This window comes from Sus scrofa, chromosome 13 (genome assembly GCF_000003025.6).
Source record: "Sus scrofa isolate TJ Tabasco breed Duroc chromosome 13, Sscrofa11.1, whole genome shotgun sequence".
NCBI classification, from domain to species: Eukaryota; Metazoa; Chordata; class Mammalia; order Artiodactyla; family Suidae; genus Sus; species Sus scrofa.
This window is the reverse complement of record NC_010455.5, coordinates 34187366-34324724: the sequence shown is the minus strand read 5'-3', so window position 1 is coordinate 34324724 and position 137359 is coordinate 34187366. Positions and strand designations below refer to the sequence as shown.

General features: G+C 53.0%; 2 protein-coding genes across 5 annotated transcripts; both read left to right on the top strand.

Moving 5' to 3' along the window:
- On the top strand, nucleotides 16626–96841 carry POC1A (POC1 centriolar protein A). 4 transcript variants are annotated; one of them, XM_021068880.1, is made up of 11 exons: nucleotides 16626–17024; nucleotides 19963–20047; nucleotides 21000–21171; nucleotides 21533–21712; nucleotides 29644–29751; nucleotides 30949–31064; nucleotides 39863–39996; nucleotides 50277–50345; nucleotides 52601–52699; nucleotides 78912–79055; nucleotides 89030–91173. In XM_021068880.1, the coding sequence occupies exons 1-11, from the start codon at nucleotides 17007–17009 to the stop codon at nucleotides 89030–89032; spliced, it is 1128 nt and encodes a 375-aa protein (XP_020924539.1). In that variant the 5' UTR covers nucleotides 16626–17006; the 3' UTR covers nucleotides 89033–91173. The 4 variants fall into 4 exon arrangements, with proteins under 4 accessions (XP_020924539.1, XP_020924537.1, XP_020924536.1 ...); XM_021068878.1 differs by lacking the exon at nucleotides 89030–91173 and adding an exon at nucleotides 96169–96841 and having other exon boundaries at nucleotides 16629–17024; nucleotides 19892–20047; XM_021068877.1 differs by lacking the exon at nucleotides 89030–91173 and adding an exon at nucleotides 96169–96841 and having other exon boundaries at nucleotides 16632–17024.
- On the top strand, nucleotides 114104–125321 carry DUSP7 (dual specificity phosphatase 7). Its single transcript, XM_003132247.5, has 3 exons — nucleotides 114104–118791; nucleotides 120270–120704; nucleotides 123281–125321. Exons 1-3 carry the CDS (start codon nucleotides 118275–118277, stop codon nucleotides 123586–123588), a joined length of 1260 nt encoding a protein of 419 aa, XP_003132295.3. The 5' UTR covers nucleotides 114104–118274; the 3' UTR covers nucleotides 123589–125321.

Sequence of the window (137359 nt, the reverse complement as noted above, 5' to 3'; positions counted from 1 at the left end):
CAGTCCCATTCAAATGTGTGATGACATTAGAGTGAGAGGTCCCATGGGTGGTCTGAGTGACCATAAAAGGGACTGCTTTATTTGGGGGCTTGGAGAGGCCTCCTAAGTATGGGATACTCAAGGTTCGTCCTAAAGAATGAGAGAGAGACAACCATGTGATGGTTGGGGTGGAGCACACCAGGCCAGGGATCCTGCTCTTGGTCGCCTCCAGCTCCGGTTGCTGTGCCTTACCATATGGAAACATCACCCCTTGTGCCTAGCACAAGGAGGTGTTGGATATGTCTCGTTATATTGCTATTATTAGGAGTAAAATGCAAGTGAGGAGTCACAGACAAGAAGTTGGAGGGCAGTGGGTGGTGCTCGGAAGGTGGGCTGGGGCTCTCTAGGCCTTTGAGGACCCTGAGGAGGGAGACCGAGGAGGAGCTGGAAGCCCATGATGAAGTCACAGAGCCTGGTGTAGCTGGTGGGATGGGGCATGAGGGGCAGTTTGGGTCCAACTGAGGGCTCCCTAGAACTGGCTGAGACGTGAACCTTGTTCTCTGGGGTCTCAGAATAGGGAACAACTCTGAAGCCTTGGGGTCGATCCCAGGTGAGGCAGACCCTGGGCTTCCGGCAGAGTGAAGTGCCAGGCCCAGCCAGGGGAGCCTGGGATGGGGGAAGGGCAGGCATGACATTTACCCAACCTCCAGAGCCCATCCTGCTTGATGCGGTGGCCTGGTTGTGACAGCAGCCCAGAGCTTCCCTCCAGCTAACGGCCACCGTCCCACCCAGCCCTTAGGTTCCCCTTTTCTGAGCCACCCCCATCAAGATCCGTTGGGATTTTGCCATCATTGCTTTGACTTGGGGGGTCCTGGGGGCTAGAGGGACTCAGCAGGGCTGGTGGCTCACAGGAAGTGCTCAAGGAGCGTTTGGCGAATGAATGAATGAATGAATGCACACATGTATGAATGAACAGAGCAGGTAAATAAATCAGGATTCTCCGTGGACTATGTATGAATGCATGTGTGTAGTGGGTTCTCAGGCCCAGAGCTGGGGGCGCTTTGTGGGCAGGTTGTGTGGGGGAAGAGGCAAGTGTGGAATGTGAGAAGAAGATGGCTGGTCAGCAGATAGCCCAGAGATGGGCCAGGTCATTACCAGGTACCTGGCTACTTGGGCACTTTCTAGAGTCTGCCCTGGGCAGATGGGTGAGTGCCACTTCATCACACTTCCTCCGGTCCACTTGAGGCTCCAGGGCCTCCCAGGGGTCTGTGCTGTCTTCCTCCACGCCTTCCTCTGTGCTTGCCCTGGGCTGGCCATCTCTGATCCTGGTCCATGGAGTGTCTGTGGGCCCAGGACCCAGCTGGGGCCCCAGGGTGGGGGCTGCAGGACAGACGTGGGGCAGGTGGCACGTCTTCCCCATCTCAGACCCTAAGCCCCTCTTCTGGTCCTGCTCCCACTGCCTTCTGTGGCCAGCTTGTCAGAAGATGATGGTGGCTATGCGGTAGGAGGGCTCTCACTTTATATCTGGGTAACTACACTTAGAAACTCATTTTTCCACAGCCTACCTGTGTCTCAGCAGACAGAAAACTGCTGGCAGCTATGAAGTGACAATTCAGGTTTGGGAATTCTTAGGGCCAAGTTTTGGCCAGGGCAGCCTGCTAGTCACACTCACGTGTTCACACACCTGATAGCCCTCAAATGCATACGTGGGCCCAGGCCCACAAGTGCCAGTGTCACTAACACCCCTCATGCATAGCCACATGCCCTGCTACTCTAATCACAGGGACAGTGACACACATCCCAACAGTCACATGTAGCTGCAAAGTCACATTGTTGCAGGTAGACATACAGACATACAAGGACGGCCACTGTGCACCATGGTTGTGACTTTGTGATACATGGTGTCACACATGCGAGAGCTGAGCAGTCAGGGCTCTCGTGAGCCTCAGCCTGCCTCTGTGGCCATCCTGCTCAAGGGCACCCTGATGGCCCTGTACACTCTGAAAACTACTGAAGTAACCAGTGTGGATCCAGGGAGATCCCTGGGGCCTTGCTGGCAGGTTGTGTTACTTCTACTTTGGGGCCTAGGTTTCTCTACCTGTTTAATGGGGACATGGACCTGGTGGTTCCAAGTCTTTTCTGGCGTGTGTGATGGGAACAGCAGCGATCATATGGCTCCTTTGGCATTTCCTGGGCCAGGATCTCCTAGGAGCAGGGGCCATCTGGCTTCTGAGTCTCAAATCTCTGGCTGGATACCTCTTACTAATGAATAAGCCCCCAGTGAGCCTTCCTGGGAGCAAAGGAGAACCCAGGTCTGCTTGATGCTCACAGGGGCTTCTGAGGCAGGACTGATGCTGGCTGTCTGCAAGGGCACGGGGTCATGGGGGGTGTCAGCTTGGACACAGGGGGCCAACGGGACTGACCTCTAGGACCCACTCAAACCTTCTACAAGGAACACAGGCCAAAAGAGCCTTCTAAAAAGCTGCCTCGGAGTTCCCGTCGTGGCGCAGTGGTTAACATATCCGACTAGGAACCATGAGGTTGCGGGTTCGGTCCCTGCCCTTGCTCAGTGGGTTAACGATCCGGCGTTGCCGTGAGCTGTGGTGTAGGTTGCAGACGCGGCTCGAATCCTGCGTTGCTGTGGCTCTGGCGTAGGCCGGTGGCTACAGCTCCGATTCAACCCCTAGCCTGGGAACCTCCATATGCCGCGGGAGCAGCCCAAGAAATAGCAAAAAGACAAAAAAAAAAAAAAAAAAAAAAAAAAAAAAAAAAAAAAAAAAAAGCTGCCTCATAACTCAGACACAAGCTCAGGCAGAGTGAGTGCTCAGCATCAGAGGCAGTCTTTGTCCCAAGAAGGTCAAGGCAGCCACCCCTCCCTCTTCCTCTTTTTGTTCCCAACTCTCCCGGGTCCCTGGGTCCCTGGGTCCCTGGGCAGCCCAGGAGTCAGCGTGTCCTCCTTGGGAGCTCAGACAAGGTCAGTGTAAATCACCCAGGTCCAGTCAGGGTCACTTTGGGGAACTTCACGCACTTTCCAAAGGGTGATTGCGTATTAGGCAGAGGCAAGGGGCCAGAGAAGATACATCAAAGTGCCCTGCAGTGGCAGTGGTCCATCTATGGGATGTTTAACAGGTGTTCCTGCAGTCAAGTAAGTTAGGAAAGCATATAATTTGACTGGGCTGAACAAAGGTGAACCGGGTTCTTGTTTATGGGTTTTGGCAAAGCCCTTTATGAGCCATGTGCTGCCAGAGCCTTCTGGGTGTGTATGGGGTGATGGTATCAGTCTCCTGCCCCACCCACACTTTCTTCTCAGAGCCTCTGGTGGGCTGGGTGTGCTTGTTCAATGCTACATGGGGAGCACCAACAACCCCTGGACCACTCGGCGCCTCACCCCAGGGTTCCAGGTTCAGCAGGATGCCCGAGAATCTGCATTTCTACAAGTTCTCAGGTGGACCTTGAAAACTTGGAAAACAGCAGACTTTAGAGCAGCCAGAGGGATCTTTTCAAAGCAGGAATTGCCTGGGTTCTTCCTCTGCTCAAAGCTCTTCTGTGGCTCCCTTCTCATTTAGCAGAAGCCAAGTCTTCCCAGGAGTCTGAAAGGCACAGGCACCCAGATGACCCCCCACCATCTTGCTTTTCTGTACCTTAAGCCCACCTAACAAATCCCCACCTTGGACCTTTGCTGTTACTACTTCTGCCCAGAAAGGCTCCTTCCCCAGATCAACCCAGCCCCGCCTCTGCCTTCCTTCTCACCCCTCCAACCCCATGCTTGGAGCCCTACTGTTCCAAGAGGCCTGCCATGACCACTATAGCTTCTGCAGCCCTCCACATCCGCTCCATGATGCCAAGGTCATGCCGGCCTTGTTCTCAGCTCCATTCCCAGCACCGAGTACTACACTGGTAGGAGGGGAGGGCTGAGTACTGTTAGGTGAATGGAGCTGGAGCATCCCAGGGGCTGGCAAGGCTGAAGCTTGGGCCTCCCAGGCCAGCCAGGCCTGAGCAACTAGAGCTTCACTCAGGATACCACCAAGTAGGCTCTCTGCTCTGATGCCAGGTCTGGTGCTCTGGGAGTGGGTAGGAAGGAGAAGAGAGGTGCCCAGGCTGGGGCAGTGGGGAATGGCCCTGTGGGCAGCCAGGCTCTATCGGTGGCTCCGTGAACTTATCAGTGCTGACCTATGTCCTATCCTCAGAGAACGTGGTGTTCCTGACACATCTCCCCAGAGGTCATGGTAGTGCAGATGAACTCAGCTCACCATGCTGCCCACAGTGACCCAGATGAGTTCAGAGGGTGTCCTAGAAGGTTCTGAGGAACTGGGGCCAGGCCTGTTCTCCCCACCACACTCTCTCCTGGTTCTGGCCTCACCTAGGGGTGGCCCTAGTGGGTGGCTAGAAGAAGGGTCAATCCAGGCCAGTCTGGCAGGCGCATGGGAGTGATGGGGGAGGGTGGGGGAGGGGCAGAGCCCCTCTGACCTAAGTCTTCTGTGAGATGGTGGGTGCTTGTCCAGAATCTGCACTAGGGTCCCTGGGGCCTATCTGATTCTATGTCCCACCTCCCCCCGAAAGTGGCTGTGCTGGCTCCACTGCCCTCCCCTATCATGCCAAGGCTGTGAGTTTACATAGCCTTGAATGCGGGGATAGTCCATGAATTTGCCCATGATGTCAGTGGTGGCCTTGCTCAGGATTCTCAAGGAATCTTTTGACAAGCAAGGCTTTAACTCTGGGGTCCTCCTGCCCAGGAAGCCAGCATTGGGCCCTGAGTCTTGCTCTGAATGGCTCTGCCTGGCAGGTGGGCTGCAGGCTGAGGTCTGTGTCCTGGCCGTCCTAGGTGTAAACTCCATGAGCAGTATTCTGCTTCTCATGTACTCCTTCCTGCCCACACACAGGTGCACCTGCAGGAAAAGTCTGCCAGTCTGCACTCCTGCAACCCCCACCCACCCCCCGCCCCCCTTTTTAAGTTGACAAAGCATTATATTCATTTCAAGTGTTCAACGAGGAGTTCCTGTTGTGGCCCAGCAGAAACGAATCTGACTGGCATCCATGAGGACGAAGATTCAATCCCTGCCCTCGCTCAGTGGGTTAAGGATCCGGTGTTGCCATGAGCTGTGGTGTAAGTTGAAGACTCAGCTTGGATCTGATGTTTCTGTGGCTGTGACGTAGGCCGGCAGCTACAACCTTGATCTGACCCCTAGGCTGGGAACTTCCATATGCCTTGGGGTGTGACCCTAAAAAGACAAAAAACAAAAACAAACAAAAAAATCAACTATACAATGAGTTGATATTTGTATGTATTGCAAAATGATCACCACCATTAATCAGTTGGCCATCCATAGCTGCAAAAAAATTATTTCTAGTGGTGGGAAATTTAAAGATCCACTTTCCTGGCTACTTTCAAATATGCAATACAGCATCATTGCCTCTAGTTTTCATGCTGTACATTACATTCCCAGGACTTACTCATTCTATAACTAGAAATTTTCTTTTTTAAGCTACCATTTATGGAGAGCTTACTATGTACCAGGCCTGTGGATTAATCCTACTGTAACCCTATGCCCTGAGGTTGTGTCCCCCCCAAAGATATGCTGAAATCTTAATCCCCTGGTACCTGTGAATGTGCCTTTATTAGGAAATAGGGTCTTTCCAACTATAATCAAGCTAAAATGAGGTCATACTGGATGAGGGTGGACCCTAATCCCATAACTGGTGTCATTATAAGAAGAGGGAACATTAGACCCAGAGGCACACAGAGAGGAAGGCCATGCGAAGAAGGAGGCACAGGTCCAGGAACTTCTGGGGTTACTCAAGCAAGCAAAGAGGCTTTGGCCATGCCCACACCTTGATTTCTGACTTCTGGCCCCCAGAAGTCTGAGAGAATAAATTGCTCTTGTTTTCTGACAGCCAGTTAGTAGGGCCTTGTTACAGCGGCCCTAGGAAATAATACACATAACTTCAGTTAGGATCTCTATTTTACGTGAGTAAGTAAGGCTCAGAGAGGTTAGGCCTTCGCCCTCGGTTACACGGCAAGTCAGTGGTGCACCAGGGTTCGGAACCAGATCTGCACAACTCCAAGCCTGTGAGCTCAGCCTCTCCCCTACGGACCTGCCTTGACTCCATCCCCTGACCCACTACACACATGCTGCAGGCTCAGGGGAGACCCCATGCCCTCCCTGCTGGGGCCTCTGTTCTTCACTGGCTTCTCAACTCTTCCAAGCCTTGGCTTCCCCAAGCTCCAGTCTCACCTACCTCCTTCCCTTCCCCAGCAGTCTTCAGGAGTGCCCTTCCCCTCTCCCTGGACCCCAAATGGCCTCAGTCCTTGGTGTGGCTCCCAACTGTCCACGTGAGAGTTCTGGCACCCCCACAGCCCAGACCCCAATCCTCACGTGCATCTCTGAGCAGTCATGACCTCACTGTGGCTGCACCCATTCTTCCTGCCGCTCCCAGGTCTCCATGGCCAGGCCTCTGTCCCCAGACCTCTCCCTTTTCCGATGGGGCTTTCCTGGGCCCAACCCTGCTGAGGTCTCCAGGCTCAGTCTTTTGGCTGAGGACTACTCCCTTGGGCACTCAGTGTCCTCCTGTCTCAGCATTGCCCCATCCTGCTCCTTCACCCACTTCCGTATTCCCACCCTTCACAGCGTTTCCTCCTCACAGAAGGTCATCAGACTCTGCCAGTGAGACCTGGGGACTCCCCATTCCCACCATGCCCTACCTTCTGCCCGGAATTCCTAAACCTTGCCCAGACGGTAACTGGCCAACCCCTGTCCCCAGAGAGGAATAGCCCCCGGCCAGCAGTGATGCGGGCACATCCCATTTGCCCTGGGCTAGTCACTTTTCGCACCCAGGACTTTGCCCATTGTGCCCAGGCCAAAACCTCCTCTAATTGCTCAGGCTTGCAGTCTCACCCCAAGAGCTCAGCCTCCAGCCCTGCTCAGGATGGCTCCTCTGAAGGGGCATGATGACTGCACCCACCAGGCTCTCAAGCTACCAGCACATCCCCTCGCCCATGGTGTGACATTGGAGGCTACTGTCCAGGCTCCCGTGAGTGCACAGTTCAGACCGAGGAGGCCCCAGTTGCCGTCTCTGCAGCAGGGCCTTCCCCATCTCCCTGTCCCCAGCCTGCTTTGATCCCCCCACCACCTCCGGCCAGGTGCTGCCACTGCCCAAAACATGTACAGCCAAATTCGGTGCAGGCCTGGCATGATTTAACACGTTCTGAGCCGGCCTGTTCAGGGGAGGGAAAGAGACCAAGGCCAAAGCTCCCTTGATGTTGTGCTGACCTTCCCCTGGATGAGTGGAGGTTTGCACAAGAGAGGCCCCTGGAGTTTGTGTGTCCATGTGATGTAACAGGGCAGTGGTGTGTACACATGAACAGGGACGGGCTTTCTTTTTTCCAGAAGCCTCGAGTCCTGGAGTACGACCAGCTGGAAGGGCCAGGCTGTCGAGTGAGATGACCCTGCAGCATGTTCTGTGCTGGGTGGCAGGCTCTCCAGTGCAGCTGGACTCTGGTCACCTGAGGTAGTGGCCTGCTTAATAATGTCCCTCACTGGCTGCTCTCCCTTGTCTGTCTCATTCTCCCACTCCCCACTGCTGTTCTCTAGAATCACCTCCCAAATAAATGGGCACACACAGTCACACACCTTCATCCCTTCCTCTTGGGAGGGGCCAGAATGAATTGCCAGGACCCTCCCTCTAGAAGCACATGGATTCTCAGAATAAAAATTCAGTCCCAGTCGCTGGAGAAGGATCTGGCCTGCAAGAGTCTGAGTAGCCTGAGCCCTGAGAGGTCCAGAGGAAAGATGGCCCTTCCTTCTGCGGGTGGAGGGTGGGGGCATTTGAACTGAGGTTCGAGGGTAGGATCTCCCCCACGGGCCTGGATGCAGGGGCCTCCCAGGCAGAAGGAAGGAGCAGATCAGGCCCAAGGGTGGGAAGGTCTGGCCCATGAAGTGGGGTGGGGTGCGAGGCAAGGCTGGAGAGGGAGCAGGGCCAGAGCAGATGGGCAGTGGGGAGTCTGGCTTTATCCTGAGGGTATGGGGAGCCATAGGTGGGTTTTGAGGGAGGGGGCACGTGGCAAGCCCCAAGGGATACTGACCGGCGAAATCCCCGCACATCTCTGCCCACCCCCTCCCCCCACCTGCAGGACCAGAAGACAAGCCCTATCCCCTCTGGAAGTCAGCCTCTCCCCTGCACAGGGTGGCTTCTCGGGCCCCAAGCATGTGAGTGATTTGTGGGGACTGAACCTGCCTGAGACCTGAGGATGGCTCACCTCAGGAGGCCTTCATCACCTGGCTGAACCTCTTGGCTCCTGGCAGCTAGGTGGGGAGGGGATGCTTCCTGAGGGTTAAGGGAGCAGATGGGTGGGCAGGAGGCAGTGGAGGTGAGTCCACACCAGGTGGGTCTGTCACTGCCCAGCTCAGCCCAGAGATGCTCTGTGTCTCCTCCATCCCACAGCTTCTGTTCTGGGGCCCAGGGCGCCATGTCACTGTGGAAGACCTGCTTGTCTTCCAAATCCCCACACACACCTTCTCCTACCAACAGAGGGACATCCTCATTGCTGAGTCAGAACCCCTGGAAGGACACTGCTTGTGGCTCTTTCCCTCACTGGTTCCCCTGATGCAGAGGCTCTGGTGTCAATCATCTGCGTCTCCTACTGAGCTGGGCACAGGGGCAGCTATATACCTGACCCTCCATAATGCCCAGTGATCCCAGAACAGGGTGGCATTCTGCAGATGCTTGCGCAACAGAACTGCCTGTTCCCTACCCCATAGAAAATCCCCCCTCTGAGTCCCAGCATCACTGGAAAACTTGGGAGGGATTTCCTGGTGTTCCTCATGCCCTGTGATTCCAGGGATTGAACTGTCAAACAGGGTTGAGTGAATTTTTCCTGTGCCAGGCCAGGGGGCTGAGTGCCTAGAACCCCCCTGTCATCAGTAGGGTATGGTGCCTGCTCTCATGGAGCTCATAGCCCAGGGGGAAATGGATGAGAAAGCTACAGCTTATGAGTACTGATGGGGATGGAGGCAGGAGAGGGTGCTGGGGTGGGTCCAGCTGGGGTATCTCTGGGTAGGTGATGTTCAGGCTGAGGCCTGAAAGACTGTGAGTGAGCAAAGTGGTGAGCTGGGGGAAGAGCAGCCAGGCAGAGGGAACAGCCAGTGCAAAGGCCCTCAGGAGGGTCTGAGCATGTGGGAGGCCAGTGCAGCATAACAAGGAAGGGGAGACAACAGAAGCCTACCTAGGATTGCCTCCATCCACTGCCCCCATGAAGCCCACGTTCAACCACATCCAACCCTTGAGGACCGAAAGGCCCTGGAAGACACCTATAGATGCTCTTGTTGTACTGATGGGGACCTGAGATGGGATCACAGAGTAGAAGGAGACAGAGCTGAGACTTGTCTAGTTTGGGTCCCTGGCCCAAAGAGTCCCCTGACTCTTTGAGGGCAGGTTGCCTCTGTCCAGGCCCTTATGGTGCCCAGGGTTTCTTTTTTTTTAATTAATTATTTTTTTTTTTGTCTTTTTGCTATTTCTTGGGCCGCTCCCGCGGCATATGGAGGTTCCCAGGCTAGGGGTCAAATCAGAGCTGTAGCTGCCAGCCTACGCCAGAGCCACAGCAATGCAGGATCCGAGCCGCGTCTGCGACCTACACCACAGCTCACGGCAACGCCGGATCGTTAACCCACTGAGCAAGGGCAGGGATCGAACCTGCAACCTCATGGTTCCTAGTCAGATTCGTTAACCACTGCGCCACGATGGGAACTCCATCCCAGGGTTTCTTAATCAGGTCCCAGGACCACCACATCAGGGTCACCAGGGGCCTTGTTACAAATGTGGGACCCCAGCCCCATCCAGATCCACGGAGTCAGACTCTATGGCTGGTATGGGAATTGGCATTTGTTTAATCTAGCTGCACCCTAGATTCTGGAAACTCTCTGCCCTAGGCCCCCTGTGGGCCTGGCCTTGGCAGTCTCACTCCCTTTGATGACCAGCTGGATGGCCTTTCTACACCCTGCTTTTCAAACTGAGGGTGGTGAAGGAGTGGGTCATGAAGCCATGGGATAATCTGTGGCATCTTCCTGTATCTCACTGGACGTGGAATTAACTGGTCCATCATTAAAACATTTTTTTGTTTGTTTTTTGTATTTTAGGGCTGCACCTGCGGCATATGGAGGTTCCCAGGCTAGGGGTCAAATTTAAGCTGTAGCCACCAGTCTACACCACAGCCACAGCAACGCCTGATCTGAGCTGAGTCTGCAGTCTAAACCAGAGCTCACGGCAACACTGGATCCTCAACCCACTGAGCGAGGCCAGTGATCAAACCTGTGTCCTCATGGATACTAGTCAGATTTGTTTCTGCTGCACCACGATGGGAACTCCTAAAACATAATTTGATGTTAAAAAGATATTAGGAGTTCCCACTGTGGCTCAGTGGTTAACGACCTTGACTAGTATCCATGAAGTTGTGGGTTTGATCCCTGACCTCCCTCAGTGGGTTAAGGATCTAGTGTTGCTGTGAGCTGTGGTGTAGGCCAGCAGCTGTAGTTCTAATTCAACACCTAGCCTGGGAAACTCCATATGCTGCAGGTGCGGCCCTTAAAAAAAAAAAAAAGAAGACAAAAAAGATATTAAAAAGAGGAGTAGATGCTAAACTTACTTGATGGTTTAAGATAAAATACAAGATAACAAAGGACTTTCTAGTGTCGGGTTGGCTGCCTTGAGACAATTTTAGCCCCCATCTCTCCTGCTGGGGGTAAAGTCTTGAGACCCTCTTAAGTTCTACTGGCATCTGAACTATTTAAGGACTCTTCTTCCTGTATGTGTTAGGATTAAGTGTTCAGACTATATAGACAGACAGGTTTGGGTTTGAATCCTGGCTCCTCTTTTACTAATGCTGTGCCTCCGTTTGCCCACTGGTAAAATGGGCAGAATACTGTACTGCTCCTGGGATTGTAGCAATAACTTCACACGGCATTTGGTGTACAGCTACTCTTTGGTAAATGAAAATTGGCTGTTATTTTATTGCTGGCACTATTCCAGGCTGGTTCACCACACCACAATGCAGAGCTTCCTGGAGGAGGAAAATCCGATTATCCTCTAATTTCTTGGGCACCTGGCCCTTCTTCCTACTCCAAATGCTCCGGGGTGGGAGCCAGCAAAGATCTTCTAGGAGCCTAAGGAGCAGTGGCCGGGATCCTTCTAGCCTTCTGCCCTAGTTCCCTGGGGGGTTTGGATCCCCCCTCAGCTGGGCAGTGGGACATGGGGACAAAGAGTTTCTTTGGCTGCTGTGGACTGGACACTGTGTTCCCCATGGCCTCACCAGGAGACTAAAGTCCAAGAAGCTCCTTGATTGGCCAAGGGCCACAGAGCCAGTCTAGCACTGCTATCCAGTACAGTGGATGTGAGCCACATATGGCTATTTACACTTAAATTCCTTAAAATTGAATAAAATTTAAAATTCCATTCCTTAGACAGAGTAGCCACATTTCACTTATTTGATAGTCACCTTTGACCAGTGGCTACCTTATCACACAGTGTGGATGTAGAACATTTCCATCATCACAGAAGGTTCTCTTGGTCACAGGGATCTAGAGGGGCAGTTCTCAGCCTTGCTGCCCAATAGACTCGCCTAGAGAGCTTTTAAGAAACACTGGTGCTTGGCAACCCCTGCATAGGTTCTGAATGGCAGCCAGGGCTGAGAACTGCTGCTCTGAAGCCCTGTCTGCATTGGCTGCTGGAAAGCTGTCTCTGCTGGAAATGATTTCACCTGAATTCAGACCTTTTGTGAGTGTCTGTACTCTGCTCCTAGCCTATGTGTGCAGAGCCAAGGTTGGGGGTTGGGGCTCAGTTTTGTGGAATTCCCTCTCTTATCACAGTTAGGCTATCCTGGCTCCTTCCCCTCCCCCTGGACAATGTGAAATGGAGGCCCGGCATCTCTCATGGGGTTGCTGGAGGCTATAGGAGGGAGGCCACGTGTAATACTTACAGGATGTGGGTAGAAGTACCCAGAGGCGCCCCTATCTGTCTCGAGTGGATTGTGTGGAATGTGGCTACTGGCCAGCTCTGTATCTTGCTGGAAACTGGTTCCAGGGACCCCTGGATCCACTGAGGTCATTGTCCCAGGAATTGCTACAGCAGCTTTAGTCATGGTATCCACTGTTTCCAGGATGCGAGGACAGGCCCAAGCTGAACGCTTACCCAGAGTGGCCCCAGCTATTGGATGGAGGAGCAAGGTTAGGTGATGTTGAAGGCTTGGGGCTCCACTGGCCCCCTCCCTGTTTTGGACTGGGCCTGCCATGTAGAAGGCTGACCTGCAGGGGCATGCCGATTTCACAGTGGATACCACTGAGGCCCAGAATGGCAATGGGTCTTCCTGGGGAGGGTCACCCTTCACAGGTCACTCTCACAGCAGGGAGCCCTGGTACCAGAGCTCTATCCATGAGCGGTCTCTTTTGGCTCACCTCAGCCCTAGGAGGGGACATGTGGCTCCTGGATCCATTGAGATTGATCCTGAGTCTGGTCTACATTTGTTGCCTTGCAGTCTGGTCTTATTCCTGGGCCCATGTTGTCTCCCTTCCTTAAACACTCTATGTTCAGTTCTGTCACCAGATCTTTGCCTAGCTTGTTCCCTGCACTGGAACCTTTCCTCCTCTTCTCTCAGGTATACCTATGTCCGGCTTATGTTCCAAAGCTCAGATCTCTCCGCTCCCTCACAAGAGCTTTTCCTGATTACCCTAATCCTACCCCTCTCCAGCTGGGAACAAGTCCTGCCAGTCACAGACCCCATGACAATCTATGAGCATCTCGTCATGATTTATTTGTTTATTTGGCAAATATTTATTGTGCCCCCTGCTCTGTCTGGGTCCTGAGCTGGGTGCAGGCGTACAGATGCATCTGTTCCCTGGAGCTGCCATTCTCGGGGAGAGAAGACAAGGAAGTGAGTCTGGGGTGTCAGATGGTGATGTCACAGGCAGAAATAAAGCAGGGAAGGGGGAGGCAGGTTGTTATTTTCGGTAGGGTGGTTATGGAAGGCTACATTGGGAAGGCCACATTTGAACAAAGTTCTGATGGAAGTGATGGGTTGAGCCACATGGACATAGGAATGATAGCCAGTGCAAGAGTTCTGGGGTGGGAGTGGCCCCAGCACATTCTTATTTAAGGAACAGTGAGAAAGCCATTGCGGCTGGAACAGGGAAAGCCAGGGGAGCGTGATGGGAGCAGAGGCAGAAGGGTGTTAGGCAGATCACTGGAGCAGAGGGGGTACATGAAGTGGCCGAGGTTGTAGTGAGAAGTCACATGTATGTATATGGTGACACCTCAACATTGAGCTCTGACATGAATTCATAGCTCGTGGAGTCTTCCCTCTTCCCTCATTGACCGGTATATTATTATGATTATTTTACAACTGAAGACGCAGAGGCATGAAGAAGTGGTGTGAATCCTGCTAGATCACCCGGCTCAGAGGTGGCAGGGCCTGGACTCATCCTTAGATCTGCCCAACCCTGGGACAAGCCCTGAGCTGCCTTCCCCAGAGTTTCAAACCTATGCCTCTGGCAGGTGCATTGATGGGGTTTTCCAGGTACAGGTTGGGCTAGGCCAGGTGGGTGGGTGTGATTCAAGCCTTTTCTTCTTTCTCTGCCCCACCTTGGGGTAACCTTGGCCCTTGGGCAGGGAGTCTGGGAGGGATGACAGGGTGAGGGGCTCTTACAGGAGGCCCTGTGTACCAGAACAGAGACATCTCTGCCACAGTGGGGCTTGAAGAAGCTCTCTTTGAGCTCCCTTGACATGGAGGTCCCCCCAACATTAAGGATATTCTGGAGTTCCCGTCATGGCTCAGTGGTTAACAAATCCAACTAGGAACCATGAGGTTGTGGGTTTGATCCCTGGCCTTGCTCAGTGGGTTAAGGATCTGGCGATGCCATGAGCTGTGGTGTAGGTCGCAGATGCAGCTTGGATCCCGAGTTGCTGTGGCTCTGGCATAAGCCGACAGCTACAGCTCCGATTAGACCCCTAGCCTGGGAACCTCCATATGCCATGAGTGCAGCTCTAGAAATGGCAAAAAGACAAAAAAAAAAGGATATTCCAACATTGAGCACCCCCCTCCCACAGAGGCCCCCATCAGAAATGAAGTTCAGGAGTTCCCGTCGTGGTGCAGTGGTTAACGAATCTGACTAGGAACCATGAGGTTGCGGGTTCGGTCCCCGCCCTTACTCAGTGGGTTAAGGATCCGGTGTTGCCGTGAGCTGTGGTGTAGGTTGCAGATGCGACTCGGATCCTGCGTTGCTGTGGCTCTGGCGTAGGCCAGTGGCTACAGCTCTGATTTGACCCCTAGCCTGGGAACCTCCATATGCCGCGGGAGTGGCCCAAGAAATGGCAAAAAGACAAAAAAAAAAAAAAAGAAAAAGAAAAAAAAGAAATGAAATTCAGTCTGGTAGAGGTAGCATGGGGTGGGGACTGCTCAGTCAGAACATGGAGGCACCAATCCTCGCTTATGCAGGCTGTGCCAGTGATGAATCCTGGGTTGTCTATGTGGTTTTGGCAGAGTCAACCTCTTTGCATTTTTATGGCTAGTTAATGAGCAAGAGGGGGTAGGGCATCCCCAGCTCCTCCTCCCTGAGGGGTAAGGATAGTAGACAGAGGGATCTGAAAAGACCAAGGAGGTTGAGTAAAATCTTCCAGTGCCTCTCATTTTGAGCAAATCTGATACTTGAAAATCATTTTCCAGAAGGTTTTCATAAATTCAATTTTGTAGATTTTGAACTCCTGTAGACCAGAAGTGTTACATAGCCAAATTCAACAAAAACAAAAAAGAATAAAAAACACTACCCAAGAAGACTAAATGAACACTTATATGTAATACTTATATGTAATAGATCCTTTTTTTTTTTTTTTTTTTTTTTTAGAGGCCACACCTGTGGCATATGGAAGTTCTCAGGGTAAGGGTTGAATCAGAGCTATAGCTGCTGGCCTATGCCACAGTCACAGCAACGTCAGATCTAAGCCACGTCTTTGACCTCTACTGCAGCTCACAGCAACACTGGGTCCTTTAACCCACTGAGCAAGGTCAGGGATCGAACCCGAATCCTCATGGATATTAATCTGATTCTTAACCTACTGAGCCACACGGGAACTCCTTTTTTTTTTTTTTTTTTAAATTTGATTTTTTTCTTCCTTAGCTTTCTCACTTTAAATGTTTTGCCAGTATGCCAGAGAACAGCTGAATAAGATGCAAACATTGGTGGGAAAGCTTGCAAATGGCCATTTGAACAGTGCTGAACAATCTCTGGGTATGTATAAGTGATGCTAGTTTTAAGGAGAATTTCGTAGTGTGTAACTTAAGTTAGCCTGAACATTTTTAACATACAGGAACCAATTTTAAGCCAAATTACAGTGAAGATGGATTAAATGTATCTATTTCTTGTGTCTGGCCCTAGACCTTCCAGGTCCAAAGAAGAGGCTCACCCCTCTACATGCTAGGTCCCTCCACTGCCAGTCTCTGAGTTCACTCAACGGGGCTCTGGTTTGCTGGTTCAGGGACATCATCTTAGGTCTCAGTATGTAGTGAGAAACCTAAGGGCCTGGCCAGATCTTAGTAGCCAATCTAGCCTGGGTAGGTGATGGAAGGATCCCAAATCTTGCAAAAATGTCCAGTTCAGATCAGATCCAGGTTGGGAAGATGCCCAGAGTTAGGCAGGATAGAAGAAAGGTGGAGGGACAGCAGAAAAGTGAGCAAGGATGGCCTCTGGTGGCCAGACCTCTGGATTGTCTCCTCTTTTAAACACACACATAATTTACATGTAGTTTACAAGAGGCTTCTCAGGAGAAGAGAGAGCCAGGCTGCCTTCACCCTTTCCTATATTACTAATGTGGAAACAGGGCCTCGGAGCAGTGTTATTTTTCCTGAGGTCATACAGCCAATCAAGGCAAGAACTGGGAATAGAACCCAGGCCTCTCCACTCCATGGATGTGATTCCGAGTTATTTGTGTTCTTTTATTTTTATTTTTTGTTCCTTAGGGCCGCATTTGCATCATATGGATGTTCCCAGGCTGGGGGGTTTAATAGGAGCTACAGCTGCCGGCCTACACCTCAGCCACAGACATAGGAAGCGAGCAGCATCTGGAGCCCATACCACAGCTCAGGGCAAAGCCAGATCCTTAACCCACTGAGCAAGGCCAGGGATCGACCCCACAACCCCATGCATGGTTCCTAGTCGGATTCGTTTCCACTGCGCCACGGGGGAACTCGATTTGTGTTCTTTTAAATCGACACTTGTTTTAAGCGCGTTCAGAGGAGTGAACCACTTAAAGAATTCCCAAAGAGTGAATAACTGGCTGTAAATGGGGTACTGAGAGAAAAGCCGGCCATCCGAGCGCTTTAAGAGGACACAGACACGGCGCTCTCTTGCGGCAGAGGGTTAAGGATCCTGCGTAGACACTGCAGCGGCTTGGGTCGCTGTTGTGGCCTTGTTCTATCCCTGGCCCAAAAACTTCCAAGTGCCAGGCGCCGCGCCCACGGGAAAAAAAAAAGAAAAAAAAAAAAAAGGACGCAGATACAATGAGCCAAGTACCTCCATCTCCGGGATCCTAAAAGGTTCTCTTTCGTTGGTTAATCAGGCCTTAGGGCATCTTGGGAAATGTAGTCCCACCTTCCTCCCGACAGGAGGATGCGGGAATCGAGGAACTGCATTTCCCAGAAGGCTGTGTTCGCCTTAGCCTTAACCGGACTACCCGTCGGCGGGGCGAACACTTCATCCTGGGCTTTTTAATTTCTCAGGGGGAATGAGCGACGGTGGACACAGGCCTTTAGCGACGCCGTCCGTAGGCTGCCTGGCTTGGTGGTGCTGGACGCGGAGACAGTGGACTCGGTCAACTCTCCTTCCGGTCCCGGGTGCAAAAAGCCGAGGCGCCCAGTCTCCTTTAATTGCGGTGGGCGGGGCGGGGCCAAGCGACCCGCGTTGCTATTGGCGGCGGTTGGGGGCGCGGAAACTGAACGCGCCTCAACGGCAGCCGCTGCTTCCTCCGGCGCCTTGGGCGCTCCCAGCCCCGCCATGGCATCGCCCTACCCGGTAAGTTCCTGCCAGCGGCTGCCGCCCGGGCCTTAGTCTCCCCACGAGGACAGTGGGCGCCTGGCCGGGCGCAGGGCTCCGTGCGGTCCTCTCCTGCCCTAGTTTACAGTCTGTGCAGGGTGCGATGGGTCGGGGCATCTAGCGAACGCCTCCTGCGAGCCAGGCCCTGTGCCGGTTGCCAGGGCTAACGAACCAGTCTCTATTCTTAGGATTTGTATCTCCGCGGAGGAGACATTAGTACTGCCCGACTGGGACGTCTGACCTGGGATCAGCGCCGGGCCTGTGTGGCTTCAGTCTTGTTTTCCTGAGCAGTGGGTAGCTGAATGGGGGCTTGTTGAGGGTGCACCCTGTTACGACGTGTGGGAACAGCAGGCCCCAGGATGCCCAGGACGGCCTAGGCCTGCGGTGTAACTTGAACCAGGATGCCCTCTCGGAGGCCAGAGGGGAGCACTCCGAAGCCCCTGTTTTTGAGAGGTTGTTTTGAACCTCAACCTGCTTGGTCCTCTGGCTTGGGTTGAGAGTCAAGGTGGCTGGATGGTGGCCTGTTGGCTTCCTTAGGAACCAGGCCTTTTGAACCCTAATTTGATGTTCTTTCCCCTACCCCAAAATATAAACCCCTTTGGGGGAGACGAGGAACCAGCAAGTTGCAGGAATGGAAGAGAGGGTGTTGGAAGATTTCATGGGTCCCCTGGTTAAGGGTGGATCTGAACTTGCCTCTAGAGATGGGCACTATGTTACCTTTGTTTTTCCAAGAAGCTCAGGTGGAGCAGTTACTGCTCTGTTCTGGGCCCACCTGTTGTGCTTTTCCCTCTCTTGTTGAAAGGATTCTGGCAGGTGTGTTGGGGTGGAGCTGGGCATGGGGCCATGGGAGCCTTTGTTCTGGTTACAGCTTTTTGGAGTGGCAGTGGCCTTGCTCTGGCTCAGGAGTAGGTTTGCTGGGCTCCCTGGTGCCTCCAAGATGTTTCTTTGAGGTTTCTGATTCTTTTTTTTTTGGTCTTTTTTAGGGCTGCCCCTGAGGCATATGGAGGTTCCCAGGCTAGGGGTCTAATTGGAGCTACAGCTACTAGCCAACCTACACCACAGCTCACGGCAACGCTGGATCCTTAACCCACTGAGAGAAGCCAGGGATTGAACCCACAACCTTATGGTTCCTAGTTGGGTTTCATTTCCGATGAGCCATGACAGAAACTCCTCTTTGAGGTTTCTTTTCTTTTTTTTTTTTTTTGTCTTTTTAGGGCCGCACTTGCAGCATATGGAGGTTTCCAGGTAGGGGACGAATTGGAGCCACAGCCACAGTAGTGCCAGATCCGAGCCGCATCTGTGACTATACCACAGCTCACACAGCACTGCCAGATCCTTAACCCACTGAGTGAGGCCAGGGATTGAGCCTGTGTCCTCATGGATACTAGTCAGATTCATTTCCTCTGAGCCACAACAGGAACTCCCTCCTTTGAGGTTTCTGATGTTGGAGTAGGGGGAGTTGTTTACATGGTTGGGCTATAACTCTTCAAGTGCTAAAACATGAGTTACTCTTGGATAGAGTGTCTGTGGAATATTAGCTCCACATGTTCCTAAGCTGCTGCTGCTCTGATGTTGGGTGTCTTGGAGATGGTGGTGAAGCCACCTGGGGCTTGTTCAGGGCTGACCTTTGGGTTCACTGGCCAGTCTGCAGTGGGATTGAGGGAATGGGATCTGATCCCTAAATGGGGAGGGTGATGAAAACCCCCCATTTTCTCTCGGTGAATCTTTTGAAAAATAACTTTATTGAGATATTATTCACATACCATAAATTCACCCTTTTGAAGTGTAAAATTCAGTGGTTTTTAGTGTACTCACGATATTGTGCAGTCATCACTATTTCCAGAACATTTTTGTCACCCCAAAGAGACCCCATATCCATTAAGCAGTCACTCCTCTTTCTCCCGATTCCCTCCTTCCCCTTAGTCCTTGTCAACCACAAATTTGTTTTCTGTGTCTGTAGATAGATGTGCCTATTCTGGATATTTTGTATAAATGAAATCAGACAAAATGTCTGGTGTCTGGCATCTTTTCCTTAGTGTAGTGTGTTCAGGGTTCATCCATGTTGTAGCATGTGTCAGTACTTAATTCCTTTTTATGACTGACAACTATTTTGCTGTATGGCTGTGCCGCATTTTGTTTATCCATATATCTGTTGATGGACATTGAAGTCTGTCCACTTTGGGGCTATTATGAATAACACTGCTGTGAACATTTGTATACACGGTTGTTTTTTTTTTCATGTACAAGTTTTTGCATGAAAATGCTTTCACTTCTTAAGAGTATTTACCTAGAATTGCTGGGTCATTTGATAACTCTGTGTTTAACTTTTTAAGGAACACCAAGTTGTTTTCTGTTTTTCCTTTTTTTTTTTCCTTAAAGATTGTTTTGACTGTTCTGGCTGTCTTACATTTCATATGAATTTTAGCATTAGCTTGTCAATTTCTGCAAAAAAAAAAAAAGGCGATAGGGATTTTCTTTGACTCTGTAGATCAATTTGGGGAATATTACATCTTAACAATATTGTTTTCCAAACTATGAACAAGGGATGCCTTTCCATTTATCTGAATCTTTTTAAGCTTCTTTCAATGATGTTTTTTTATTTCTCACTGTGTGTCATGCACTTTTGTTAAGTTATTCCTAAGTATTTTGCTTTTTTATGTATCATAAATGAAATTGCTGTCACTTTTATTTTTCGCATTGCTCATTGCTGGTATACTTGATTTTTGTGTGTTGATTTTGTATCTTGTAAGCTTACTGAACTTGTAGTAATTTTTTAGTGATTCCTTAGCATTTTCTATATACAACATCATGGCTTGAGCATTTTTAAACCCTCCTGGCTGTTATAGGAAGAGTCTTGGCCTTGGGGAAGCCCTTTCCTTATCGAGCCTTTACACATTTGACCATGGCTCTCCCCCAGGAGGACCCCTCGCTGGAGAGGCATTTTAAGGGTCACCGAGATGCAGTTACCTGTGTGGACTTCAGTTTCAACATGAAGCAGCTGGGTAAGAGGAGGCATCTTGGTCTAGACACTAGGTTATAAGCTAAGGTGGAGTTTCTACCTGGGAGGTGTGCCATGGGGGGACAGGGCACAGTGAGGACCGGGTGCTTTATATTGACCCACATCTTGCTTCAGCTGGTCAGCTGTCTGGTTGCAGGGCCTTATTAGCTCCGTTCTGCATGTCGAGTGTGAGGCTCAGAGAGGTTGGGGCCCTTGCTGAGGTTACCCTGTCTTTGAAGGCAGGACCTGCCTCTGGGCTATTAGGTCTATCCTGCAGAATGAGCCCTACACAGTGGCTCTTTTTCCTTGGGTATTTATTGATTCTGCTGTCCACAGTACCATGGGCACACCTTCTTGTTGAAGAAGCCCACCAGTGAGAAGCATGTGGAGCAGAGCTGGGGACTGCCCTCCCGCACTGCCCTTATGCTGCCGCTGTATGCCTCCCTCCTTGGCTGCTTGTGGGTTTCTACACGGCTCTTATGGCTGCAGCTGCCTTGTTTCTGTGGACAGGCCTCCCCCTTTAGCCTGAAGTCAAGGTCCCCTGCCAGAGGCTGCTGATCTCATGATATGCTGCAGATGAAGAGGAAATTGAAGGAATTTTTCATCTGTTTTGGGGACCTCCTCTAGGCTTCTGATGGGTCCTCTTAATGGTAAAAAGACGGTTGGGTTGAGTTGGCTCCCCAGTTTTAGGAGGACTTGCTTTCTAGAGCCTGTGGGGAGACCTGGGAGTCTTGGTTACAGCCTAAGGCTGGCAGGTAAAGGGTATCTCTTGAGCAGGTTCCTGTGTGGGCCTGCTGCTTGGAGAGCTGGCAGGCCATAGCTTCTCCAAAGTCCTGCTCACCAGTCATTGGAGGTGTGGCTGTCCCTGTGGGGAAGGGAGTTCTGGGCTGCCTGTCAAGCTGAGTTTCTGTGCTGCCCACCCTGCCCCAGTGTCATGGTGACCCCTCTCTCCTCAGCCAGCGGCTCCATGGACTCCTGCCTCATGGTGTGGCACATGAAGCCCCAGTCACGTGCCTACCGCTTCACCGGCCACAAGGATGCGGTCACCTGTGTGAACTTCTCCCCTTCGGGACACCTGCTTGCCTCGGGCTCTCGCGACAAGACCGTTCGCATCTGGGTACCCAATATGTGAGTTAAAGACTTTGAGGGTCTTGTCTGAATCTGGTCCCTGGTGCTGGACTGGTCACAGTGGGACATTCTGATGAGGTGCCATCAGAAGCTGGATCTTCCAGTTGGGGCCCTCCCCTCAGGGTAACAGGGAGGAGATTCTGGGCTGACCTCAGCCTTTTGGAGGGGATCCCACTGAGGCTGCTTCTATGTGAGTGAGGTGGGCAGGGGTTCTGCTCCTGTAGGGGAGACTTTGGCCTTGCTTTTGGTGGACTGGATTGACTTTGGCAGGGGTCCCGAGGGGTGGGGAGAGCTCCAGTGTGCCCACATGTTGCTGTTATGGGTTTATGAGTTTCTTTACTCTGGATACCCACCCCTGCAGCAAAGGCGAGTCAACTGTGTTTCGTGCACACACGGCCACGGTGAGGAGCGTCCATTTCTGCAGCGATGGCCAGTCCTTTGTGACGGCCTCTGACGACAAGACAATCAAGGTGTGGTCAACCCATCGCCAAAAATTCCTATTCTCCCTGAGCCAGCACATCAACTGGGTCCGCTGTGCCAAGTGAGTGTCGTCCTACCTGAAGAACTTTGGAGGGACCATGGGGGGGCACAGAGGAGTTGCCAGGTGCCAGCATCATGACCTTGGGCCTTTACTTAGCCAGTCTTTAGACTTTCCAAGCCCTGACTTCCTTAGCTGTGAATAAGAGCAGTAATAGTTCTTACATTGTAAGCTGTCAAAGTGTCACTGAACTAATGCATGACAAGTAAGTTCATTGCCAGCCCCAGCTGATCCCCAACATCTGTGCTGACATAGCCCAAGGTGGGTCATCAGGGCCACTTACTAGCAGGAACAACCACCGCTTGTTGTCAGTACCACCACTAGACGTATTCTGGCTCCTCATGGCAGTCCTGTAAGTAGGTGACGTCGTTATCATTTTGCAGATGAGGAAACTGAGGCTCAAGACAGTGTAGTCTCTTGCCCTGGGGCATATGGTAAGTAACAGTCAGAGTTGGGGTTTAAAGCTGAGACCCTGGCATTAAGGCTTGCCTACTTTCCTCTAGGATGCTCTGCTCCTTAGAGTTGATTTATTTTAGAGCTGCCAGATGGGGGCCCGGGCTTCTGCTGGGGGTTGGTCTGGAAGCCAGCTCTCCTTTTGGTGTGGGGGCTGGGGCTGGGGGCTAGCACCTTTCACAGCACCTTTCTTTTTCTAAAAAAATTAATTAATTTTTATTAAGGTATGGTTGATTTTCAGTGTTGTCCTGATTTCTGCTGTGCAGCAAAGTGACCCAGTCATACATACATATACCTGCTTTTTCTTATATCATCCCCCATCATGTTCTTATCCCAAAAGATTAGACAGTTACCTCTGCTGTACAGTAGGACCTCACTGCTTATCCAATCTAAATGTAATAGTTTGCATCTACTAACTCCAAACTCCCTGTCCATCCCAGTCCTCCCCCAACTCTCCCTTGGCAACCACAAGTCTGTTTTCTATGTCTGTTTCTGTTCTGTAGATAGATTCACTTGTGCCATGTTTTAGACCCCACACATAAGTGATATCATATGGTATTTGTCTTTTTATTTCTGACTTATTTCACTTAGTATAAGAATCTATAGTTGCATCCATGTTGTTACCAATGGCATTATTTCATTATTTTTTTGTGGCTGAGTAATATTCCGTTGTATATAGGTACTAAATCTTAATCCATTCTTCTTTCAGTGGACGTTTAGGTTGTTTCCATGTCTTAGCTTTTGTGAATAGTGCTGCTCTGAGTATATGGGTGCGTGTATCTTTTTGAATTGTGGTTTTGTCTGGATATATGTCCAGGAGTGGGATTGCTGGATCATATGGTAGTTTGTTTGTTTGTTTGTTTTGTCTTTTTGCCTTTTCTTGAGCCGCTCCTGCCGCATATGAAGGTTCCCAGACTAGGGGTCTAATCAGAGCTGTAGCTGCTGGCCTATGCCTCAGCCACAGCAATGCAGGATCCAAGCCGTGTCTGAAACCCACACCACAGCTCACGGTAACGCCGGATCCTTAACCCACTGAGCAAGGCCAGGGATTGAACCGGCAACCTCATGGTTCCTAGTTGGATTCGTTAACCAGTGTGCCACAACGGGAACTCCCATATGGTAATTTTATATTTAGTTTTCTGAGGTACCTCCATACTGTTTTCCATAGTGGTTGTACCAATTTACATTCCCACCTCAGTGTAGGAGGGTTTCCTTTTCTCCACACCCTTTCTAGCATTTGTTATTTGTTGACTTATTACTAATGACCATTCTGACCTGTGTGAAGTGGTACCTCATTGCAATTTTGATTTGCATTTCTCTAATAATTAGTAATGTTCAGCATTTTTTCATGTGCTTACTGGCCATCCATATGTCCATTTTTCAGTTGGATTGTTTGGGGTTTTTTTTTTTTGGTGTTGAGTTGTATGAGATGTTTGTACATTTTGTAGATTAAGCCCTTGTTTTTTGCATCATGTGCAGCTATTTCCTCCCATTTTGTAGGTTGTCTTTTCTAGGGCCGCATCCACGGCATATGAAGGTTCCCAGACTAGGGGTCTAATTGGAGATATAGCTGCCGGCCTACACCACAGCCACAGCCATGCAGGATCTGAGCTGCATCTGTGACCTACACCACAGCTCATGGCAATGTCGGATCCTTAACCCCACTGAGCGAGGCCAGGAATCTAACCTGCAACCTCATGGTTCCTATTGGATTCATTAACCATTAGCGCCGACGGGAACTCCATGTCTTGTCTTTTTTTTATGGTTTCCTTTGCTGTGCAAAGGCTTGTAAGTTTGATTTTGTCTCATTTGTTTGTGTGTGTGTGTGTGTGTGTGTGTGTGTGTGTGTGTTTTCATTTTTGGTTACCCTGCAGTAAACGGAGCTCCCAGGACAGGGATCAGGTCCGAGCTGCTGTCTTGACCTAAGCTGCACTGTATCCTCAACCTACCATGCTGGGCTGGGGATTGAACCCATGTCCCAGCACTCCCAAGACACTGCCCATCCCATTGTCCCACAGTAGGAGCTCCTATTTGTGTTTTTATTATTGTTATTTTTTTTCTTTTTATGGTCACACCTGTGGCCAACTAACTACGGAAGTTCCTGGGCTAGGGGTCAAATAGGAGCTACAGCTGCCAGCCTACGCCAGAGCCACAGCAATGTAGGATCTGAGCTGCATCTGAAACAGAAATGCCAGATCCTTAACCTACTGAGGGAGGCCAGGGAGCAAACCTGCATCCTCATGAATACTAGTCAGGTTCTTAATCTGCTGAGCCACAACGTGAATTCCTGTGTTTTTATTTGTGTTGCCTTAGGAGACTGAACTAAGAAAACATTTGTATGGTTTATGCCAGAGAATGTTTTGCACTATGTTCTCTTCTAGGAGTTTTATGGCATATTTTACTTAAATCTTTAAGCCTTTTAGAGTTGATTTTTGTGTATGGTGTGAGGCTGTGTTCTAGTTTCATTGGCTTACATGCATCTGTCCAGTTTTCCCATTGCTGGAAAGAGACTCTCCTGTTCCCATTTTATTTTTTATTTTTATTTTTGCTTTTTAGGGCTGCACATGTGGCATGTGGAAGTTCCCAGGCTAGGGGTTGAATCAGAACTGCAGCCGCCAGCCTACACCGCAGGCCCTCAGGATCCGAGCCTCATCTGTGATCTACACCACAGCTCACAGCAGTGCCAGATACCTACCCACTGAGTGAGGCCAGGGATGGAACCTGCATTCTCATGGATACTAGTCGGGGTCGTTACTGCTGAGCCACAATGGGAACTCCCTATTTTATATTCCAGGCTCCTTTGTTGAAGATCAATTGACCATAGGTGTCTGGGTTTATTTCTGTGCTCTCTAATCTGTTCTTTTGGTCTCTATGTCTGTTTTTGTTCCAGTACCATACTGTCTTGATTACTGTAGCTTTGCAACATTGTCTGAAGTCTGGGAGAGTTATGCTTCTTTTTTTATTTTTTTCTTCCTCAGGATTGCTTTGGCCATTCTGGGTCTTAAATGGTTCCATATAAATTTTTGGATTATTTGTTCTAGTTCTGTGAAAAATAGGGCATTCCTGTTGTGGCTCAGTGGTTAATGAGCCTTTTTCATTTCATTTGGGTTCTTCTTGGTGAGTCTGGCCAGAGGTTTATCAATTTTGTTTACCCTTTCAAAGAACCAGCTCTCATTTTATTGATTTTTTTTCTATTTTTAAAAAATCTTTATTGATTTCCTCTCTGATCTTTATGATTTCCCTCCTGCTGACATTAGGTTTTGTTCATTCTTTTTGTATTTCTTTTAGGTGGTAGGTTAGATTGTTGATTTAAGATTCGTCTTCTTTTTGGAGGAAGGCCTGTATTGCTATGAACTTCCCTCTAAGAACTGCTTTTGCATTATCCCATAGATTTTGTATGGTTGTGTTTTCATTGTTGTTTGTCTCAAGGTTGCTTGGGGTTGAATTGGAGCTGTAGCTGCAGGCCTGTGCCGCAGCCACTGCAACTCGGGATCTGAGCCACACCTGCCACCTATACCACATCTCATTGCAACGCTGGATCCTTAACCCACTGAGTGAGGCCAGGGGTTGAACCTGCATCCTCATGGATACTAGTCAGGTTCATTTCTGCTGTGCCATGATGGAAACTCCTCAAGGTATTTTTAAATTTCCTTTTTGATTTCCTCATTGACCCATTGGTTTTTTAGTAGCATGTTGTTTAATCTCCATGTGGTCAGTTTTTTCTCTTTTTTCCCCCTGTGCTTCATTTCTAGTTTCATGCCACTGTGTTCAGAGAAGATGCTTGAAATAATTTCTGTATTCAGATTTGTTGAGATTAGTTTTGTGCACGAATACATGGTCAGTCTTAGAGAATGTTCCATATGCACTTGAAAAGAATGTATATTCTGGTTTTTTTTGGATGTAGTGTCCTAAAAATGTCAAATCTAACTGTTCTGTTGTATCATTTAGGATCTCTGTTGCCTTGTTGATTTTCTAGCTAAAGGATCTGTGTATTGATGTGAGTTGGGTGTTAAAATCTCCTACTATAATTGTATGCCTGTCAATTTCTCCTTTTATGTCTGTCAGTATTTGTTATATGTATTTGGGTGCTCCTGTATTATGAACATATGTATTGAGGAGTGTAATATCCTCTTCTTGGAATTAGTCCTTTTATCAATTGGTCCTTTTATTAAATAGTGTCCTTCTTTGTCTTTTTTTATGGCCTTCATTTTAAACTATGAGTATTGCAACTCCTGCTTTCCGTATTTTCCATTCACATGAAATAACTTTTTCTATTACCTCACTTTCAATTTATATGTGTCCTTTACCTTGAGGTGAGTCTCTTGTAGGGAACATACTGTAGGCTTGTGTTTTTTTAATCCAGTCTGCTACTCTATGTCTTTCAATTGGAGCATTCGGTCCATTGACATTTAAAGTGATTATTGACAAATATGTATTTATTGCCATTTAAAACCTTGTTTCCCAGTTGATTCTGTGGTTGTCCTTTGTTCCTTTCTTTTTTTTTTTTGGTTGGATGTTTTCCTTTTTCTTTTTCTTTTCTTTGTCTTTTCAAGGGCTGTACCCATGGCAGATGGAAGTTCCTAGGCTAGGGCTCTAATCGGAACTGTAACTGCTGGCCTATGCCAGAGCCACAGCAATGCCAGATCCGAGCTGTGTCTGCAACCTACATCATAGCTCATGGCAATGCCAGATCCTTAACCCACTGAGTGAAGCCAGGGATCGAACCCGCAACCTCATGGTTCCTAGTCGGATTTTTTTTTTTTTTTTTTTTTTTTTTTTTTTTTTTTGTCTTTTTGCCTTTTTCTAGGGCTGCTCCTGTGGCACATGGAGGTTCCCAGGCTAGGGGTCTAATCAGAGTTATAGCCGCCGGCCTACGCCAGAGCCACAGCAACTCGGGATCCGAGCTGCATCTGTGACCTACACCACAGCTCACGGCAACGCCGGATCCTTAACCCACTGAGCAAGGCCAGGTACTGAACCTGCAACCTCAAGGTTCCTAGTCGGAGTCCTTAACCACTGAGTCACAACAGGAACTCCAGGTTCCTAGTTGGATTTGTTAACCACTGAGCCACGAAGGGAACTCCAGATGTCTTCCTTTTATTTCATGCTTGTGTCCTCTTCTTTTCAGTTTTTGTGAATCTGTTGTTTGGTTTTGATTTGTGGTTGCCCTGTTGTTTTACGTACGTTAATCTCTGCCTATATTTGCTTGCTTTAGCCTGGTAGTCATATAGATTTAAACACAGTCTGAAAAAAAAGAGTCTAGATTTTCTTGCTCTCCTTCCCCATATTTTTGATTTTAATGTCCTTTTACATCTTCATATTTTTATCCTTTTGCTGTCCTTGTGTTTATCATCATTTTCACAAATAGGTTTTTTTTTTTTTTTTTCTGTTTTGATCTGTGTACTGGCTTATTGGAGTGATTACTTTGTAATTGTGAAAAATTACTTTCCATCCTATATCTTCTTCCTTCCTTCCTGTTTATTTATTTATTTATCTAGTGCTGCACCTGAGGCCTGTGGAAATTCCCAGCCTATGGGTCAAACTGGAGCTGTAGCTGCTTTCCTATGCCACTGCAATAGCAACTTGGGATCTGAGCTGCCTCTGCGACCTACACTGCAGCCTACAGCAATGCCAGATCCTTAACCCACTGAAATGGGCCAGGGATCAAATCTGCATCCTCACAGATACCAGTCAGGTTCAAGCTAGTTGGGTTGGGTTTGTTCCTGCTGAGCCATAGTGGGGACTCCATCTCTTTCCTATTTAGAGGAGACCTTTCAGTATTTTCTTTAGAATGGGTTTAATATTGCCAATTTCTTTTAGTTTTTGTTTGAGAAATTCTTTATTTTTTTTCTATTTTACTTTTTTTGTTGTTGTTGTTTTTTAGGGCTGTACTTGTGGCATGTGGAAGTTCCCAGTTTAGGGGTCAAATTGGAGCTGCAGCTGCCAGCCTACATGACAGCCACAGCAAGGCAGGATCTAAGCCACATCTGACCTACACCACAGTTCAAGGCAACGCTGGATCCTTAACCCACTGAGTGAGGCCAGGGATTAAACCCACATCCTCATGGATACTAGTCAGGTTCATAACCTCCTGAGCCACAACAGGAATTCCTCTCCATCTATTTTAAATGACAATCTTGATGGGTAGAATATTCTAGGCTGCAAATTTTTCCCTCTTCTTACTTTGAATATATCTTGCCACTCTCTTCTGGCCTGTGCGTTTCTGTAGTGAAATCAGCCAGTAGCCATATGGGGGCTACCTTATGATTAACTCTTTGTTTTTCTCAGCCTGTGGCATCTTGCGAGCTGGTACCGATGGTCTGTGTGCCTCTCTCTCTGTTTTGCCCTCCTCAGTTGGGCTGCTGTGCTCTTCTCTGAGGCTTTGAGGTCCCTCCATCCTGGCTGATCTCCCCATTAGTTAGGTGGCCTCTCAGGGTATGGATTCCTTTCTTCTTTGACAGCTCCTTCTCAGGAGTGCCTGGTCCTATCCTGATTCCTTTTTTTCTCTTCTTTCTCTCTCTCTTTTTTTTCTTTTGTTTTACCCAGTTATGTGCAGGGTTTCTAGCCCTTTCTGGAAGTCTCAGACTTCAGAAGTCTGCAGTCTTCTGGCAGCATTCAGTAGATATTCTGTCAGTCGTTCTACATGTGGGTTGTTTTTTTTTTTTCCTTTTTTTGGTGTGTTTATGGGAGAAAGCTCCACTGCTTATTTCTCCATAATCTTGATTTGATCTTTCAGGTCTAAGAATTGTAGACCTACCTGTGTCCATTTCTAGCTTATTCTGTTCTTTTCAACAGAGATCTTACATGTCAATTCTCTGTGCTCCAGAGGAAGGTGTTGGAGTGTCTGGGGACACTGGGAAACTATAGGAGTCAGAAGTTGGGAACTGTTGAGGTGTGTTCTTCTGGGGACCCCACGAAGTTACTTGTTTTCCACAGCACCTGTTCCTCTGTGCTGGGAGGTCCCCGATTGCTCTCAGAGGCCCTCACCATTGGGCTCCTGAGAACAGGAGGGGTCAGGCCAGCAAACAAGTGTTGAGCCCACACCAGGCCTTTGATGGTGGGTCCCCAGAATCTCATGTTTTTGTTGATGGTCTGTGTTTTGCTGACCTATTCTTAGAGTTCATTGTAGACTCTGGGGACCTGGGAACAGAATATGATGCCAGTGGTGGGCTTAGGGCCATCTTGATGCCAATCGTACTGACATTCAGCACACATGTTGCCATGTGCTGTGTGCAGTGCGGGGGAGCCTCATGTGTACGCTGCTGCATACCTGCTTACCAAGAGGTAGACACCCTTCTTACCCATCTTGCAGAGAGGCAGGCACTTGCCCACGATCACTCAGGGTCAGAGCAGGGCATGTGGCCCAGGCTGGTTCCTGGGATCAGGTGCTAGGCAGCTCAGGAAGAGTGGCTGTGGAGGACAGTGAGTGGCACCCATGGTGTCTGGCAGTTGGTGGTGTGACTTGTGCCCTGCCTGTTCAGGTTCTCCCCGGATGGCCGGCTCATTGTGTCTGCCAGTGACGACAAGACTGTCAAGCTGTGGGACAAGACCAGCCGGGAGTGTGTCCACTCGTACTGTGAGCATGGCGGGTGAGTCCCCAGACTCTCTCCTCCACCTGTAGGCACCAAAAGCACAGACCTGGGCACAAAGAGGCCCTAATGTCCTCTGGGGTAGCAGTGGGGGCCCACAGCCATGTGTCTGCTGCCTTCTGTCTCTGCATATTTTCCTCATTCTCAGGATATAAAGAGTAGGAGCGCTTAACCTCAAGGCATATAACTCTTGGACTCTTTCTTTTCCTTTCACTTTTTAGTTCTCAGAATTGTGACAGGTCTGTTTGAAAGCAGTTGAACCAAGACCCCCCAAAGGATGTTAGTCTGTTCTCCATGGTGGGGTCTTTATGAATGAAAGGCCAGTCAGGTTCTTGTAGCTGGTGGCTGTCATATTGTGCCGCATCATGGAGAGAGGGTGAGCCTGTGTTTAAGTGGGAACTCACCTGGTCTGGGTTCCTGAGTGCATCCCAGCCTCTGTCCCCGTTAGGCTGGGAGCCCCAGGTCAGGGCTCCTCCTGAGAGCTGGCCACGATACCAGCCTGGGTGTCCCTTAAGAGCATATTGAGGACCCTTGGCCTGGCTCCTGGAGGTGGGTGAGCCAGTGGCCCAGGGACTCTGCTAGCCCTTGTTGTCTGGACCTCTGTTGGCAGGGTCTGCTTGGCCTCCAGCTCTGGCGGGACCCAGCAGTTCTCACTGAAAGCCTATGAGCAGCTGGCTAACCTTGGATCTGAAGATCATTTTCTCTGCTTGCATTTTTTTTTTTTTCTTTTTTCTTTTTAGGGCCACACCCACAGCATATGGAGGTTTCCAGGCTAGGGATCAAATCAGAACTATAGCCACTTGGCTGCGCTACAGCCACAGCAATGCTAGATCCGAGCGGCGTCTACGACCTGCACCACAGCTCACAACAACACTGAATCATTAACTGAGTGAGGCCAGGGATTGAACCTGCGTCCTCATGGATACCGGTCAGATTTGTTTCTGCTGAGCCACGATGGGAACTCCTCTCTGCTTGCCCCCTGGTAAGTCCCCCTCAGGTCATTGCTGGCCATTGTTCTCACCCTCTCCTTCTTGCTCTCCTTTGGCTGCCTGGTAAAGAAACAGGGAAGTGGGAGGTGTCCTGGGCTGAGGGGAGAGCATGATCAGGTGCGCAGGGATGGGGACGTGCTGGCTATTCTGGGGTCTGTTCTGAGCCAGGGCAGACCTCCTATAGCACATGGTGGCCCTGTCTTGCCAGCTTTGTCACCTACGTGGACTTCCACCCCAGCGGCACATGTGTCGCTGCTGCCGGCATGGACAACACGGTGAAGGTGTGGGACGTGCGGACTCACCGGCTCTTGCAGCATTATCAATGTGAGTGTCCCTGAGCGGCTGAGGTGGGACTACACTGTGCCGGGCATCTGGCTCGTGGCTTTGGGGCTGAAATGGGCCTGAGGACAGCCTTGGCCAGCGAGGAGGAGTCCTGGGTCTCTTGGGATGTCTGGGGCGGAGGTTGGTAGTCTGTGGCGTGGCTGTCCTGGAACCCTGCCTGGGAGATAGAGCATGGTGCTGCCTAGCATCCACCAACCCTTATGGTGCCCACTTAGGAGGAGGCAGAGCCTTATGTATGCTGTGGGTCAGATGACAGTTCTTGGTGGGTCTCTGGCCAGGATTTCTCTCAAGAAGCATTTCTCAGGGGCTACCCGTGCCATTCGCCTCTCCCTATAATGGAGGCTCTGTCCTCCAGGGTCATGGTGATAGCCCTTGACCTGTGGTGGAGGGAGAAGGTCTGTCAAAAGAGGTCAGTGTTGGTATTGGTGGGACCAGTCTGGTTCCACAGTGTCCTCCACAGATATGGAGACATGGGCCCCGGGGCTGTGTTCCCTTATTTAATTGTGGCCCTTGGAAGGCAGGGCAGTTGGCGGTGGACATGGGCTGGTGTCAGACTCCAGGAGGCAGGTGGGGGTGGGATTAGGATGAAGATGGTGAAGGTACTGGGGTATGGAACTGGCCTCAGAGCAGGTGTGGCTGGGCAGAACTGTGAGTCACCTCATTTGTAGGGATGGGTCCCAGGGAGGGGAACTGGAGAGGGGCTACAGGAAGAACTGGGGGTTGTGCAGGAGGCAAAATGAGTGGGCAGACCTGTGGGCTCAGGGCTGAGACCAGGGAGAGTCAGAGCTGGAGTGATTGCTGACTTGGGGCTAAGTTTAAAGTCCATGGGCTCATTTCTAAAATTCACACCTGAAAATGGGAAGGACATACTGCACAGAGATGTGGGGCTTGAGGTTCAGAGTTCTCCCCTTGATACCCACCCCCTGCCAGCACAAACACCAATAGTTTTTCCTCAGACATTTGAGGACAGCATTTTCCTGGGGGTAACCGAGGGAACAGACCTTCCAAGAAGAGGGAGTGGAAGTTCCCGTTGTGGCTCAGTGGTAACGACCCAGACTAATATCCATGAGGACACAGTTTTGATCACTGGCCTCGCTCAGTGGGTTAAGGATCTGGCATTGCCGTGAGCTGTGTGTAGGTCACAGATGCGGCCCAGATCCTGTGTTGCTGTGGCTATAGCATAGGCTGGTGGTTTATAGCTCTGGTTCAGCCCCTACTCTGGGAACTTCCATATGCTGCCGGTGCAGCCCTGGAAAAAAAAAAAAGAAGAAGAAAAGGAGGGAGTTGCTCCTGGTCTTGAAAAGCACATGGTGGAGGGTGGCTCCACAGCCAACTCTAACATTCCCGGCCAGTACTTGATTCTTCTGGGCCTCCTGCAGCAATGATAAGGCCTTTTTCATAGGTAGTGTCAGGAAGGTAATGAGTTAGTCCATGTCAAGAATTTAGAGAGTGCCTCACACAAAGTAGGAACCAGGTACAGTGTTAAGGACAATGATGCTAATGCTGCTGAGTCTCAGTCTTGGATTCAGGAGGTCTGGTTTCCCAGCAAGACCAGCCATGAGCTAAGGCCTGCAGTACTGTATTGCACCACCAGGTGGCAGAGGCCAGCCACTATAACCGGTTCTTTCCTTAACGGGAAGCTCTGGGGTTTGTCATTGTTTGGGACAGAGGCTTCTAGAGCAGATCCCCAAGGGGGGCTGCCCTCTACTTGGAGACCACGTCTCTCCCTCCTTTCCTTCAGTCTTAGAGGCCCTTCTCCTGCTTTGGGCCAGGCCTGGATTGAAGACTGGGTACATTTGCACAGCTGACAGAGGGGGGTGGGGGGAGGCACCAGAGGAGTGATGGGTGGGAAGGTCACTGAGCGAGGGGCCAGGAGGGAGGGCTTGGACAGGGAGAGGTGGGGAGGGAGGGTGACCAGGCAGAGCGGTGCTTAGGAGTGCAGGCTGTTTCCTGTCTGTGAAGGGATGGCAGTAGTGCGTGCCTTCTGGGGTCTCTGAGGATCTTATGGGAGAATCCACATGGGGATTATAATATAGTACTTGGGACGTGGTTCGTATAACGTAAGTCTTGAGAATCTTTAGGTGATCTCTGAGGGATTGGGAGCTTGGGTTTGGTGTTGGCGGGGTGTAGCATCACCTACCCATTGAGGAGGGCCTTGAATGCTGTGCTCTAACCCAGGGTCCCAAAGATGCAGCCTGTCTGGAAGTGCTAAGACAGGAATGAAGGGGTGAGAGGGGCATCTGAGAGGACAGCAGTGCTGAGAGCCCTCTTGGATAGGATCCATGTGCCTGGGTGGCTGGTGGGTGTGCTGTCCATGCCCGACGTCACGGCAAGGCTGAGCATCAGAATGGGGCAGGCCTCAGGCCCAGGGGATTGGTTTTGGAGATTGAGTAGTGGCAGAAGCTGAGGCTCTGGGGTGGAGGAGCCAGCTGGGCCCGGGGATCTGGGATGCGAGAAGGGTCAAGGCCATATCCTGCCTCCCCATGACTGAGAGGCCTTGGGAGAAAAAGGCCCATTAAAGCAGCCAGAGTGAGGGTGGGAGCCCTCTTCCAGCAGTGGAGAGGAGAGCCGGGAAGTGAAGGAAAGTGGAGACTCATGAAGAAGGTAGTCAGGAGGGTGGAGTGATGCAGAGCACTTGAGAGTAGAGAGTGCTGGAGAGAAGTTTCTGGGGTTCCTGAGGGAGCAGTCTTGGCTATGGGTAGGGAGTGGGAGGTCAGTGACTGGCAGGCCCAGGGAGGTGGTGGGTGACTCAGATGGCATCAGAGGTTGAGTCCTGAGGGGACCTGAAGTGCATGAGGCTGATAGGCTCTGCAGAGAGATTTCAGTTTGTTTTTGCTGCTGTCCTTTCCTCTGGTGACAGAGCCACTCAGCGAGCCTGCAGCATCTTGTTTCTAAGTCAGCCTAATAGAGACCAGAGGCTTTGGGGGGCCTGGAGTACCCCATAAATTACTATGTTCCCTCGGAGCTCCCTACCTAGTGCCTGAAATGCGGTAGGTACTCCCAGGGCAGCCAACTTATCCCACCATCTTTAGACTCCTGCTCCAGGGCTCAAGGAGAGCCTGGTGGATCTGAGCTCATTGCTTGGGGGGCACCCCTCACCCTCTGTGCTGGGGAGGGACCTGGTCAGGTCTTCTCAGGTCCACGGCTCCCGTAGAGAGCTCTGTGGCTGAGCCTTCTACCTGAGAGGCTCTCTGAGCACCTGAGTAGCAGCTGTCCCCCCACTCTCAAGAGGGGGATCCCTTTGGAGGCTGATTCCCCAGGAAGGGCTCCCAGTCCCCGGGGAGCAGGCACCTGAGTTGTTTTCTGATCACTAGGAAACCCAGGGGGAGCTTTTTAAGGACAGCGATATCCAGTGTCTCCCTTGATTGGGTTTTAGGTGTGTGTAAGGCTTTGGGGTTCATCTGAGAGAAACTGGTTCATGGTACTGCAGAATGTGGCCAGCTGCCTGTGATCTTGCTCCATAGAGGGCACTTCTGGTCCCATGTTGAGTTGTTGGAATCACTTTGGGCTACACCAGGTGGCTGGCACCATTTGTCTCAGGCAAGGAGTTGCTTGCTCCGGCCTATCACTGCAGGGAGCAGTTCTGATTTCCCAATTCAGGAAGGAGTTGGTGTGGCTGCTGGGTCCCTGGGAGTGCCAGTCCCCGTGGAGGTGGGTTAGGCTCCATATGCTCTGAGCCCACGTTAAAACTGTTCAGACATCTGAGCAGCAACCCTGTCCGGAATCATTTAATGTGCTTTGCGGTTTACAGGCATGTGTGGGTCCGTTATCCGGGGACAGGCTTGGATGGTTATCAGTGTTGCTCCCCATTTCACAGATGGGGTGTTTGAGGCTTGCCCAGGTCACACAGCTGGGAAGCTGTGGGTTCCCCACACAGTGTTGATTCTGGTCTTTAACTTGCCGGAGGGCCTGACTTGGCTATCTCCAGAAACTCCAGTTAGTCCAAATTCTCTGACCACTGGTCCTTAGTGCAGCCCTGGACCCTTGCCCTGCCCCAGACATGATTGTGGAGGGTTTTTGTTTGTCTGGTTTTTTGTTTTCTTTTTTTTTTAGGTGGAGGGTTTTAAAGCCTCTGTGTAGCCAACAGAGCAGACCTGCATTCTTCTTGGTGTTTTCGAGACCAAGAGGGTTGATGGGGAGGTGTGCACGGTCCCACCTGATCTGGCCAGCTCAGATCCGCCTTTATATGACATTTGGCAAGGGGAGTGTTGAGTGTCCTTTGCTGCTGGTATCAGAGTACCTTCATTGTATGAACTCATAGCCCTGTGTAAGCCCACAGCCACAGTGTCACTGGTAATGCCAGTTGCATGTCATGAGAGGCCACCCTGGGCAGAGTGAGGCGAGCTGCTGTGGCAGGGCTCGGTGCTGGTGTGGTCTGCCCCAGAAAGGTACCTCCTGCTTGGGCACCTGGAGTTTCTCTGGGCCGGTTGGGCAGTGGGCCAGGCTTGCTGAGGGTTCTGCAAGCCGAGCTGTGTGGGCAGCATGTATTGTGGGTGCCCAGGTCTCTTAGACCATCTGCTGCCCACAGGCTGTGGCCTGTTCATGGTTCTTGGGGGCAGGGTCTTCCCCTTCCTGACATCCTGATGACCTGTGGGATTGTGACATGGTACAACTCTGATCTTGAGTGGAAGTCCCTTGTTTGGGTTAGTGGTGGCAGTGGGGTGTAGCCCATAGCTGTGCTGGCACGACCACCTGCCGTCAGCCATCACTCGTTGCTCATCTTTGCCTTGGAGCCAGGCGGACAGCCTGCAGCTTTGAGCTTGGTGAAAAGTGGATTGCTCGTGTGTGCCATCACTGTTGAGGGCTGCGTGTTGGGGGCTCATCTCCTTGCGGGGCAGCCAGACTTCTGTGGAGGACAGTTGCACAGGGGTGATTCTTACAATGAGGCCTCCCTGGAACACCCTACCCTCTATGGAGCCTGAGAGGCTGCCGCAGGCTGGTGGATCTAGTGGGTGAGGCAGGAAGGTGACTGGGGAAAAGTCCTGCCAGGCTGAGCTCTCTTCTGGAGTAAATGGTTCCAGATGTTTCCACCCCAGGCAAGAGGCCTTTGCTATTCCTTCCATTTATTTATTTTTTAATTTTTTTACTTTTTTTTGGCCACCCTGTGGCATATGGAATTCCTGGGCCAGGGATCAGATCTGAGCCACAGTTGCGACCTTAGCTGCAACTGTGGCAATGCTGGATTCTTTTTTTTTTTCCTCAGAGACCCACTTTATTCAGTTCTGTACACATGGGGACATCCGGCCAGGCCCAACCCACCTTAGCATGTATCATGCTAAGCTGCACTGCCTGTGCCCCTGGACCTCGAGACCGGCCCTCCCCAGCGTCTTGTCCCTCCAGAGTGCCTGAAAGGGACAAGTGAGGGCCTGGCTAGCATCAGCACAAACAAGGAAATAAATAGGTGTTGGGGGAGCCCTATTTGGGGCACGGCTCCCTGTTGCCTTCCTCCCGGCTTTGGCAAGCAGCACCATAAAGCAGTCAGCCTCAGGGTGGCCCCTTCCATGTCAGTGATCCCAGGGCTGCTCTTCACTCAAGAGGGGGCACAGGGTAGGGTGTTTGTTCATCCCCTTCTCTTGGTCCATCTGGGCTCCATATTCATCGCGTCTTGTCCAGAGCCTGTACTTTCTCCTTTTTGCCCTCCTGCATTGTCTTGGGCAGGCAGGGGGTAAGAGGAAATAATGCACCCCCATCAGCTTGCACGCTGCTGAGGCTGGGGGCCTATTGGTGCCATCGGGGATTGCTCCCCTGCAGCTAATCCACTCCAGGGACTGATGGGGCAACATAATTTTGGTGAGAGTCGTCTCCCGCTGCTCCCTATATGCCTGCAGGGGAGGGACAGAAGGAGAGACACCTGGAGTTCCAAAGAGGCTGAAGGGAAGAGGAGAGGGGCATATATTCCTGTGTGTATTCTCAGAGCAGCCTCAGGTAGCTGTGGGTGAGGAGCAGGAGGGGGCCAGGCGTTCCCAAGTTGTCCGAGTGCTGAGCAGTGCAGCGCACAGCCTCTGTACTAGCCGTGGGGAGGCATGAACACATTTGGGGGAGATGAGGGACTGCTCTGTGGGGGTCCCTGCTTCAAGCGCCACACCCCCGTCCCTGGAGTAGAGAGGCACTGCCCTGCCCAGAGCCAACCAGTGGGGAGCGGAGGGCAGAGGGCCAGGGCAGTGTCCCATGGCCAAGTGGGCTGCGGCCCTGTGAATGCCTGATTCTTAACCCACTGTCCCAGTGCTCCCAAGATGCCACCCATCCCGTTGTGCCACGCAGGAACTCCATACTTATTCCATTTAGAGTGGAGCAGGGCTTCAGGTGCCCTTCCTCTGGGAGGGAGGGAGTTCCCTCCCTTGGGTGGGCTAGACCAGGTGGTAGGCCCTGGCATGGTAGCCACGCCCTGCTGGTGCTGGGTAAGCCCTGGACTCCCCGAGCTCACCTCCTCTGAACCACCCTGCTGTTGGCTTTTCCCTGCCAGCTTCATCTTTGGTGGAGTGGGGGTGGCATCCATGCCAGCACAGGCTGCCAAGGGCTGCAGAAACAAGAATAGCATGCCCTTCTCCAGGCTCAGGCAGGCAGATGTGCCAGGAGCAGCATTTAAGGAGGCCCAGGGGGAGGTTGGGGAATGGTAAAGGGCACCTGTCTCTCAGAGCTGCCCGGCTGAGGGGACGGGGGTGGGCAGGACTCCCCAGGGGATCTCAGTGTTTTGAGCCCCTTTCTCACCCCCCTTCACTGCTGGTGTGGACCAGTGTCCTGGTGAGCACGAGCCTACGCACAGCCCGCCCCTTGGGAATAGGGTGCTGGCTTGCAGCCTGTAGACGCACAACTTAAAGTGCCTGCAGGACCTGGTCTCCCGCCTCCCTAGACCTTACCCACTCTTTTTTGGGGAGGGAAGGATTCGCTTTTTAGCATTTGCTCAGTTGTATAATCACAGTGACTATATTCTGATGGTTAAATATGTTCTGGAAGTACACAGAGTAAAAACTAGAAGTCCCCGATTCCTATCCTCCCTGGAGAGAACCCCTGCTCTCTGTCTGGAGCTTCTCTCCACACCTTCCTGCGGGTCTGCATACATGGGTGTGCCCCTGACATGTGGGGGAGTCAGCATCACACACTCTGTGCCCCTGATGTTCTTTCTGCTGCTGCTTATGGCTGTTGAGTTCCTGCTGGGGCTGGCTATGGCTTATTCCTCTGCTCTCTTTGCCCCCTTTTTGCTAAGCACTGAGGGTGCTGCCCTCTGTCACAGGGCCTCAAGTGTGGGAGGGCATCAGCCTGTGGGGGCTCTGTGCTCTGCCTCCAGGAGCTGGTTGTAGAAACCCCATCGGTCCCTCTCCAGGCTGCTTCTTGGAGCTTGGGAAGCTGAGAGAGTGTTACATAAAGGCCTGCTGTCTCCCCTAGGTGTGCTTGGGACATGGATCCGCTGTCCCTGGGCATGTCTGCACATTGGCTAGGCTGGTATCTGAGGGACTCCGTGCACCTCCTCAGCTCTGCCGAGGGCTGTTTTGTGGGGGGCTGTGTTTACTGGTCCAGCAATGGTTCCTAGGCTTGCACAGGGCCAGGATGAGGGGTTGGTTTTAGAATTTGCCTTTATGTCTGTAGAATGTTTGACCTGGCAGGGTCGCAGTTATCGTAGGCCAGCTGGTTTCCGTCACCAGGTCTGTGGTAGTGGGTGAGAAGGTACCTGGGTCTTCCCCAGCAGCTACTCTAAGAAGTGGTGATGTGGCTGGTCCACATGTTGCTGTCCCCATGTGGCCTGCCTGGACCCAATTCACCCACTCACCCACTGCTTTTGAGTCCCATACAACATCAGGTGCTGAGCCAGGAACCAAGGCCCCAGCACGGCCCCTGGTTGATGGAGCCTAGGGTCTCATGGGTTACCCAGCTGTGAACCCAACTGTGCATAGGTATAAAATCTCTACTGTGAAGAGCCTCATGTTGATTCAGGAGGACACAACAAGGGAGTGGCCCTGCTGGTGAGGTCACAGGAGGCTTCCTTGAGGTGCCTCTGAGCAGAGGGCTTCAGGGTTAGGGGATAAGGTGGGCAAGAGTCTTTCTGGCCCAAGGGGGACAGGAGGTGGGAAGGTCCCACCACTAGGGAGCGGACAGGGTGCGGGGTGGCCAGATCTTGGAGAGCAAGGGATACCAGCGTGGATGGTGGGGCTTGGGCTGGAGCAGTGGGGAAGCGTCAGGGATGGGCTTGAGCTATTGAGTAGGTAAAGTGGTGGGGCCTGGAGTAGCATGGCATGCCTGGGGCAGCAGAGAGGCATCAGGGCTCCCTCTGTACAGAGGCCTCAAAGGCTTAACCTGGCAGCATCCCCACAGCACCCTAGCTTGTGGGTGCTGTGCCATGCAGGAGAAATGGGCTCTGTGTGTCAAGGTGCTCTCTCAGGCTTGCAAAGTGGGCCAGTGGAGGAGGCTAGGGGGGGAAGCCCGGCTTGACTGGCTCCCAAGAGCGCGGCTGAGGGGCGTGGTATTGGCATTTCATAGGTTTTCTTTTTCATTTGATGTCCCTAGAGTAGCAGCATGTAAGACAGAGTGAGCGTTAGATGTGAGCCCTCTGTTGGGCTCTAGCTTGCCTGCATGGTGAGGTGGGAGAGGGGGAGCAATGGCTTGATCCTTGCCACGCGCGTTCCCGTCTGCCGGGCGTCTCTGGCTGCCTGCCCTCCTGTCCCTTGCTCGTGCTGCTCTCCTGGGAAGTCTTTGTGGGGCTCCTCACAGCAAGTCGAGTGATGGTGACCCACCCTCCAGCTTCCCTGGGCCTCCCTGCCCTCGCCTGACTGACGTCCTTCCCCCAGTGCACAGCGCAGCGGTGAACGCCCTCTCCTTCCACCCGTCGGGAAACTACCTGGTCACAGCCTCCAGCGACTCCACCCTGAAGATCCTGGACCTCATGGAGGGCCGGCTGCTCTACACGCTCCACGGGCATCAGGTGAGGCGTCGCCTGGGCTGAGTGGCATGGAGTGGGGCGGAGGTGCTGCCTTGAGGCAGCCCTTCCTTGGAGACCAGTGGGAGGGTTTCTGTGGTCCCCTAGCAGCCTGGGCAGTGGGATGAGATGCAGAAACAGGTTTCTGGCCCCTGAGGCCTGTGACCTCTGGCAGAAGTGCCAGGTCTGGTGCTGCAGCTGAGGAGGGAGGACAGTTTAGCTGGGTGGAGGGGAGGCCTCCGGATGTGGTTGGCAGCCTTTTCAAAGGGCTGAATGGAATCTGTCTGCAATGACCTCAGGTGTCCCTTGGTCCAGCGGTTGAATGGAGCCTTGGGACCTACGCCCTGAATTGCTATCGGGCCTCCTGGGGCCCTTTGGAGGTAGAAACAACAGGTGTCTCATGGAGGCTGGTGTGAAGGAGGGAAATCTTCCTGCGTGTTCAGCTGGGAATGAATTCCTGGAGTAGAATCAAGGGAGAGAAGACTCCTGTCTTAGCAGCTTTCATTGATGTTTCCAGTGCCTGGCTTCCTGGGTGGGCAGTGGGGAGGTGGGCTGCTTGCAGTTCTGCCCTGCAGCTGGCCTCGGTGTGGGCCTTTCACTCCCCTGCCAGGAAGTCGAGTCTGAGCTGTTCCCTGCTGAAGAGAGCGGTCATCCAAGTGACACCTGCTGGGGCGTAGTTGCTGCACCCAAGTGGGGCAGGGGGTAAGGAGACCAGAGCTTTTTATTTGTCCCCTTCCCCACCTGTGAGCAGGAGACAGGCAGAATGGAGGGTGGGGTTGGGCTCTCCAGGGCCATGGGAGGCCCTGCGGTGCTTGGGTCTCTTGGATCACCAGCCAGGCGTGCCGCGTCTCGCCCAGGGCTCTCTGGATCCCACTGCCATCTGAGTTGGAGCGCATGGGACTTTGGCCATGGCTTGAGGGGGGCGGCATGGGCCTTTTCTTCTACTTCCTCAGGACCTGGAGGCCACTTGCCCTCAGCCCGTGGTGACCCCTTGTCCTTTCTGTCAGAGACACGTCTGGGATGCAGGACCAGTGGGCCTGTTTCTGGGGTGGCTGGCACATTTAGGTGCAATGTATGGCCACTGGGCCAGGATGACTGCTGCTAAGGCTATCAGCTCGTGGGGGAGCCACCTTTGTTAGCCCTTTGGCATGTGAGCTATTTAGATTCACACATAGCCAGTTTGGGATCTTCTAACCAGAAGAGCGTTTGAAAACATAAATGCTGCTCTTGTCCCTCACCCACAGAAAGGAAGGGAAAGCAATGCTGAGAAACACCATGCAAGCAGGTGCACACCCAGTAAGCACCCAGTGCTTTCTCTTTCCTTGTGCGCGTTCTCTAAGCAGCTGACTTGCCTCTAGCCTGAGAAGCCTCAGGTCGGCATCTGAAAGACTGTGTTCTGGCAAGCATCAGCACACGCAGGAAACCTGTGGACGTTGATCTCTCAGAGAAGTGAGACGGGGCCAAGGGAAACCGTGCGGTTGCTTGTCTGCTGTTGAACCTGGAAATGTGGGAACTAGGCTGAGGGACAGCTGGTGATTTGGGGTGTGGGGGACAGAAAATGGCTCCAGGGATCAGTTCTTCCTCAGGGCACCAGGCTCACAGTGCCCAGAGGAAGGGAGAAGAATGAAGCAAGCTCACCTTTGTTCATCTTGCTGTCTGTTCACCATCTGCTCCGCAGCTCACTGGCTGGTCACCAGGGGTATGAAACTGGCTGTCATGGTCCTACCCCCTGGGGCTCATGGCCTAGAAAGCAGGGGACTCCCTGGGGATATCGACAGAGCCAGGGTAGCATGAGACGTGTTAGGAAACCAGGGGAGGCAGGCCGAGTCCTGTGTGGTACTGAGAGGGTTGGGTGAAGGAGGCTGAGCCTCTCTCCCCAGCACTGAGGGTGCTGCTCAGATGAAAGTGGGGATCGGAGTGTGAGGCTCAACTTTGTTTCTGTTCCCACCCCCCAAGTTCATATTAAACACAGAAATTGAGATTGCTGTCACCAGGTCTTTGGGAGTCTTCTTCCTAGGGTACCCACAGCCAGCCCCACTGCGAGGTGCTATGGGTAGATGCCCTGGGGCGTGGCTTGCTCAGGGTTCCACAGACTGACTTGGGGAGGAAGGAGCTGGCAGGGTTGCCCTGACTCTGCTCCATTCTTGCACTGGCTTTAATCCTTTACCTCTTCCTGGAGAGCTGAGTCTCTCCCTTTCTCCTCTAACTAAGACCTGTGGTCAGACCACCGTGCACTCACTGGTGGCAGCTCAGTGTTGGCTTCTCCAGCAAGCTACCTGGGCTGACCTGGCCTGCTTCCTTTTCCTCCTCTGCCTCAAGGGCACTTTTTTTTTGGGGGGGGGTATCTTCCTAATGACATGGAAACAGCATCATGATTGAAGAGTCTGGTCTCTGGGCTGATGTTGGGGTGCAAGTGCGTGGTGCATGTGGGGCAACTACAAAGCCCCTCTGACAGGATTTGCTGTGGCTCCTTGTTGAGAATGGCTCTGCCCCCTGGGTTTGGGGCAATCCACAGTCAGCTTTGGTGCTTTCCTGAGGGAGGATAGTGTGGTTGAGCACCCTTGATTGGGCAGTTGTTAAAAGCAGAGCCCACCAGCCGGACCACATAGCTAGTGTAGGTGGACATCTGTGGCCGGGGTGGGAGCAGCTCTCCCCGAGCAGGGAGTTGGGCCTTTGTTGTCACCTGGGGGCCAACAGACTGAAATGATGTCCTTGATTCATGAGGGTTTGTGATATGCTGTCGGGCCAGAGTTGCTCAGCTCTGGGAAGAAGTTCTTTGACACCTTTGTTGATCCCTTTGGAGTACAAACGGCTCCCACCAAGCCCCAGGGAGAGGGCCTGAATCACGGGTTGAGGAGTGGGCTGCAGCACCCCCTGGATGCTCTGTGTGGTGTCTGGTCTTCTTGGACTCCCCTCTCCTGAAGTCCCCTCTCTGCCCCATCCTTCCAGGAAGATGTGTAGCTGTACTCCCTGGTGGCTAAGGGCCTCATCAAGCACAGCTGCTACCAGCCACTTCCTGAAGCATGTGGCCCAGCTCCTGAGTTGTCCCAGGTGCCAGATATTTTGTTCCACAGATGAGGATGGCAGATTTGAAAGTACCTTCGAGTCCTGGGAACTGAGGCCCAGAAAGCGGTCTGGACTTGTAGGGGGTCTCATGAGCTTAGGCTTGTAGAACTGGGACAAGTACCCACATCTGCAATTTCCGCTGCACCCACTTAGCTCATGTGTATGGCTTTTAGAAGGTGTTATGATCTCACTCTTGTTTTTAGACCACTGATCTGTGTAGGAGGCCAGCAGGCCTTATGGTTTCTTGTGTCCCAGCCTTGCTGCTAGATGATGCTTTTCTTGTCCAGTAGGAGGGCTCCCCACAAAACTGGTCTGAGCTTGGAGGACCTCCTTGTGACCGCCCTCAGGCACAGCCCCGAGGTGGCCGGGGGAGGGTGGACTATTGAGTTGTTCTGCCACACGGAGCAGCAACCCCCTCATGCCTCCAGTTCCACACCTGTGAGAAGGCACAGTGCAGGCCAAGGGCCAGAGGCCAGCTGCGAGGAGCCAGCCACAGGGAGCTGGTGCTAGGGTTAGCCAGACCTTAGCTGGAGAGGGGACTCTGCGTGCACCAGGGAAGTGTTTCTGTGTCCTGCGTGAGAGCTGGGCCTGAGGCAGCCCCACTGGCTGGGGGAATAGTGAAGAAGAGTCAGGGTGGAGGAAGAAGGGTCAGGGAAGGCAGTGCTGTTGGGCAGAAGCTCTATCCAATGAATTGAGGCCAGAAGTCTCCAATTGTATCCTAAAGGTACAGGCGCGCCAGACCAGACACATGCTGAGTGCAAAGCTGAGACTGCGATCACCTGAGGTAGCCCGGGTCTGCATGATGGAGCCACTTGCTGGTGCTGAGGACAGCTTGTGCCACCAGGAGTCTGACCATGCTGGCAGCTTCATGGTCTCTGGTGTGCAATTGGCCACCCTTCCATGGCCCATGTGAGGCTGGCTTAATTGTGGGGCTGGGGGCGGACGTCAGTTACAAGTTTACTGGAGCCTGAAGGATTCTGGTGCTTCTCTCCTGCAGTGCTGGCTTTGGGACTTGGACTAAAGGGCCATTCATGGGATGTGGCTTGGGACCAAGCGAGGCTCCTGCCCCATGGGAGCTTGACATCTCCCTCACTGTACCCTGGGAACAGCTCCCTGGCTGCTCCCAGGGCCCATGTGGCTCTTTAGAGCTTCCACAGGGTGAGTGTCCCTGAGTGATTTTAGGGGCAGGCCAGAGAGCTGGGCAGACCCTTTGCTGGCTCCAACCCATGTGGGCTCTGGCCCCTCAACTGCCCTGCTGCTCCTCTCTGCAGGGGCTCAGTGATGAGGAGGCAGTGGTGGTGGCAGGTTCCCAAACTCAGCCCCAGCCGATGCTGATGCCTTTGCCAGGCAGGAGCATGGGATGCGCTCAGGAACCTGTTGGGGCTGAGAGGTTGGGTAGCCCTCTGCCTCCAGATGAACCTGCCCATGTCGGGTGGAGTGTGGACAGAGTGGGGAGGCACTGCCACCCTGGATATGACACACTGCCCTGCTTCCTCCGCCTTTGCCCCTGGGGACACCATGGTGATTTCTCTATAACTGGGCTGGAAAAGAGCCTACACCTGTCTCCTTTGCCAGCTGCTCTGATGGCGGCCAAGGGCTGGATGTGTTCCTTTGGGGAGGGTTCACAGTCTTGTCTGATGCCTGGCTTTCTAAGAAAACATCCCAGTATTTCCAGGTATGGACAGTTTGGACCCACCTGATCTGTTTTGGAAAAACCATGGACACTCTCCCATCTCGTTCAGCCAGAAAAGCCTGAGTTTCGAGAGGCCACAGATGGGAGGAGAGGGCTTGGATGTTTGGGGTCAAACTATTCTGGCTTTGCCTCTTAGCCTGTGACAGTGGGCAAGACCCAGATTTTGCTGAGGCCTTCCTCCTCTGTAAGAATGACATCCGTATCTGGCGTGACAGGAAGGGACGCGTCTACATTGCCCAGCACCAGACACACTAGGTCCTCACAGATTTTAGTTCCTTTGCTGTGCAGCTCTTGTAAAATGATCCATGCTGTTATACCTGAGAGCTCTTCAAAAGGCTGTTTCAAGTTTCTGCTGTGGGCATGGTCCTGGCACCATGGATTAGGTGATGCTTGTTAAGAAACTGAGTACATGGGATGGGGATCACCCATTTCCCCTCCTCCCACTCACCTACAGTGTCTCTGGAGTTTATCTGGCTTCTTATTTTGTTTGGGGTTGTTGCATCTGCCCCATAACATACTCTTGCTTTCGCTTCTCTTTCATCGCGCACAACTCCTAAAATCCGTCCCGCAATAGGTGGGCTGCAGTGATCCCCTGACCCAAAGCTTGTACCCACTAGCTAGCCTGAGTGGGTTTGGCCTGCTACAGCCTTGGTCTCCAGGTCTGTTTGCATTGTCCCTTATTAGTCCCGCCCTTGGGGCAACTTTCACAGGAGGACAGATCGGGTGTCCGATGATGCCAGGCTGGCGCTGGGGCTCTGGAAAGCCTTGCTGTGGGATCTGCCATGACCAGGACAGTGAAGCAGAAGGAAAGGGAGTCCCTGCTTCTTGCTGGATCCAGTAGAGATGTACAGGTGTCGGCTGCACAGGGGCCTCCTCATGCCACCTCCTCTGCCCCCTGACTGCAGCCGGAGGACCAGGAGAGGAGGTGCTTTCTCACCAACTGCAGCAGTTGTTCAAAGCCTGTGTCCCAGATCAAGGCCCCCATAGTTCTGTGTGGCAAATGCGGGGGCATTGTGCTAGAAATACAGATTTATTTTTCTGTATTTTCTGAAACATAATCTTGAGCCATGCTCATTTGGTTTTAGTCCCCAGAGCTATTTGGGAGAGGATGGTAGGTGGGGTGTGGGTGGAGTTAAATCTGGTGTTTGTGGCTGTGCAGTTGGTGTTCGTGTCTCTATGGAGTGACTGGTGTGGGGACCAGTCAGCACATGGTTCCCCGCACCGCTGCTGACCCACTGTGGGGCAAGCAGCCATTACCCAGGGCTCACAGCCCCTGGGTGACTGGGGCAGCTGTCTGCATGCAGGGCTTTCAAAAAGTCACAGGCTCAGAGTATGGGATCAGCCAATGCTGCTGGTGCTTGTGCTGTGCCAGGCCCTAGGCTGGGGCTGGAGAAGTGGCAACAAGGGGTCTCACCTCGACGAGAGGCAGCAGTGGACTAGAGTGGCCTGGCTGCCCCAGGGGGAAGGAAGCTCTCAGAATGTGCCTCTCCCCCCTCATTTCTTGGCAGTGTGGCTCTTATGTAGCCTCTTCATCTTGGAGACTCGCCTTGCTCTTGAGAGGCTCAGATCTGACTCGGATGGTTGGGCCCCTCCTGCAAGAGCTGAGGGGACATAGACAGGGAAAACAGCTCACTGCTCCAACTTCAATAATCAGGAGCACAGCCTGGCCCTCTGTCCCCTGCCAGCAGCCCGGGATTGCGGGCTGGGAACAGGTGTCCTTGGCTGATGTTGGGAGCAGCCTAGGTGGCCACTCCTTGTCCACAGGGCCTCACATGGACTCAGGCCCCAGCCCGCAGCAGATCAAGTGAGCGAGAGCAGAACCTGCCTTGGGGGGTTTGTGGAATTCATAGTCGGAGGGCTGGGCTGTGGTGTTTCTGCCTGAGCAGGGAGTTCAGAGACCAGAGCACCCAAGCCAGAGGCCTCTTGGCCTCCTTGGTCTCCATGTTTCTGTTTGATGGCCACTGTTTTTTTTTTTTTTAACCTCTGACATGGGGCATGTGGTGTGACATTCCTACATGTTTGCTGGCAGCCAGTGAAGACATATCAAAACTGCATGGTGGGGGTAGGGGTGCCTGGTTGCATGGTGGGGGTGGGGGTGCCTGGTTGGGGGTGGGGGTGCCTGGTTGGGCCTTTGCTGTTGTAGCTATGGTGGGCACAATGGTCAAAGTTTAGGCATGCAGGGCCTCCGGGAGTCAGGCTGGAAGGGTTAGGAGAGTGGAGTGGTCTGGACAGGCTGGAGAGGCTGCAGAGTGAGTCTCTGGGATCTGTGGGATCTGAACACCACGGCAACCTTTGTTTTGCCTTTTCCGGCAGAGCATCCGCTCATTTGAGAATGAAGGAGCCAGACAGTATGGGTCCCTTGGAAGTGGGGAGGTTGGCAAGGCAGAGGTGGCATGTGGTAAAATGACTGAGTGAGTCCAGCTGAGCTCGAGGGCCATGTGTGCTGGCTTAAGGGTAGAGAGAGGTGGGGGGCCAGGCTGCAGTCAGTACTCTTGGTGATCATCTCACAGAAGATTCCAACTGGCCAGATCTGTAGAGGGAAGGAGGAAGGATCTGGTTGAGCCCATGAAGCTAACCTGTCAGTGGACCTGGCCTGGAGCCAGATGGAGACTAGGACCTCAGGCAGGTGGGCAGCCCTGGCGATTGGCAGCAGGTCAGAATCACACTGCTGAGGGTACAACCAGGAGCTGCTGCCCAGAGTCACACTCCAGAGTCACCCCGAAGGCCCCGGGCCTTGCCTGTGGGAAAGAAACAACTTGGCAACATGCCTGCCCTGAGCCGGTGAACAAATGCATCCAGATGACTAATTGACTGAAAGGAGTCAGGCACCATGAAGGTGGAACTCTTTCAGAGAACACGCATCATGCCTGATCCCTGCCAGTGATAAAAAGAGACTCCCCCAGTCCCTGTGGTTTGGAAACTAGAATGAACTCCTGAATAACTGCTGGGCTACAGAGAAACCCCATTGGAAACAAAACATTTGGAGATGAACAATCGTGAAAAAACTGCATATTGGAAACTTTGGGGATCTAGCTAAGGTGGTAGTCAGAGGTAAATTTGTAGCCTTAAATGAATTTATTTAAAACCAAGAAAGATTGAAAATAACTGAGTTAAGAACTCAGTGCAGGAGGCTGCAGGAAAGAACACAGAGAAAGGGGCCTTTGTGCGCTCACAGTATTTGAGGATCATCAAGTGGTTCGGTGGGGCCAGGGCACTGATGAGGAGGACAGATGAGGGCCTGGTGTAGCCTGGGGGCCTGGGTTGTCTGGGCCCCTGAGGGTTGGTATTAAGATTGTCAGCAGTGAAGAGCCAGGTCTGCATCACAGAACATGCTGGCTTTAGCCCACAGCAGAGCCCTGCACTGGCCCTGGGCTGCTTTCGTGTGCCCCGGATGGATGGGCTGGAGCCTTTGAGGCAGGCTGCTCTTTGCAGGAACTCTTAGGTACCTGGTGTAGGAGCTGGGCAGTCCCGTTGGTAAATGGGCACCACTGGGGAGGATTGCAGGCCTCAACCCTCGAGAGTTCCTCAGAGCACCCTATCACTTGCTCCCTGGAGTTTCCTGGGACTTGGACTCGGGAAAGCTCTGACACTTCTTGTATGGAGGGGTCCTGGTCCTGATCCCCCTGCCAAACTATGGGCTTCCAGCCACGTTCTTCAGTGGTCCTGTCTCTGATGGGCTGCTAACATCTTGTCCCCAACTTGGCATCTGGTGGTTGAGTGACAACAGGAAAAGAGCCTGACCCTTGAATATTTGTTTGGTTCCTTAGTTGCTGTGACTTCTTGGAAACATGCCATTCCTCAATGAGCTTTGGGCAGGCAGAGAGCCCGGCTTGTTTTTGACACTCCATGTACTGTTTTCCTTCCCTTTTCTCTCTTCCCTCTTTGTTTTTCCTCAAAATGAAAACAGTTTTATTGCTTTGTTTTGTATTAACCTAATGATGCTATATGCTTGTTAGAAATTCAAAGTATGGGAAATTAGAGATTTTTAAGACTCAAAAGTCACCTGAAATTGCCTCCCCCACCTTAAGTCCTGTCAACCGGGGGTGACTGTCAGCCTGCAAGCATATCTGAGTGATGCATGACCAGCCCCAGTCCTACAGCCAGGCCCCGAGTCCCAGCCTGTGATGCCGCAAGGAGACGTTGTTCTCATCAGTGAGAGTAGATCTCCTTTGTCCTGTTGGCTGGCCCCACCTGTGGGAGACGGCAGTGGCAGGCACAGCTGGAGGGCCCTGTCTCTGACCCCTCTTGGACACGTCACCCTTAAGAAGGGTAAATGTACAGACCCCAAGAGTCAAGTACGTCAGTGCAGGTGAAGTGCTCCGGGCAGCCCAGCCCTTGGTGGTAGCTGGCCTTGTACTTCTTCGTCACCCCCATTATGGGCGGCTTGGAGAGGCGGAGCTGTGGGTATATTCCAGAAGCCTGGGCAGACATGCTTCCTCTGCCCAGTACACCTGGGCCTAGGGGGCAGCTCTGTTTAACCTGCCTGTCTCTTCTGGGCAAGGCAGAAGCTGGCCTTGCTCCATGACCTTGGGAGCCCGCAACCTGTCAGGTCTTTCCTGGCATCAAGTGGAAGCGCTTCTCAGTCTTGCTCTTGTCCAATGTGTCGGCCCCACTGTTGGAGGCACCTCATATGGGCAGCCAGGGCTCCTGTTGCTCCCTGTGCTACTCTGGAGGGAATGAGGCGGCCCTTGGCAGTGGCTGTACTGTCATCATCCAGGAAAAGAGCCTCTTTGATCTTTCTGGTCCTGCTTGGGAATGCTGGTTGGTGGCACCCTCAAAGTCTGGCCAAAAGGAAGAGGTGGTTTGTGGTGTGCTGGATGGTTTCTTGCTTTGCGCATCTTTCTGAGATGGATGTCAAGTGTGCGAGGAAGAGCCCTCCCTTTTTACTGGGTGATCAGGCCCCCTGCCCCAGGCCTGGCTGTGCCCACTGGCCTCAGAGCACTGCTGGGCTCAGGCCTGGCATCATGCTATGGACAGTTGTGTGGTTCTTCAGCACCTGGGAAGCCAGAGCAACACGTCTTCTCCCAAAGCCCCAACGTGAGGGGAATGACGTGCCCTTTGGAGGGGTGTGTCATGTTCCTCCCCCTCCTCCATCCTGCCCTGGTCTGGACTTCCTGACTGCACCCTACCTCTGCTCCCTGGCTCTGCTGTGGGGCTCTGCACTTCTCAGGTCAGCTGCAGGGAGGAGTATGGCCTGGCTCAGGAAACTGGGTTCTAGTGCTGGTGCTGGGCCCAGCTTAAGTCCGTGCACCTCTCTGACTTGGCTTCTCCTTGGGAGGTGGGGGCAGCGTTTCCAGCCCAGCAGGGCTGTCCACGTGGAATGTCCTGCTCATTCCTGGACCACATGGCCTGGCCTTTGTCATTAGTGCTCGTGCATGGGCTCCTTTGGGTTCTCCACCAAAGGTTGGGGAGAACATGTGCAGCCCTCTGCCCTACTGCCCTTACTCAGGAGCTTCTGGTTCCTTTCTGTGCACTGAGAATCTAGAGTAACCTTTAGTGTTTGTCCTTTTTTGGTTTGTTCTCATAGGGTCCAGCCACCACCGTTGCCTTTTCAAGAACGGGGGAATATTTTGCTTCTGGAGGTTCTGATGAACAAGTAAGTAAAAAATGGTCTGAGGCGTCTCAGCTGATACTGATGAGAACAGAACAGGGGCCTGACGTGTCTTGGGGGCCGGTGGGCTGGGTTTCATCAGCTTCCTTAGTGGCTTTCAGCCGTCCTGAAGCCTGGATCATGAGCTGGGGTGCTCAGACCCAAGGCTCTTGGCTTCCCAGAGCAAGTGTGCTGCAGGCACTGACCCTGTGGCAGCATCTCAAAAGCCTTATTGCTCAAACCAGTATGGGTTGGAAGGAGTCTGGGTTATTGTTGCCATGAGAAAGTTAGGGTTTTTTTTTTAAGAACTTCTTTTTCCTGATTATAGGTGAAAAATGAGATAATCATTGGATGTTTACTGTGGGCCTGGTAATGCGGGCAACACGGTGAGAGTCAGACCTTGTTCAGTCCTCAGGCAGCCCCTTGGGGCAGGCCCTGTCTTCACCTCTTCTCTGGATGAAGAGACAGAGTCTCAGCAGACCTCGGAGCTGAAGGCTGCCTGTCCCTGGGATCCAGCCCAGAGTCTGGCACCTGGGAGGCTTCAAGGGCATTGAAGGGTCCACCCATAGGGAACCTTTCTCCAGTTCCACACAGTACTGCTTATCCAGAGAACCATATTTGCCTGAGGCAGGGAAGAAGGGGGGATGTTCCAAGTCACTGATGACCTGGTACATCGCCCAGAATGTTCATCCCATCAGGGCGAGGCCTTACAGCTCTGACTGCTCCACCCGGGAAAGTCCCACTGGCCCTGATCAGATGGACTGATTTCAGTTGAGTCGCTGCCGGGAAAGCCGAAGTTGGTTGAAGGCACAGTCTGGGTAAGAGATAGCAGGCGTCTTCCCACCCCCGCACCAGCTCCTGTGCTAACCAGATGAGAGGACCACGGAGCCTTGCCTGGGCAGAGAGGCCTGGCTTACTGCTTAGAAGACTAGAGAAACTAGTGCAGTAAACTCACACCATAAATAAAGTCATGGTGACAGGAATTCATATAGCACAAGAGGCCCGGGCCCCCTCCTCAGGCAGCCTCTGCTGTCAACTCCCTGGCTCCCTTCTGATAGTCTGCTCGGAGAGCCTTTTTGGAATGACACTTGACATTCTCTCTTCGCATTCCTTGTTGCCATTCCTCTGCTCAGAATCATGTAGCAGTTAGTCTTGTGCAATGCACAGGACCCTCTAAGCAAAGGGGTGTGTGCCAACGTTCTGTTTTAAAGGTGACAAGTGAGAGACCCTAGATGCCCATCATCTGGGAAGAGAGAAACTGCGGTGCTGCTCTGGGAGTGGAGAAGAGCCTCTCAAAGAACAAGCTCGTGGCTTTGTTCTGATGGGTTAAGAGTCTAGGGCACGTTGAATTTCCATCTTCTATGGATTCGGTGATTTTGCTGTGGCTTCTGTTGACTGTTGGCCATGATTCTCAGTTCCTGCCCCCGCTGGAAGTGACCCTAGATGAGTGTAGCCGTGTGTGGCTAACACCCTCCAGCAGGGAGCACTCTTGCCCAGCTTTTGTTGAAGGCGCCTCAGGGCATGAAGGTCCTCCTAGGGGAATGTGGAATAATGGATAGGGGTGTTACTTCTCTCTGGAGGCCAGTGTCTGAGCCTCTCTGCAGCCCTTTAAGATGGGAGCTCTGATCATCCCCTTTTCACAGATGAGGGAGGAAACAGGCCTAGAGAGGTTGAGTCCCTTGCCTAAAGCTACACAGTAAAGGATAAGCCGGGATCTTAACCCTAGTGCTCTGGCCTGGAGGCTGTATCTGAACCACTTCTCACAGTGGAGCTAGTTTGGCTGCCACCCTAAACAACTCCCCACTAAAAGTGGGGAGACATGATAAATAAGGAAAAGGGACAAAGATTAAATAACTTCTGACTCTGATGCCATGAAGGAGATAGAGGGCAATACTAGAAACTCAGAGGGAAGGCCTGTCTGGGAAGGTGGTATTAGAGCAGACACTGCAGCCTGAGGAGCCAGCTACATGAAACTTGGGCCTGAGACACCCCAGGCCCAGGGAGCAGCCAGTGCAAAGGCCTGGTGGCGATAGTGACTCCCTGTCCTGGTAGAGCACTCCGATCCTCTCGGGGTCTGTCCAAACGGTCTGCTCTCCGGGGAGGTGGGGCAGGTCCCAGAGATGAGGGGGTGTCAGGTGGGGAACACAATCCCACATCTGGCCCAGAACTTTGGGGGTGGCCTCTGGCCCATCTGTTCCATGGAGAAGGGATGATAAAGGATTTTTCTCTCCCTGATTCTGTGTGCTTGTTGGTCTCGGCAGGTGATGGTTTGGAAGAGTAACTTTGATGTCATCGATTATGGAGAAGTCCTAAGAGTGCAGAGGCCCCCAGCCACGCTGGCCAGCTCCTCCGGGACTCTGGTAAGTGACTTAGCAGCAAGTCCTGAGCCCTGTGACTGGTGGGCTGGCTCATGAACAGCACTGGGCTCGTGGGTAGTGGGGGGGCTACAGTCTAGGCCTCTGATGAGGTCTCATCATTTGCCAAAAACCGCTTATATGCTTGTGATGCTCTCTTTCAAATCCCGAAGCGGGAGTTCCTGTGGTGGCTCAGCAGTAATGGATCCATGGACTGGTATCCATGATGATGTGGGTTCGACTCCTGGCCTTGCTCAGTGGGTTAAGGATACAGCATTGCCGTGAGCTGTGGTGTAGGTTGCAGATGTGGCTCAGATCCGGTGTTGCTGTAGCTGTGGTATAGGCTGGCAACTGCAGCTCTGATTCGACCCCTAGCCGGTGCGGCCCTAAAAAGCAAAAAAAAAAAAAAAAAAAAAATCTCAAGTGAACAAACAAGATGTGAAGAGGCTGTTAGAGTAGATGCTGGGTACCTGGGCACCAGGCCCATTAGGTGGGGGTGTGTGTCCATGGCATAGGCTGCTGGTTGGTTGAAGCCTGAGGAAAGGAAGGATTTGTCCTGTGCTGAGCTTTGGGCCACAGGATCCGGCGTCAGGTTCCTAGAGGGTGCGGGGCCTAAAGCCACAGCTGGGAGGAATGGGAAGGGCCCCAGCCCTCTTCTCACTTCCCTTTTTTTTTTTAAAACCATAGAAAGGAAGTTCCTCAGCCACAAACCATTTTTAGTACCTTTGTTGGTAAAAGGGCATTCGGTATTCCTGAATTAAAAGTTAGCAATATTAATTTTGGACAAATATTTGGGAAAAAATGATAACTGATATGGTCTCGCTGAATAAGGTCACATTCAGCTTTGGCTGAAGTAAACAGTAAAGCCAAGGAGGTTAGAACCCCGAGGGTTGTAAGCTCTGCTGGCCGCAGGAAGTTTAAATCTCTCCCTCCTGGACCTTAGAGGCAGTGTGGCCTCTCCCACACACGGAAACTGGCCTGAACAACAGGAAACGGCTTGCCCAAGGCCCCCAGCAAGTCAAGGTTGGCCCAGAATAGAACCAGGAAGCCTCTGAGTCCATCCTGGGGCTTTCTTTGGCTCCTGCAGTGCGCTGCCCCCCCCCCCCCCCGCCTCCCACACCCTATACTGTGTGTTGGGGTTACCTCTAGGAACAGGCCAAGCTTGGGATTTAAAGCTTTTCTTCTGAGGGTTACCCTTGGCCCAGAGGTTCTGTTCTCCCTCCGCATTTGCTAAGGAGTGCCCGGTCCTCAGCTTTGGGGTTGACTGGGGTTGAGTGGGTTGCATGGTGGTCTACCTGATGCCATTTCACCTTCTGTCTGGAAAGAATGTGGGGTTGGGGTCCTCTGGGGTCCATGTGGCTGTCCTACAGCTTCTCTTGGGTATTTATGGTGAGCCAGGCCAAGCTAAGGCCTTTACATGTACTGCCCTGTCGTTGACCTCATCAGATGAGTGGTCAAGTTACTGCTTCATTCACAGATATGACACCTGGGGCTTAGTCGCCTGCCCTGGTGCCTGGACCTGGAGACCCACTGCACTGGTCCCTCTAAGCAGGGCTGACTGAACTAGAAACTGCAGGTGGCAGAGGCTGCCTGGCAGCACTTCCCCATCCTGGGGAGTGGAGGTGGTGCTGCCACCATTCCCTTCGGAATGGCTGGTAATTGCCAGTAAGGGGAGAATCCCATGCTCCTTTTCTTGTAACTATCGAGAAAATAATTTGGACAAGCTGCCTCTTGTCCCTTCAGACCTGGCTCAGGAATGAAGCGTGGGGTGTCCTTGCTTCCCATGGCTGCAGGGCCTGATCATCTAGGATGAAGGGTGTGGAGCGGGGGAAACCCACAGGACAGGGCAGGGTAGGGCCCGGGAGGGCAGGCCATCAGCAGGGCTCAGGGAAACCATTTGTTCCGGTACCACCTTCAGGCCCATATCAAAGCTGTCATCACAGCTCTGCTCAGTGGGCTGATCACCATGTGGGGCTCAAATCAGGGAAAGTGTGTGGGCTCTGGAGTCTCAACCCTGACTGTGTGGTTCCAGGTAAACCACACACTCTTCCCAAGCCCCCATGTCCACAATGGGCCTCGAATAAGCAGGCTCATGTGTGATGGAGGTGACCTCTGCTAACCTACGAAGTGACCTGACTTGTTAATCCTAAAATCGTTCTTTGTTGAGGGCATTTTCCTCATTTGTCACAAGCCCCTTTGAAACTCTGAGGTGACATCTAGGTCCTCCTCTGGTCACAGCACACCCATATGTGTACCCTGGTGTACACTTTGCAAGCCATGATCCCGGGGCTCCCAGGCCGGGAGGAGAGCTGGGACTTTTGTTTTATATGTGTAGCACATTACCCATGTTAAATATTTTAAGTGTTCAGTTGAGTGGCACTAAGTACACTCACACTCTTGGGCAACCATCACTGTCATTGTACACAGAATGCTTTCATCTTCCCAAACTGGGGCAAGCCAATCAGTATAGTGCAGCTCCACAGCTAGGTTTTCCCCTGAGGTGAGGAGTGTGGTTTCACCCTTCCTGCCCAAGGACTTCCCTGATGCTGAGATAGTACTGGGACTGATTCTCTGGCTAGCCAGGGGTCTCAGCATCTCAGGGGTCTCAGCATCTCTGCAGCCACATGCCAGGAGCTGGGAGTTCAGGGAGCTCCTGCCCCTCTAACTCCGTCCACATATTGTCCTTCCGGCAACCCAGGGGTTCTCAGCCTCAGCACTGTCCATCCTTTGGGCCAGATAAATCTTTGTTGTGGGGGCTGTCCTGTGTATCGTAGGATGTTTAGGAGCGCTCGCTGCCAGTAGCATCCCACTGCCCCTCGTTGTGACGACCAAAAATGTCTTCAGACATTGCCATGTGTCTCCTGGGGGGCAGCACTGCTCCCCATTGAGAATCACTGCAATAACTTGACTGAGCCCAGAAAGCAGGGCACTGCAGCTGCAGGAGTGTGGGGAAGTGGGCATGGCTTTCAGGTGGGAGGAGCTTGGGGATGGCACTGAGGACCCTGGAGCCTGTGCTTCTGCTCCATTGGCCAGATCTGGGCTGCCCACAGCAGCTGTGGCCCAGGTCTCTCAGCTTTGCAACACAAGCCCATTCTGTAGAAGTGTTGTTTGGCTTATCAGTTTTTGGAATCTTCCAGAGGTAGTGGTAAATAACAAAAAAAAAAAAAAAAAAAAAAAAAAAAGGACCTTTAGCAACTTGGTTTCCTTCAGTACATTCAGAGTGTGTTCTTGCCCTTCCTGCCTGCGGGCTTCCTTGCTCTGAGATAGTACCAGGTGAGTGGTTTGATGACTTGACTTCTCAGAGAGACCATAAGCACCACCACTGTGCCCCAGGAACTCTCAAACCTGATGGCTTTTCCCTCTCCAGCTCTGTGTGTTCACTGGGCCTTGAGATCTAAAGCCACATGAATCACTGCTGAGCATTTGGGGATTTTAGCAAGCCCTTTGGGCCAGATGCTGGATCTTGAATTCCAGACCACATGCCTGTTAGAGTTTGGCAGTTTAAAGCCAGAGGGGCAGACCTGTGAGCCTGTGACAGCCTCTGCCCTGGACCCCTGCCCTGACCGTGGCATTCAGCTCTCACTCCTGGAATGAAGGCCATCCTTGAGCCCATTCTGAACAGAGCTCTGTTCACTGCTGGAGCTATTTTCAACCTCTGGTTGAAATTCACAGCTTATTTTTAGACACATTTCATGTTGAAATGCAAAAGCCATTTCCCAGCCCTTCAGAATGAGAATAATGGGTTCCATTTTCCCCCTATTCTTGGCTGAGTTGTGATGAGAAGGGATTTCAGGGCTGCGGCTGGGGAGCTTTCTCTGCTTGGAAAGCTGCAGAGGAAGGACTCCAGCCTGTGCACTGGGCTGAGGGTGGGCAGGAAGCTCCGCATTCTGCCCTATGACACACTACATGGCTAGAGGAAGGTTGGAAGGTTTCTAGCAGATGAATGCCTCCCAGAGGGGCTTGTGGGGGTCCCCTAAGCTTTCTGTGGCAGGGCCTTCTGCTGGCCTTTTCAAGGGGCTGAGATTTAGCTCCATTCCCTACCACATCCCTGGCGTCTTGCCTTCTTAGCACTCATCCTCATGCTTCTCACTCCTTCCTACCATCTGTGCTTTGGGGTCTGTCCCTGAGACATAAGGACCACTATGTCTTGGCTGACCTTAGATTTGGCACCTGCCTCCCAAGTCCCAGCCACTAGAGCTGACCTGGCTTTTGCTTCAACCACAGAAGCATTTTAAAACCACTTTTAAGAGCAGAGATGCATTCATTCTGATATCATCTCTTTCTTGCCCTTCCTCCAACCGCTGAGAGCCTATTATGCAACTGGGAAGGAGATTGTGCTGGGCGGGGCAGGAGGGGAAGAAGGCCGAATTCTAGGTAATTCAGTAAAACTAAAAAACCACTTCCTGAGTTCTCAGGGCTGGCTGCCCTCCAGTTCAGACAACCTTGAGGTCTAGGGCCGAGGGCTTTTCTCCACTCGCCTCACATGGGGAGATGCTGGTACCTCCTTCGTGAGATTTCGCGAGGTGGTACATGCCAAGCAGGCACTTGGAACCATGCCCGGCACGTGGCAAGTGCTCACTAAGCTTTAGCTATTTTTAAAATGTCGCGTTTCCTTCCTCGGTCCTACAGCACTAGAAGAGCCCCCTACCCGGGCAGGGACTTAGGTATTCCAAACCTGCTGGGGTGAAGGGCAGCAGGCGGGGTGGTGGCCCTTCTGTCAGGTCATCTTCAAGGTTGACCCCACTCAGCAGGCTGAGCCTGTGAGATCTGGTGCAGGTTCTAGCCTCTCGCAGGTGTCAGTTGTGCTTCCTGATGGGAGGCCTGAGTCCTCTCTGCTTCCAGATTCGAAAGCAAATCCCTGAGATGGGTGGAGACATGCCTCTTCCTGTGTCCCCAAGAGTCCTCAGGGGCACAGTGCCCAGGACCCCCAGAGCCTCAGTGCTGCAGCTGTCCCTAGGAAGAGGAGGCCAGTTAGCCATGGTTGTCTGGTCCAGGGCCTCAGCCTTCCCTGGAGATGGCCCTTTTCTTCTTCCTAGTTCCTCTTTTTTCTGAAGGAGGAGCCCCAGACACTCCCTGCTCTCCCGGTTCAGCTCCCACATTTCGTGTTGGGGGGCTATACAAGGTGGGCTTGACGTAGGGGTTCTTGGGCCCGGATTCCTGGCCCAGAGAGTCTTGGCCCTGGATCCTGCCCCATGTGGAGGCGGTCCTGGGTGGCGTTTGCTCAAGATCTGGCTTCTCGTGGCCTGAGGATCATCAGGAAGAAGTGGGGGAGGGTGCCCATTTCCACCTGCCTCACAGACTTGCTTTCTCACTCGGGAACTCAGACTTGGGTTTGTTTCTGAGAATATGCCTTCCTGGCTGGCATTTGCTTTCCATGGTGAGCAGAGGTGTGGATTCGAGGAGACACTTGGCAGATGGGGCATTGTGGGTATTTAGAGCAGAAGTGAACCCCAGATTTACGTGTCTTAGAGAGGAGCCTCTCCTTCCTCCACTTGATGCCAATTCTGGCTCTGAATTTCCCAAGGCTGTTAAAGGGGGCTCTTGGCAGCAGATGAGTCAGAGGATGCCAGGCACTTAGGCATCTTGGAAGAGTGTCGATTTCATGTAGCCAGACTCCTAACATATCAGCTGCCCTTGCCCTGGGCTCAGGGCATCTGTGGGGCTCGCGACGTGCCTCTTAATGCGCTGGGAGCTCTCGCTCTGCTACACCCTTTGGCTGAATAGTGAGTCTTCCACAGTCTCTTTCATCCATGTAACGACTTCATGTTGAGAAACCCGGGGAAGCAGACCCTCTCTGAACCCTCCCAGCACCTTCCTGCCTGGTTTGGCCGTTGTTGGGCCTGGCAGGGCCCGGGCTCTGGGGGCTGACTTAGGAATACTGGGGACTTTGTTTTCGTGTTTCCTGGGACTTACCAGATGGCACATCTCTGTGTGGCTCCTGTGGGAGAACTCATTCCTGTCCCCTGTGCTGCACAGAGGAACCTGAGCCCAAGGGTCACCTGCTGGGCCCAGGTCCCGATCAAGCCCATGCTATTGGGTCTCAGCCCTTTTGTTGGCAAAACTAAGAGGCCTTTGACTGAAAGAATCCTAGCATCCTTAGCCCCTGGGACAGATATCCAAGCCCAGCACAGGACAGACTTTGGTGACTCAGAAACACACCTCTTCATCACTTGTTTGCACTTGTGTGGACCCGTGGCAGCACTGCCCCCAGGCCTTTGGTATCTGCCGGCCCGACACTCTTGGTGAAATTCCACTTCCCAGTGTGTGTGCTGTTATCCTCCCACCAAGACCCCGAGGTTCCTGTTCTGTGAGGCATCATCTCTGGATGGCCTGGGATGGCTGGGGCTGGGCAGAGCACAGGGGAACAAGAGACCTATCTGGCCAGGCAGTTGCTGGGGTGGCGACAGAATCTTTCAAGGATGGCTGCCCTGGAAAGGATTCCTGGGCAGCTCTACTAGGGAGGTAGATGATGCTGGAAACTTTTGGCTCTGGGAGCCACTTTAAGAACTTGGCTAGGAGTTCCCGTTGTGGCTCAGTGGTAACAAAACCGACTAGTATCCATGAGGACGCAGGTTCAGTCCCTGGCCTCCCTCAGTGGGTTAAGGATCCAGCGTTGCCCTGAGCTGTGGTGTAGGTCGCAGACGCAGCTTGGGATCCGGTGTTGCTGTGGCTGTGGTGTAGGCTGGCAGCTACAGCTCCGATTGGACCCCTAGCCTGGGAACTTCTATATGCTATGGGTGTGGCCGTAAAAAAAAAAGAAAGAGCTTGGCTGGCAGTAAGAACTGTACTGGCCCTGTATCCTGTGCCAAGCCGAGTGCCTGGCCGGATGTGGCACATCTCTCTTGTAACCTCAGGCGAGTCATCAGGTTTCTCTCTATCCTGACTCTCCCCACCAGTGGACTTACTCCTTTGGGCATTTTCCATTTCACAGGCTCACTCTGCAAAAGACCATCCTGGAGGGCATTGGAGGCGGGGCAGGCACAGCAGCCTTTGTTGACTCTGGGTGATGGAGGCCCTCAGACCAGATGCCTCACTCCACACTTCCCCCACCTTTACCTGAATAGAAGTCACTGAAAGTGCTCTAGGTTTCTTAGTTTCCATGGGAAGACAGAGGAGACTAGAAATAAAGAAGATTCAATATTTGTTAACCAACTACAGCTTTTAAAGAGAGCTTCCTGGAGTTTCTGTCGTGGCTCAGAGGTTAACAAATCTGACTAGCATCCATGAGGACGCAGGTTTGATCCCTGGCCTCGCTCATTGCGTTAAGGATCAGGTGTTGCCTTGAGTTGTGGTATAGGTTGCATATGCAGCTCGGATCCTGTGTGGCTGTGGCTGTGGCTTAGGCTGGCAGCTACAGCTCCAGTTCAACCCCTAGCTTGGGAACCTCCATATGCCACGGGTGCAGCCCTGAAAACAAAAATAAATAAATAATAATAAAATAAAAAGGAGAGCTTCTTGCTTGAAACAGAGCAGCCTTTCAAGGTAAATGATGGTTAACATGGCTGTGCATAGTCTAGGCGCACCAATTCCGATTCCCCTGGCAGAGGAGCTCCCTGGGCCTGGGATCAGGGTGGGGAGCTGGGCCTGTTGAGTCCAGGTAGGAAGCAAGTGGAATCCCCTCTCCTTTTTCTTTCAAAGGCTACAACTGACTTACTGGAAGGAGGGGTCAGGGCTGCTACCAGGCACATGTTAAATCATTATTGAATTTGCTGGAAGGGAGGGGATGTCTTTGACAAGAAAATGATGTTTGCAGAAATGCATCAGGAGGAGTCACTGGGCTCCCTGGCAGTTTGGTGAGGAGATGCCTTTTAACACCTGGCATTTCTTGCAGCAAGCCCCTTGCAGTGGTTCCAGACTTCATTGTATATCAGAATCACCGTGCGGGCTTGGTGAAAGTCAGCTTGCCCCATCCCCAGAGTGTCTGATTTAAGACAGGAATTTCCATTTCTAACAGATTCTGGTTGATGCTGCTGCTTAGGGACCCACTCTGAGCCAGTGGTCTGCTAGAAAACAGTCTAGCAGAGTTTGAGACCCCGGCCTCCTGGGCTGGGAGGTGGGTGGAAGGAGAGTCTCTGTCCACCCTGGGAAGTTTCTGTGTCTCAAGGGAGCTACAGCTTGGGAAAGGCACTTGGAAAATTTGTGTCCCTTTCAACCCAGTTTGGAGGATTGTACTCTACCTCTTTCCACAAGAGGAAAAGCAGTGTGCCTGTGGCTCTAATCTTGGTGCAATGTTAAAAGAAATCCCAGTGCTGTCCTGTGGGCTCCTTTAGCCCTAAAGGCACTCTTTGTACACACTGGGCTCTGTTTACAACAGGGCAGGCAGATGTGTGGTTTTGATACCAGCCAAGGACTTCAGTTAGAGGGAGGAGGGGGCCCAAGGGCAGCGTCCTGAGGGCCTCTGCCAGGCCTGTCATCTTCCCTTGGCTCCCATCCTAGCCACCAGTGCTGCTGCTGCATCAGTCTAGTCATCTGTTCTTTTTTTTTTTTTTTTTTTTTCCTTTCTTTTTTAGGGTCACACCTGCAGCATGTGGAAGTTCCCAGGCTAGGGGTCAAATCAGAGCTACAGATGCAGTTGCTGGCCTACACCACAGCCACAGCAACACTGGATCCCAGCTGCATCTGTGACCTACACCACAGCTCACAGCCACGCCAGATCCTTAACCCACTGATTGAGGTCAGGGATCGAACCCGCATCCTCATGGATACTGGTCAGATTCATTACCGCTGAGCCACAATAGGAACTCCTAGGCATCTGTTCATGAATCCACATTCTCCAGACCTCTGCCTCCTGCATTGTCCTCAGTGTCCCCACCTCCACTTCTTACCTTACAGATGGGGGTGCTGAGGTCACCTTCTGTCCTCCAGAGCCTGCTGGGGCCTTTAGGGAAGCTGGCAGGTTAGAGGCTCTCTGACACTTGAGCTTGAGATGGCCTGGGTGCTTGTGACCGAGCATTTAAACCCCCAGGTGAAAGTTGTCTTTGTGGAGGCTTTTGGGGAAGTGCTTCCAGGTAGCTAGAGCAGGAACAAGCTCTGAAACAGCGATGACAGCAGTGGCCAAGAGGATGAGGCTGTGCGATGGAGCAGAAGCTGACTCCCTTCTCCAAGCTGCCCTTTTCAGAGGTAGTTTCATACTAGAAAATTACCCCCCATTCCACAAGCAAGTAGGTCCCTGTCCAGAAGAGAGCGGCACAATTCTTAGGAAGGAAAGCCTAGTTAGTGACTTAAACCAACCATAAGTGTAGCCTCAGAAATCCAGGGCCAGGCCTATTAAGAGAGTCACAGTGCAGTGAAAATGGACCAGCCTGACTCTGGAATCCAGATGAAGCCTGGACACTCTTGTGTCCAGCTCTACGTGCTTTAGGACACCCCTGGTACATAAACCTGGGCGCCCACACACCTTTGAGAGCCCTCTTACCTCTTTTAAGGCTCTCAGAACTTCTACCCTGGCTGCCAAATTATAGGTTCAAGGTCAGTGGAGAGTTCACAGGTGCATTTGGGGCAGTGAGCCCAAGTCGCAGGACTGGGGTCCTGCCACTTGGGGCTTTACTATGAGGCACACCTGACCCCCGGCAGGGGCAGACTGCATTCCTCAGAATGCCTTTGTTTCAGCCCCGAGGCCACTGCTGTGACCATTTTGGTGACAGCGAAGATAAACTTCCACAGCCTGGTTAGATTAGGCCATGCCGACAAGTCCCCTCTCCACAGAAGAACTAACAGAAGCTGGTGCGCCTGCGTGCGTGCGTGCGAAGCAGAGAGGGTGGGCAAGAACTGAGCCCATCTGCATCTGAGAGCCAGCTTCCCTCCCTCCCTCCATTTCTTTTTGGTTCCATGGTGTTTTCAAACGGAAGAAAAGAGCCATAACTGGAAATAGGCCCGGTTGCTTAAATCTATGATTCTTTCACCCCCCTACCCCTTGTTCCCCAGCAGAGCTGTGCTTGTCTTTTTAATCTCTTTCCAGATGGCCCATCCTCCATGCAGCCTTCCTGGGAAGGGCAGTGGGTTGTGAATCCTTCCTGCCCCACCTGTCCAGAGCGCTCTGCTTGCTGGAACAGCCCCTGGCTGCTGGAGTCAGTGATTCGCAGGCCTGACTTGTTTCCCTGGAAGGTTGGGGCCTTGCTCTGCACTGGTGCCCAACATGCGTCTGGAGCACAGAATGCTCAGGAAATCAGAGTTTGGTGGACATGTGCCTGCTGTTTGTGGGCAGCGTAGGTTGGGTGTGAGGCTAGAGGCAGGCTCTGGCTCTTTCCTTTTGGTGTTTTTCATGGTCTCAGGCTAAATGAAGGAAGCCGCTTTCTGGCTTGGTTTGTCAGTTTGGGGGCAGGTGGCATAGGGTGGTGTGGGCAGTGGAGGGTGGGAGAATCTACATGTCTGGACTAGAAGTTAGTCCTTCTTTTCATTTTCAGTGGAAAAAAGCCCTTTGTAGCTTAAATTTTCCAGATTGGATGGCAGCATTGCCCATGTGGTGTAAGGGTGTTGGATAATGCTTGTGTTTATGTTCTCATTGGTTACTATGGAAAAAATCAGAATAGATGGTTTCCATGGAGATTATCTTAAAATTAGTTTCTTTGAGGGTCCGGACATTGTTGCAGGGTTCACTGAATGCTCTGGGTGCCATCAGGGCTTTTTCTGTGCCAGTGCCAGAGACTGTCTGAACATTTGTGGATTCGGGCAGATTTGCGTCCTGTGCTTGAAAGTTCCAGGACACCAGAGTGGGGTGACCCTGTGCCTCAGCTTTCTCCTGGGATTCTATTTGTCTGGCCTCAGCTCATTCCAGTCGCCCAGGAGCTTTTACTTCCTTCTTTCCTTCCTTCCTTCCTCCCTCCCTCCCTTCTTTCCTTTTTTAACAAAACAAACAAAAAAAGAAACGCCCTTTGTATTGTGGAAATTTTCAAGCCAGCACAAAAAGTGGAGAGAATAATATAATGAACCCTTTACCTAGCTTCAGCATTTTACCAATCTTACTTTGTTCCTCTCCTCCCATTTTTTTTTAGAAGAGTTGGAATATCTTTGTTTAATCCCAGATATATTATTTTACCCTAAATAAAGACTTTTCTTGGTTGAATACTGCAGTGCTCTTATCATATCCAACATATTGAATAATTCTTTAGTATCAGGTGCTTAGTCCACATTCACGTTTTTCTGCATCGTGTCAAGAACGTTGTTTTGCGCTCTTTGTTGAAATAAGGACGTGAGAGCCTTTGAGAAAACCCCAGTCTCCCCTCACATGTGGTTCTGGTGCGTGGAGAGCTTGAGCATGCTTAGCTTAGAGCAGCAGTTGGGCTGGGGCAGGTGGAGCCTCGGGGCTCACCCTCCCACTGTCCTTAGGGGTGGTTGAGCACTCTGAGCTCCAGGATGCCCTTGTTCCAGCCTGGAGATGTGTCAGGGCAGGTGGGCCTGCTACTGCCAGCTGTCCAAGGGCAGGCATCCGCTGGGGTGCACTGTCTCTCTTCACAGCCTTTACGGGGAGGGAGGGAGAGAGGTGATGTAACCTTGATTCACAACAGCTGTGTGCAACTTCATGTTCCAGAAAAGGGAGGTTCGGGGAGACCCTGATGTAGGGGGAGACAGCCTCCCTGGACTCCGCCCTTTGTGCCATCGGGGTGAGGGCTTTGGCCCATTAGAGGCCCACTGCCTCTGCAGGGGCAACCAGAGCCAGTCCTGGTTATCTGTCCTGGCAGGCGTTGCTCGTGTCCTGAGATGCTGCACAAAATATGAATTGCCGAGCTTGGGAGTGGTGCCCGGGGATGGTCGGTGCCTCCAACGCTCTCCATTGAACAAAATGCAAGGAGAGTTTAAAATAGCCAGCCTTTGTTCCCAAGGTTTTAAAAATTCAACTCCAGTAGTTACAATGAGCTGTCTTCAAGTGGATCTATAAATAAACTGCTACTGTTCCTCTTTGTCACCGAGAGCATCAGCGTCTTCCAGAGACGTCGGCTCTGCCGCTTGTCTTCATTAGATGCCTCTCATCTGTGGGGCAGCTGCAGCCTTCAGCAGGCTGGGATGACACGCAGGGTTTGTAGTGACAGCCACACGTTTCCATTTAAAAAGCCACAGTCCCCCAAGATTAACTCCACAGAGAAAGATGTAACTTCGCATTGGAGAAACCTGGCAGAGAGGTTGTCCTCATTATTGATCAAGGTCAGCGTCACTGATATATGACTTGCCTGCACGAACCCTGTAATGTCATGCACATGGCTTTTGTGGCGCTCTTGTCAAAAATGCATAACCTCACTCCAGTCATGAGAAAACATGAGACAGACCACAACATATCTGACAACACAAGTGACCAGTACTCTTCAAAGTGTCAAGGTCATGAAAGGCATGGGAAAACCTACCACCTCACACAGATTCCAGGAGATGAAGGAGAAAGAACTAAATGCAGTGTGAGATCTTGAATAGGATTCTGAAACATCAGGATCCAAGGACATTCATAGAAAAACTGGTGAAGCTTAAACGGTGCCCTTCCTTAGTTTAGTCAATGGAATTGTCCCGATGTTAATTTCCTGGTATGACCATCTTGCTAATGGTTATGTAAGATGTTAACATTTGAGGGGAATCTGAGGGAGGAATATATGGAAATTTTCTGTACTATTTTTTGCAACTTTTTCTCTAAGTCTAAAATTAGTTCAAAGCCGTTTAATTAAAAAAAACAAAAAACCAAAAACAACTACAGTCAACACTTGCTTTATCAGAAGCCTTGATTTCCCTCCCAGGGTGTCTCAGTTCAGGTGTTTGCAGCAGGAGGGCAGGCATTTCTGTCCCCAGGAAGGAGGTAGACAGCCCCAGGTGCTCCGCGCCCAGCCTGGAGTGTGGAGCTGAACCGAGCAAGAGCCAGCCCTATGAGAAAGAGGTCGTGTTCAAAGAGAATGCTCTTACAAAGATGTTGGTCGCCAGCACAGGGGCCACAGGGCAGCATTGTCTGCTTGTCATTATTGTCATTTCTCAGAATGCTCCAGAGTGCACCTGCTCCAGGAACTCCAGGCGCACTGGCAGCAGAGGCCTCGAGCATGGGTGCGGGCCCCTTTGAGCTCTTCCGGGGATCCTGCCACCCTGCCCAACTCCCTCTTGTCTGTGTCCCTAACCCCTGGGCTCTGCCTGGCTGTGCCGGGTGTGATGGTTTGGAGAGCTCCACCTCCAAAGTCTTGGAGTGGTTTTTCTCCTCCCTCAGAACCAGGAGGGCCAGGTCTTCCCCTCTGTTCTCAGTCTCGCTGCATGATGGTCTGCTTGCTTTCTCATGGGCTGCCACCAGTTTGCAATTGCTTAGCCTTCCTCTCCCATTTCATCCTCGCTCCTTTCTCTCCACAGTTTCCCTCATGTGGGTGTCATTTCAAGAGAACACTCCTCCCAGCCCTACTTTTTTCTCCTGGGGGCATATTTGGACATTGGAATGACTCGTTTCCTGCTTGTTACCAAGGCCGTCCTTTCACGCCTTTGAAACATTTGGCTTTAGAAATCAGCCCTCTTGTGTGGGGAGAATACTTGGAAACCCTCAGAGCGCACAGCTGGAGAGTCAGCAGGAGATGGCTGCGGGTTGAGCCCTGGAGTGGCTGACATAGCTCTGGGAGTGAGGGCCCAGGCGGTCTTGCTTTGGGCCTGAGTGAGAAGATGGGTCTTCCTTGGTTTGCACATTTAGCATCTCCCACGTGCCAGGGAGGCCTGTAACCCACACAGGTGTAATAGGATGACAGAGGCAGCTGTGGTCCCAGCCTCACAGGGACTGTCGGGAGAGGACGGTGAGATGAAAAAGTGGGCCAAGCTGCCTGAGGTTGTCGTGTCTGGAAGGCACTGGTTCTGTGTGAGGAGGCCTGGGTCAGGCACGTGGATCCCTCATCTCCTGTGTTAGACCCCCGTGCTTGGACCCTTTCACAATTTTTAGTTCAGAGGACATCCTGTTTGCTTCCCACTGGGGAGGGCCTGGGGGTCACAGGGTGGCCCTTAGACTGAATCTGTTATCTTGGAGAGTGATTCAGTTCAGAGGATGCTGTCCAGCCCCAGGCCTCATGTCCCTGAGTCTCTTGGCTCATTCTGTGTGCACGAGTGACCCAGCACCCCACCCTCTTTGGGAGTCTGGAGTGGGGAGCACATGGAGGGACCCTGCACATTCATACTGGAGACCAAAGCCAACAGCAGTAACCAAACCCGGTACTCATCTCGGGCTGGCTTGGAAGAACATTGGCAAGATTGCCAAACAATTAGATGATTTTAAGAAACCAGAATTTCTCTTGGGTTCAGGGCTATGTTTAGAACCTGAAGTTTCCTCTCTTGTTGGACTCCGGGCCGGAACCCTAAATTACAGGGCAAACAAAGCTGTAGTAGATCTAGTCCACAAATAGGTGCAGGGAATACAGTACCAGGTTTCTTTTGAGCTTTGATGTGAGAAAACAGCTGTGCTTCTTTGCACTTGAGAAGCTGGAGCTGAGGGAAGCTCATGTGAGTTCTGCCCTGACCCCTGTTCTCCTCGCCAGAGCCAGGTTTAGCAAACAGGAAGTCAGGCACACTGGACACCTGTTAACTTTCCATGAGGCAGATCGTCAAGGCCGAAGACCTGAGGTGCAGACTCAGAAACGTCTGTGTCTGTGAATCGGCACTTTTGCATAGTAGACTATTTGATGAGAAGTTCATGAAAGATTAAGTTGAAAAGATTTAATCGTGTGTGTGTGTGTGTGTGTGTGTGTGTGTGTGTGTGTGTGTGTGTCCGTCCGTCTGTCCATTACCCATTTCTTCCAGTTTGGTACTCAGTCAATACTAGGAGGGTACCAGTGTGACAGTCTAGAATTTGGGCCCAGATCACCTCTCTCTCCCTTCTCTGGCCAGACTCAAGCCTTGGACCCAGCCTCTACTTTTATCTGTTAGAATTTGTTTCTGGAGCAGGCTGGGCAGGGGGCAAGGTCCAGTGTTAGAGATTAAAAGAAAAGGAGAAATTTCCATCTTGAGCAGGTGTTAATAATTGATCACTACACTCAACTAGAGGGGCACATTCTGTCAAGTCATCTCATGACACCCTTATGGTAAAACTCCAGGCCCTCCTGGCTTCCGGCCAGGTGTGTGCAGACCTCACTCGTTCATGACTGTCAAGCTGTGTGTGGACCCCTGAGCAGCTGAGGCCTGAAGTTCCATAGATTAGGCAGCTGCTGCTTGGGAAACCCTGCCTGAGACATCTGCTGACAACGGAGGAGCCACTGAAATGTGACTCTGGCCTTCTGCATTTGGAAACGATCATCCCCAGGCCAACAGTGGGCCTCATCTTGGGTTCTCCCCATTTGGTAATTCCTGTGGCGAGGCGGTGTTTTTTTTGTTTGTTTTTTTAAGGACTGTTGACCCCCCCCCTTTTTAAAAATAAGTATAGTTGATTTACAATGTTGTGCCAATTTCTGCTGTACAGAAAGGAATTCAGTCATATATATGTGTGTATATATATATATACATATATATATATATATGTATATATATATATGTTTTTCTTTTCCATCATGGTCTACCCCAGGAGATTAGATATATTACCTGGTGCTACACAGTAGGTCTTTCTTGCTTATCCATTCTAAATGTAATAATTTGCATCCATTAACCCCAGACCCCCAGTCTGCCCACTCCCTCCCCCGTCACAAGGCAGTGATGTTTACCTTGAGGGCAGAGTGGCAGTGATGGGTAGTGTCATGGTGGGCAGGTTGGGGTCCTAGGGGCATTTCAGTTGTAACTGCCTTTTTCATTTTAAAGTCAGACTTAGAAATATATAGAGAGTAACATTCTCCATTTAAAAAGGTGAACCAGGGAGTTCCTGTCATGGCTCAGTGGTTAATGAATCCCACTAGGAACCATGAGGTTGCGGGTTCGATCCCTAGCCTTGCTCGGTGGGTTAAGGAACTGGCGTTGCCGTGAGCTATGGTGTAGGTCACAGATGTGGCTCGGATCTAGCTTTGCTGTGGCTCTGGCGTAGGCTGGCAGCTACAGCTCCGATTAGACCTCTAGCCCGGGAACCTCCATATGCCGCAGGAGCAGCCTTAGAAAAGGCAAAAAGACAAATAAAATTAAAAGGTGAACTGGGGAATTCCCATCGTGCCTCAGTGGTAACGAACCCAACTAGTATCCATGAGGATGTGGGTTTGATCCCTGGCCTTGCTCAGTGGGTTAAGGATCTGGCGTTGCCGTAAGCTGTGGTGTAGGTTGCAGACGCTGTTTGGATCCCGTGTTGCTGTGGCTGTGGTGTAGGCCAGAAGCTGCAGCTCTGCTTTGACCTCTAGCCTGGGAACTTACATATGCCACGGTTGCAGCCCTAAAAAGACAAATAAATAATTAATTTTTAAAAGGTGAACTGTTCCATGAGTTTTGACAAACACATAGTCATGTAATCACCACAGTGAACAAGTTATAGAATATTTCCATCATCTCCCCAAATTCTCTTGTGCCTCTTTAGAGTCAATCCAGCCCTTCCACCTCAAGTCCCAGGAACCTGCTAATCTGCTTTCTTTGACTGTAGATGACTGCATTTTTCAGAATTTGATATAAATGAAATCATATAGTTATATTTTTTTTTGGTCTGGTTTCTTTCACCCTAATTATTTTGAGATTCACCCATGTTGTTACGTGTATCAGTAGTTCATTCCTTTTCGTGCTGTGTATTACTTCATGGACTGGATATACAGTTTGTTTATCTACCTGTTTGTGAGCAGGTGGGGTATTTTTGACTTTAGGCTTTTACACAGAAAGCTGCTATTAACTTTCATATGCATATCTTTCTGTGGACATATTTGCTTTTTTCTGGAATAAATACCTAAGAGTAGAATGGCTGAGACATGTAATGGGTTTATGTTTAACCTTTTATGTAAGTGTGAAACTGTCTTCCCAAGTGCCTGTTTGACCTTGCATTCTCTCCAGCAGGGTATGAAAGTTCGTTTCTCTCCCTCTTTGCCAGCATTTGGGATAGTCAGTCTTTTTAACTTCAAACTGTTGTAATAGATGTATAGTGATATCTCATGGTGAGCTTGTGTTTTCCTAACAGCTAGTGATGCAGGGTATCCTTTTACATCTTTGTTTGACATCTTCATATGATCTTTGGGGAAGTGTCTGTTGAAATCTTTTGTCTCTTTTAAAATTAAAATTGTTTGTCTTACTGAATTTTGAAAGTTCGTATGTATTCTGCATACAAGTCCTTTACCAGATAAGTGACTTGCAAATATTTTGTCCCAGTCCATGGTTTGTGTTTTCACTTTCCTAACAGTCTTTCAAAGAGCAGAAGTTTTGAATTTTGATGAAGTTCATTTTGTCAACTTTTTCTTTTATGGATCCTTCTTTGATTGTCATATCCAGAAACTGCCTAACCCAAGATTACAAAGATGTTGTCCTGTGTTTTAGAAGAAAAATTTATACCAATAGCATAGTTTTAGGTTTTGTATTTAGGTCTACTATTTTGAGTTACTTTTTGTATATGGTACGAGATACATACTGAAGTGCAATTTTTTTGCATATGGATATCCATTTGTTTCAGCAGTTGTTGCAAATACTGTCTTTTCTTTGGTAAGTTGCGTACCGTTTTAAAAAATTAGTTGACCAGATAGCTATGTGTATATTCCTGACTCTATTTGCTCACTGATTTGTGTGTTCTTTTACCAGTACCACACTACACACTATCTTGATTGCTGTAGCTTTAGATTGTCATAAAATTGGTTAATATGAGTCCTCTAGCTTTTTTATTTTTTTGCTTTTTAGGGCCACACTTTTGGTATGGAAGTTCCCAGGCCAGGGATCGAATCAGAGCTATAGCTGCAGCCTACACCACAGCCATAGCAATGCGGGATCCCCAACCCACTGAACAAGGCCAGGGATTGAACCCATATCCTTACGGATATTAGTCAGATTTGTTTCCACTGCGCCACAACAGGAACTCCTTAGGTTTTTGTTTTCTGTTTTTGGCCAAGCCCATGACACGTAGAAGTTCCTGGGCTAGGGATCACACCTACACCACAGCAGCAACCCAGGCTGCTGCTGTGACAATGCCAAATCCTTAACCTGCTTTGCCACAAGGGAACTCCTAGTTTTGTTCTTTTTTCAAATTGTTTTGGCTTTTCTAGTTCCTTTGCCTTTCCATATAAATATTGGAATCAGTTGGTTTTTTTGGGGGAGGGGGGCACACCCATAGCCTGTGGAAGTTCCCAGGCCAGGGACCTAACCTGTACCACATCTGCGACCTCTGCCACAGCTGTAGCAACACCAGATCCTTAACCCACTGCACCACAAGGGAACTTCCTCAGTTTTTTCTTTTTCTAATTGAAGTATAGTTGGTTTATAGTATTAATTTTTGCTGTACAATGAATTGATTCAGTTAAATATATATGTTCACACACACACACTCTTTTTTAAAATGTTTTTTTCCATCATGGTTTATCATAGGACATTGAATATAGTTCTCTGTGCTCTACAGTAGGATCTTGTTGATTATCCCCTCCGTGTATGATAGCTCAGTCTGCTAACCCCGGACTTCCTGTCTATCCCTTGGCCAAACTCCTCCCCCTTGGCAACCACAGATTTGTTCTCTCTGCCTATGTGTCTGTTTCTCTTTCACAGATAGGTTCTTTTTGTGTGTGTGTGTGTGTGTGTGTTTTTGCCATTTTCTTGGGCTGCTCCCGCGGCATATGAGGTTCCCAGGCTAGGGGTCTAATCAGAGCTGTAGCCACCAGCCTATGCCACAGCCACAGCAACGTGGGATCCAAGTTTGTCTGCGACCCACACCACAGCTCACGGCAACGCCGGATCCTTAACCCACTGAGCATGGTGAGGGATTGAACCGGCAACCTCATGGTTCCTAGTCAGATTTGTTAACCACTGAGCCATGATGGGAACTCCTTGTCTTTCTTTTTCTGACTGGTGTCAGTTTTTGGTTCCTATAGATGAGTTTGGGGAGAATTGGCATCTTAACAACATTGAGCCTTCAGTACATGAACGTGGTATATCTCTTCATTGATATTGGTCTTTGATTTTTCTCATCAGTGTATTATAGTTTTCAGCATACAGATTTTGTACATATGGTGTTAGATTTATATCTAAGCATTTTGTAGTGGGTTGAATGGTAGCCCCCAAAAGACGTGTCTCCATGCTAACCCCTAGAACTTGTGAATGTGACCTTACTTGTGAAAAGGGTCTTTGCCAATATGATTAATTTAAATGTTTTGAGATTGGATCATCTTAGATTATTAGGTTGGCTGTAAATCCAGTGATTATATGGTGTCCTTATAAGAGACACGCCAAAGAGGAGGAGGCCATGTGAAGATGGAGGTAGAATGGAGTTATGCAGCCATGAACCAAGGAATCCTGGAGTACTAGAAGCTGGAAGTGGAAAGAAAAGATTCTCTTTTAGTGTCCCCAGTGGGAGTGTGGCCTTTTTGATGTCTGAATTTCGGAATTCCAGCTCCCAGAACTCTGAGCGAATAAATTTCTATTATTTTAAGCCACCCTGTCTGACAACTTTTTAGACAGCCATAGAAAACTGATAATACATTTCATGTTTTTTGTGCTATTGAAAAGATAATGGCCAACATTTTTCAGAGTATAATGAAAGGCCTCAGACCACAGGTCCGAGAACCTCAGAGAAATGATAAGCAGACTGAAGAAAAAACAAAAACAAAACAAAACCGCACACTTATTCAAGCTTCTGAAACCAAACATCAAGAGAAATTCTTAAAGGTTGATAGAGAAAGAAGACTTATTATTATATACAAAGTAAGCACAAAGGCAAGAAATACATAATTATCCTTATATATAAAATTACACAAGCCAGAAGATATGGAAGTAACATTTTTAAATAATCTAGTTTCATTGGAGTATAATTGACTTAGAGTATTGTATTAGTTTCAGGTGTACAGCAAAGTGAGTCAAACATAGAAATATATCCATTCTTTTTTCCCATATAGGTTACTACAAACTATTGAATAGATTTTCCTGTGCTATACAGTAGATTCTTATTAATCATCTATTGTATACAGTAGTGTGTGTATGTTATTCCTACCTTCCCAATTCTTCCCTCCCCTCAACAGTTTCACCTCTGGTAACCCTAAGATTGGTTTTGAAATCTGTGAGTTAGTTTCTGTTTTATAAATTTTTGTATCATTTTTTAAAGTATTCAAAGAAAAATCTGTTCTTACAAAATTCTGTATGTGGGAAAAAAAAATCTTTCAGAAATGGAGAAATAAAGATTTTTTTTCTTCAGACCATCCAAAGCTGAGAGAATTCATTACCAATGAAATTTGTATTATAAGAAATGTCTCTTCTCTCTTTCTTCTGGAATTTCAGTCACACATTAGACCATTTGATATTATCCCACAGCTTATGGATATTCTGTTCTCTCCCATATTATGTTTCAGTTTGGGGAATTAATCTGTCTTCAAGGTCATTGGTTTATTTTCCTCAGTTGTGTTGAGCCTACTAAATAGCCCACAAAGCCATTCTTCATATTTCTTATTGGGTTTCTTATACCTGGCATTTCTGTTGACTCTTTCTCTATTTCTAAGCCTGTCTACTGAAATTCCCCACCTCTACATGCCTGTTGTCCACATTTTCCGGTAGAACTTTTAACATATTCATCATGATTATTTTCAATTCAACATCAAATTCGTCTGAATCTGATTCTGATTCCTTTGTCTCTTGATGGTGGGATTTTTTTTCCTTGCCTTTTTTTTAGTGTCTCATAATTTTTTATTGAATGCCAGACATCACGCTCAGGACAGCAGAGACTGAAGTAAATCAATAATCAGTCTTGGAGTTCCTGCTGTGTTTCGGCAGGTTGAGGATGTGGCGTTGTCTCTGTGGCAGCATGGGTTCCGTTCCCAGCTTGGAGATCTGGCATTGCGGCAGATGGGGCAGAGGTCGCGGCTGTGGCTTCGATTCAGTCGCTGCCCCAGGAGCTTTCACGTGCTGCAGCTGTGGCCAAAAAAAAAAAAGAAAAACATCAGTCTTATCAGGAGTTGAGCTTAGTTGGGCCTTGCCTTGTACTTAGGGTGAAGTCTGGGTGTTGGGGGATTTTTCTCCCTGTTCCTGCTCCATCCCCAGCTTTGAGCTTTACCCTGGTGGCCTGCCCCTTGGAGGGTGTCTGTTTCCACACTCCTGCCCATCCCTGGCAGTGGACTACCATTGCTTGTCATCCGGTGCCTGCTAGCTTTGTTGCAGGGAGTCTCTGCTGTCCTATCCCAGCTTCAGTGTTAGTCGTGACCTGTGTCCCTAGGTCTCAGAAGCAGGACATTTTCAGTAGTCCTGTCCCTCCCTCAGCCTTTGGAGAACTCAGTGATTTCCACTCAGGCTGGCTTTTGGCCTCTTCCCCAAGGGAAGAGGTGGTTTTTTTCTTTTTTTTGCCCTTCCCCTAGTAGCTTAAGGACATTGTCCCATAGGTGAGAAGGGTCTTTGGCAGGGCTTTGTGCCTCTTCCATGTCTGCTCCCCTTCTCCAGACCTGCGCCCTCAAGAACGGTTTTCTCCCATCCACTGCCCTGCCCCATGTTTCTCATGAGTGCCCAGTGGAGGTCTGTGGAGAAGACCCTCTGAGCTCGTGCAAAATCCACCCGTATCTGCGGCTCCAGGGGTTCTTCCCTCTCACCCTGGTCACACTCAGCCTCTATAGCTTGTTAAAAGGTATAGTTCTCACCCACTCAGATGGAACTCAGTGTCCCTTCTTCCCCAGGCTTTGCCCAGAGGTGAGCCAGTGCTCACTTCCTGTTTTCCTTGGAAGAGTCTGCCTTTCCTTAGATTTCAGGCTAGTTGTTTGCTTTGAGACCGCAGCTCTCTGATTTAAGGAAAGTTATGATTTTTTTAGATTTCTGGGTTGTTGTTTTTGTTGTTGTTGTTTTTTCTTGTTAGGATAGGATTAACGCTTTCCTCAACTTTCTCTATCTTGGGGCAGAGGCTCCTTAATCCATATCTGCATCTTGATGATGAAAAAGTGAGAGCATAGTCAATTCAGAGGCCAGTCAAGAAGTTACCCCAGATGGAGTGATTTCTTGTCACAAGATGACCTGCAGGCTCTGCTCTTTTGTTTTTTTATGAAAATTTATGGGTTGGTTACCCATGTATTTGAGTGGCTGAAAGCAACTACAGATATTTATTCAGTCCCTACTATGTGCAGTGCTGAGCTCGTGGTGACATGCGACAGGCTGGCACCAACAGGAACTGAGGCAAGCAGATTAACCTACGGTGAGAGCCCAGGATCCCTCACAAGGCTGGGTGAGAGGGGACACCCGCAGACCCCAAGTGAGATTTCTGCTAAGTTAAAGAGAGTCATCTATTCTGAGTTTCACCTTGTTTTCCTTTTTCGATGTTCAGTTGCTTCTGTTTGGTAAACGTGAAAGTTGTCAACCTGGTGCAGCTCTCTAGGCATGTATGTGTGTTAATGTGGTTGCAGTTTTACTTGTCCTGTACCTGAGGACCACCAGACGGGACCCCTAGTACCCTGGGATGTTGAACAAAGACTGATAGGATTTCTCCCTTTAAACACTGTTCTTGTTATTCCACCACTGTCCCCACTCACAGCTCTGTATGTGCGGCTCTGCCTCCTCTTGCCCATCATCTTCCTATCTCTGCTTTATCGCTTATTTGCCGAGCTCTTGGGGAAATGCCACATCTCTGCAGTGCTGTTGCAGGTGAGTGGCTGTGATGCTCTTTGGCACATGACTGCTGGCCCTGTGCCTTAGAAAGGTTTCATTACACAGGAATGTCAACTTGGTGGGCTTGGCTCTCTAGGGCGTCGAGTATGTGTGGAGGGCCTGCTCTGTGTTCAGCTCGGTGCCAGGGAGATGTTCCAGGGCAGGTGGGCTAGGGGAATGATGCAAAAAGTGTTAGATCCAGGAGCCTCAATGAGGATGCAAGACAGGAGCTGGCCATGTGGAAGCAAATCCGCAGGCGCTGTCATCTGTCAGAGGCTGCTTCCTGTCAGGGACCTGCCTGTCTTTGGGTTCGGGTCCCAGCTCTGTCATTTCTTATATTGAAGCAGCCCGCTTTTCTATCTATAAAATAAGGTTCCTAATGCCTGCTGTGAGTATGAAATAAAATGATGAATAAGAATTCTGGCACATAAACCACAGTGGTGGCCATTTTTATGTGCTAGACTGGCAGCATGTTAATTGCTGTAATGTCTGCTGATAAGAGTGGACAAGGAGGAGTTCCCTGGTGGCTCAGTGGGTTAAGGATCCAGCATTGTCACTGCTGTGGTGCAGGTTTGATTCCTGGTCTGGGAACTTCTGCATGCCACAGGTGGAGCCAAAAAAGAAAAATGAGAGAGACATGGACAAGGAGACAGAGAAGGGCCTTGTCCAGGTGAAGATAAAACCGGGATTGAATGGCATGGCCTGAGGCATAGCCCAGGGCAGGCAGAACTCCGGACCTGTGAGTGAGGCTAGAGGCTGGTACCTTCTGATAGATACTTCCTGTCTGAGCCTCAGGTTACTGCTGTCCTCAGTGCTGGCTCGGCTTGGGCTCAGAAGGAGGGTCCTATTGCTAAAGTCAGTGGTGCTCACCCTCTGCTTCCCAGACAGGAGGAATTGCCCATCTAGCCACTGCTGGAGGATGCTGGCTCTCAGGACAGAGGGCAGGTAGGTTCCCACCCGCCCTCTGGCATCCTTTCCTGAGGGAGCCAGGGAGCTCAGCGTTTGGAGGAAGAGTATGCGTGTCTTAAGGGGGTCCTTTGGAAGTAGGCACAGGCTCCTCAAGAAAGGCCTACTAGGAGATTGCGTCATGGCATAGCAGAAATGAATCCGACTAGGAAGTTGCTGGTTCAATCCCTGGCCTTGCTCAGTATTAAGGGTTAAGGATCTGGCATTGCCGTGAGCTGCGGTGTAGTCGCAGACATGGCTGGGATCTGGCATGGCTGTGGTGTAGGCCAGCGGCTACAGCTCCAATTCGACCCCTAGCCTGGGAACCTCCATATGCCGTGGGTGTGGTCCTAAAAAGCAAAAAAAAAGAAAAAAGAAAAGAAAAGAAAGAAAGAAAAGGAAAGTCCTGCTAGTGATGTGCAGATAAGCCCTTGGCAGGGCAGACCCAGTCATCACCCCTACTTTACAGATGAGGAGGTGGAGGCCAAGAGGGATTGAGCGTCTTGCCCAGGGCCACCTAGCAGGTCAGTGGTAGAGTTCAGGTGGCAGCCAAGGCCTGTCTGAGTGGCTGCTCTTCCCTGCTCCAGTCTGTTCTGTCTCCTGACACAACTGCCTGGGTTCTGGGTGCTGCTGTGGTGAGGTAAAGGCCCAGTCACACTTCTGAAACATTTCCTTTTGGGATGGACTCTGGATGGGCTTTGAGATCTAGAGTGTATCAATTCCTGGAGAACTAGAAGAGCCTCAGCCTCAGTAGGCCGAGGACTTACAAAATGGTCCCAGCGCCACAGCAGACATGCCGACCAAGGGTGTGTGGACATGGATGGCGCAGCTCCTGTTTTCAGGAATACTCCTCAGGCTTGCGTCTTAATCAAATTCTCTTTAACCACCAGGGCCTGCGTTTTTCCAAATTCAAAGCTACATGCGCTTCAGAGTTTGTCATCTGTGAGATTAGAACACTTTCCTGAGAAAGGAAAATAGGTAGGCAAGGTCCACATACTAAACTGCCCTTCTTTGCTGGTTGGACATCCTCTCCCAGGCTGATTCTTTTCAAGGACTCTGAGGCCTGCCCAGGTGAGCATGTCCAGGGCGGAGCATCTTCCCAGGGCAGGTGTGCAGGCATCCTAAGTAAGCCCCAGTCATAGACAGTATGCCCCAGTGGCCCTGGTATTGAAGGGTGGAGGGGTGCTGGATGGAGTACCCAGGCTGTGCCACATGTGGGCAGTTGACAGGCTTTGAGCCTAGTGATGTCCTGGGTTTAGAGGGGAGAGGAGTGATGAGTGTAGGCAGAGGACAAGGGAAGGGACATAGACACGTGTGGGTGACAGGCCCTGTGGGCAGTCTGGCATTGATTCGTCCTGCTCGTGTGTCCTCAGGGCCCTGAGGATGGGGTGGCTGCAGAGATGGGGCAGGCCCAGGTGTGTGGGAGCACAGAGGAGCTTCTGGTTGCATGTAGGGGATTTCAAGGTGAGTGGAGGACAGGGTGCTTAGAGCAGGGGAAGGGAAGAGTGGGTGAGGGGACTGTGGAAGCTGCAGAAGGGGGCAGGTGGAGGAGGGTGCCCCATGAAGGGCTTGAGGGCTTGAGTTTTCTCCCAGAGCTGGTGGAGAGGACTGGCAAAGCCAAGGAATGGTGATGTACCATTTGGAATATCCATCAGTGAGGCCATGGCTTAAAACACTGAGCTCCAAGTGTAGATGCATTTGTGGGTTACTGGGGTTTTGGGGCTGGTGGGATTGTCAGCCTCACTGCATACATCATTCCCACAAGGAACAAGTCCACAGAGGAACTGTAGGTTCCAAGACCCAAACTAGGGCATCTGCCCACCATGTCCTTGGGAACCGGATGGCTCCCAGAATTCTGCCCTGCTGAACACAAGCACGATGCTTCTAGAGTAAGGAGAAGCCTTTGTCTGTGCATAGAGCAGTGCCTAACTTTTGGGGGACACATGTTGGACTGGCATGAGTCCCCTTAGGAAACCAGTCATCCTCAGTGTTGGTGGTGGGAGGATGGCTTCTCCATTTGGGGACTGAAGGATCTTGGGCAGAAACACCAAGTCCCTCACATTCCTGGAGTCTTGTCTGAAGCAGCCGGGGGCACCTGTCCTATGGATTCTGACTCCTTCCAGCCCTTGGGCCAGGACGTTCACCTGGAATCCTTTTTCCCAGGGCATCTGTGCCAGGGCAGAACTGGAACCTTTCCCGAGTTCTGGGCCATCCCCATCCCAGGGGTGGGGAATTGGCATTGAGCTGAGCAGGAGGAGGGTTGACTTCAGAGCCAGGCTGGGCCGCAGGGGCCCTGGACTCTGAGAGGCCTGTTGGAGGGTGCAGGCCATGCTAAGGGTTTGGTAGCCTCAGCCTCTCTGAGGGCCTCCAAGAGCCCACCTGCACATCCCTCCCAAGCCCCCCGCCCAGACTGCCAGATGTCCTGCTTCTGCTCCTCAATCAGGGGCTCTGCTCAGAAAAGAGGGCCTGGAAGGGAGCATGCAGGCCTGGATGTGGGAGGTACGCCACACTGTCGCTGCTCACCAATGTTTGGAACTCGTCTTCTCAAGTTTGCTGGTGGTTTTCCAGGTTAATCCTTTCACGCGCTATTCCTCTCTGTGTTTCCTCAATCACTGAATCAGGACTAAGGGGCTCTCTTTCCTTTCATTGTCTTTAGCCAGAGGTGGATTTCGCCATCCCGCCAGGCAGGGGCAGGAGTCAGGAGTTGATGCAGAGCCAGCCCCAGGAGCCCGTTAGCATGCCTCAGACGCTGACCAGCACGCTGGAGCACATCGTGGGCCAGCTGGACGTCCTCACCCAGGTAGGCTGTGACATGAATTCATCCCATTGTCTGTACTGGGCCTGGCCTTTGGAGCATTTAAAGTTGGCCTGTGGGTGCTGGGTTTTTTAAAAACATAATTATAATGTACCTATTTTCCGGCCCAAATGAAATGAAATAGCAGTGGCTGCCCTGAGATCCTGGCTTTCAGAGCCATCTGACCCTTGGCCAAGGCACTGGATCCCAAAATCACGAACACTGATTCCTGCTAGGGACTGCCCACCCTGCGCTGGCCTGGGCCACAGTAGAGCTTTGAATTGAAATACTGTCCATTCATCCAGCTCTTCTGGGTGGGCATGTTGGGGACATGCCAGGGAACTGCACACAGTGAGTCAAGGCATCCAAGAGCCCAGGCTTTGGGTTCGAGCTGGCACTGCTCCTTATCCTCAGAGTGACCTTGGTGAAATCCCTTCCACTCTCCAAACCCTGGTGTGTTTATCAGTGATGAGCCTGCCACGTTTGTGGTCAGGATTAAAGGAGATGAGTCTGCAGGAGGTTACCTAGGGGTAACTCTTCAGTAAATGTTAGCTGTGGCACTGACCACCCTCATCAGTGAGAGGGACACGCCCCATCCCCCACCCGCCACCCGGTGCATAAGTGCGTCTGGCAGCTCATTACACGGACTTGCAGCGTGGCGATTTCAGTGAGAGCAAAGTGCCCTGACGAGAGCTGGCAGCCAGCACTGTGGGCATGCCCTGAGGGGCATCTCTCATCCAGGGGTGGAAGAGTGGTCCTGGCATGGGGAGAGCCTGCCTGCAGGTGTGGCGGGGGCCAGGGCCACATCCAGGCAGCGAGCCATGCCTAACGCAGCTGGAATGGGGCATGGAGGGGGTGGGGTGGCAGAGCCAAGGCAGATTTAAAGGTCCTCAGGCCCCTTCCCTCCTTGGCTCTGGGTACAGATCCCCTTTCCTGTGCCAGCTCAAGGATGGAATGGGGATGCTGGAGGGGGGCAAAGGACCCTTGAGCCTCCGATGGAGACGGAACTGAAGTGGCTTGGTGTCCCTTTCCTACCTTTGGATCTGGGGCTAAGTGCGTCAAGCTCCCGCACGTCATGCCTCATGGTGTATGGCTTATCACAGCATCTCAGCTGGTCCTGCACACCTTGGACCCACTGAAGGAGGGACATTTGAAGGTAAAGATCAGGCATTGGTGACTAGAGCCTGGTGGGACTGTGTGCATGTTATACTTACATTTCTGAAAGCCTCTTAGCCCTTGAAAGTAAAGCATGTGCTGGGAGAGACAGATGAGCAATGAGCAAAGACTTAAAAAAAATCTCCTACCTCAGACCCGTCAGAAACTGCCGAGCCTGCTTCATGTTCTTCACAGCCTCGTCAAGTGAGAGATCGGGGGGGTGGAATGAATTAGAACTTTATAGGATAAAATTGGAAATTAAGTCTGAGAGGATGGTCTAAAATAGCTTCACTGGATCCAGAGGAGTATAACACTAAAAACATTTCCTGTCACTGTGTGTTAAGGGTTTACGTGGAAGGTTTTGTTACGTGTTAGCCATCAGGGGTATGATAGTAACTTTGTAAGAAAGTGGCATCACAGGGAGGAAATGAAGGCGCTCCTGTGGCGGGGTCACACCATTCAACCCCTTTGCAGATCCACACGGCACTCCGCCCCCTACCAAATGCCGAGCCAGCCACCCAGGCACCTGCTATGCCAGACCAGTGTGCCTTCCTGAGTGCCATAAAGTGAGGTGTGTTCCTGAGGGACTCCACATGTACTGAGGAAACTTGGGTTCCACAGACGAAGCCCCCAGTTGAAGCCTTGGCATGCCACCTATTTTCACAATGATGTGTGAGGCATTTGCACTAATTCATGTGCCTATCTTGGGCTTGGTTGCTCAATCGTTTTCCAGGCCCACCTTTTCTCCTGGGGTTGAGGCTCTAGTGGAGGTGTTGCAGCCACAGCGAGAACTGCCCCCACTGGGGTTGAAGGTTCCCCACCCTCACCTCTTGGGACCAGCCTGGCTGTGGGCTCCCCCTCTCCGGGGGCTCCTCCTCCCGGGAGGCTCCCCTGAGGCCTAGAGCCAGATGACCACTGCCATTCTCCCCATGCAAGTAGTTCAGTGGGACTCCAAACCTCCCTGGTCTGTGGGTGTTGACCTTGGATGCTGCCCCCTGAGCGGGTGCTCCTCGCCATACTGATGCGTGTCTGTGCTCTGGAGGGCCAGGGATGTCTTGGCTAACCCAACACTGATTCCTGCTTCAGAGTCCTCTGAGTCTTGCTGTCCTCTGTCCCACGCCATCACTGCCCCTTCCCTCCCCTACAAGGAAGTCTCCTTCTAAGCAGCCTCAGAGAGGGGGCACTGCCTTCTGGTCCTTTGGGCCTCTGTCCTGCAGCACACCCTTCAGGGAAGAAGCACAGGGCTGCAGTGGGCAGTGGCCAAGATGTCTACTGCGTGAGTCACAGAGCCTCCAGTCCCTGGGTGACAGCAGGCATCCCGCTGTGGAGGCTCAGTCCTCAGAGCCTGCCTTCCTGCTTGACAGGCTGGGTGGGGCCCAATGATCTAATCCTCTGGAGGTTTGGGGCCCATTTGCACTGGTCTGAAGGCTAAGGATGTGGCCTCAGTACTTGTCAGTGGCAGCTCTCTGCAAAGCAGGGGCCCAGAGGTCAGACAGCTGAGTGAGCCTGAGAAGGGACGTGGCTCAGAGCTTGTTTGGGTGCAAGTGCCGGCTTTCCCACTTATAGCCCAGTGACCTGGGGCACGTCCCTTAACCTCTTTGTGCCTGTTTCCAACACAGAGCTGATAATTACACCCACTTCCCAGGCCTCTTGCACAGATTAGATGTGGCAGCCTGCGTGAAGCTCTTTGAACGGTGCCCAGCAATGTCATGGGCTGCTGCTCCTGCTGCTGCCCTTTGTCATTATTTGAGGCCTGGCTGCCTTGGATGCAGGGGGATCCTCACAATGGCACCAAAAATAGCTCCCTAGTTCCCCACTACCTCCCTACCTGGCAGAGCCTTTCCTCAGCCCTCACAGCAGGCCGAGAGGGTTTCCTCCGCACACACATATTTACTGAGACTTTTCTATGTAAGAGGCCCTGCGTGAGACCCCGTCCCACCCTTGGGAAGTCCTGGAACTGAGTCTGCTGATGTCAGAGCCAGGCCTCCTGAGAGGGGCAGGCAACCAGGACTGCGGGAAACAGCTGGGCAGCACGCCAGGTGGGAGTCCAATGGGCCAGGGCAATAAGGCCTCAGTCCTTTGGCTTGGGCTCACAGAGCAAGCAGCACAGGAGTTTGGACCTCTGGTGGGGCCACTCAGCAGGGCAGAGTTGGGGCCGGACCCTGCCGAGGATCTGGGATGGAGTGGAGATAGGGACACACAGAGGCTGGGACCCGGGCAGGATATAGAGCTGTCATGGTCCTGCTCCCCAGGAGGCAGCTTCTGCAGCTGCCCTGGATTAGGGTCAGCTTGGAGCCAGCTTTCCCTGCAGGAGGGAGGAAGGGGGCGAGGAGAGGAGTGGACAGCGATTAGGAATACGTGTTTGTTTGGTTTTTTTTTTTTATTTTTTTTTTTGCCACACCTGCTGCATGTGGAAGTTCCCAGGCCAGGGATCAAACCCAAGCCACAGCAGTGACCCGAGCCACAGCGTTGGCGGTGCTGGGTCCTTAACCCTCTGAGCTACCAGGGAACTCCAGGAATTTTTTTTTTTTTTTTAATGGCTGCGTCTGTGGCACATGAAATTTCTGGGCCAGAGATGGAATCTGAGCCACAGCTACGACCTATGCCACAGCTGCAGCAGAGGAATTCTTTTTTAGTAAAGTACGCACATTGTTTTGCAGAAGTGCATTTATTTAAGAAAATGGACTTTGGGGTGGCCTTGCAAGGTACTTCAAGGTACTCTTCTCCCAAGTGGCCTCGCTCTTCTTGCTGTCTCGGGCTGTTGGGTCTCCCCACAGTGTTGTTTTAGATGGAAAATTCTCAGAGTGTGGGGATCACATCCTCACTGTAATTTTCTCCCTGATGTTTATCTGAGGCATGCGACTTTCCAAGGACTTTGCTTTGCAGCCCTCCCGCCTGGTGCCCAAAGCTAGCATCATGCCCAGTGCAGACAGGGTGTTAGTAACAGTTTGTTGTGCCTGGACCAGCTCCAAGGTCCACTCAGTTTGGGGCTTCTCCAAGATGCCAGGTGATCCTGAGCTCAGCCCATTGTGGGTCAGAGCTTCCCCAGCTTCCCTCATGAAACGGTTTTGAGGTAGTTAGGGATGACGTCATTGAGAAGTTCATCTGCAAATCAAACTTGACCTTCCTGAAAGTTAAGGCCAGAAGTTCTTGCTCAGTGCTCTGTGATGATAGAATGCAGCAGGCCTGACCCCTGAGGTCTCTGGCCAGAGAGTATACCCCCTTGCCCTGGTTTGTCTTTGTGTGGAAGAGACCCCCCTGTCCCCACCTCTCTGTGAGGTTGCTCTGTGGGGCTTCACTGGTTCCTCAGATCCTGATCCCAGCTGGACACTGTGTCCTAAGCAGCCGGGGTTTGTTTGGCCTTATACGTCCCTATCAGCTGTGGAGAGCAGAGGTCCCTCCCGCTGGGTGTCAGAGCTGCTCTACTCAGTCCATTGAGCCACTGCCCATTAGCCTGGGCGTACCTGCCCTCCTAAACTTGAGGGCCATCTCCGTCACTCATCACCTGGGTGACCTTGGGCAGGAGATGTTGTTCCCCAGTGCATCAGCTTCCTCGCTTGTAAAGTGGGGACAGCTAAGCCTGCTCGTGCCCTCTGATCACTGTGGTGATGCTCCGCTTTACCTGGATGCTCTAGGCTGGTGCTGGTTGTCTATGAAGTGTGGCATCAAGTCAGTGTTCTCCAAGGGGCAGTGTGGGAGAGCCCCAGGGCGCCCAGCTGACATAGGAGTGGACATTCCACAGGCCTCTTTCACTGCTAGAGTCCCAGAAATGTTTTTGAGCTGCCAGTGAGACTCTAGTGGTCTGCCTGAGTGGGAGAATGAGAGGGAGAGGAAGAGGAGGTCTTTCCCTAGGGCCAGGCAGGAGGACGGCCCAGGCAAGATGGACCGGGCTGCCTGGGGACTGTTGAAAATCAGAGATGGGTCATGGAGTGATTAGATGGGAGCCCTGAACCCAGACCCAGGCATCAGGGGCCAAGATTGACGTTCTTCAAAAATGTGTGTATGTCTTATGTTCTTTAAATAAAGTTACCATATGGCTGTTGGGGAAAATATATTTCCCAACAACAGGATTTAGGTTTTTGAGAGACTTTTTGTTTTTCAAAATCCCTCGTTGGGGAGTTCCCTGTTGGCTCAGTGGGTTAAGGATCAATGTTTTCACTGCTGTGGTGTAGGTTCGACCCCTGACCTGCAAACTTCCACATGTTGTGGTGCCTCCCCCTCCCCCCAACAAAAAAAAAACCCTCATGGGAATTCTCAAGGGCAACCAGAGCTGAGGTCACAAGTGTGGGGGCTGTGTACGGTGTCTATGCCCCCCTCTTCCTCTCGTGAGTCTGCCCTGGTCCCCATCCACTCCCCTTCCCATCCGGGGAGGACACACACCTGTCCTGTGGCTATCCTAGTCACTGTCCTGTTGGGCTGTCCCCAGTCGTCTCTTCCTGAGATAGGTGGCTTGACCCCAGAGGCCCACAGGAACCAGAGAAAACCTCAGATCAGGGCTCAGAAGCTCCAGCCGCTCTGGCCCAGCCGTGCCTCTGCATCTGTGTGGACCTGGGGAAGACTTTCGGCTCTGCCCATCTGTCTCTCCCATGGGGTGGGCAGCAGAGGTCAGCGTCTCAAGTGGGGTCAGGACTTCCCTTAAGGCCTTCTTTCCATGGGTCGCCCCTCCTATCTGCCCCCGGCCAAGCCCTTAAGCCCTTTGGTCGCACTGGGGGGAAGGACTCCTGCGTAGATTCCTGCCAGACCTGCCTGCTTGCTGATGACCGTTCAGTGGGTGTCCAGAGAGGACCTGATCTTTCCTTCTTGTGTTCTTGTGAGGGTTCTGTCCAGTGATTTAGGAGGCTGTTTCCCACAGCCCACGTTCCCATGTGAGCTCGCCTCCCTCCTTGGCTCCCTTCCCTTCCTTCACGGAGTCCTGAGTGACAGAGCTTGGGTGGTGTATGGAAGTTGCAGAGGCCCTGGGTCTTTCTGGAGAGCAAGGGCAGGGAGCACAGAGATGTGGACAGTACCCAGGAGCTGGGGAGGCTGCAGTGAGGGGCCTGGGCCTGGCAGGCGGCTGGTGGTGTTGCCTCAGAAGCCCATAGCAGTTATTTTTGACTCTGGTTTCACATCTTGCTGCCTTTTAAAAATACCAAGACATGAAACTCCTGCTCCAACTGTGTTTTTTCATGGCACCATGCTTCAGGCTGGCCACAGCAAGGCTGTGATGTCACACATTCAGGTTCCTGTGACTCACTGGGGCTGCTGGGCTCAGGGATTGGAACATGCACACAGGGGGAAGCAGGTGGGGACTGGCTCGCCCAGCCCTGCTCATTAAAGGTATAAGTTGTTGTGACTTTGTTGACCTAACTCAACAAGACCAAGGATTCTGGCTTGCTTGTTTTGGGGAATCGGATAGAGTGATCTGTTGCTTTCAGACACCTGCCCCTCCCCACTATGGTCCTGGCAGTTTCCTATTTGCCGGGCTGCTCCGGTGAGACATCTAGTTCCACCTGGTGGAAAGATGGGAGCACTGGCCCCACCCTGGCGCAGACTGCCTGACTGCTCTCAGGGGCTCTTGGTATCCTTTTTTCTTGGACAGACCAGCTGTCGTTTGTGGAAACAGACTCCAGATTTTAAAGCAGTTACGCCATTTTCCCAGCCCCTCGGGTATGCCCAGATGGAAGTTGTTGGGAAAATGTTTGGTGAAAGTCATTCTCCCCCCACCCCCACCCCACCCATTGGTCCCTGTTTGTGGAGTGTGTGCGGCCCTCCTGACATGGCTGTCACACACAGGCAGTGCCATAGGAGTGATTGTTGCTGGTTTCTACCAGAGCGGGCTTTCCCTCCACAGCAGCATGTCTCGCCACCTAGCCTAGACCGAGTCTAATCCTCAGTGGCTTTAGCCATCCTCCTCTTCATGGGTGTTTAAGGGCTGCCCTTGGGCCAAAGTCAAGTTCAGGATAGCCTGAGCTCCTGCCACTTGGGGTTTGGAGACAATTTCCTCTGTTAAGAGGCTGCTTCCTGCAATCAGAGGGACCGAAGACCCTCTGGTGTGTTAGACACTTTGGGTCCTACCCTAGCCGGTTGCAAAGGGGCTGTGGCTCTCCCCCCACCCAGTTGCTCATTTTGGCACTTTATCCACAGGCTCCTCTGGCTGTGCCAATGCAGAGGCACAGGGGTGGCGGGAGGAGGGGAGTACCAAGTCAGGGCTGATGCTGCTGGCCACACTTGAAAGACGCGGTGAGCTCGTGTTTATTATTGCGGGAGGGGGCTGGATAGCAGCTCCATCTTTAAGCCCATCTGCGGTTGTGCACAGAGCACCCCCCCCCCCCCACCAAAGAAGCTGCAGATTGAAGGCTCCCGCCCACCAGATGGGCCCGGGATGGCTGTGGTTACCTCTGGGGCTTGGGAATGTTCGCGGTCTTATGAGATTTCTCCTGTGAGGCCCAGAGCAGGCCTGCAGCTGGGGGAGGGGGAGCAGGGGCTGGAGCGGGAGAGCTAGGGACATTTTGTTCAGCCTGACTGGGATAATTCTGAGAGCACAGAGGAAGGGGACTCCAGGTGATTTGCTCTCCCTGCCCTGGGGACCCACAGGCCCTCTAAAGGAAGGGTCAAGCACAGGCCACGAGAAAGGGCCTGCATGGCTCTGAGATTAACCAGGCCCCAGTTGACCCTGTGGCTGTTTGGTGCTTTCCTGAATGAAGTGCTGCGAGAGCTCGGTCGGGACAGGCTACATTTGGGCCTGCCACTTCCTTCCGTCCACTCTGCAGAGGGTCCTCTCTGGTCCTGGCCTGTGGTGCAGACTCCCTATACCCACAGTAGCCACGGCTAGGTGGAAGAGAAAAAGCAGAAAGGAGCTTTGAGCTCCGTAGAGCATGGCATTTAGGGGAGCAATTCTTTGCCCCCCATTCTGATCTGGGCTCAGCGAGTGGCTCTAGAGGCCCTGCCAAGAAGAGAGGCCAGGTCTCCCACTGGCTCAGCGGGTACTGGGTACTCGGCAGGGCAGGAGAGCCTATGAGCCCTTCATCCCTGGGGTGGTCCTGTTGGATGGGACCACAGCCTGACTTGCCAGGCTGCACTGAAGTTTTCTAGGCTTCCAACAAGCTGCCAAGTTGTCTCTCTGACTTGTGACAACTGTGTTTTATCAGGCACTGGCAAATTAACTATTTTATATGGATTGTTGGAAAAGTGAGAATCTGAAGAAATGGGATGCTGAAGCTGACCAAGGCCAAGGTTCATGCCCCATACTGAGCCCTGTTTGGACTCAGCCTGGAGCCAGGGTACAGCAGAGCCTATGGCTGAGCAGTGACTGGCATACTGTGCTTTGGGGCCTGTGCCTGTCAGACACATGGCTTCCCTAATGGCCTGCCCATGGCTGGCAAAGAGATGAGCTTAAACCCTGGCCAGGATTGGGGGGGGGAGGGGGTACGGCCCAGCTCTTCCTCCTGGTGTGGGTAGCGCCCCTCAGGTCCCAGGAGCACCCAGTTTTATGGATGGTGGTGAGTGGACCCACTTTTAATAGCTTCTCCTTTAGGGGCAGGCACTATATGGGAAAGCCTGTGTGTGTTGAAAAGGAGTTGCTATAAAGCCACAAGGAGGGTAAATTAGCCAAGATTCTTTAATCCCGTGGCTAATCCACCAACAGAAAATAGAAAATAGTGTTTCATGTACTTCCCGAAGAGAGCTAATCCTCATTAGAGGTGGGGGCTGGGATGCAGAAACGCCACAGAAATCCTATATCCCTGAGATAATGTGAAACAGAAACATGGACCTGTGGGCTCAAGGGACAAAAGCTCATTTTGTCTTGTTAGCAGCAGACTGTGGAGTGACAAGGGGGGGGTTAAAAAGACAGTTTCTGAGCCCAGAGGGGTTGGGAGGAATTTCTTTAGAAACTTGTTTTTTACGTATCAGCTGTGTGTGATCCTGGACAAGTTAACATGTCAGACGTCACCACGAGTGGGAATGGCCACTCCTTCCCCTCCAGAGTTCAGCTTTTAGTCCTCACCTATTTGGCCTGAGTTGGGGAGGGGAAGGACAGGGCTGCTTCCTGGACTCCAGCCCTACTGCATGCACCCCAACTTCCCGCTAAGGCCAGGAGGCTTCCTCCTTCCCAAGACCAGCTGGCATTGGCCCCTCAGGACTCCATCCTGCCCGCCCTCCTCTTCTTCCTCTGCCACTCCCTCAGGCCCACCAGGTCCAAGGCCAAGCTGGGGGGAAGGTTTGTTAGCAGCCAGCCAGACTCATCCCCAGAGCTGGGGTGCCCCAGGGATAGCACTCAGGATCTGGCACGTGTCCTTCCAGCACTCAGTGTGCGCTGATGATGCTCCAGGAGCCATGCTGGGGAGCAGGAAGACAGCGGTGAACAAGAATAGCCAGAAACCCCGTCTTCGTGGGGCTGGCACTCAGACTGATGGCTGTCAACAGGCCGCTCAAGGGCCAGCATTCACACCACTGACTCCAAGGCCCCTGTGCCACAGATCTTCAGGCACTGGACAGAGGCTGGGGCTGAGGGGCAGAGCTTTGGGTGACAGGAAGAGCTGGGAGCTGGGCCAGCCCCTCCAGTCCCCCATTCACCCTGGCATGTGGCAGAGGGCTGGCCAGGGCATCAGCAGCAGGCCAGGGCCCTGCGCGTGTGTGCATATATACCGGGAGAGCTGGAGCCTGCAGGAGATGAGGTAGAGCTGGGCAGGCGCTGGGCCCAGCAGCCCCGCTTTGTTTTGATAGCTCAAAGACCCCACAGCAAAGAGATTCCCCTTTTATTGCATCTGTTTTAGATCTTTGGAATCTCAGTGAAGTCAAAACCATGCTACAAGGGAGATTAATTCCACATTTTTCCATCTTTGCAGTGAAACCAAAGGAAAGTTAGACATTCTGTGCGGCACAGCTGAGACAGGGTGTTGAGCCAAGGACCAGCCCCTGGCTGATTCCCGCAACCTGGCACAAGTGCCCCCAGTGGTGTGGCTGGGTGACTATGCCGTCTTCCTGAGACCCAGGACACCTGGGACCCTCTGCCCTCCAGGAATCTGGCTTCTGTGTTGGGACAACGGGCCTGGGGTGTTTCAAATCAGTTTCAAATCAGCTACAAGCCTGGAAATGATTAAAAGGAACTTTCCGTCATAGGAGAACTTTCAGAAGCAGCCAGACCATCACGTGCCCTGATGGCTCAGACCCCTCAGACCCTACAAGGCATGACCACAGGCCACCTTCTTTGTGGCTTTATCAAGCCCCGTCTGTGCTAGGGGCCCCCAACAACCTAGAGCCCAGGAAGCCCTTGAAAGCCAGAGGCTCTCAGTTGCTGCATGTGATGGGCGGCTGACAAATGTGTGGGAGGGGACAACGATTTTCCATGGGTATCTGTGGCCCCTCAGGGCTTTGTACAAGTTATGGCTCCAGTTTGCCCTCTACATTTGCACATGGGATACGTGCAGGAGGCCTTCAGTGAAGGTGGTAGTAGCAGTGGCTCTGGGAGGAAGAGGTCCAGCCTGGGAACTCATCATGGCTGCCTGGGCTCAGAGGGTGCACCTTGGTCTGTCCTCTGAAGTGCCAGTTCACTCCGTCCTGCTTGATCCCTTGTTATGAGCCCAGGCAGCCATGATGAGTTCCCAGGCCAGGCCTCTTCTCCCAGAGTCCACTCTGGAGCCAGTGCTTGGAAAACTGGCCACAGACAGGCAGGAGCCCCATCCTCCCTGGCCGGACCTGCTCAGACCTGTGGGTCTGGTGGGATAGGGCCAGGGAGTGGAGCCTTCCCCCTTCCTGTCCCTTTTTGGCTAAGGGCCCTGGGCCCCTCCTCCGTCTTCCTTGTGGCCACCACACTCCCTTCCCTGTTCAGTCCTGTAAAGCCAACCACACAGGCCTCTTAACAGTGCCAAGAGTGTGCTGGGTTGTTTTTCTCTGCCTCAGGGCCTTTGTACCTGCTGCACCTTGTGCCTGGAACACACTTCCTTTGGTCCCTCTTGTGTTGTCTCCTCACGAAAGCCATCTGGGCCCCCTGTCCAAGAACTGGAGCTCTCCTCCTAGGTCTACCCGCCCTGGCATCAGCTCCAGAGCAGGAGAGCCAAGTCAGCAGCCCAGACTCCATGCGGAGCTCAAGTCCTATGGGCCAGACCAACACACCTTGCTCCTTTTCTCCTTGCTTCTCCCTAAACATAGAGTGAAAGAGGCCTAAAAAGGAGGCAGAATGAGAACTAGGGGGAAAGAGCTGAGGAAAATGCAGGACAAGCCCACTTCAAGAGGAAACCATGCCAGGGAGGAAAAAAAGGTTGGCAGGGCTGAAAGAAGCGGAGGGCATGCCAATAAGGAAGTGGGGGGCTGGGAAGTGGGTAGTCAACAGGAGGAAGGGCCACGAAGAGAGGCCCACAGAGTCCCTGAAGGGACTGCGCACTGCTTCACCAGGCCTGCAGGCTGCTCCGCTAGGGCGACTCGTACCTGCCCCTGTTCTGCTTCGTTCCACCACTTCCGAGGCAGGGGTGATTTATTCTCTCAGGGAGCACTGGACCCTCGCCTCCTCCATGCACTGCTTGCACAACTCCTCCCGGGACCCGCTCGGAGCCCGCGGGAGTATTAGGGCCTGGGCCCCTCACAGCTTTGGAGTCAGGTGGAGGCCCTACAGTCACACGTTGGCTTCTCAAGGCATCAGATGCATGAGGCTCCATCACACATGTCATGGGTGGAGGCTCTGTCCCACAAAAACCAGTTTGGACCCTTGGTGGGCATGGGGGACAGTGTGGGAGCTGGGCTCACCTGCTTCAGATCACGGAGCCCCATGGGAGTGCAGACACCTGATGCCTCAGTGCTGGTAGAGGGAAGACATCTGAGGCCACGAAGTTCAGAACCAGGGCTCTGTCGAAATGTCCCCCATGTTGTCTTTTCTCCTGGTTGGAGTTGGGGGCCCTGGCTGCCAGATATATGGCCAAGGACTGGCATTTTGGTGCAATCTCTTTGGGTGTCACTACAGTTCACAGGGGACTGAAAATAAAAGCCTGTCACTTTATTTTTTTTTTTTTTATTTTTCATTTTTGTCTTTTTAGGGCCGCACCCATGGCATATGGAGGTTCCCAGGCTAGGGGTCCAATCAGAGCTATAGCTGCTGGCCTACACCACAACCACAGCAGGGTGGGATCTGAGCCGCATCTGTGACCTACACCACAGTTCACGGCAACGCCGGATCCTTAACCCACTGAGCGAGGCCAGGGATCAAACCTGCATCCTCATGGATGCTAGTCAGGTTCATTAACTGTTGAGCCATCACGGGAACTCCACCTGTCACTTTAAAATGGGCTATTTTTACACCACACTCAGAAGGCCCTTCAGGGCATCTTGTAAAAACATCTTACACTGTTGAACTGTTGTAAGAGAGTGTTGCCCCAGTAGGAGACAGAGCACAATGTCTCCTCTCCCCGTAGCAGGACAATCAGGATTTGAACGAGATGGCCTTGCTGAGCCTTTCCCAGGGGGATCTTCCCTGGAGCACTCCCAAGGCCGAGTCACTGTGGGAACCCTAGTCCCGGCCCAAGCTGGCCTCTCCCATGCTCTTGGGTTTCATCCCAATGCCTCCAGCATCCTCTTCCCTGTCAGGTCCCTGGGTTGGGCAGTCCCTCCATCAGTACCTACTGAGGGACCAGGTTTCTTTCCAGGGGGTTTCAGTAGCATCACTGATAAGGTCCTGAGCCCTGGACAGGGGTCCCCAGCTCACCCACGCTGGATTGTCTTCTCCAGCATCCAGGGGCTTGTGGATTCACTCACTGCCCTCTTCTTCTCCCCTCTCCCTGCATTAATGAGGATGATCTCAGAAACAATAACCCTGCTGCTGGCCCTGGCTTCTTCCCCAAGCACCTCTTGCCTGCCTGACACTCTTAGGCCTCAGAGGGGCTTCACCAAGTCCAGCGTGGTGCCCATCCTCTGCCTCTCCTGTAGGGCCATCCTCATCCCTTGTTCTGGGCCTCGGGGAATGCGTTCTCTTTCTTGCCCCCCATCTGACTCACCACCAGATGGTGTGGTTCATACCTCATGGATATCTGATTTTTTTCCACTTTTTTTCTTATTACTCCTCCTCAGTCCAAGCACCATCATCCTCTCTTCGTTTCCCCTCACCTCCATCACGCCTAACCACAGCCACACAGCCACTCCTCAGACCATCCCCATATAGCAGCCAGAGGGGTCTCATCCCCCTTCAGCCTCGAACCCCCAACAGAGCTTCCTGTTGTTCTGAGACTGAAGGAGCTGCTGCCACGTGTGGCCTCCAGGGCGTGGGCCCATCGCCTGCCTCCTCTGAGGCCCCTCTCCTGCTCCTTGCCTCCTACCTCAGGGCCTTCCTGTCCTCTCTCTTGGTGAACTCCTCCTCGATCTTCCTTACTCACTTCCTGGGGTCACCTCCCCTGGCTCTGACCAGACCTCCCCTTTCTCCCAGCACACCCTGCTGGTCTGCCCAGCTGCTTGGTGTGTGCCTCCTCAAAGCAGCATACACCCTGCGGGCCCAGCTGAGTCTGTCTGTATCTTTGTCACCCTGGATGTGGCACAGGCCAGCTTGGGGTGGTGCCCACGGAGAATCTGAGTGGAGAGTCTAGGGCCAGGGTCAGCAAACTTTTGAAAATTTATTGTATTGAAGTATATGGTTAGTTTACTCTGTTGTATTCATTTCCACTGTACAGCCAAGTGATCCAGTTACATACACAGTGTTCTTTCTCGTACTCTTCTCCATTATGGGGCAGACTTTTTCTTAACAGTAAATATTCCAGGCGTTGTGGACCATGGTGTCTGTCAAAACTACGCAACCTGCCGTTGTAGTCAGAAAGCAGCTATAGACAATGCGTAAGCCAACGGGCATGGCAGTAAAACCTTATTTACAAAGATAGGCAGCAGGCCGAGTGTGCCAAACCTTGGTCCAGAGAAACAACAATTCATTCAACGGCAAACAGGGGTGTTTCTAAAGGGAATGATTTTCCTTGAGAAGGGCTGTGGCTTCCTGGAAATCGCTGCTAACAGTGGGAAGTGGTTCTGAAACAAGCCCCCAAGTGGCCCTCTGACAGGTGTGACTTTGAAGATGAAACTTCTGGAACCCCCAAGATGAAGGCTGTGACCCTGGGAGGCAGACAGTGATGGGCAGGGGGTGACAGTGTCCAGCATGGAGTCTGAATTCTGCTTCCTGTTGCTCTGATTCTAGGAGAAAGGTGCCTTGTTTAAAGTTGAGCCCAGTCTTGTGAGCAGTTAGGCAGCAGTTACTGGGCAAATGCCCTAGTGCGTTTGGGGGCTGACCACTTATGCTGTCATGACACAAGCGCCCCGGTGAGAGAAAGCATCTAAAACAAGGTGTCGGGGGCGTTTCTCAGTGTACATCTCTTAAAACGTCCTTGTCATTGTGTCCCTTTTGTCCCTGTAATATTGCCTCGTCATAGCTCAAAAATGGGACTTTTGTGATCGTTTCAAACCTAAATGTTTAACTAGATAAGAGCCTGCTTCATGGGCCTTTGGCTGCCCCGATAGGAGCCTTTTCGTCACTGGGGAAGCCCTTTCCCAGGTGGAGGGAAGATGTGCCAGCGCATCGGAGATTGGGGTTTCCAGCTTCACTTTTATTAGGAGCGAGAACCATTTCCCAGGACAGTGAGGTCCTCTGCTTTAATGGAGTGGGGTTATTAAGACAGATGTGTGAGGCAGAGACCGCCAGACGGTGTTCTAATGTATAGAAATCCAAAGGGGGTTGGGGTGGAATCCTCTCCCTGTCCCATCCTTCCAGCTCAAAGGGGGTTGGGGTGGGATCGTATGTGACTGGGACAAGCCCAGTGGACTTAATCCCTGAATGGTGGCTGCCACTCAGCATCTTGGCAGAGGAGGCTGGGGACACAGGGAGTTGGGGAAGTAGAGACCAAACACAGATGGACGCGAGTCTTCCAGGAGCTTGCCTAGGAGAGGAGAAAAGCTGCAGGTTTGAGAGGGCTGAGCTGTTTTTCAGCCCATTTTGTCTATAATGTGATATGAAGCATCACCTCACAGCTCCCAAAGGAAGGACCCTCAGCTGGGTCAGCACCCTCCATTCAGGGGGCGGGGGTGAAATAGGTGATGCTTTTCTGTTCAAAGAATGTTAACATCATCAAATTTAACAGCCATATTTCTACCAAACTGAAGTACAGGCCCCCACGGCACTAAGTGGAGGCCTCATGAAACGCGTGGCGCCCCTGGTGTTGACATTGGCCTGGCACCCACTGCCTCCACATTTGGAAATTTGGTTCCTGTGAAAGAAAAATTTAAGCGTGGGGGTGGGGGTAGGGGTGGGCAGAAGAGGAAAAGCTGACTGGCTCCCCCACTGGGGCCTGGAGTTCAGGGCCATCGGAAAAAGTCTGGATGCAGAATGGTTTTGGAGCTTGGTACAGTTGTGAGTTTCACAGCAGCCAGTGGAAACTTCCAGGAATGCTACTCTGGGCCTGCCGGGGGCTGTTTCCGCTGCCACTTTTACGAGATCAGAGCCCCTCCACGGCTGGCCGGCCAGCACAGGGGAATGTGACTATCTCTTTCAGCTCAGCTCTGCCTCTCAGGGTGCAGTTCATATTCTACAGGCAGCAACTTTTCAGACTCTGTCCTGTGCCCCGGGGCTCAGAGCCCTTGCAGCCCGGCCAGCTCATTTAGAAGAGGAGCCAGCCGCCAGGAGGAGCAGCGTCCATGAGTGGCTGACATCCGTGCGAGATGCTATGAGAATTTATAGCAGCATTAGAGGGGAAACTCCTTTCCAAGCTGTTTCAATGTTTTATTAAATGTATGAGAAAAAAGTTTCCTTTCCACTGGACCAAGGCCCAGAGCCTCTGTGGAGCCTCAGGGAAGGTGGCAGAACCTCTTGGGCAAGCCCACAGACAAACAGGTAAAATTAATAGAAAGTTCTGTTTCTGAATCTGCCCCTTTTGGATGCCTGTAGGCTGCACAACACAAGAACCAAGCCTGCTTCGTTCACAGGGGGCTCCCCTGGGGCGTGGATCGGGACCACACTCAACCAGCCCTTGATCAGGGGCATGAGTGACAGGCTCGGCCCCAGTGGCCAGCGTGGGTCATGTTGCGCGAGTGGTGGGGTGGGCATGTGACTGGTGGGGCCGGCCGTGCAGGGAGTACTTGGGGGCAGTGGGTAGCTCTCCTGGGAAGCATGTGGGCTCCAAGACAAAACTGCCCCTCTGCTAGCACTGTTCAAAGCCAGAGGAGGGGAGTAGGCTTTTACAGCCTCTTCTGGGAGCCGCATCTGCAAGAACATGGCCCTGGGTCATGAAGCTTATGCAGCCCCAGGGGCTGAGGGCATTTCGCAGGCCAGGAGCAAAGGCTCAGCCTTGAGCCAACACAGCAGGCATTGTCATGGTGGCCAACATGGTCAGTCTAACAAGTGCCAGGCATCATGCTGTCACCTCACTCTCCAGGACTGCTGTGAGCTTGGCGTTGTCCTTATTACAGAGGAGAAAGTGAGTCCAGAAACAGGGAGCTAGGGCCTAATCCCCAGATAGCACATTCTTGCAGTGGTCCTCAGTGGACTCAGGCAGAGGCCCTCCTGGGCTCAGGGGACTCACCTCTCAGTCTGGGAAGCCACCCCAGGGCCTGAGGTGTGGGCAGGCCCCACATAGGTCCCCTTCATTTGTGGATGCAGTTTTCTCACCTTCAGAATGGAGATAGTTGATGGTCTCTGGTTGGTTATGGACAGAGCCTGACCCAAATGAGAAAGTGGTTCTACCTGGAACTCTGGTCTAAATGCCAGACCAGCAGGACTGGGGATTCCTGACCCTTGGTTGTCTTGGGCCTGCTGCCTGCTCTCCCTCACTGATGTCCTTCCCCAGCCCACAAATATCAGACAACCGGCAGGAGTGGACATGAAGACCAGAGTCGGGGCGTCAGGCCAGAGCCCTAGGTGGGGAAAGCTGGCAGTTGTTCAGGGGACTGAGCCAGTGGAGCAGAACTGGCCGAGGGCACCCCAGGGCAGCCTGGTAGCCCCTCCATTCTCTGAGCCTGACCATTTATTTTGCAGACAGTCTCCATCCTGGAGCAGCGGTTGACCCTGACAGAGGACAAGCTGAAGCAGTGTCTGGAGAACCAGCAGCTAATCATGCAGAGAACAACACCGTGATCGGGGGAGCAAGAATCAAGAGCTCGGTTGATTTTGGGGGGTGGCAGGCCTTGGGGTTTGTACTGTGCGGCTTGGGCAAATAAATACAGGGGGTTCAGCTCTGGGAAGCACATCCCTCCCCAAGTCCCAGGGGTCCAGCGTTCTGCCCCCCATCCAGAAGGAGGTGGGAGGGGCCATAGGTAGGGCCCACACAGGCACAGCTGGCCACTTTTGGTTTAATGTGCAGCAGCCACTTGAAAATGGTTGCTCCCTTGGAATCCTGAGGAGCCCTAGGATGGCAGCGCCCGTCTCCACTGGGACTGGTCAACCTTTCTACCGTATGACTGGTTTTTCCTACCCATCCCAGCGTAGAAATGGACTGCTTATTGGTTGGATGAGCCAGGGGTTTCCTCGTAGTCTGACGGAAAGCCCACCTGAGTCTGATTTATCCATTAACAAGCACTGGGTAGGGGCAGGGGGGTAGTGGCTTTGCAGTGGTCTTGATTTCTATCCCACACATGTTCACTGGGGCGTGGTGGCTTCCTCAGCATGCATAAGGGCAAAGGAATCTGAACATTAAAACAAACTTTATGGAGCTTATCGTCAGAATGGCTTGCTGTGAATGAGACCTCCCCAGGGCCCGTAAAGGGGAATGAAAATGGCAACTTGGGAAGGCCCCTGCTGCGATCACCTCTGAAGCCCAGCACACGGTGTTTGCAGGGATCTTGCGGAGCACGGACAGTGGGAGCTCCTGCAGACACCCCCTCCCTCTGGCTGGCCTGGCTGGTTGCCTCACCTGGTACCTGAAGGCCGCCTCCTTTCCACTTGCGTGAGGGTTCCATGGGCTGCTTCCCCCACATCTTTGCCAAAAGGCCGAGCAAGTGTCCCGTGTCTCTGGGTGTCCTCCATGCCTTCTTGGGGCCCAGCCAGCCAGGGAGGTATTTACCCTGCCATACACCTGCTGGCCCAGGTGCTGCGGGGTGGGGACGGGGGGGGGGGGGGTGGGTGTTAGATCTTCCCGAGAGCTGGCAGCTCCAGGCAGCAAGTGAGGTTCCCAGCCTCTGCGGCTGCCCGGTTCTGAGCAGAGCCAGAACACCTAAGCTTGGGCTGACAAGAGGTAGCCCGAGTTGAGTCCCAATCAACAAGCCTCGGGAAGCCGCCCCTTCCAGCCGAGTGGTAGGGAAGCTGCAGTCTGGGGTCAGGCCTCAGGAGCTGCCTTTGGTCTTCTGGTAGGACTTTGACATGGTGACATAACCTCTCTGAGCCTCAGGTTTGTGGGTCGGGTGGTGGTAGTAACCACCCCACCAGGTGGAGATGAGGTCAGTGTTGCAGCTGGTGCTAAATGGAGGTTCCTGGCTCCTCAGCTCCACCATTCCGTCTAGGACGCTGGGGCCTGCATAGGTGGGGAAGAGGCTGCTGGCTCAGGATGTTCTGGAGGTCTCCAGGGACCTGCTCCCGTCCTCCCACGTGGTCCTGCTGTGTAGAAGAGCCTGGAAAGCCTGCTGGTCTAAATTGTCAGGTAAGACCCTCAGCTGCCTTGGGAGGATGTGGGCTCACCACCCCTGGAGGTTTTTAGGGAGTCTGGGCAGCCCTAAGCCGCATTGCTCAGAGGGTACACAGCTTGTGGGGCCAGGCTTGTTGCCCCCTCCCATGCTGGCTGCCCCGCCCCTGCTGTGAGGCTCCTGCCTGTTGTGGCCAGCAGAGCTGGAGCTCCCAGGGGTTGGGGCTCTAGGGACTTGAGCAGCCAGCCCAGGGTGAGGTCACCTCCAAAGTCAGAGATGGTGCCCCTTGCTGGGGACACCAGGACGGGAGCAGGGTCTGTCTGCAAGGCATTGTGTGGCAGCTCTGCTCACACACCAGGCAAGGGTTGCCGCCCACTCTGTCTTCAGTTTACACCAGAACTGAGTTTTGAATTTCTCTCTGAAGCCCACCTTTTTCTGTGGGAGAAAGTGGGGATTTGAGGGTCTGCTAGGGATTTGGGAGATGGCCTGGGAGGTAGCGGGGTTAGTTGTATGTTCCACGAGGAGCCCCACCCCAGCTCTCAGATGTAAACATCCAGACGGGTACTCTCCCAACCCCACACACCTTGTCTGATGGGACAGTATCAGCGTGTCCTGGGAGAGGCCAACCTGGGCCCTCCCAGGTGGAGGCGGGCCAGGTCCTCCTGTGGGTTTGCTGGGACACTCACGCCTGGCCTGCCTGGATGGAGCCACCAGCCAGACCTGGCTCTGGGGAAAAGGATGGTGCTTGGAGAGCTGCATTTGTCTTTTAAACAACCCAGGGTCCTGCCTCCTCCAAGCCTGCGGGGCAGCGTGTAGGACCAGAGCTAGGGCGCTCAGGCTCTCATTTGGCCACGTTCTTACCCCAAGAGTTCTTTTTCTTGTTCATCTGGGGCCTGACCCAGGTCCTCACTGTTCTGAGAGTCTAGGGCTACCCTGCATCTGGGGGAGAAAGGAATGGGGTCCTAGGGTGCTCCGACCGCTCCAAGGACTGTCTGTCTAGCCTCAGTTCTGCCCCCTTCCCCAGTGAAGGTGTGGCAGGACCTCCAGCTGGGCAACACTGGGCTGGTGATGGGCAGGACTGGCTATAGGGGCCTCACAAGCAGAGGAGAAGTGAGTGTTGGGCCTGGGGGTGCTCGAGGCGACTTGGCCCAGGCTGGGTGTCACATGGCAGAGCCTTTCTTGTCTCCCCAAATGACACTCCCTCCCCGGTAGCCTGCCCCCCCACCCAGCTCCCCTGTGGGCTGGGCTCTTAGCAGTCCCCCACTCCTGCTGCCAAGCGCGGAAGCAGCCCTCTGGAAATGTAAATGCCTCAGCTCAGCCGTCATCTCTCCTAATTTTGGATTTTGGTAACTGAGCTCCTAGAAAACCAAATTGCAGGCTCTCCCCACCCCCCGCCCCAGGAAGATAAGGTAATTAGGATAAGGGGTCTTGTTAGGCTACATCTGAGTGGCAACTCCCCATCACGCATCCCCCCAATGCCCTTCTTTACTGACATGTGAGATAAAAGGACAGGTGTCTGTGATGTAAATTGCCATATCCTGCCTGCCCGTTGCCAGATTCTCAGGGTTCCAAGGATGAATCTGCACCTCCTGCTGGCAAACTGAGGGAGGCAGGTCAGGTGGGCTGGACGACCAAGCCAGAAGGAAGGAACTAAGTCCAGCCCCTGCCCGTGGCAAGCCCCCCACCGCCCTTTTATTCCTGAGTCACCACCCCCAGGTGCACCTGACAGGCTAAGTGTCGATAGGTTCCTGCAGGCCTCTGTCCCTCCAGAGACACACGAGCCATAGAGCCAGGCTCTCCTGGAAATTCTGCCATCCTCCCACCCAGCACCATCCCTGTGCCTCGGTCCCATGATCTCCACGGAGGTGGGCTGCGTGACAGCAGGCTGCCAAGAGGCCAGATCAGTGGAGTCAGGATCACTCTGGGAGTCAGGGGCCTCTGACTCAGAATCCAAATTCTGGCTCTGTCCCCCTGCTAGCTCCATGGCCTTGAACAAATCCAATAACCTTGTAGAGACCATTTGTGAGCTCGTGCCTGTCTCTTGGGGAACACGAGGCACCTGGAGCAAGATTGCGGTCAGTGTGCACCTGGAGGGAGGCTTCTGGCCGGTTACACCCCTTCCCTGGAACATGACCCGTGTGTCCATCCATGGGGACAGGGTCTGATGGACCCAGAGTCCTTCTGGCTCTGAAATACTGTGTGGCCAGAGTTATGGTCCTTGATCTTGTGGCCCCTGCTACGGTCATCCCCAGTGGTGAGGGGGGATTTCACCTGATGAGGCGAAACCTCTAAGGCGACCTCTTCTGCTGTCACCACTCGGACCAGCCCAGGCTTAGGGGTGGGTGTTTGTGATTGCCGGGAATCCCGGAAACCCAGCCCGCTGAGCAAGTGAGAGTGTGGTGAGTCACACTGGCCCTACTGTCCTCGCTCCCTGTCATTAACCTCATCTTCCAAAATGATTTGCTCAAGAGGGGCCCCAGATGGCTCCAGCCTTAATTGGTGTGTGGCCACTAAAGGAGAACAGAAATCAGCCTCGGGTGTTCTCTCCAAGCGCCCCTGCTCTACCCTAGCCTGCCAAGGAGGGAACCATCTTGCCAAGGCAGCCAGGGTAGGGTGGCAGCCCTGTTCACTTCCTGTGAATGCCACCGCCCTGATATAGGGCCTTGTCCTGCTGCCGGGTGGGCTCCAGCCCACCCCAGCCAGCTGCCCTGGCACCCTGGGCTCACTTGCTTGGCCAGGAGAGGTCTCTCTGGAGGCCTGGGACGTGGTCCTCACAGCCATGCTCAAGATGACACTGGAGCCAGGCCAGGGAGCCTGGGGCAAAGCCATTAGGAAGCTTTCTGGGCCAGCCCCTCCTCTGGCTGGGAGCTTCTGTGTGGAAACACTCTCTCAAGAACCTATTTATAGAGCAAGGCCAGGCAGTGCTTTCACTTCAGGTGAGGCCACCTCAAGCCCCGTTTGCCTGGGTGTGCGGCTTGTGGAAGGAACCCTGGCTCCCACCCACTCTCCTACCACCCATGAGAAATCTGATGCTGCTGAACGAGGAACCTGGGCAGGAGAGGAAGCCACGTCTTCCTGCAGCTTCCCTTTCCCAGTCCTAAGCTGCTCTTTCAGGCGCAAGGGCCTGTTTCTGAACGTGAGACTTTAGCCTTTCTCGTGGGGGTCCAGTGGGCAGAGGCCTGGCCTACAGGGCCCAGGCCTGTGTCAGCAGTGTCACTCAGCCGTGCAAACTGACATGAGCCCGTGTCCATCTCCATTCCACCCTAGCTGGGCACCCGGACTCAGCTTTGGAACGGAGACTGACTTTGGAAGTGTGGCCATCCCTGAGCTCCTGGGCCCCCGTTCACCCAGCCCCTGTGGTTCTCCTGGTCTCAGGCCTGGTCGAGGGCGTATGTGCCCTGCAGATGATCTATTCAACTGGCCTCCACTCCAGACCTCTTGCCCTGGCTGGGCTCAGCCCAGGGCCTTATCTTGACCTGGCAGGCCCCTCTAGAACCATCCAGCTCCGCCAGAGGCTCCTATGGTGCCCCACCCCACCTCTGCACTGAGCCCCTCCAACTGACCCCAGCCAGAGACCCAAGGACATGCCCTCATGCCCCAGGTTGGGATGGGAGCACTGATCGTGTTCCCCAGGGCCAGCAACACCCCCACCCCACCCTCAGCTCAGCCCCCAGAATCCTCGATGACAGCTGTTCTGGATTGGCTCCTCAGAAGCCTCTGAAACTTGGAGCAGGAGAAGCAATGTAATTAGTCTTCCCAGACCCTCCAGGCAGTAGCTCACATGTGCCTGCTAACTGGAAACAGAAAGTGCTTTCTGTCCAGAGGCCTGGGCTGCTGCTGTGAAGCTGATCTTTGCTCCCAGGCTTGCCCTGGTCCTGGGGTGGGGTCCAGTTCCCCTAACAGTTGGGGTGTGCTTCGGAATAGGGGCATTCATGAGGCCCCACAAGGATGCCCTTGCCCCTTGGGACGCACGTCCCAGAGTCTCCCTTGGGATAACCACCTCTGGTTTGGGGGAACATCAGCTCTGGAGGCCCCTCCAGTGAGGGAAGGGGGCCTCAGGCTGGGGCAGGTCAGGTGAGTGCCCTTCCAATAGAGCTCAGGCCGTCCCCCAGCTCTGTCCCCACAAGGAGCTGGGACCTGTGACAAGTTGTGTTAGTTTCAGGTGTACAGGAAGGTGAATCAGCGTGTGTGTTTGTTTTCCATCGCCAAATAGTCCCTCATTTTATTGAATAAACAATTTAAAATGTTTGAATTAGTACATAGCTACAAATTTATTAACAGCAATTTCAGTGGGAAACAAACTTGTAAGAACCACAAACCAGGCAACGTCTGGTTTGATGTATATGTCTGTTCTTTTTCAGATTCTTTCGCCTTGTAGGCTATTGTGAAATATTGACTAGATTTCCCTGTGTTACATGGAAGGTCCTTGTTACTTAGCGATTTTTTATTTTTATTTATTTTTTTTTTTGTCTTTTGTCTTTTTTGTTGTTGTTGTTGTTATTTCTTGGGCCGCTCCCGCGGCATATGGAGGTTCCCAGGCTAGGGGTTGAATCGGAGCTGTAGCCACCGGCCTACGCCAGAGCCACAGCAACGCGGGATCCGAACCGCGTCTGCAACCTACACTACAGCTCACGGCAACGCCGGATCATTAACCCACTGAGCAAGGGCAGGGATCGAACCCGCAACCTCATGGTTCCTAGTCGGATTCGTTAACCACTGCGCCACGACGGGAACTCCTACTTAGCGATTTTGTATACAGTAGTGTGTATATGCCAGTCCCAACCCCTCAACTCCTCCCTCCCTGCAACGGTTCCCCTTTGGTAACCATAAGTTTGGTTTGGAATCTTTTGAGTCTGTTTCTGTTTTGTGAATAAGTTCTTTTGTATCATTTTTATTAGATTCCACATATTAGTGGTCTCGTATATTGTTTTTCTCTGTCTGCTTTACCTCACTTAATAGGACAATCTCAAAGTCGATCCATGTTGCTGCAGATGGCATTATGTCATTCTTTTTTATGTTTGAATAATATTCCATTGTGTATATACACCACAACTTCTTTATCCATTCCTCTCTCGATGGACATTTAGGTTGTTTCCATGTCTTGGCTATTATAAATAGTGCTGAAGTGAACATAGGGGTGCATGTGTCTTTTGGGAATTAGGGCTTTCTCTGGAACTATGCCCAGAGGTGGGATTGCCGGATGATATGGTACATCTATATTTAGTTTTTAGGGAACATTCGTAATGCTCTCTACAGTGATTGCACCACCTTACGTTCCCACCAACAGTGAAGTAGGGTTCCCTTATCTCCACACCCTCTCCAGCATTTATTATTTGTAGACTTTTTTGCAGGGGAGGGGGCTGTGCCTGTGGCATACAGAACTTCCCAGGCCAGGGATCAAACCTGTGCCATAGCAGTGACCTGAGCTGCTGAAGTGACAATGCCAGATCCTTAATTCGCTATGCTGCAAGGGAATTCCTGTTTGTAGACTTTTTGATGTGGCCATTCTGAATGGTGTGAGGTGATAACTCATTGTAGGTTTGGGTTTTTTTGTTTGTTTGTTTTTCGTCTTTTTAGGGCCGCACCTGCGGCATATGGAGGTTCCCAGGCTAGGGGTCAAATCGGAGCTGTGGCCGCGGGCCTACGCCAGAGCCACAGCAACTCGGGATCCGAGCCGCGTCTTTGACCTACACCACAGCTCGCGGCAACGCTGGATCCTTAACCCACTGAGCGAGGCCAGGGATTGAACCCGCAACCTCATGGTTCCTAGTCGGATTCATTTTCGCTGTGCCACAAAGGGAACTCCTCATTGTCATTTTTGATTTACATTTCTCTAATAGTTAGCAATGTGGAGCATATTGTCATGTGTTTTTTGACCATCTTTATGGCTTCTTTGGAGAAATGTGTATGTAGCTCTTATGACCACTTTTTTAAAATTTTTAAAAGTGGGTGTAGACTTGAACTGTTGAATTAGTTTCAGGTGTACATCAAAGCGAATGAGTTATACGTGTGTGTGTATATATATATAATGTATATCTGTTCTTTTTTCCCCATATAAGTTTATTACACTCTATTGAGTAGATTTCCCTGTGCTATACAGTAGGTTCTTGTTAATATTCTATTTTATATAGTAGTGTGTATGTGTTGTTCCCAGCCTCCCAATTCCTCTCTTTCCCCCCATGGTTTTCCCTATGGTAATCATAAGATTGGGTTTGAAATCTATGAGTTGGTTTCTGTTCAATAAATAAGTTCTTTTGTATCATTTTTAATTAGACTCCAGAAATAAGTGATCTCATATGATATTTGTCTTTCTCTGTCTGCCTTATTTCACTTAGTATGAACATTTCTAGGTCCATCTATGTTGCTGCAAATTACATTATTTCATTCTTTTTTATGGCTGAGTAATATTCTATTGTATATAGAGAGCACTTCTTTATACGTGGCTCTTTTGATGGACATTTAGGTTGCTTGCAGGTTTTGGCTATTGTTTTGTTTCTTTCCTTTTTATGGCTACACCCACAGCATATGGAAGCCCAGGCCAGGAACTGAATCCAAGTCACAGCTGTGACCTATGCCACATCTGTGGCAACACTGGATCCTTTAACCCACTGCCCTGGGCCAGGGATCAAATCCGCACCTCCACAGCAACCTAAGCCACTGCAGTCAGATTCTTAACCCACCGTGCCACAGCAGGAACTCCTGTATTTAGTTTTTTAAGGAACCAATATACTAGTCTCCATGGTTGTTGCACCAACTTACATTCCCACCAACAGCGTATAAGGGTTCTGTTTTCTCCACGCCTTCTCCAGCATTTATGGTTTGTAGACTTTTTGATAATGGCTATTCTGACTGGTGTGAGGTGATACCTCACTGTAGTTTTGTTCTGCATTTCTCTATTAGTGATGTGGAGCATCTTAACTGGTGCCTTGCAGACATCTGTTAGTCTTTGGAGAAATGTATTTATATCTTCTAAGCATTTTTAAAAAATTTTATTGGGGGTATTATTGACTTAGAATGTTGTGTTAGGAGTTCCCATCGTGGCTTAGTGGTTAACGAATCCGACTAGGAACCATGAAGTTGCGGGTTCAATCCCTGGCCTCGCTCAGTGGATTAAAGATCTGGCGTTGCCGTGAGCTGTGGTGTAGGTCGCAGATGTGGCTTGGATCCCGTGTTGCTGTGGCTCTGGTGTAGGCCCGCGGCCACAGCTCCGATTTGACCCCTAGCCTGGGAACCTCCATATGCCGCATGTGCGGCCCTAAAAAGACAAAAGACAAAAAATGAAAAAAGAAAAAAAAAAAAAAGAATGTTGTGTTAGTTTCAGATGTACAGCAAAGTACATCAGCTATGTGTGTGTGTGTGTGTGTATCCATTCTTTTTTCCCATATAGGTTATTACCAGTTATTGAATAGACATCCCTGTGCTATGCAGTGGATTCTTTTGAATTATCTATTTTATACAGTAGTGTGTTTATGTTATTCCTCTCTCCCTCCACCATGGTTTCTGCTATCATAACCATAAGATTGGTTTTGAAATCTGTGAGTTTGTCTCTATCATTTTTATTAGCTTCCACATATAAGTGATCTCATACGATATTTGTCTTTCTCTGACTTATTTCACTCAGTATGATCATCTCTAGGTCCATCCATGTTGCTGCAAATGGCATTATTTCATTCTTTTTTTATGGCTGAGTAATATTCCATTGTATATGGAGAGCACATCTTCTTTATACATGGCTCTTCTGATGGACATTTAGGTTGCTGAGTAATATGCCATTGTATACGTGTACCACATCCTCTCTGTCCATTTTTCTGTTGATGGACAGGTAGGTTGCTTCCGTGTCTTGGCGATTGTAAGTAGTGGTGCAGTGAACATTGGGATGCATGTGTCTTTTCAAATGACGGTTTTCTCCAGGTATATGCCCAGGAATGGGATTGCTGGATCATATAGTACTACTGTATTTAGTTTTTTATGAACTTCCGTAGTGTTTTCCATAGTGGTTGCACCAATTCACATTCCCACCAACAGTGTAGGAGGGTTCCTTTTTCTCCACACTCTCTCCAGCATTTGTTAATTGTAGACGTTTTGATGATGGACAAACAGTACTCATTTTAGGTTTGATTTGCTTTTCACTAATTATTAGTGATGTTAAGCATCTTTTCATGCATTTTTGGGCCATCTGTATGTCTTGGAGAAATGTCTTCTGTAGATCTTCTGAACTTTTTTTATTCCATCTATTTTCAACATAGCAGCCAAAGTCAGCTAAGCCTTAAGATTAAAAAATAATTAAAAGAAAACTTCTAAGCTCTCTTATGCCATCCCTGCTCAACCCCTTTTATTGGTTCTCCTTCCTCCTTCAAGTATATACCACAAGGCTCACCTGAGCCAAGAGGCTGTACTCAAGCCTGCTTATTCCCCCATCCCCATCTCCTACCACCTCCACCCTCTACTCATGCCCCTCTAACTTCACCAGCCTCCTTATTTTTCCTACGCACACCAGGGACACTGCAGCTCCAGAACCTTTTCAGCTGCTCTTCCTACTGCCAGGAATACTCTGAGTTCACCTTTCTGTGCCTTGGCCTCCTCATACATAACACGGGCTGAGAGTGGTAGTGGCCTCACAGGGCTGCTGGAAAGCTTTGCTGGGAAGTTCACACAAAGCTCAAAGAACAGGCTTTGTCCCTGCAGAGCTCTGGTCCATGGCCTGCTAAGGTGGCTGGAGGTGAGGGCTGAAGGGTTGGGCCCCGGCATCGGAATCCTACAGGCCAGCCTGCCCGCCACAAGGCCCTCTGCAGGCTCAGCCTTGGTTGGCTGCCTAGAAACCTGGGGCTCAACCAGTGCTCCTAGAAGGGGGATCCATCATACCTCGTGAGGCCCTCCGACTCTGCTCCCTAACCGCCACAAGCCTCTCTCACTGGACATTCCACCCTACATGCCCACATGGCTCCTACCTTGCTTTTTCCTAATGAGGCTTCCAGCCACCAGGCCAACCTGGGTGCTCAGACACAGCCGCCGCTGGGCAGCCAACCCCCATGCCGGGCCTCCCTACCTATCCACTAGCCCAGAGCGGCAAAGGGCAGGGGGGGCATGGCTGACAGGTCAGTGGCCTTGCTGCCCCCAGGGCTCTCTGATGGGGGAGGGGCAGCTGGACTCAAATGAGCATCTCCCTGCCACCTAGCAGGCTGGCTGTGGGGAGACTTCCTTGTGTCTCCAAGGGTCCTCCCACCCAGGTGACTCTATCCACCCTTCCCTTAATAGCACAGAATCCCAGTCAAGCTGGGCCAGGGATTTGGGGCTTTTTCTGCCTGAAGGAAGGAGTGGGCCCTCTAAGGGGTCTCTCCCACTGCTCCCTCCATGGGCTTTGGGCCTGGGGGCCTCCTGCAGGGCTGGGGGCCTGGCAGCCGCCTTGTGGGGGTGGGCCCAGGGCTTCTGGGGAATAGCCTTCCCCTCCTCTCCCCTCCCCTCCCCCTCCCTCCCCATCTTCCTCCTCCAAACACATGTTTCCAATCCCTTCTCAGGCCCCTCTGCCCCCCTCCCCAGCCCCTTCCCATTTCCTCTCAGAGGCCTTGGCTCGCATGTGGAACTCATTAGGAGACCCTCAGGGCTCGTAACCCAACTCTGGCCTGGGCTTGGGGAGGGGGCCCTGTCCACAGCCCCCATGCTAAGATGCAGCAGCCTCCCGTCTGGCCTTGAGCTGGAGACCAGGAGAGCTGATCCTGGTCAAGTGCTGGTGGGTGTTGGTTGGGGGGAGTGTGGCCAGGCGTCCGGCTTATCTCTATCTGGTGCCCATTTAGTCATCCTGGCCTCCCTGGGAGCCCACCGTAGCTTCTGGTCCTACTGCTGCAGCTGGACCTGCTGGGGCAAAGCAGCGCTCAGGGCACCTGGAGCGGACCGGAGCGGGGTTTGGGGCTTCGAGCAGCTACTTGGTGACCCTCAGCTTCTCCTCTGAAAATGGGAAGGGACGTCCAGGGAGGAGAATGTAGTATGAGCAGCCACTGGGCGACACAAGGTCATTTTCTCTCCTGAAGGTACAGTCCCATGGGCTGAAAGTGGAGGTGATGCACAAAGCTGGTGCTGTGGTCTTTGGGAAATGCCAGATGAACAAACTAGAGCCAGCTATATGCCTGCAGGACTCTTCAGAGCCCGTAACACCCGCCTGGGCTATGCAGCTGGGCCACGGAGTTTACAGTGCTTCTCAGACTGCATTTGACCACATGACCCTGTTTATTGAGGTCTCCCTGGTGGGCCTATGGGTCCCACTGTGGACACCTCTCAGGAAGAGCCCTGAGGAGGCAGCAGGCACGGATCAGAGAGCCCTTATGGGAAAGGCTCCCTGAAAGTCAGAGCAGGAGCTGCTGTTTGCTGGGTCTGAGCAAAGGGTGGGAACTGAATGGTGGTGACAGCTAACGGAGGGGGAGGCATCAGTGGGCTGGTGTGGTGGAGACTTGGAGTTAGGAGCAGACTTGAGCTGTGCCAAGACCAACTCCCATTCCCTCCCTGTCCTTCCTTATGCATGCTGGTGGGTGGTGTGGGCACAGAGGCAGAGGCTGGTGAGTAGGGCCTTGCCCCATGGGGTGTTGGGAGTGTCCACACGCCCCACATCAGCCTCAGGACAGGGCAGCCGCCAGCTCCAGGTGCAGAAGAGGTGCTGCCTCCTCCGTCTGTTTCCCTTCCTGTTGGGGCCAGCCTCTGCTCAGAGGCTGACACTCTGCCCACACTCCCTGGCACAGCTGCTCACAGCCCCCTCCCCTGCCCTTTGCTCCAGGAGCCCTTCCCACCGGGGTCTTGCCTGACCCTGGGACCCTCTCCCCAGCGTCCAGGCACAAGAGGGCTGAGCCCTTCACGCACATGTTTCCTCCTGCCTCACAGCAGTCTTGGGTGGGGTACTGTATCCCCGTTACACAGAGGAGGAAGCAGGCCTGGAGAGGAAAGCTGGTGGTGGAGTCAGGATTCCAACAGCTCTCACTCAGGTTCCCCAGTCTCCACCCATGTCCCTGCACACCGGGCAGGCTCACACCGTGGTTGTCTGAGGGCCACATCGAGTGGTCCTTCTGTGTCCAGTGCAGCGCCATGCAGGTGCTCAGCACCTGACCTGGTCTGGTCCACGTGCCAGACCAAGGCCACTCGTGCTGCCCGCAGTGTATGGGGGAGGTTGGGAGTCTGTGCCCAGCCCCTTAGGCCAAAGAGGCCCTTCCCTCTGACAGTGCCAATGCAGAACCTGCCTGGCTGCCCCGCGCCCTGGGAGTTAGGGTAGGCAGAAGGAATTGCCCTGCTTTATAGATGGAGAGGCAGGGGCACCTTTAGGAGCCACCCACTCCACAGCAGCTCCCCAGATTCAAGGGTTCCGGCTCCCCGCTCCCTGAGGGCTACATGTCCTGGGAGTGATAATGGCCTGGGGAGTCCAGCCATTCCCCAGTATGAGTTCTTGGGTCTGGCCTGCTGGATCTGGGGAGGTTTGCACAGAGGGCTCCAGCTCTGGCCAATCTGCCCTCTCCATACCTCACCCCCTAGGGCTCAGGCCAGAGGATGGTCCCATCTGGCAGTGGGGGTCAGGGCAGTGCTGGATTCTGATGGAAAACGGCATATGCCCTGGCTAGGGGCAGGGAATTGGGCAGGGGGCCTTAAGGAGAGCTGGGCCACACCGTCCCTACCTCAGAGGGCCCGACTAGGAGCCCTGAGAGTTCACTGGCCCATCTTATCTCCCAGAGGACCCTAGTCTTTGCAAGGAGAGTGTCCCAGATTTGGGGCGTGTGCCCCTGTGGCAGGAATAGGGCTGGGTGGGGCCAAACCAAGCAGGGGAGCTCCCCAGATGGTATCCTAGTGCTGCCACACATGCCTTCCTACCTAGGAACCCTGCCCAGCCAGCAGCAGGGGCTGCTGGACAGCTGAGCCCACGTGGGATGGCACTGGGCCTGAGACCTGGGTTGGGGGTGAGCATGGAGGCTTCAACCCAGCAACCTCGTGTCAGAGCCAGGCCAGGTGACTCCCAGACCATTTCACCAGCCTCATCATGGTCACATGATCACCATTACTGTCACCATCATTGCCTCATAGGAGGGATTCCTGAAAAACAGGGCTGCGTGGGCTGATGGGGAGGGGACCAGACAGGCCCGGGCTGGTGGCAGGCAGATGCTAATGAGGCAATTAGACCTGGCAGCTGCAGAGAGACCCACCAGGCCCCACCCAAAGCAAACCCAGCCCAGGTCCCCCACCACATCCGCCTGTCAGGTGCCCTGGGAATTCCCAGCCTCTTCCACCCTCCCAGCCTCAAAGGTTGGACTGGCTTTACTGTCAGGAGCCTGCCACTGCTAGCTCTCCTAATTGAAAAACCATAGCTGGTTTGACAAACATGGGCCAGGGCACCATCCCCGACTCCATCACTGCTCCTTGCCTTTGCTTTGGCTGGAAGTGCCTGCCCAAGACGCCCTCCTGCCCCCCATCCTTGCTCAAACCAGCAGAGATGGCCTCAGAAGGATTAGAAGCTTCAAGCAGGAGGCCAAGGGTGATATGGTGGCCAGAGGCCAGCAGCTAAGGACTGTTGTCCCCCAAAGCCCTGGCTTCCATCCCTCAGAGCCCCAGGTGGGCCCATGAGGTGCTGCCCACAAGCCCTGAAGTATCAAAGGGGAGGGGAGATCAGCCCAGAGTGAAGATGATTCTGAGGAGAGGCTTGCAAGAGGAAAGGCCTTCCCCCAAGACTCGGGTGGGGAACCAGCATACCCAGGCTTACTAGAGTCATTTTCCTCTGTCCTTTGCGTTCCTCAGAGCCCCAAGGAAATCAGAGCCAGCCGCCTGGTTTCTTGGGGCTGTTAAGCTCCTCTATGGATGGCCTCTGTCAGCAGAAGGGGCTCCCCTGTCCAGCCCAGCTCCTCTTCCAGGTTCAGTGAGTAGTGTGCTTGGGAGACAGGAGGCTTCAGAGCAGGGGAGGGCCAGGGCTGACTCATATTCTCAAAAGATCCCCCTGGCTGCTGCATGGGGATGGAGCAGAGGGCTGGGAACTAGGCTGGTGAGATGGTCCAGCAGAGAGATAGGAGGGCCTGGACTGTGTAGCAATGGTGGGCAGATTCTGGGTTGTGGGAAGGATTAGCCATGGGTGCCTTGGAAGTCAAAAGAACATGAGATAGCACATATGCCAGTTGCAGGATATAGCCCCCTTCTCCTTATGGGGTGAGTGGTTTGCCCATGTCCCAGTCAGACTTTCCCCCACCCTGTCACCCCAGTGATGGGAAAAAGCTGGTAGAGCAAGGGGTTCCCTCTAGAGCCTGGAATCACAGCATCAGCTGGGAACCCCTGGGCTGGGGGAAAGGAGCTCTGGGTTCTTGGTCTGGGGCCCAGCTCCCTGCCACAGCTGGGGTTGTGATCATAGGCTTTAGTTTCCCCATCTATCAACCAAATGAGTGGACAGCCCTCCCAGGACACAGGGCCAGAAGGAAACAAGACTTGAGACTGTCAGATGTGCTGCTCATCAGTAAGCTCACAGGGGCTGTGTGTGTGGGAGCCCCAGGCAGGCATGTCCACCCTCCCCCAGACCACCTTCCCACTCCCCATTGTTTATGTGTTTCCTTCCCATCACCTAGGCCACCATGACTCACCCTAGGCCCAGGGGGGTGAGTAACTGGTTGGGGTTGGAGGTGGAGCCAGGCCCTTGGGCAAGACATTTCCCTTCCTGGGCCTCTGTTTTCTCATCTGTAGAATGGAGAGCCAGACCCCACTCTGTTCATCTCACTGGGGAATCTGGGGCAATGCAGGGCTGAGGAGGTGAAAGCTGCAGTGGTGTGAGGGCAAAGTGGGGTATGGCCTTTGCTGGGACCAGGCATACTTAATATTAGTCCCAAGGTAGCCGTGAGCAGAGCTTGAAATGTTCACTAGCCCAGGCTGACCAGCCCAGCGGACCCCCAAGCTCTTAGGGGAACCCCATGCCTGAGAGAGTCTGGAGCACAGGGTAAGCGGGCCATGAGAAAGGCCTGGCTGGGCCCCAGACTCCGGGTGACATCTGGGTGAGGGGCTCCAGTGATGGAAGGGGGCTCACACAGGAGACATTGCAGAGTGGAGGCTCGGGACCCAGACTTGCTCCATCCCGACCTCTGCAGGCTCAACTGCCTGTAAGTGGGTAGGGGGTGGAAGATGCTGGATCCTGGAGGGAGGATTTGGACAGCCTCTCCTGAGGTTAGGCAGGCTTCCTGAGGCTGGGGCCCCTCACAAGCTGGAGACAATTTCAGAGGGTGGGGGCAAACAGAAGGAGGAAGTGTGTGGAGGCAGGGGCTCTGTGTCTGGGGCACCAAGGAGGAAGCAGGAGGTAGGGTGAAGTGAGCTGGGGGTAGGGACAGAGAAGCCATAGCTGGTCTGGCTGTCAATTGAGACCTTAGCAAATACATTTTATCTCTTTTGTCTACCACAATCAGCTGGTCCTGCCGGCTTGGAAGGGTTTTGAGGCCAGGGGATGGTTCATCAAGCACCGTGATTGACTGGTAATACCTGCCAGGTATGGCATGTGGCAGAGCGGAGAGCCTGCATCGTGTCTCCCTCACTCAGCCTGGCCCCAGTGGGCTGATGTGTGGCTGGGAAAGGCATACTCTCAAATGAGTGGCTGCAGGGAATCCACCTGGGGAGGTTGGCCGAGGGCTGGCAGTCATGTTAGCTGGCGAGCAGGGAGAGGGAGGACCACATCTGTTTTGAGCCCTCTGAAGTCTCACTTCACCACCCTGCACACTCATCATGCAGGTGCTCAGAAAATGAGGAGCAGAAATAGGGGAGGCTCCCCCCCAGACATGGCTCTCTTCACTCTTCTCCTCTGCCTTCTCCAGGTGGCCTTGGGCAGTTCCCAGATCTTCTAGGCCCTGGCTCCCATCCTGCCAGATCTTGTCCTCTGATTTTCCTGGGTGTGACCCTCTCTCCCACCTGCTTCCCAGGGGCGCTGTCCTCCTACCCACTCTGCCCAACACCTGCGCAGGGCAGGGGAAGGATGGACAGGCAGCAGCTTCCCCCAACCATACTGCCATCACCCAGGGCCCAGCAGCCCTGCACTGGGAGGTAGGCAGGGATGGAATTCCATTCCATCCAGAGCTAGTGTCACAGAAATCCCAGTCACAGCCAGTAAGAGTATGCCCAGTGGCCAGAGAGCTAGGGGAAGGGAACATGGATTCCACCAGCCAATAACAGCCCCACTGAGCTACCTGCCTGTGGGAACCCCTCCAAGAAGAGTGCCAGTGCCGAGACATACAGGATATGTGTGCATGTGTATGATATATTTCTGCACTCAGGCATAGGTCTGTATGTGTATTTCCGCACACACACATTAAGAGCCTGTGAGCACATGTGCATGTATAGGTAGATTTTGTGTGTGTGTGTGTGTGTGTGTGTGTGTACATGCTACACATGGATGTGTACAGCCAGGAGTTCTTCAGGGCAGGAGAGCTGCCAGGCCTTTCATAGTCTACTCCTGGCCTGGCTTAGACATTACTGGTCCTGACTGCATCCAGGCAGGAACCTCACTAAGGGAAGGGGGAGAAGCTTTCCCAAGGTTCAGGGGCAAGCAGGGTGACCCCTAGCCTGAGACTCAGACAGGGCTCTGATGTTACATGACCCCCAGCCTGGTGGAGCTGCCCTGGGCAGAGGTGGCATGGACTAGAGTGCCCAGCTCCAGCCACAGTCCCCGCCCACCTCTCTTTATTTCTTTTTCTTCTCTGATTGCCATTGCTAGGACGTCCAAAATGATGTTGAATAAAAGTGGTGAGAGTGGACATCCTTGACTTGTTCCCAATCTTAGCAGAAATGCTTTCAGCTTTTTACCGTTGAGAATGATAGCAACTGTGGATATGTCATATATGGCCTTTATTATCTTGAGGTAAGTTCCCTCTATGCCACTTTCTGGAGGGCTTTTTTAATCAAAAATGGCTGTTGAATTTTGTCAAAAGCTTTTTCTGCATCTGTTGAGATGATCATACGGGTTTTTTTAAGTTTTATAGTTGATTTACAATGTCCTTTTCTGCTGTCCAGGATCATATGGTTTTTATTCATCAGTTTGTTAATGTGGTGTATCACACTGATTGATTTGCAGATATTGAAGAATCCTTGCATCCCTGGGATAAATACTACTTGATCAAGATCCTTTTAATGTGTTGTTGGGTTTGGTTTGTGAATATTTTGTTGCAGATTTTTTCATCTATATTCATCAATGATATTGGTCTGCAACTTTTTTTTTTTTGTGGTATAGGATAGGAGTTAATTCTTCTTTAAATGTTAGAAATTGCCTGTGAAGCCATCTGGTCCTGGACTTTTGTTTTTTTGGAAGTTTTTAAATCACAGTTTCAATTTTCAGAACATGTGATTGGTTTATTTGTATTTTTTATTTTTCCTGGTTCAATCTTAGAAGATTGTGCCTTTGTAAGAATTTGTCCATTTCTTCTACGTTGTTCATTTTCCTTTTATATTTATTTATTTTTGTCTTTTTAGGGCCATACCTGCAGCATATGGAAGTTCCTGGGCTAGGGGTCAAATCAGTGCTACAGTTGCCAGACTACGCCACAGCCACCGCAACGTGGGATCTTAGGTACATCTGCCACCTACACCACAGCTCACAGCAATGCTGGATCCTTAAACCACTGAGCAAGGCCAGGGATCGAACCCGCATCCTCATGGATCCTAGTCAGATTCATTTCTGCTGCTCCACAATGGGAACTCCCGTTTTTTTATTTTGAATTTGTTATTGTTGGGCTTTTTTCTTCCCTTCCTCTTTTGCTCTCCTGTGCTTTGATGACTATCTTTAGTGTTGTATTTGAATTGTGAATTGCTTTTTCTTTTATATAAGTGTGTCTATTGTAGTTCTTGGGTTTGTTTCCATGAGGTTTGGACATCTGCTCAGCTCTCATAGTGGGGAATAGACCCCTTCTGGAAAGTTGCCCTCCTGGAAGCAAACAGGAGCTCACCCTAAATTTGTGCTAGCCTCCTTAGGATAGGAGGGCAGGGAACTGCCCCTTCTTCCCTCCAGCATATGCTGTTCAAAACATGGCCCAATTCTAAGAAGTCCATAGGCACCAGTGGGAAAAGGAAAGTCTGCTTCCAAGATGCTTAAACTACTCTTGGTGCCACAGCTCCTGGGTCACTACACCATGTGCATGTGGTGAGGGGAGGGTAAGTCTAGACACCAGTTCATATCTGTTCAGTTCACATCAAACATCCCAACATCACGGTTGAAACTTGCCTTTCTGGGAAGTCCCCTTCACTTTGTGGTTCCGGGGCTGGACATGTGCACACAGGGAAGACAGCTTGAAACAGGCCTCATGGGTTCAGGCCTGGCACCTGGGGGCCCAGGGATGAGACAGAGACAGCAGGAGGAGAAATGGGCTTGACGAGGGGCAGACGTGCCATTGGGTGTCCACAGGGAGAAAGTCTGGTGGGGGTGTTAAACTCTGGCCTGCCTGACAGAGTCCAAAGCAAAGTTGGGGGTGGGGGCAGAGGTCCCAGGATCACAGATTAGGGGAGCTAATATAGCCTGGATGATCAGAAGAGGCCTTCTTGAGTGTGACACCTGAGCTGGGATATTCCAGAAGGCAGGCAAAGGGTGAGGGCAGAAAATGTCCAGGCTGAGGGGACATTGTATGCAAAGGCCTGGAGGGATGTGGAAGAGGGGTACAGCCCACAGAGCTCAAACACACCCCACCCACAGCTCCCCTCCTGAGACCCGCTCACCCCCAGGGACCTACACCTGTTCTGGGGCCTTCACCCAGCCCCTCAGGGAGACCTTGGTGAGTGGGGCACCTCTCCAAGGGGCTGCAGGTATGGAAGGGTCTGATCCTTGAAGGGCAGGAAAGGACACATTCCTGAGGAGAAGGAATGTCTTTGATCCCAAGGTCTCACTGGAGGCACCAGGTCCCCTCTCCCAGTATCCTTGAGGGAGGCTCACAGTTGCAGAGCCCGAGCAAGGCAAGTTCTTGTTATGTTCTGGGCCTTGTTAGTCAGAGGGTTGTGTGTCTATCCACAGCCCCCTCCCCCAACACCCAAGGGCAGCTCTGCTGTGATCCACTTTATGCATGTGTCCAGCTGTTCAAGACTGGAGGCAGGGCTCCCACTCGGGAACCAAGGCTTTGGGGCTCTCCTTCACCCAGGGTGATGGGAGCCCAGGACTATGCTGGGGTCTCATACAGCCAGGTTAATTTTCTTCCACCCCTTTGCTTCCACTGTCACCCCCCACCCCATATGCTCTCCCTTCTCCTGTACACAGCCAAATCCTGCCACTTTTTGTGTCCCTGCAGGAGGATGCCCCCCACCTCCAAGGGAGTTTTCTCAATTCCACACATCCTCACAAGTCTTCTCCGGGGTGGATGCACCCCTAGAGGAGTTGACTTGGAGGCGGAGAGAGACTAAGGAGATACCATGAGCTAATGTGAGGGGTGGTGGGCCTCCTTCTCTCTGCCAGGGAGGTGCTTCCTTATGCAGAGGATGGAGACTGGGGGCACAGTGGAGGGTCCCAGCTCAGTTGAGCCCCCACTAGTGAGAGCAGTGCCCAGCTCAATCTCTGTCAAGGAATGACTCACTGGCCAGCAGCTTCCCTCCCCTGTGGGTCTGCTCAGGTCTCTCTCCATCCCTGACAACCAGCACCTGGACTGCCACCAAGGGCCTGGCTTCAGAGAAGCACCCGCCCAGCTGAGAAATTTGTGGTGGGCTGGCTGGGCCCTGTCCAGACCAGCACACTCCCACATGGGAAAAACAGAGGCCCAGAGAGGGCCGTAAAACACGGCAGCAAGTGGCAGGGCAGCATCCTCATCTGGGCCCCTCACTTTCCATGTTTCCTAGAATCCCTGGGAAGTAAGTGTTGCCCAGCAACCCTAGGACACGGCCAGAGACCTGATTCTCCTATCACCTTTCTAGGCATCGAATCTCGGGAGGTCTTGCTGCAGTGCTGCGGTCTTGTGGGAAGAGAACCCCGCTCCTTTGCGACACAGTCCTGAAGCCCGGGATGAAACCCTTCAGGTAGACTATCCTTCGCATGGACAGTGAGAGCGGGGGGAGATGGGCGCGAGGACTGCCCCAGGGCCCCTCTTCGAGCCTTCCAGTCAGCGGAAAGCTCAAATCCCGCCGGTTCCAGAAGTCCCCCCTTCGGCAGATCTCAAGCACCACCATCCCTCACCTCTGACCCTGGCTCCCTTCCGCACGGTGTAGAGACAGGGTGGCTATGAGCTGATCAGCCTCGGGCTGAGTGGGAGAGGTAAGCTCCAAGGAGGTGGGGGCACTCCGTCGGGCAGGGAAGGGACCCGATGGATCCAAGAGCCCAGCCGCGAGCTCCTTCCCGCGGCAGGCAACGCTGGCTCCTTAGGGAAAGTGCGGCAGGCCCTGCGCACGCGCGCCGCTCGAGTCGAGCCGCTTTGTTCCAGCGCTACCTGCGGCTCCATTCACCTCCTTAACCATACCAGCCTGTGAGCCAAGACACAGCGCTCGCTGAGATCCCGCCCACTTCCCGCGCTGGGTGGAACTTTCCACTGGCCCCACCTCCCTCCTCCACCCTCCGCCGCCGTCTTCTTCGGCTGCAATTGGCCATCTGCCTGGCGCACTCCCGCCTACCACGAAAGTTGATTGGTACGTTGGGGAGGAGGGGGAGGAGAGTGCGCCCCCTCCCACCAGCTCCTGAGGAAAAGTCACGTGACGCTTCACTCGGAGCCTGTCACCACCCGCTTGCAAAGCTTCTCTTAAAGAGCCCAATGTCTTCCCAGAGCTAGTCCTTTCTAGGATTTCTCCATACCTACCCTCGGAGGGCGGCAAGGCCTTGGGACGTCCTACTCCGCCAGTAGCCCATGTGCTGATTCCTCATCAGTCCTGCTGGGGTGAGACACAGGTTTCTGAGCCTGGGGCCCTCCTTAGGACCCGAAACGGTGACCGCCTAAGCACAAAAGGCCTGGCACATAGTAGGAGTTCAGTTTCCATCTGTTGAATGAACTCTCTGAGAGAATCAGTGAATGAGGTGGACAGGAGGAGGGGACTTTGGCTCAGTTTGGTCGTCCCTTCCTTCTGCCCCGTCCGCGGGGAAATTCTGCTTCAGTGAACATAGGGAGGGGATGCCACGCGCAGAACCCCCGCAGGGTAGCTCTTCAGGTTAGGGCACGGAAGAGCTGGTAGCGCGGGCACTGGGGACCTGGGAGACGTCTTGGCCGGGTCTCCAGGCGAGTCATAGCTAGTTCGGGGCAAGGCGGCGCTGAGGTGTGGTGCAGGTCTCCGGGCGCACGGGACAGCTCACGAGCCCGCGTACCCCTTGGGGAGGGGCGATGGAGGTGCGGCGCCTTTAAGCCCGGGCTCCGGCCCCGCGGCCCCGCCCTCCGGAGGACGCCACGGCGCGCGGCCGCCGGAGCCGCGGTTTAATTGGGGCTGTCAGGCCGCGGCGCGCGCGGAGGGCCGGGCGGGACGGAGGCCGGGAGGCCGGGGCGGCAGGCGTGCAGCTCGGAGGGAGGCGGGCGCCCGGAGACGCGGCTGGAGCCCGCGCGGCCGGGCCGCTGTCCCAGGGCAGGGCTGCCCGGCCCCGGCCCCGGGCCGCCCGCGCTCCCCATGAAAAACCAGCTCCGCGGCCCCCCAGCGCGGGCGCACATGTCGGCCTCGGGGGCGTCGGCGGCTGGGGGCACCGGGGCAGGGTCGGAGCCCGGTGCGGGGTCCGGGTCCAGCGCGGGCACGGGGGCAGGCGCGGCGACGGGCGCGGGGGCCATGCCCTGCAAGAGCGCCGAGTGGCTGCAGGAGGAGCTGGAGGCGCGCGGCGGCGCGTCCCTGCTGCTGCTCGACTGCCGGCCGCACGAGCTCTTCGAGTCGTCGCACATAGAGACGGCCATCAACCTGGCCATCCCGGGCCTCATGCTGCGCCGCCTGCGCAAGGGCAACCTGCCCATCCGCTCCATCATTCCCAACCACGCAGACAAGGAGCGCTTCGCTACGCGCTGCAAGGCGGCCACCGTGCTGCTCTACGACGAGGCCACGGCAGAGTGGCAGCCAGAGCCCGGCGCTCCCGCTTCGGTGCTTGGCCTTCTCTTGCAAAAGCTGCGCGACGACGGCTGCCAGGCCTACTACCTCCAAGGTAAGGGCAGCATCGAGACCTTGTCCGGGATTGAGGCTTTCCCGCGGCTCCCGGGTGCCCTGGCGAAAAACTGCTTTCTTGCCCTGCGCCTCGCCTGCCTGGCCGGCGCCACGTCGCCCACCGCCCGCATCCTACCCTCACGAGCCCCGCGGGTTTAGGCTGGCGCGGGGGCCTCCTCTCCACCCTTTTCTGGGCACGTTTCGGGTGGGCTTAACAGACCCTTCCCTGCCTGGGCTTTCCTTTTTTTCTGTTGTTAAGGCCGTGGGCGCTCCCAGATTCCCCTTGAGCCCCTCAAAGGAGGGAGGACCCCGCCAGGACACCCAAGTCTAGCTCTTCTGGTATAAAATGCGTGTCCCTGGAAGGCCAGCGTTAGGACCGGAGCCTTTCACAACTATGCCCGCCCCCGCCAGGGCTTGGGGATCGTTCTGGTTGGGGGGACTTCGCGCATCCCCGCATTGGTCTCACCACTTGGAGAGCACCGCTTCTTGGAGGTGCTTGGGGCAGGGCTGTGAGCAGTGTCCCTTGCCCTAGCTCTGATCTTCCGGGACCCCTAAGTCCTTAGCCTGCCGCCCCAGAGATTGTGGAAGGGGGAGGCAGCACTGAGAGGCGAGTGGCTGCAGCCGGTGTTTCCAATTAACATTCCAAAATGGCCTCTTGCTGGCAGCGGGGCGGGCAGGCAGGAGGGGAGAAGAGGCCTGCGGCACCCTCGGGCGCAGGGCCCATGCTTAGCTGCAAGGCGCTCCCCATTTCTTGTCCCTGTAAAGCCCCCAGCAGCCTCCCCCTCTGTGGGTCCAAGGCTTTGGGGTAGGAGCTTGTGTTCTAAGGAGGGGTTCTAGAGAGGTGAGGCTGGGACCCCTTTTATGAGCCTGCCCCTGCTGGGGGACAGAGCTAACCTATACTTCATTATACCCTCTCCGACTGGTTGAGAGTCTGGGGCAAGTACTGGATTCCCAGTCTGGGGGGCCCAGGCGCTCTCTCCCTCTGGCTGACCCAGATGCAGTTCTGGCCCCTGCGATCTCATCAGTAAGAGTGGTTTGCAGACCCACAGGTGCTGGTCTGAGATAGTCTACTTTCCTTTACCACTTAGCAGTTACTGAGCACTCATGGGGGCCAGGTATGCAGGGGAGCTATGGAAGAAGAATGAACTGGAGTCTGTCCTCAGGTGCCCTAAAGCTGGTGGTATAGATGGGGCCCTGAAGCCTTATGGATAAGGGTAGGGAGCTCGGGCATGTTGCTTCACTGCCTGGGGCCTCAGTTTTCCCATCTGTGAAGTGGGTCAGAGGACAGATGTGGGGAAAAAAACAGGAGAAGGTACACGTGTAAATACTTAGCACCATCCTCGTCATCCACTGTTGGTATTCTGGTGCTTGCCATGGGGAGCCCTGGCCATTGCTGGTCTGGTGGAGCCTGTTTGGTCTGGGGGCACTAGGCAGTGGCATCATCAGTCTTACCCAGGGCCTGTCTCACCTTGGCCACAGGTGGTTTCAACAAGTTCCAAACAGAGTACTCAGAGCACTGCGAGACCAACGTGGACAGCTCATCCTCGCCAAGCGGCTCGCCACCCACCTCAGTGCTGGGCCTGGGGGGCCTACGCATCAGCTCTGACTGCTCGGATGGTGAGTCGGACCGAGAGCTGCCCAGTAGTGCCACTGAGTCAGATGGCAGCCCTGTGCCATCCAGCCAACCGGCCTTCCCCGTCCAAATCCTGCCCTACCTCTACCTCGGCTGCGCCAAGGACTCCACCAATCTGGATGTGCTCGGCAAGTACGGCATCAAGTATATCCTCAACGTCACGCCCAACCTGCCCAATGCTTTTGAGCACGGGGGCGAGTTCACCTACAAGCAGATCCCCATCTCTGACCACTGGAGCCAGAACCTCTCCCAGTTCTTCCCCGAGGCCATCAGCTTCATCGGTAAGTGCTGCTGTGCTGTGGGCTGGCTGGGTGGGCATGCGCACTGAGGTGTGTATGAGACTGGCTGTCGCTTGCCCCTGGTTAGGTACCTCTGGGCCTGTTGAGGCCTGTGTGTGTCCTGCATGTGCCAGCATGTACCCATGGGTGTACCTATGCCCGCTGTGAGTCACCAGGGCCTGAGCAGTCCTGAGCCCCGCTCCCTGTGGTTTCAGCACCTTGTGGGCTCTGCTGTCCAGCTTGGGTTTTTCTGGCTGTGCTGTTTGGGGCTCAGCAAGCTGAAACATTCCAGCTCTTGGTTCTCCTATGGGTCTCGCTTGCTCTGCATCACGCCTGAGCACACGTGTCTTTAAGATGGGGCTGTCATGGTGCTTCTTTGGGCTTTACTGTGTACCTGAGGGGGCTAACCAGTGGCCTGGGACCAAAGGCCTATCCAGAGCTGGCAGCTGTTAGAATGTGGTGACCCAAAGGGCCTCAGCAGTGCCTCAGATGCTCCCGGCAGTCTGTGGGGCTTGCTTGGCACATAGGGGTATCCAAATAGTGCTGGGGGAGGCTGCGGAAGGCAGTGTGTTCCTGCCGCCTGGCTTAGCTCCCTCCACGCCCCCTGCATCCGCAACCTCCGCTGACTCGGCTGTACAAGGCGCCATATCTCTGACCCCCCATCCTGCTTCCTCCTTGGCCAGCCAGAGGCTGTTAGGCTGCAGGTCCTCTTTCCTGGACTCAGCTCTCACCCAGGTCTCAGGGAAGGGACACAGATCAGGGGGACTGTAAACCTTGGGCTCTTGGAACCTGGTGACCCAGTGTTCTGCCCAGCCTCCAGTGGCAGGGAAGGGGTGGCCTGGGCAGTCCTCTCCCGCCAGCGGCTGTGTCCAGTGGAGGGCGTTTTTGTGTCAGCTGGGCTGGTCTAGCTTTAATAACAGGAAGTGGGAGGCTTCCCCGCCTCATCCGCTTACTGGGAACCAAAACTAGGTGCCTGGCTGGGAGGAAGGAAGGAAGCTGAGGGCTGGGGGAGGGGCTGTGACGGGGGCTATCCAGAGCTCCCTAATTCTGCTCAGGAGGACATGGCCAAGAGCACTCTGGGTGCTGCCTCAGCATTCGTGCTCTTCCCAGCGAGGGAGTGGAGAGGGGGCCTCGGATTCCCCTGGGCTGAGGCTGGTTCGTAGGTGACTTTTATCTTCCTTGAAGGCCACTGTACCCCTGGGGAGGAGGACAGAACAGGGTGTAGAGGTGGGGGAAATAGTATTCCCCACTTGACAAGTGAAGGAATTGGGGCCTGAGCATCCCAAAGGACTCAGTGGGGCAGGATCAAGTACAGCCTCCCAGGCTCAGCCACACCCTTAAAGGGATAAAAACAAAACCAGCGGAAGTGGTTTTACTTGGTATCACCCGGGAATGGGTTAGGGGGCCAGGTCTTCCCCATATCTTGATGTGTCATCACTAGAGGGTTGTCTCTACCACTCCCTTCTCCTGCCCCAAACCTCAAGGTCAGGCAACATGGTTCCGCATGAACCCGCAACATCTGCCTCTTCCCGTGCTAGTTTTGCTCCTAGTGGGTCCCCAAGTCTAGATTAAGCACTACTTCATGCATAGCCCTGGTAACCTTCATGTGGGGTGAGGAAGGGAAGCCCTGCCAGGCCAGAGTCAGTGAGGGCCAGACGAACAATTTGTGAACCTGTGCATCATCTTGTAGGGGTGCAGTGATTAAGTGCCAGCTGTGTGCTTAGCTATCAGGGGTTAGGGCCTAGCTATCAGTGGGCAGGGACCTTGAGAGCCCCAGGGCTACCTCTTGTTAATCTATGACCCTGGCACAGCTTCGGCACCGGAGGAGTGATTATAGAACTGAGTTGGTCATTTGGTCAGTCAGTATTTATTAAGCTCCTACTGTGTCAGGTAGAGGAGTCGGCGGCACTGGGGGAACCTGGGAAGGGTGGAGGGGAGGGCGGGTTGGCAGAACCTGGGTGGCTGTAGTGGGAGATGTCACTGGCACATGGGTTGGGTATAGTCTAATAAGTGGGCTGGGTTGGTCCCAGTCCCTGGCTATTCAGGAGCAAAGGTTAAGGCCCGGGGACTGTCTGGGCACAGGGTTGAACCGAGTGCAGGGCCAGGCCCCTTGTGGAGGAGCCTTCGTGTGGCCTTAGGCTCATTGCTTTGTGTCTGTTTCCTCGCTTATAAAACCAGCTTGGTAGCCATGGTGCAGGTGACCTGCGAGGATGCAGGTGCCACCCGCAGCACAACGTAGCACAGTTACAGCAGTAAGACTAGCAGTGGCCAGTGTTTGTGGAGCCCTCACCTGGCTCAGGTCTTCCTAAGAGCACTGTGAATAAGCAGGGCCAGCTGATAGATGAGAAACTGAGGTACGGGGATGTCCAGTGACTTGGAGCTAATGCGTGCTGGAGCCACAGTCCCCATCTTGACCTCTGCCCCAAGTTGCTGTCCCACCTGCCTGGGTCTTCACTAGATCCCATCAGAGTGAGGCGTCCCCAGCCAGTCACCATGCCACCTTTGGTGAGGCTGCGCAGCCTCACCTGTGGTGGCTCCCCGGAGGAGCTGCCTCCCTGACCCCTGCCTGTGTGTTTCAGATGAGGCCCGCTCCAAGAAGTGTGGTGTCCTGGTTCACTGCCTGGCAGGCATCAGCCGCTCAGTGACCGTCACGGTGGCCTACCTGATGCAGAAGATGAACCTGTCACTCAATGACGCCTATGACTTCGTCAAGAGGAAAAAGTCCAACATCTCACCCAACTTCAACTTTATGGGACAGCTGCTGGACTTTGAGCGGACGCTGGGGCTGAGCAGCCCGTGTGACAACCACACCCCCAGCGAGCAGCTCTACTTCTCCACGCCCACCAACCACAACTTGTTCCCACTCAACACGCTTGAGTCCACGTGAGGCTGGGGGCACAGGGGCAGGGAGCCAGGCCCTCCACAGGGCCTGCCAGGAGGGCCCACACCTGTTGCCTCTGGCCTGGGGAACCCGGACATCTCCTGTGCCCAGAGGCCCGAGCTGATGGGTGGCCGAGCTTCCCTCATGATCCGGGGAGGGGGCAGCCCACAGCAAGGCCTCCCCTGGCAGGACTTTCTGGACGGGCCCTCGGCTCTCAGGCACAGGGCTTTGGGAGTCCAGCTGGGGCTCGTTCCTGTCCCAGGACACTCCTTTCTGCTGACAGCCCAGACGTTTGGCTCTGTTTTTAAAGACGCATCCATGGACTTGAGATTACCTTTTACTTTTAGCAGGTAAATCCGAGCTCCCTGGAGCACAGAGAGTGTTCAAGCTCTTCTTGATTTTTCTTTTTTTAATGAAAAGTGTTATTTTCAGGCTCCATGCAACAGTGGATTGTATAAACCAGTATTTCATCCCTTTCTTGATCCTACGAGAGAGAGAAGTGTTCTCAGTTTTGTTTTTCTATTTCCAAAAGCAATTCTTGGGTTTTTGTTTTTAATGGAAAAGACAAACCCCGTGTTGATCTTGACCAAATGCGTTTTGCACAGGTATGAAGCCTCCGTTTCTGCAGTGGCCCTTCTTAAAGAGGTGGCTCTGCTCTCCCTGCATCGGACTCCCAGTCGTGCCCTCACCTCCCACCTTGGCCCAGCCCGACTTGGCACTGCACTTACCTGTGATGACTGCCGCAAGTTGTGAGTGGCGGGCTGGACAGGTGGCCTTTGCATTCTCTGCCCTCTCGTGGTCCCTGCAGACGGCCTGAGGCAGGAGATGGGGGCCAGCATGGTCCTGCTGGAGGTGGGGCCACGGGAGACTGCCAAGCAGTAGCATTAGCCCTCTGGGTTCAGCCTCGAAGCGGGCCTGGGCCCTGGGCCCTTTTCTATACGTACCCACTACTTCTGTCTCTTTCTCTGTTTGTAGCTGAGAGTGGAGGCCCCGTGGCTGGGGCAGTGTAGGTGGTGGGGCCCAGCCCTGCCTCCCAAGTCTCCTCCTTACCCTGGCCGTTGCATTGGTTCAGCTGCCACTCCCAGCCCCCTCGTCCCTTGGAAGCCTGCCCTGTGCTCATCTTGCCCACACCTCCTACTGAGAAACTTGCAGCCATTTCAATCCCAGGGCAGGGGGATGGCGAGGATGGACAAGGAAAGGGTTGTGAGGCTCTGTCCACCCCCTACCCTGTATCCACAGAACAAAGCCACGGATTCCGTTAGCCGCCTCCAGTTCTGTTCCTTCTCCAGCCTCCGTTCTCCCAGGTGTCAGGACTGCATGGGGGCCCGGGAGGGGTGAGGGGGTTGGCTGGGGTCCCTGAGCGAGCCAGCACTCAGCGTGTGAGCGAGGCCACGGAAACTCCGCCCCCACCGCATCTTACCTCACAGGGGTGGTTTTCAGGGATTCTTTAAGGCAGCAGATGAAAATCTTGCCACAGCCGAGAAATTGACAAAAAGCTTCCATGCTGTACATGGTTCTCTTTCTCTCTCTTTTTTATCTTTGAAAAGAAAAACCCAGAAAGATGCATCAGATTTGTGTAAATGAGGGTATGCCAAAAGGGTGGCCAGTTTTGCTTTATGATCTTATGAAGGAAAATTTGTGACCCTACATATATATACACATACATACATATATATATATCCCGAACCAGCAACGGGACTTTGTTTATATTGCAAATAAATATTATTTTTTCTTTAAAATGAGCTGTGTCTGATAAGGGCCTGGGGTGGGGTTGGGGGTGGCGAGGGGGGACACCTTGGCCAGCATCCCAGCACCTGCTTTGTGAGAGGCAATGGCCTTGTCCTGCCCGGAGCCTGCTGGGCGCTTGCTTTGACTGTCAGAGGTGCCCACAGCTGGGTCTCTGAGGAAGGAGGGTGCAGACATTTCCCCAGCCCTTCAGGCACAGGCAGGGGCACCAGGGCTTTCTTTGGGTTTTGGCTCTCTGGTTGACAGATTGAGGCTTGGAGAGGGCTTTTTTTTTTCTTCTTTTTTTTGGCTGCTCCACAGCAAATGGATTTCCCAAGCCAGGTATCAGATCCAAGCCCCAGTTGCCCCCTAAGCCGCAATTGTGGCAACACCGGATCTTTAACCCACTGTGGCGGGCCGGGGATTGAACAAGTGTCCCGGTGCTCCCAAGATGCCTCTGATCCCACTGTGCCACAGCGGGAACTCCAAGCCTTGGAGAGGTTTTTGTGGACTAAGGTCCACAACTGAGCCACTGCTCACCCAGAATCGCTCAGGGCTGTCCAACTTGGACGCTGCCCAGACTGTCCAAGCGCTCCAGGCTCCTAAGCCAGGCCCCCCCGCAACCCCTGGGTCCTGACCCTTTCTCTTGCTACTCTTGTGAGTAGGATGGGGGTTTATCCATCTCACTCCCTCCCCACTGTCCCTGGATGCCTGTAAAAACTGAAACCTGGTCAGGGAGCATGTTGAACATGCTTTGCTGCTCAGGAGCCAGGGGGCCTCAGGTCCCTCAGCCTCCCTCAGCCTCAGTATTTATTTCTGTAAAGTGGGGCCAATCATACCCAGATACACAGTGATTTTCATGTTCAGGCATGATGAGCGCCTTATGTTCATTTCCTGGCCTGGGCCTACAGAAAAGAATTGGCCATGTCCGGCTTCTGCAGACAGGTAAGTATCAGCCCTCCACGCAGGCCCCTCTAGAGGCTTGAGACCAGGCCCTGGGTGGGAGCAGGGAGCAGGGAAAGGGCCTTGAGAAGACTGATGGCCATGGCCTGGGGAGGGAGGTCCCCTGTGGGCTGCAGCAGTCCCACGTTCCAGATGAGGGAAAGGGAGTTCCGCTGGGGCTCGGGTCTGCCTCACCTCTGGCTGCACTGAGGGAGCCCCAGTCAGGAACTTAGGGCTGATTCATTTCCCCATTTCTGCCTCTCCGCCGGCTTTAACGCTTCTGCTGGGACCAGCACTGGGCTGGCCCCGGGTGGCAGGTAGGCAGGCAAGGGCTGGAAGAAGGAGAGCAACTCAGCCCCTTCCCCAGGACTCTTCCCCTTTGGGCTGTCCAGGCTGTACCATCTCTGTCCCTGCCCCATCACTCCCCGTGAGCTACGTCTGACCACAATAGTCACACCTTCACACACATGATGAGTGCTACAGGGCAGCTTCTGTGGGCAAAGAGACATAGGTTTGTATCCCAGCTGTGTGGCTGCCAGCTCCTCAGCCCTCTCACTCAGCCTTCCCATCTTTAGAATGGGGGAACACTGCAGTGCAGCCAGTAGGCTTGTGGGAGGGGGAGGAGGGGGGTTCTCGCAGCGTCGGCAAAGGAGTGGGAGCTGCTTTTGCTATTGGGCTCCCTCAGAGCCCTGGTCCTTCTGTGCCAGGGGCGGGCAAGGGGGTGGGGGCCTGAGCAGGCAGAGACTGGACCTTTGTTCCCTCTCTATGCCAGGGCTGGGGAAGCCCGCGGGTGCTGGGCTGGGGGCTGGGCCCTTGACAGGCCAAGTAAGTGCCTGGCAGTGCCAGCGTGCCCAAGCACAGGATGGGGGGTGGGAGCAGCAGTTTTGCCTCCTGAGCCAGCTCCTCCAACTTAGACTGAGGGGCTTTACCTCCTCTGCAACCTTAGGCCAGGTGGCCTCTCTGACCCTCAATATGTAGAAACTCCCACCTCAGTACCATGCCCAGCTGAAGTTCCCTTCAGCTTCCTTCTAGTGGGGCACAGAGGGACAGGTCATGGCTGAGTGTCTGGGGCCTCAGGTCTTTGCTCTGACCTTGGCCTAGGCCATGCTTACTCTAGACTACAGTCACCATCCTGGGTCCCAGGCTCCTGTCCCATGGTACCTTACTCTGAGCTCCTGTTATTCCACTGTTTAGGCCATGCCATCCACCTATGGGCCCTGTCCATCCCAGGCCATCTCTGGCTGAGGCCTTAGATGCCAGTGTCCCTGGTGCTTGAGAACACCAGGCTCTCGGGGCTGCATCTGCTTCATCTCTGTGCCCTCAGTCCCATCTCTCTCCTCCAGATCCCCTTTTGCCTCCCTTTGGGTCCCTGTTTCTGTGGCCATCTCAGCCTAGGCCTGGGAACCTCCTCACCCACTTCTTAGCATTCTCATGGGAGGAGGATCTGAGCCACTCCCTCCCTCGCACTTTCATCCAGCAGCCACTTCCTGTGCGGACTGGGCCATCCCAGGAGTGGGAACATGCCTGAGGGAAGTTCAGTGATGTCAGGCTGAGTGGCAGGGTAATGGGGCCCTCGACTTGTCCTCTGATAAATGAATCAGGTACAACAGCGGGAGTGACTAAGGCTGGACACGAGAATGAACTTGTAGCTCTGTGGAAGAGCCACCTTGAAGGGGGTCTGACAAGGAGACCACAAAAGAAATGAACATTTCCCTAGGGTGGTCCCGCCCTGGGCCTCAGGGAGGGGGAGCAGCCCTCAGGAGAAAGGCCACCCCCACCCCCCTCCCCAGTCTGCAAACAAACATAGTCATCTCTCATGAATGGGACAGGGTGGGGGCAGGCAGCAAGCCTGTGCTGGAACCTGCCCCCTCCCTGCTGCCGCCACTGCCTGGCACACACAGGCCTGCTTCCGGACACTATGTCTGCAGTGGGCAGGCCCTCTGCATGAGAATGGAGGAGGCCGGGAACCCCGGTACCCACACCCAAACCCTTAACAGAAGCCAGAGAGCCTGATACAGGAGCCGGGTGTCTCTGGAGGAAGCACGCTCACACATTAACCTCTGGGAGCCCCAGAGGCCTGACTAGCATTGGGCCTGTCTGGGTTCTGATTTCTGATCCTCTTCTGATACTTGTTCTGGGTCCTCCCCAGACACAGTCCTCTTGCCTCCTCACAGAGAGCTTCTGGGATTGGTCCCATCTGACTTTTGATAGCCAGCAGACCTGAGAGCTCAGGGAGGGCTCGGAATTGTCCCGATGCCCCCAACCCCACACAGACAGCGAAAGCAAGGCTCACCCAGAGCAGAGGCAAGTCCTCCCCACTCTGCTGCCCTGAGTCTTTTCACCTAGGTCCTGCCTCCTGCATCGGGCTAAGAGCCTTCTCCCCCTGGCCCTGTGAAGGATCTGATACAGACACATGTGCACACACCCTGCCCCCTCATTTCTCAGACAGGACAAGCCCAAGCAGGTCTCACAGTGACGGAGGAGCCGCCTGCCTCTGACTACAGCCTCCTCTCATCAGGGCGCGGCCCAGTGAGGTCATCTCTTCCCAGGCAAGGCCATTAAAGACCATCATTAGCAACTCTCCGGAGGTAAGATGAGGCCTTAGCCCATTGTCTCTGCCTGGGCCAGATGAGCCCTGACAGGTGATAGGGGACTCCAGTCCAGGCCAAACCCTCTTTGCTCAGGCAGCCAGCCCCCTTCCCAGGGCTGCTCCACTGCACACCTCCAGGGTGCATCGTCTACTCCCTGCCCCATGCCCACACCTCCTCTTCTGGCCCCAGGGCCCTTCCACTTCTGCTGCAGGCAAAGGAGAAACAGTAGCCCCTTCTGCAGGGGTGGGCAGGGGGAAGTGGGGTGCAGAGAAGCCCCTAAAGAGCTTTAAGGCCAGGGCTGGAAGGGTCTGGTTGCCACTGGAAAGTTCCCCTAGTTTCTGAGTAGAGAACAAGTGGAGGGGCAAGTGTTTAGGACATCGAGGAGGCTGAGATGGTCAGGGTGGGGGCTGGGGCCTGGACCATTGTGGCAGGGAGGAGAGGTGGGGACAAGGACACATCTGCAGGACCAGCAGGACTTGACTCTCAAGGGAGGCAGGACCAAGGAGGGTCCTGGCTTATCTGACCATGTCCATGGCCTGAATACCATGCTATGTAGAAGGCTGGATCTTAGCCGGACTATGCATGGGTCCAGGATGGAAAACTGGCCACTAGAATCTGAGTCTCTCCTCACCTGCCCCCACCCCTCACTGTGAACCCACATGCTGATCACCCAGAGAGAAGGAGCAGTCACCAGGATCCTCCCTCATACTGGAGACTTTCCCAGCAGAGCACACCCCTGGCCCCTCTTGAACCCTCAGTTTTCTTATCTATACAATGGGAATAAGAATTTTGGATCTCTCTCTCTCTTTTTTGGCTATGCCCACAGCATATAAAAATTCTCTGGCCAGGGATCAAACCTGAGCCACAGCAGCAACCCAAGCTGCTGCAGTGCTACATCATTAACCTGCTGCGCCACAAGGGAACTTCAAGAATTGCAGATCTTTTACAATACCCAAGACACGGAAACAGCCTAAATGTCCCTCAACAGAGGAATGGATAAAGATGATGGGGTACATATATACAATGGAATACTACTCAGCCATAAAAAAGAATGAAATAATGCCATTTGCAGCAACATGGATGGACCTAGAGACTATCATACTAAATGAAATCAAAGACAAGTATCATAAGATCACTAATATGTGGAATCTAATAAAAATGATACAAGACAACTTGTTCACAAAACAGACTCAAAGATTTTGAAATCAAACTTATGGTAACCAAAGTGGAAATGCTGAGCGGAAGGATGAATTAGGAGATTGGGATTAACATATATGCACTATTGTATATAAGATAGATCAGTAACAAGGATCTACTGCATAGCACAGAGAATGCAACACTGTGTAATAACCTATACGGGAAAAAAATCTGAAATGGAATAGACATATATGTACATACAACTGGTTTACTTTTTACACCTGAAACTAACACAAGATACTCCAATTAAAAAAAATATGGCTCTAAGAGGAGAAAGCAGGCTGAAGGGTCTTCCTCTCCAAAGGGCCCTGGGAGTATGAACCAGGGGTAACATTAACTGTGACCACCCCCACCGTGGGGCACCTCCCAGAGCCAGCCACTGCCAATTTCTGTGTAATTCATGGGCAAGCCTCCTCCCTGATCCAGTCTTCAGGTTCCCTGTTTACACAGGTGATGGATGAGAATAATGAACTAGGTAGGGGACCTGGCCCCCAGACTCAGGACTCAGGGATTATGGCCCAGTTCCTAGGTTCCATCCCAAGGGCTGGACAGCCTGGCATCAGGAGAAGCCTAGGAGTCAGTGCCCAGAGCTGAGGGGCCTTGGCTGGGGTGGGGTGCTTGGGCAGCGTGCCTGGTTGGGGCGGGGTGGTCCGTGCCTAGCCCCACTCTGCCCCAGCAGAACGCTTTGCTGCAGCCCCTTGAGGACACTTGCTCTTTCTATCTACCTGCTCAGGGGACTCCCTGCAGTGTCCTCTGTCCCAAGGCTCAGAGAAATTTAGAGTGCTGCCAGGTAAGAGGGCCCCTGGGTGAGCACTGGCTCTTGGTCACAGTTCCATGGTCCGCAGCTCCCTGCTCCTTGCCTGCGTATAGGGATGGTCTGATGATTGATCTGAGGTGTCTTCCAAGGGTCATCAGGAAGGGCCTTGCTCTCTGGCTGCTCCCCCTGCCCCATTCTCCTTTGCTGTTTCCTGCATTGCCCAAAGACACTCCTCACTAGCCCCGCCCCACCCCAATTCCCAAGTCCTGTCTGTCCTCAGCACCACACCTCCGTGAGCTATCTCTGTCCTCCACTCGCATGGCTGCAAACCTGGGCTTGCCAGTAGCTGCTTCTCTTTCCCCCAATGGAGCCCAGCCTAGGGGCTTGGGCTGGTGCTCCTGGTGGAGGAGGAGCAGGAACAAAGGCTGGGCTCAGCTTTTCCTCATACCCCCTGGAGCCAGGCCCCTGCAGCCCTCTCCTCTACCTCTCCCTGGTTGTAAGGTTGCCCCACTTCATTGTCCCATTGGCACCTCTGGGCCAGGACCGTGGGTGCAGTGTTTTCTGCATCTCAGATTCTTTCCCTGGGCTTCATGCCCAGAAGTGGCATTTCCAGGGCAAACACCTGTGCTCTATTTTTTCCAATTGGTTTCCAAAGGAAAGCAGGATCGTTTGTAAGTTCGACTATTATTGTGGCTGATTTACAGAAGCCATGTATCCGCAGTGCCAGGCACCCAGCAAAGTGGTAAGGGCAGAATCATTCCTCAGCTGCAGCCCCTGCTTGGGGCCCGCTGCTCCAGCTGCCCTCATGACAGTCCTGCCTGGGAGTTGCGCTGGTATCTGATCTGGTGGCAGCTCTAACTGCAGTAACATTAATAATAATAACACATAAGCATGACCTTTGCTCGGGGCCAGTGTGTCCCTCTGGTTTTACATGATAAACTCATTCAATCCTCCCTGTAGTCCTTGGAGGGAGGTGCTGATTATCCCCAATGGGCAGATGAGGAAGCCAAGCTGGGAAGGGTCCATACTGGGGTCTGCTTGCACATCTGGCTGCTAAGGAATCCCTGCTCTTGTAAAAAGGGAAGAACAAATCTGACTCCATGGTGAATCTGTTTCTTTTCCCTTAACCTTTGATTCTATGGTTTTTACTACAAGTTAAGAATGTTGCCTGTAGCCTGAAAAAACACAGGATAGCCCCTTCTCAAGGCTCCGGCCTTTAAAGGTATAACACTTTTCCACATACAGAGATAAAAAGTTGCAGAACAGAGAAAAACATTGGTCTTGCTGGAAGTTTAAAGGAACACAGTGACCTGACCTACCTGGACAGCTGCAAGAACAAAAGATTGTGATACCAAGAAGTTTGCAAATGCCAAACACAACCCCTGTCCTCTAAGTATAAAAGAAGTCTGAATTCTAGCTCTGGCAAGGTGCTTCCCTGAGACACTAGTCCACCATCTTCTCTGTCCACTGGCTTTCAGAATAAAGTCGCTATTGCTTGCCCCAACAATTCATCTCTCAATCTATTGGACTGTCACGCAGTGTAGCAGTATAGGCTTGGACTCAGTAACACTCTCAACTATTGCAGGTGCGAGAGGTCCACAGGGGCTTTGACTGCTCCTAATCCCAACAGCACCTGAGCTTCCACCGATACCAACCCCAGGAAAGCAGCACCTTGGGGATGGGGGCCTGTAGCTCCCTTTCTGAAGGGATTGCGAGGCATCTGTGGGCTCCCCGGGAGGGCGGGGCAGGAGAAGCAAAGGAAGAGAGCTGGCATCACCTCGAGGAGCTTGGGAGGGAGTGCTGAGTCAGGACTGTCCCAGAGTGCACAGGTTGGAGGGGGCAGAGACTCAGGGGCAGCCAATTCTAATAGGTAAGGTGGGCTGGGAGGATTCCCAGAGAAGGGGCCATCTTGTAAAGATGAAGTTTCCACTGCTCCTGACTCCAGGCCTTTGTACCCGTGATTTCCTCCCTTTAACTATCTGTATTGCCCATGGCTCCCTTCAACGGGCTATCTCTGTCTACTCTTTCTCTGAGTTTGGCTCAAATGCCTCTTCCTCCAGGAAGTCTTCCCAACCTCCTCCCCCAGCTGAGGTTCTGGTGCCTCCTCTGGTTCCCATGGCCCGTTGTGCAGCCCCATCCCCTGGGGGCCTGGCTGGCCAAGGTGCTACGTCCAGCTGGGCATCATCGGCCCTCTGACCACTATCTGGGACACCTCTGGGAACTTGCCCGGCTCTGGATGTCAGGCCTGTGTGGCCTGTACACACAGAGATGTTGCATGTGCCCAGTGCACACGCCTCCCTGTGTGTTCTCACGCGTTCAGGCATTGCTGATTCTGCGCCTGCCTTTGGAGATGCTGAGGAGGGGGACTGGGCACCCTGGCACCACTGACAGGACCTCTTGCCTCTGCAGCCTCTGTTCTCACTGCTTCTGTGCCCACCATGGTTGCCTGCCCTCCCCTCTGGTTCCAGGCAGAGCTCCTGTTTATAAATATCTGCCACTGCGACAGCTAAGTGGAGGGGTCTGGAGGCCACGCTAATTGATTAATTAAACCCTCTCGGTTAATTAGCTCCATCCCTCCAGGGAAAAAAGTCTAGAGCTGGAGCCAGAGCCTCCTCTGGGCTGGGGGAGGTATAATTAGCCTAGGTCAGGCTGAGCCTGATGCCAGCTGCTGGGGGCAGCGGAGAGCCTGGGAGGAAAGCAGTTCAGGGCACCGGAGCCAGCCGGGCCACCTGGGGTGGGGAGGGGGGGGCTCCAGCTTCAGCCTGAACCAGCCGTTCCTGATCACTCTGCCCAGCCTGCAGGCTTTTCACCTGAGCCCCAGAGGAGGAGGGGAGAGGTGAACCCAGAGGGGCAGGATCTGTGGGAGCAAAGAAGTGGAGGCTGGCCTCGGGACGATAAAAGTGACTTTACTTGGTTAACGCTCCCATACAGGGGCTGAGGAAGGCTCCAGTCTCTAGAAAGACCCTCTCACCTGTGCTGCTCCAGCACAGTGAAGGTCTTGAATGCCAGCACAAGAGATGGAACTTTCTCTGGATGGTGAGGACATGACAGGTTTGAGGCCCAAGAGGGACCTGATCAGGTTTGGGTTTTGGAAAGATCTTGGGGAGGGGGAACTGCTCAGGAAGGAATGGATTAGAGGGACAGGAAGGGGTGGGAGCTGGCAAAGTTGGAGGGGCCTTTAGGGGCCCAGAGAGGGTGGGGTCCATCAGGTGTGGGGACAAATGAGGAGTTCTAGCCAGGGTGTAGCAGACCAACTAGTGCCGTGTGGCCCACCCAGTGCCCTTTTCTGGGCCACTCTCCCCTCACCTGCAAGGTTGGGGGAGGGGTTCCCTGAGGGCACAGCCATGTGATGTGAAGTCACCACTGTTTCCGTGTCCCAGGACAAAGCACCTGCTCTACCTCCAAGCTCTCTTGGCACTTAGGCATCCTTAAGTATGCAAAGAGCAGAACCCAGCCCCAACAATGATCTGTAACAACATGACTACAGACCTGAGGAGCCCAGGGGAGGGAGGGGGACACCTTCGGGAAGACGCCTGTATACCCTGTGCTCGGCTGGCCCCAGGGAGGGAGCTGACCATGGGTAGGAGGCCGGGAGCCCAGGACACTCTGACCGCCACAGCAGTAGGCAGGGCTGCAGCCTTGGCAGGAAGCCGACCCTGGGCCGGTCCTCCAGCTCCCTGAGTGGCTGCCCAAGTGGGAACAATGACCCTTTCACGTCACGCCTCCTCCAGTCACAGCAACTTTGGCGCCGCAGGACAAAGGGGCCGTTTCATCATTGTTGGCCTGGATCAACAGCCCGCCCGCCCGCCTGAGCCCTTCTGCCCCCACCTAGCCCAGGCCTGGGGCAGGGAGGCCGACTGCCCAGCCTGGCCAGAGCCTGGCACCTTCTCCCCATCTGGCTCAGCCACATCCTTCCTGGAGGCCCTCCTTGCCTTCCTTACCTTTCCCCTTTGGGCTCAGTCAGAGCTGGGGCAGAACCATGCTATTGGGACCTATGAGGACACAAGGCTCTTCCCCAAGCCGTCCCCTCCTGAGTCTGGGTCTCCCTCTCTCTGTGAGAGGTCTCCGAGGCTCCATCCCCATCTGTCACCCTGACTCTGAGGGCTGAAACTTTCTGCTTATGCCCCTGCCCTCAACCAGTGCTGGCCCTCACTGAGAGCACAGAGGGGCAAGGAGCCCCTGGCCCACAGGGTGGGAAAGCAGAGGAGGTCTCTTGGTCTGAGTGCTCACTAAGGCCCTGCTTAACCTCTGCTCCCTGTGACTTTTTGTGGTGTGAGCTAATTCCAAGGCCACCTTGCTCATCCTTGGGCTGGTCTCACGTCCATGAGCACCTGGCTATATATGTACCTATATAAACACATGGGCCAGGGCTCTCTCCAGGGCAGGTTCTCCCCACTCACAGCCCTGCCTCCTGCCTCCTTTGGTTAGGGACTGGGGATTGGAGCCCTGAGCCTCCAGGCTTCCTCTTTATCCATTTGGCCAAGGTTGGCTTCCTAAGAGGGAGAGAGGTGGGGCCTTGGGGAAGAGGTTCCTGTCTGAGAAATCAAGACAGAACCCGCACCTCCTACCCCCTGGGTCAGAGCTGTGTCAGGGAGCAGCCCGACAATCCAGACATAAGGGGCCCAAGGCAGGGCTGTGGGACAGGGTGGGGGCCTTGTGGTGGGTGCCCGCAGCCTTGGGCCTGTGGGCAGCCCTGATGTTGGTAACTCACCCCCAGTGGGGTGCAGGGAGAGTCCAGCTGCTGGGTGCCAGCAGAGGGTGAGGATGCAGACAGTTCATCCAGGGGGCTTGGGGTCACCCCTGGGCACATCTGCATGACATAAACCATTTAAGCAGCCAGCTCTTGAGAAGGCCCCACACTCTGGGCCTGGATCACCCCTTCTGCTCAAGGAGGACACAGGCTCTTTCTCCAGAACTCCCAGTGGGCCAAACTGGGAGGGTCCTGATGCTGGGGTGGGGCAAAGCCAGGGGCATATGTGTACCACAGATTTCCCCATTTCACAGATGAAAAACCCTAAGGCTCAGAGGGTGAAGTGGTCAGTCTAAGCCACAGAGCAGATGAGCGGGAAAACACAGCCTCAACAACTGGGGAGGAGGGAGCCAGAATTTGGGGCTAGTCGCTGCTGGCGCCTGGTCTCCGGGTGACCCGCCTGGGTGCTGGGCAACAGGCTGGCTGTTGAGGGCAGACATAGTGTGTATGGCTGCAGGGAACGTGCAGGGCCAGGCCTGCACCCTGGTTCCTACAGCTGCCCTGCCCTGCCTGGCCTGGCGGCACTGCACACACACTGCCCATTTGCCCTGCCTCACTTCCTCTGACTAAGACTAAAGAATCACCCCTTCAGGGGACTGGAGCCTGGCACCCGTCAGCAGGAAATGCCTGGCCCAGCCCTCTCCAGAGCCTGCCTGCCCTGCACCACCACCCCTCCTCAGCCCCAGTCTGGAGTCCTAGGAATATGTGGGGGTGGGGCCGCTGCCTTGGGTAGAAGGTGTCAGGCTCAGCCTGGGAGTGGAGGCAGGTGCTGTCCCACCCAAACCTAGTCAAGGGCCCTTTCCGCCCCAGCAGCCCATCTTGTTGACCTCCAGCCTCAGAACCCCTGGCGCCTTAGGCCTCTCCCAACCCCCTCAAGCCCAGGACTCTGGGTGGGGATGGGGCGGGGATTAAGGGCGGAGCTCCTGCTATAACTCTAGCTGCAAAAGACCAAGACCTGGGCTCTGAGCACAATTTGAGCCTCCTTCCATTCTAGAAAGCCTCTGAACCATTTCCCTCCAGGGACCAGAGAGGCTGAGGCTGTCTCAAGATGCCTGAGGACAGAAGTGGAAGCCTGGCCTGAGGATGCGGGAAGCTTCCCCCTCTAGGATCCCCACCCAGATAATTTGCTACAGACACCATCAGGGTGAGGTGGGGTCTGCAGATGGGGCTTTAAGCAACTTATGGCTACAGGTGGGGTCACAGCTCTAACACAGCCCTCAGTCTCCAGGCTGTGCCCCAGGCTGGGGACCCAGCCGCAGTCAGCACCTGCCCAAGCTAGGCCTGGACTAAGCATAACAGACAACTGAGACCTGAGGGAGAAGCACAGCTGCCCAAGAGGTCCTCAGCAGGGCCTGGAGGCTGAGGCTCTGGATTCTGGCTGCAGCTCTGGCCCCTAAGGGCTGTGGACCTGTAGCTATGTCCCTAAGCTCTCTAGACCTCTCCTCTCCTGCATACTGGCTGGACTTCACTGAGGGCTGCTCCCACTTCAGACACCCCAAGTTCTTGTATAATACCTGCCAGGCCAGACACAGCATGGTCTATTTGCCAACAAGCCCCCAAATGGCCACCTCATCTGTCTCAATGGTTCTGGGAGGGGACCCACTCTGTTCCCAGCCTCTCACCTCCCACACAGGGTCACTCTGAGAGTATTTTCCCTCAGCCCCAAGACTTCCAAGAGCCTCTTACTGCATAGGTGTGTGCCCCACTGCTGCCCTGGGCTTGGTGAGCGGCTCCCAGCCTTGGGATCCAGGGCCAGCTCTGCTTGGAGCTGGGCCTCAGCTGCTACCTCTACACAGTGCATCCGTGCTCTTCTCA

Excerpts from the sequence above, each read along its gene's own strand:
- POC1A (XM_021068877.1), top strand. Across the intron at positions 31,065-39,862 it reads GCTCTTGCAGCATTATCAAT|TGCACAGCGCAGCGGTGAAC; the intron begins GTGAGTGTCCCT and ends TCCTTCCCCCAG. Across the intron at positions 50,346-52,600 it reads CTGGAGGTTCTGATGAACAA|GTGATGGTTTGGAAGAGTAA; the intron begins GTAAGTAAAAAA and ends TGGTCTCGGCAG.
- DUSP7 (XM_003132247.5), top strand. The coding sequence starts at position 118,275 with ATGAAAAACCAGCTCCGCGGCCCCCCAGCGCGGGCGCACATGTCGGCC. Across the intron at positions 118,792-120,269 it reads CCAGGCCTACTACCTCCAAG|GTGGTTTCAACAAGTTCCAA; the intron begins GTAAGGGCAGCA and ends CCTTGGCCACAG. Across the intron at positions 120,705-123,280 it reads CGAGGCCATCAGCTTCATCG|ATGAGGCCCGCTCCAAGAAG; the intron begins GTAAGTGCTGCT and ends TGTGTGTTTCAG.